Source organism: Protomyctophum parallelum (assembly GCF_964188405.1).
Source record: "Protomyctophum parallelum genome assembly, chromosome: 1".
NCBI lineage: Eukaryota > Metazoa > Chordata > Actinopteri > Myctophiformes > Myctophidae > Protomyctophum > Protomyctophum parallelum.
The window spans coordinates 83,955,119-84,099,297 of NC_139697.1; the positions used below are offsets into that span (position 1 = coordinate 83,955,119).

The 144,179-nt window shown below is 41.9% G+C and overlaps 7 protein-coding genes and 1 long non-coding RNA gene across 9 annotated transcripts; 4 read left to right on the forward strand and 4 right to left on the reverse strand.

Annotated features, from left to right (window-relative positions):
* Positions 1 to 21,188: 21,188 nt before the first annotated feature.
* gusb (glucuronidase, beta) lies at positions 21,189 to 37,781 on the forward strand. Its single transcript, XM_083765124.1, has 12 exons — positions 21,189 to 21,457; positions 22,194 to 22,379; positions 25,053 to 25,234; positions 25,578 to 25,720; positions 27,093 to 27,280; positions 28,925 to 29,077; positions 29,651 to 29,829; positions 30,652 to 30,798; positions 31,542 to 31,626; positions 33,363 to 33,539; positions 33,978 to 34,113; positions 35,755 to 37,781. The coding sequence occupies exons 1-12, from the start codon at positions 21,242 to 21,244 to the stop codon at positions 35,904 to 35,906; spliced, it is 1,944 nt and encodes a 647-aa protein (XP_083621250.1). The 5' UTR covers positions 21,189 to 21,241; the 3' UTR covers positions 35,907 to 37,781.
* Positions 37,782 to 38,005: 224 nt separating this feature from the next.
* Positions 38,006 to 49,076, reverse strand: vkorc1l1 (vitamin K epoxide reductase complex, subunit 1-like 1). The gene is made up of 3 exons (XM_083779224.1): positions 48,765 to 49,076; positions 43,579 to 43,688; positions 38,006 to 41,636 (listed from the first exon to the last, which is right to left on the reverse strand). Exons 1-3 carry the CDS (start codon positions 48,956 to 48,958, stop codon positions 41,410 to 41,412), a joined length of 531 nt encoding a protein of 176 aa, XP_083635350.1. The 5' UTR covers positions 48,959 to 49,076; the 3' UTR covers positions 38,006 to 41,409.
* A 4,401-nt stretch (positions 49,077 to 53,477) lies between these two features.
* Positions 53,478 to 56,158, forward strand: znhit3 (zinc finger, HIT-type containing 3). Of its 2 annotated transcripts, none has more exons than XM_083762888.1 (5): positions 53,478 to 53,623; positions 54,330 to 54,361; positions 54,464 to 54,526; positions 54,948 to 55,028; positions 55,836 to 56,158. In XM_083762888.1, the coding sequence occupies exons 1-5, from the start codon at positions 53,556 to 53,558 to the stop codon at positions 56,000 to 56,002; spliced, it is 411 nt and encodes a 136-aa protein (XP_083619014.1). In that variant the 5' UTR covers positions 53,478 to 53,555; the 3' UTR covers positions 56,003 to 56,158. The 2 variants fall into 2 exon arrangements, with proteins under 2 accessions (XP_083619014.1, XP_083619015.1); XM_083762889.1 differs by having other exon boundaries at positions 54,951 to 55,028.
* A 2,630-nt stretch (positions 56,159 to 58,788) lies between these two features.
* myo19 (myosin XIX) lies at positions 58,789 to 73,886 on the reverse strand. The gene is made up of 24 exons (XM_083773306.1): positions 73,759 to 73,886; positions 72,194 to 72,341; positions 71,162 to 71,310; positions 70,520 to 70,633; positions 69,173 to 69,305; positions 68,320 to 68,389; positions 67,337 to 67,439; positions 66,685 to 66,781; positions 66,459 to 66,535; positions 66,157 to 66,247; positions 65,319 to 65,484; positions 64,986 to 65,059; positions 64,765 to 64,886; positions 64,232 to 64,345; positions 63,951 to 64,127; positions 63,667 to 63,807; positions 63,157 to 63,264; positions 63,006 to 63,076; positions 62,822 to 62,901; positions 62,090 to 62,235; positions 61,495 to 61,624; positions 60,922 to 61,007; positions 59,228 to 59,551; positions 58,789 to 59,127 (listed from the first exon to the last, which is right to left on the reverse strand). Exons 1-24 carry the CDS (start codon positions 73,810 to 73,812, stop codon positions 59,011 to 59,013), a joined length of 2,892 nt encoding a protein of 963 aa, XP_083629432.1. The 5' UTR covers positions 73,813 to 73,886; the 3' UTR covers positions 58,789 to 59,010.
* Positions 73,887 to 75,558: 1,672 nt separating this feature from the next.
* On the forward strand, positions 75,559 to 86,537 carry pigw (phosphatidylinositol glycan anchor biosynthesis, class W). Its single transcript, XM_083778013.1, has 3 exons — positions 75,559 to 75,592; positions 83,527 to 83,699; positions 84,895 to 86,537. The coding sequence occupies exon 3, from the start codon at positions 84,898 to 84,900 to the stop codon at positions 86,383 to 86,385; it is 1,488 nt and encodes a 495-aa protein (XP_083634139.1). The 5' UTR covers positions 75,559 to 75,592; positions 83,527 to 83,699; positions 84,895 to 84,897; the 3' UTR covers positions 86,386 to 86,537.
* Positions 79,042 to 82,160, reverse strand: LOC310860626. The gene is made up of 2 exons (XR_014569406.1): positions 82,092 to 82,160; positions 79,042 to 81,299 (listed from the first exon to the last, which is right to left on the reverse strand). It is a non-coding gene; the product is annotated as an uncharacterized lncRNA (long non-coding RNA).
* On the forward strand, positions 79,183 to 80,644 carry LOC310860621 (serine--tRNA ligase, mitochondrial-like; the record flags this gene model as incomplete). The annotated part of the gene is made up of 5 exons (XM_083767658.1): positions 79,183 to 79,242; positions 79,366 to 79,420; positions 79,773 to 79,836; positions 80,311 to 80,416; positions 80,537 to 80,644. The coding sequence occupies 5 exons, from the start codon at positions 79,183 to 79,185 to the stop codon at positions 80,642 to 80,644; spliced, it is 393 nt and encodes a 130-aa protein (XP_083623784.1).
* Positions 86,538 to 119,592: 33,055 nt separating the features above from the next.
* Positions 119,593 to 141,093, reverse strand: LOC310858394 (flotillin-2a). The gene is made up of 11 exons (XM_083764503.1): positions 140,904 to 141,093; positions 137,765 to 137,846; positions 132,031 to 132,121; positions 127,468 to 127,591; positions 127,240 to 127,358; positions 126,351 to 126,464; positions 125,426 to 125,545; positions 124,768 to 124,982; positions 123,742 to 123,925; positions 122,732 to 122,881; positions 119,593 to 122,193 (listed from the first exon to the last, which is right to left on the reverse strand). The coding sequence occupies exons 1-11, from the start codon at positions 140,950 to 140,952 to the stop codon at positions 122,143 to 122,145; spliced, it is 1,299 nt and encodes a 432-aa protein (XP_083620629.1). The 5' UTR covers positions 140,953 to 141,093; the 3' UTR covers positions 119,593 to 122,142.
* Positions 141,094 to 144,179: the final 3,086 nt, after the last annotated feature.

A 144,179-nucleotide genomic window follows, 5' to 3' on the forward strand; every position in this document is an offset into this window, starting at 1 on the left:
ATCGTGGAGTTATGCCACAAAACATATATGGTGTCCCAAACGGGGGGAAATAAAACTAATGAAATCTACAGTATCACATTAGTTTTATTTTTACTTCACTTATCAAGGGTGGGAAAACATAAACAAATCACTTGAGTAGAAGTCCCTAAAATGTATGAAATGTCTCAAACTTGAGAAATGAGAAATTGTGAACAAATAGACGCCGCTTCAATAGAGAAATATGCAAGCCTAGATTGGAACTACTAACTATTATTATGTTGCAGCACATGACCTGGATGTTCCCTCATCAAGCTCAAATCTCAATATTATCCTCATAAATATAAATAATCAAGTTATTCATTTCTGTTATTTGAGTTATTTGGTTACAGTCAAGTTATACTACAGTATTTGGCTCCACTTGCATCTTATTGCCTACAGTATGTGGCTTTCTTCATAAAATGACAGGTAAAATAATTTCACATATTTTGGAATGTGAAAAGATGAGATGAACCTTGTCAAATCAAGTAGCTATTTAGCTGACTGGAGTGGAGAGTGACCTAGTATTTAGTTATCTTTAGTGTAACAGAGCCTACTGCCTGTCCAGTAGTCTACACTGACAATAGCAGAACCCTGCCCTGACACTATTTCACCAGAATGGAAAATAGACTTAATTAGTATCACTTGTAATATGGTTACTGCACATATACTATAGCCTAAAAATAGTGCGCGCAATGCACAACATAGATACTGTACAAATTCTGAAGTGTGTCTTTAAAATTTTACCAAAATGGAATATTGGATCCAAATCTTTGTATCATCTTTGCTAAACAGTTGGAAAAAGGCACGAAACAAGACCCATAATGTATAAAGCCCACGGCAGAAGACCTTCAACACATACTAACTGTTGTTCAACAGAGAAATGATGTTCATAAAACCCTGGCAAACCCACATTCAATATACTCTCCTCTCCTCATCATATACTGTATCATGTTGAGAAAACTACTCCAGTAAGACCAGAGTGAGAGCATGCCGTCTCGTCAAGAAGACTGAATAGGGTACAACATTGTTGAATAGGATACAACACTGTTTAACATACAAATATATTGTTTCATTTGTGGGAAGGCCAGCACAATTGATTGATTGATTGATGGATTTAAAAGTTTATTAGACATAAATGTAAAAACAGCAACAGAGTACAGTCATACAATCAGTCCAAAAGGGATAGCACAAAAAAGTCCTTGCGCTCTTGTGCAATCAGTTCATAGACAAAACCAGGACTACTGGTCAGAGTACCAGAGACAGGGCCTTCACATGGTCACTGGTCAGAGTACCAGAGACAGGGCCTTCACATGGTCACTGGTCAGAGTACCAGAGACAGGGCCTTCACATGGTCACTGGTCAGAGTACCAGAGACAGGGCCTTCACATGGTCACTGGTCAGAGTACCAGAGACAGGGCCTTCACATGGTCACTGGTCAGAGTACCAGAGACAGGGCCTTCACATGGTCACTGGTCAGAGTACCAGAGACAGGGCCTTCACATGGTCACTGGTCAGAGTACCAGAGACAGGGCCTTCACATGCAGCATCAGAAAGATTGATGAAGTTGTACATCGGCTGCTCTCGTACCCAGATCTCTTTGCATATCATGACAAATATCATAAATGCTACCTAAAACACTAAATATCTAAACGAAATATAGCAGCTATAAAACAAAGAATTAGAACAGCAGACCAGTATCTATGTCAAAGCTTTTATTAATCTCACTGAAGTAGTTAACATCTTTCTTTAAATAAATGAAAGTGATGACAAGTCATCACTTTCAATAAATAAGAGTTATGACATACTGAAGACACTGGTCCATGGTTTTCTTCATCGATACAGTATATCTGCAGGTCTATGTAGTAGTTCTGGATTTTCTTGGAGATTTGCATCTTCTCTCATTGTGCCCATTTCCCATGGGCACACTTTTAGAGCATGCAACATCAGACTTTCCATGTTCTACAAATTATAATGCTGTATGTTTCCAGGGTTTGTATTTAGACAATATCATCTTCTTCCTCAGAGTTAGTGTCTTCAGTATGTCATCATAACAGTCAAGGAGTTTATATACCGTAAATGGAAATTGGTGCATTTACAGTATATAGAGCTTTTATCCAAAGCACTTTACATAGATTGTGCATTACATTCACAGATTCAGTCACACACCCCCTGACCTGCACATCGGGATCAATTAGGGGTCCAGAGTCTAACTCTGGGGGAGCCCTGGATCGAACTGAGAATATGGTATGATACAGTACTACCGGTATATTGTTAGTTCACACTGAATTTTGTCTTGCGAACCTCACGGTTCTCCATCCAGCCGCTCTATTGGCCACTCTATCCCTGAGGCACTGCCGCCTCGGCATATTACCGGTATTATACTGTATATTGTATATTTGTCATCATACACAAACAGATCTGGGTACGAGAGGAGCAGATGATGTACAACTTCATCAACCTTTCTGATGCTGCATGAAGGACCTTAACAGTACCAGCCATAATGGCTGTCAGATGTTCTGGTCTTGTACTGGCCTTCACACAAATGAAACAATCTCTTTGTATGTTAAACAATGTTGTATCAACCCTATTCAGTCTTCTTGATGAGACTGCTGGTGCAGGCATGCTCTCACTCAACATTTGCAACTTGCTCATTACTGCAGCATATTGTCTGTATATATAGAGCCACGGTTTTATGAACATCATCATCTCTCTGTTGAGCAACATTTAGTAAGATCATTTTAATTTTGAGTATCTGCCGATACCGATTTTTCCCCATCTGAAAATTATATTTTTATGCAACTCCTCCAATATCACAATAGTACAATATCCCAAATCACGGACAATATACAGTCTAATATCATGATATGGATATCATATTGATACTAGGGATGTCCCAATCACATTTTTGTGCTCCTGATCTGATCATTTAAAAATGTCATGATCGGCCCCGATTTCCGATACACTTCACATTATAAGATCACATAAGATGCACATAGGTGGAGCCAAATACTGTAGTATAAATTGACTGTAACCAAATAACTCAAATAACAGAAATTAATAACTTGATTATTTATATTTATGAGGATAATATTGAGATTTGAGCTTGATGAGGGAACAGGCTTTCGCCTTTGCTGCCCCAACCCTGTGGAATGCCCTCCCTAAGGCACTCAGAGATGCCCCTACCCTTCAAACCTTCAAATCCACCCTCAAAACCCACCTCTTCAATATTGCCTTCCCTAGCTAACCCTTTTCACTGTCTTTTAATGTTCTTTAGCTTTTAGTGTTATTTTTCCTTTTTCTATTAAAGTTGTTTTTAATTTGTTGTTACCTCTGTAAAGCCCCCCCCATGTAAAGCGTCTTTGGGTACTCAGAAAAGCGCTATATAAGTTTGAGATATTATATTATTATTATTTAACATCCAGGTCATGCAGTGCTGCAACATAATAATAGTTAGTAGTTCCACTGTAGGCTTGCATATTTCTCTATTGAAGCGGCATCTATTTCTTCACAATTTCTCATTTCTCAAGTTTGAGACATTTCATACATTTTAGGGACTTCTACTCAAGTGATTTTTTTATGTTTTCCCACCCTTGATAAGTGAAGTAAAAATAAAACTAATGTGATACTGTAGATTTCATTAGTTTTATTTCCCCCCGTTTGGGACACCATATATGTTTTGTGGCATAACTCCACGATTATGCAAGCTACATTTACACAATTGGTATTGCTGGATTCAGTAGAACCTCACCTTTCCTACAAGCCATCATATGTGTTGCTATGACAATCCATTCCAGAGTCACTACAAAGTAGAGAAGACATCTACATAGATGTACAATTCCGCCTACTGTAAGTATGTGTTCAAATGAATATATCTCATATTGACATTCAGATATTGACATTCAGTCTTTTCTAGAATGTAGAGGTATGTTCTGGCTTCAAGTATGCCAAGTTTTGAACTTCTCAGAGCTTCCATTGTGAATCTACATGCCTTTAAGTGCCTCAACCACCAGACGGACAGGCTTTATTTTTAGTTTGAGGTGTATAACTTTAAATAACAATTTCACCACTTTTGCAGTAAAATATTTTTATACAAGAATCCATTTCATGTATGGGAGGCCTTAGAGATGAGGAAAAAATATGTTGTGTTTGGTCCTAACTCCGGTAGGGGTATCTCGAAAACTAAAGCACTTTTTGACTGTTTGTTGCAGGACTACCTGGCAGCTACATCTTCAGCATCCTTCTCCCAATGTACCCTCATCCCTCCTTTTCACATGTCTAAACCATCTCAACCTCACCTCTCTTGCTTTATCCCCAAACCTTCTAACCTCGGCTGATCCTCTAATTCAGTAATTTCTGATAATGTCCTTCCTTTTCACTCCTAATGAGAACCATAGCATCCTTAATTCTGCCACCTCCAGCTGTGCCTCCTTTTCATCAGTGCCACCGTTTCCAACCGTACGGCATGGCTGGTCTCACTACCATCGTATACATCTTCCTTCTCACTGGTAGCCTTCTGTCACAAATAACTCCTGAGTCCTGACACATACATAATATGTCCCATATTCTCAATACATTGGCTTCCCTTGCTAGAACATTTCCATCTCTATACTCACCTTAACCTGTTACACTACTGTCTGGTCAATTGGTACAAATAATTTTCTCCCTCCCTCACCATCTCTCTTTGCACTTACTGTACATCTCATATAGCCCTGACCACTTCTTAGCCCACACCACCTGACATCACATCTCTCTCTCCTTACCCATCATCTAAAAAAAACCCCCAATGGGCATTGCCCATTGACATATATTCAAGTCTGTGTGTGTGTCTGTACATCTGTAATCCACATAACCCGAGACCCGTTCGCCCCACCGACTTCAAATTCGACACACACGTTCCACACACCCACAGGGAGTGCAGTGCCCGGTCTCGAGTCGGTCGGACCCACGGTTGTCCAGAACCGCCACAAAAGGCCCTTTTCATTTGGCGGCCATCTTGAAAAATGGTGGCCATTTAGTTTTTTCAAGTGGACAACGTACTTTTCTGAGAGAGTAGGTTCTGAAGCACTTGTGTACCAAATTTGGTGCTTGTACCATAAAGTGAACGATCGTGTCATTAATATCCTCCACTATATGAATAGGCCTTTACTCTATGGCTCTGAGTAATGCATGCTGGGCTTTTGGAAGTGTGAAATGATCGACAGAGGAGGCCCAGCAGGACTTTAAGGGATAACTTCCTGCCCTGCCACTTCTGCGCCCACACAGCCAATCTGCTCAGCTACAGTGCCACCCAAGACACCCCCCCCCCCCCCCCCCCCACTACAACAAGGCCCTTATTTGGGCTTCCCCCCTGGAAGTGATTAAGTGCAGCTGAGCACTGAAGACAATAGAAAAAAGCAATAGTAATGAAAGAGTATGAAAGAATACCCTTTTCTATGAAGGGCAGAATAGACCAGTTCCACCTGAAGTGGGATAGATTCCTTCTCTTGGCTATGCTATTGCTTCGTAATGACAGACTACTAGCTGCCCCCCCCCCCCATACTGTAGATCCTTACTTGCTCACATGGTTTTTTGTGTTGCTGTATCTGTTCTGGTTATTGTTAATTTGTGTTGTTTGTGTGTGGGGAAACCCGGATAAAATATGAATCACAAAACATTGTAACGAAACAAGGAGGATTATTTACGACTGGCAAAGGTATCATTTTCGTTTGCATCTCAACTTGGCTGCAAAGAGAGCAGAAGGATGCTGGCTGTCTGGTGCGGATATAGAGGCTCGTAGATAGATGGATGACTCAGACTGTTTGTAGTTGGGGTGTCATTGCCAGGACAGCTGGCACGGACAGAGGAAGAAGACGCACAGCAAGCCCCCCGAACGACCTAGCGTTTCACCTTGGAGCACATGTTCCACCAGGCGTGACTTGCACAGCCAAGCAGCCGGATTGTGTAAAAGCTTCCGTGACTCTCTGCTCTGACCTTTGCTCAGAATGACAAATTATAAAAATAACAAATTTCACAAAGTGAAATCCTAGCCTTGTTAAATTAGGTAAAATGTCCGCAACACAAACATTAAATGCCATTGACAATGAAGGGAAAATGGACGTCAGACGTCAGAAATATGGCAAATATGACATATATATTTGACAGAAATGTCAAGTGTGAAAACTGAAAAGTGTGAGGTTTCAGGAAAACAACCGCGGGTCCTAATCTCCTAATTAATGTGCCATTAGGAGGTTGGATATCCTAACAAACATGAAATAGAGGGACATAGGAAATAAGAATAGCCACAATGCACTTGAAAAAGTACTCAATTGTTTTACTTAATTGTTTTATGTAAAAGTACCAATACTGCAATTTAGAACTACTCCGTTACAACTAAAAGTAAGGAATTGAAAATGCCAAAATGTATAGGGTTGAAGTGGTTAATGTATATTTTCTAATCTAAATTAAAATCCCTAAAGTAACTAGTAGTAACTAAAGTTTTCAAATAATTGTAGTGAAGTAAAACTACAAAATGTAGTGGAGTAGAAGTAAAAGTACTGGAAATTGGAAATACTCAAGTAAAGTACAAATACCTCAAAATTGTACTTAAGTACAGTACCTAAGTAAAAGTACTTAGTTACTTTCCACCACTGACTGGGACCAGCTCATTAGCAGCAGGATGTTTTCCTTATTGTCACGGTCAACACTTGCATGTCCACTCCAAAACCATGGAACACAGATCCAATGTAGTGATTGTAATGAATAATGAATGGCATTTTTATAGCGCTTTTCCAAGCTTCATTCATTCATACATTGGGAGGTGAAACGGCGAACAGTCGACGCCAGCCCAAGGACACACTTCGATGTGGACAGGAGGAGGCTTGGACGACTTGCTCTACCTTCTGAGCCACAGCTGCATTTAGCCACAAGCTATTGTTAATAGTTTTCATTGGTTAAATGTTGGGCATATATGGCTTAAACTTAAAAAAAAAATCTACAAGCTCACAACCCATTGCAATGCATTGTGAGATTGTAGATCTGGTATTTTTTGATGACGTATGTATAAAATAGGGAATTTTCTGAAATTGAATTCCCATCAAGGGCCTGGCAGAGAGTGTTAATAGGTATGCTAGAAGATGACACATTGGCTCGCTAAACAGATAAAGACACTGTGGCAAAACAAATGTCTTCCAGTTTCAGCCACATAATTGGATGTGTCCCCTCGAATGATAACATTACTTATATTATATTATTGCATTACAGTCTCCTCAGGGGAGTGACAAAAGTCTGCTATCAGCAAGTACTCGCTGCTTGAAAGATGGCTATCATTATTATTGTCTCCACCAGGCCGAAGGCATGGGGGGAGAGTATGTTTTGCACTCCGTCCGTCCGTCCGTCCGTCCGTGTGTGTGTGTGTGTGTGTCCGTCCGTCCGTGTGTCCGTGAGCAGCTAATCTCGGCCACCGTTAACCCGGTCAAACTTTCCAGAACGGCCTGTTATAGCGCCACCAGGAGGCCGCTTTGTGCAAAACAAGTTTTTGCACAGTACACCTACAGATTTTGTCCAAACATCACGCAAATTGGTACACAGTCTCTCTAGAGCCATTCAACGAAACCGGTCTTTCAGATTTCTCACACTACATCCTGATTGGTTAAGATTGGCTTCCAAAGTTCACAGGAGTGCTCAGTTTCAAACAAAATGCTGCAAATCATGAACACATCGCGTGATTTCCGTGAAATTGTGCACCCACATTCCCACTAGGCCGAGGACGAAATGCCACATGAACAATTTCAACTCAGCCTCAAGGTGGCGCTATAACTGGCCGAAAAGTGTTTTTACCTCTAACTGCACGGATCTGTGGATAACTTTGTATGCCAACCCCCTAGAGGCCAAGGAAAAACCTTTGTCTGGAATTTTTCACATCTGCTCTTTATAGCGCCACCAGGAGGCCGACATATGTAAAACACATTTTCTATTATTACTCCTTCAGATTTTATCCAAATTTCGCGCAAATCGGTACACATGATCTCCATAGTCATGTGATCAAGACAGGTTTGTTTGATTTCTCATATTCCAGCCTGATTGGCCACGATTGGCTCCTACAGTTTTCAGGAGTAGCCCGCTTTGTACAAATCGCCACAACTCCTCAACGCAGCGTCCGATTGCGATGAAACTGTGCACGCATATTCCCACTAGGCTGAGGAAGAATCCTGGTGGAGACCTGTGCCCAGAAGGGCACTTTTTCTAGTTTGTATCTGGGAAGCGCTTGAGGTTGTTCCCTGCTCTGTATCTGTACCTATAGGCCTACAGTATGTCTCATGAGTCAGGAGTGCAATGACAGGCAATTATGCTATTAAGCACATGGAACTTGCTGGAGTGTTTCAAGAGAGAGGCGAACCGTTAGCAGTTATTCCCACTTATCTTTGATATTATGCAGTTTTTGGAATGATATAACATGGCCTTCGTGACATTGGAATTAGCACTGAATGAAGCAAACTTGCTAAACTGACGTATCTATGTTACATTCAGGTATCTTTTATATCTGTTTTTATATTCATGTAATAATAGTATGTGTATCGCCCAATTGAAGTTGTAACCGAATTGTACTTTTACTGGGTCATTGGTCACTCTACATATGCAGATATGAATGAAATGAAATGTGTCCTCTGCATTTGTAATAGATTAATTTAAAGGTGGTTAGGGGGTAAACTTTGTTCAACGGCTCCATTTTCATTTGTTTAATGTCTCTGCATATGACAATGTCTGATGATCTCAGTCGATGTCTTTCCGTAACACAGTACAGGTGGAGTGACACAGTACAGGTGGAGTAACACAGTACAGGTGGAGTGACACAGTACAGGATAGAAAGAGAAAGTAGATAGAATTGTCAAAAGAAATGTCTGTGGCCTCCACCATCAGGCAGATCTTTGTCACAGGTCTCTCCAATACGCTGGTTTTGGTTTGGACAATCACAGAGCGGACCAATCCTTTGGAGTCGGACTTGGTGCTCAAAACTAGACCCATCTTCCAGGATCCTCTTGGAGCTGAGGCATCGGCAATAATGACAATGTCTCCTGGGGAGAAGTTTCTTCGTGGAGCTGCCCATTTCTGTCTTTCCTGCATCACAAGTAAGTATTCAGATGTCCATATTTTCCAAAACAGCTCTGCGATATACTGTACTTGCTTCCATTTCCTTCTGATGTACAGGTCGCTCTTTTCAAAGAGTCATGGGGAAAAATTTGATTTTTCTTTCAGCAGGAGAATGTGGTTTGGGGTTAGGGCCTCAAGGTCATGGGGGTCGTCAGATGCTTTTGTGGGGGTTCTACGCAACATGTGGTTCTTCCCAGCGTGTCCTAGTTGTTGATGGATGTGATGTAAAATGAGCTGGGAAAGATGCAAGTCTTTGAAATGGATATGGCGCTTGGTTTCTGATGGTAGTGCAGACCTATGCAAACGACCTCCGACTCTGAGAATGTCGTCCTCCAGTATGGGGTCTAGCTTGTACAGTGGACTGCCTTTGGAGACAATATTTGAGCCATGTTTAAGAGAGGCAATTTCGCTCTGGAATTTGTGCTTCTGAACAAAATGAATGATCGCCTTCTCTGCTTACTCAAAATCAAGTGTTGGCAACAAATGTATGAAAACGTCTGGTTTCATTGGAGATGTATTTGATGACAGTCATGCTATCGGTCCAAAACACAGACTTCTCCAGTTGCCACTGTGATTCCTTTTGAAGCATTCCATCCATTCTGACAGCGAGGACTGCTGTAAGCTCCAACCGAGGAATGGTGCGCCTTTGAGCATGGCATGAACCCCCTCGAGTATGTCTGCATTAACTAACTCCGCAGGCTACGCTCCATTTCAATCAGACAACTCACGAATAGATTTAACCAATATTTATTATAGAATGAGAATACAAGTGTGCATACGATATTAGACTTGGCGTTCGGCTCTGCTGCATTTTCTCCCTGCTCTGCGAGATTAAACATCATCGTAAAACATTAAGAGCAGGGAGATAGATATACAATAACCCCCCCCCCCCAAAAAAAAACTTAAGAGAGTTAAATCGCAATATTGTAAAAGGCCATGGCCATAGTTTCCTCCCGAAATTGGATGAAAGGGACTTTAAAGTGGGTCCTGATAACATACATTGGAATAAAAGAGACAAGCAAAGCAATGCTTGAAAATTGGCTTACTAGTTTAAACTTAATGACCCCATAAACCAAGAAAGGAGGGGGGGTAAGTCAAACATAATTAATCTGTCCCATTACTTCCAGCCAGATCAACACCAGACCGAACTGCTGGAAAAGGGACTTTCATTTGTTCCAACTCTGGACATCTACAAACAACAAACCAACAGGTTAAAGAAAGACCTTTCCCAGTATCACCGCAGACTGAAACTAGCCACACACTTTGGAATGGACCAGGGAAGGGAAATGCAACCCTTTCGACCAGGATCAAACTGGGAACCTGCAGAGACGGTGCTCCCTACCAGCCTTAAACAACTAATCCAGGAGGACATGAATATGGTAAAACGCATACCAGGACATATTAAAGGGATTGTGACATTAAAAAAAAGGTTTTGGTTTGTTCTGTTGTGAGATTATCTTTTTCCTTAAAGGTTTTATGACATTCATTTTCATTTATTTTTTCCAAACAATTTACCAATTAGACCAACCAATTTACATAGAGACAGCTGTAAAGGCCAAAGCCATCGTTAACAGACTGAGGGGGGAAAAGCACATAAATGCCAAACAACAACAATATTTAATAGGACAGGACAGCCCACGAGCTAGGATATTTTATCTTTTACCAAAAATACACAAAAGCCCGGATTCATGGACAATACCATATGAAATTCCACCCGGGAGACCAATTGTGTCGGACTGTGGCAGTGAGACTTATCAGACAGCAGAGTTTATTGAATATTTCCTGAACCCACTGTCGATAAAACACCCCAGTTATATAAAAGACACTTACGATTTTGTGGACAAAATTAAAGCTATTATAGTAGGAAATGAGGCCTTTCTGTTTTCGATAGATATAGACAGCCTCTACACAAACATTGAGACAGAAGCAGGCCTACTAGCAGTTAAAGAAGTCTTTAGTAAATACCCAGACACAAATCGACCAGAGGAGGAATTACTCCAATTACTAGACTTAAATCTAACCCAGAATGATTTTTCCTTTAACAACAAGTTTTATTTACAAATCAAAGGGACGGCCATGGGAAAGCGATTTGCACCATCTTATGCAAACATTTACATGAGCATATGGGAGCAGACAGCACTAGAAAAATGCAGACTTAAACCGACACATTACTATAGGTTTCTGGATGATATATTTGGAATATGGGAACATAGCAAATAAGAATTCCAGGAATTTATTGATGTTCTAAATAGACATCATAGATCCATAACGATAAAATTTGTGACACACACTGAAAGGATTTACTTTCTTGATGTAACAATCTTCAAGGGCCCAAACTTTAACACAAATGGGAAACTAGACTTAAAAGTATTTTTTAAAGAAACAGACACCCACGCCCTATTACACAAAACGTCATTCCACCCGACACACTCCTACACAGGGATAGTCAAATCACAACTACTAAGATTCCATAGGATTTGCACGCAAAGAAGTGATTTCAAAATAGCTTGTAAAACACTATTTAAGGCCCTCAGACTAAGAGGATACACTAGGACATTCCTCCGGAAAGTTCAAAATACCTTCTTAGAAATAAGAGTGCGGGATCCTGGCCCTAAATTGGCCCTGATGACCAGTTATTCAACACAGAGCACACTAGCAGAATAAAAAGGAATTTTGAGAACCGAACGGATGATCTTCTAAAAGATTATAAAATTATATCGGCCTACAGAAAAAACAAAAACCTTAAAGATTATCTAGTACACAGCAAGCTAAAAGAAATCAACACACCAGCACGCCAGGGACCAGAATACTTAAAACCCAAACAATTAGTCAAAAATAGAACTACAAAACGCGTGTTAGAGATTAAACAACAAATAACAGCCAGAACCAGCAACTGCATTTACTTAATCACATGTGAAAAATGTGGTTTACAATATGTCGGAGAAACGGGTAAAACAATAGGTACAAGGATGGGACAACACAGATACAATATTAACAATGGAAAAAAGACAACCACAAGGTTTGTGCAACATTTCATGGCTCACGGCATTGAAGTTCTAAAATGCGAAAGTGACGAAATGCAAGCTGCATTTCTGGATCCTGCCGGATTACGTCGACGTTCCTCTAACGCCAGTATGAGGACACACCATCGACGCCAACGTTCCTTACGAGGAAACACCATCGGCCTACGGGAATACTCAACCGATATATATCCTGCAAATAACTGAAAGGATTGAGATTAATTAACAATATCATATGATACTGTCCTTATGAATTGGAAACATGGGATAACTTTAAGATAAATAGCTATGCCACATATGATTAGACACAGTCAGAGAGCTCTTCTGGAGCTGCATAAACGTATTAATGTTAACCAGACGATTCACGAAGAACTGAAACATGATAAAGCACAGGGTGAAAGGGTGCTAGGTTTACCATTAGCTTAGCATGAACAAACCCTCATGGCATTGGCAATGAGGAGACATCAACAAACCACACATTAGCACCAAACCTATATCAAGATGACAATTAAGGTACTTAACTCACGGCAACACTTTCCAAGGTACATATAGAAAGTGTTTTAAGGAATATTTGGTAAGCAGAGTGTGACTGAAGTCTTGCTTCAAAATGAATGAAACTGCTAGGAGACAACCAGGCAGCAGAGTTGCCAGATCTTGAGAAAGAAAGCAACCAGGTGTAGAACCGTCCCATACCCGACTAGGACTCACCACATGAGAACTTAAACCTAAAATATGTAGCCTAATGACTACAATGACTTGAAACAATACAGTTCATTTTGGACAAGTTCATTTTGGATCCATGACAGAACAAACAATTGACTACAGGAAACAAGCCCAACGTTGCTTATAAAAGCAGACGTGGCAACACACTGCACATGAGTTGAGGACCCATAGCTGGAGGGGACAAACACTGCACCTGAGATAATTTGGCAAAACATAAGCAAAACGATAACCTGGCTTTAACTATAGAACACATACCACATTACAATAGAAGCTGCAGCACTGTCTGCGCATCCGGCTTAATTATCAAAACAGGCTATTATGTAGCTTGTTGAAGCCACATAATAGAACTCAGCAGCATATCAAACTCAATATATTGCATACAACCTGGCCCTTATCACAGCATGGACAGTAGCTGAGAAGCATAATTTAGGCAGCAGTAGCTGCACGTACGGACCACAAGCAGCAACAACCACGAGGAACAGCAAACATCACATAACTAAGAACCATATGCGGAGGAAGGCAGGAAGAGTAAAAAAACACCAAATGGACTTGGACACAAAAAGGCCTTTGCTTGTTTCCATTGTGGTCCACTTTGTAACATGAAACTATATACAAACATACTGTACAAACAAAACAGCCATGAAACAAATAATCCTTATATATAAGGCTGGGAGCTATATACATGATAGGACAAGTGGTACCCTGAGAGAACAGTCCAGAGCATGGGAGATGGGCTATCCAGGGTCAGAAGCTAACTATGACCAGTTAGTGTGTAGATCATGGGTTTTCAACAGGTGGTCCGTGGAGGTATTGCATGTGGTCCCTGACCATGCATTTTGTAGGATTTGTTGATTTGTTTTAAATGTTCTTTCCACTAGTTGAGAAACTGTGAACTGAATGACCTGGTGACCTATGATGAGTCCATCCATGTAGTCATTTACTGACAAGTTGGAGTTGAAAAAGGGAGTTTTCTCAAGAAGGGGGAAATGCACCGGATTGTCTGGTTGAGTCATTATTATTAGGACATTTTACCAGTAGTAGTCAACGGTTGAGAAACAGTGGGAGGTATACACATGGGCTGCATAGCAAGTGTTAACTTACAAAAGCACTAATTGCGAACGCAGTGAGCCACTTACTATGACAGCAAGGGCTGAATGTCTGTGTGTGTGTGTGTGTGTGTGTGTGTGTGTCACGCTGTTACACCACCGGCCCGCCACCAGAGGGCGCAGCTGTAGCACACACACACACACACACACACACACACAGGGCGCAGCTGTAGCACACACACACACACACACACACACACACGAGCTGCGTTCGCTTCACGCGTTTGCGCGTCTTACTTGTCTTAGGCCATATCCCCACCCAACACAATAGTGGTCCCCAGGTTGATTCTAAGTCAGAGTGGTGGTCCCTTGTTCACAATCAGTTGAAAACCCCTGGTGTAGATGGAGCCATGATTTCAGGTCTTTCCTAAATCTTGCAAGAGAATTTAGGGATTTCAGGGCTGGAGGGAGTGCATTCCACAGAGTAGTGGCTGCGTAGTAAAAAGCATTTTTTTTCCTTGAGTGTCCTGAAACTGTAACAGATGCTGTATATGGATGGAGCTGACCTATTCCGACATTCCATATGTTGATCTGACCTCATCAAACCCTGTACACTCAAGACACACTCCATATACGACCAGACCTCATCAAAACCTGTACACAAAAGATGCTTCCCCCGCTGCCACCCTTAGATGTCCATGCTGTATATGGAGCTGACCTATTCTGACATTCCATATGTTGATCCGAGCTCATCAAGCCCTGTACACTCAAGACACACTCCATATATGGCCAATACAGAATTCATTCCATATGTTGATCTGACCCCCCATGCCAAAGAGCCAACGCTCGCCCAGCAGTCTGCTGTCACCCAGGCGGATGGGTGCACGCGACCTGGCCCTTTGGGGCGAGGTAGCTTCTCGCCCTCAGGCGTCTTACTGGTATACTGTATCTGTGGGTCAGGATCTATTTACAGTAATGTCACTTGTATGCAAATGACAAATCCATATGAGAACTCAATAGCTAGAATAATCAATAATAATATATTGTGGGGGGTCTGATACAAATCAGGAGACAGACAGCAGAAACAAGGTTTGACACACAGTGGCGCCCTTTCTTTTATTGAACAGAAATTAAAGTAATCACCACTTTTGTTCAGAATCAAATAATGCATCAACAGTCAGCCATGTGGTCTTCCAGGCGTCTTCACACTGCAGAGGATGAGAGGTAAAGTACAGTGTTAGTTGAGGCCTCAGGCTCCCGTGTGGGCTGTCTACCAACTATACCACTGTCTAAGTTTCTTCTTCTTTTTCCTAGGTTCCAGGAGGTGGCGAGGACGACATCTACAGGTGGGCTACGGGGGACGGGGGTTTCTCTTCACAGGAAGTAGTAAAGTATTTGGAGTACTAATACTTGGATACGTCGAGGTAAGTAGTAGAAATACTTTATCTAGTGCCAGGTAAGTATGTATGCGTGGGATACTTAGGGTAGGGCAGGGGTGAGTATTTTACAGTAGAGTACTTTAGACAGGGCTTGCGGTAAGTACTTGGAATAGGATACTTCTACTCAAACAATGAACCAATGTTTTTGTTTTTCACAGGGTTAAACGGCTGGGTTGGCAAATAAAGTATCTTCCGCTCAAACAATGAAAATAAAAGTCTCTGTCTTCATTCACAGTCTTAGGTATACGGAACATAAATGTCCTTTAACCATCAACTGAGGAGAGCGGCCAAGCTCAAACGGTAGGTTTATTAAACACATGTAGTCTTTTATCCTTAGCTTCTCAACCATGATCAGGGAGTGCCTCTTCAATAACTTAAAGGTATATTCAGTGATTTCACTCAAAAAACCGTAGGTTTCGTTTTTGGCTGGGACCTAAGCCTTTCATCCAATCAGGATAGAGAGCCAAAAACGAAACCTAAGGTTTTTTGACCCACAGGGGTTAACTGGGGACAGGGAGGAACTCCTTATATGGTCAGCACACTCTATAGTAGAGAGGATTATCACAACAAAACAAAAAAATAAGTGATATTTGAATTAAGTGAAATCACTGAATATACCTTTAAACAAGTGATAAGAAAAAGCTTTCCTTACGACCTTAAGTTGCAGGTGGCTGTTTGGAGATGCAAGGTTTCCATTCCCGCCCACGTCTCGATCCAGCGCCAGGTAAGATCCAGGTGAGAAACGAGGTTTCCGTCCGTCACCTTCCAGCCCCACTCCTACTTGCCTAACAGAGTGGAGATACAGGTATGAGGATCGAACTTAAGCATTTAAAATGTTCGTCTAACTAAAGAGGGAGAGTGAGTGCGGGCACTTACCATCCAGAGCCAATATAAGTATGTGCTGCCCATCAGCGTCCAAGGTGAACCAGCCAGTGTCAGTCTCAAGTTCAAGTTTTATACTGTGCCTCTGATGTGCCGCGGCTGGCACCGATTACTAACGAGGGCGGCGGCGGCATTAGCTCCAGCTGGCGCAAGATCAGATTGGGAATGTACACACCGTCTATGACGCGGCCGAGGGTGTCTGGTTGACTTCCGCATCTGGGACGGTGTTTGGCTGGTTACAAGGAAACGTACTCGTCAGTCTGGTGACGGTAGGTCAGAACTGGGCCAATCCACCCTATAAAATCGCCATGCACTCTCTAGAACAAAAGCAGGAAAGTAACTTTTGTCCTGACATAGGCTGGAAGATCACTCCACCATTGTTGAGAATATTAAGTGGCAAGCCACACTGAACGATGACAGCTTGTCCCAGGGAAGGGAGTGCCACAGTTGTAGTTGGGCTACTGTATGAAATGAAAGCCCTGGGTAGGGTTGTCTCAGGGAAGGGAGTGCCATGCACAGTTGTAGTTGATGTCACGGTCAAGATAAACGTGTGTTGCACATCCAGGAGTATACGACATTATCGTCAACAATCAACACACAAACAATACACATAAGAATCATAGAATTACAGCGATATTTAAAAGGTCAATAGCAGTGAGAAGCCTTGAACATAGCCTGCAGGTAAGAAAAGAGCTGTTCCTTTCGTTGTTTAAGGTCAGCTAAACTGGTTTTGATTGAATTGATACGCTAGTGCACTGGTCCCCAAACAGTGGGTCGGGAGTCGGGTCCGGACACATTATCATGGGTCCCTTTCTTTCTTGTTTGCTACATTTTCTTTTTAATTATTATTATTTCAAAACATTTTCATCATGGGTCCCTTTCTTTCTTGTTTGCTTCATTTTCTTTTTAATTATTATTATTATATTATTATATATTTCAAAACATTTTCAAAAAAAGAAAAAAACTAGAAAAAGTGCCCTTCTGGGCACAGGTCTCCACCAGGAGGATAGGACTGTGTGAGATGTTTGGCAATATGTTTAGGAGTAATATAAACATGTTTGTTTGTTTTTTGAAACAATTTTCTTCATTTTGTTGAGGAAATGCAGAGCCAGATCACTCATAGCATCTCTGAGGATAGAATTCTGGATGAGCAGGACATGTGACAAAACGGGCCACTCCTGAAAACTTTGGAAGGCAATGTTAGCCAATCAGTGTAGAATCTGAGAAATCCAACAGACTGATCTTGATCACATGACTACAGAGATCATGTGTACACACACACACACACACACACACACACACACACACACACACACACACACACACACACACACACACACACACACACACACACACACACACACACACACACACACACACACACACACACACACACACACACACACACACACACACACAACTCTCTCCCAAACACATATTTAAGAAGTAGTGAAAATAGCCGATCTACAAGCTCACAATGCGGTGCGACGCGTCGTGTGCTTGAAGATCTGCTATTTTCACTAGTTTGGGTCCCGGGCAAAAGTCAAATTTCTCTTTTGGCTCTCAAGTTGAAAAGTTTGAGAACCACTGATCTAGTGGGGGACAGGATGTTGTTTACAGAGGGAAGAAATGTAATGCTAACTAACTATCAGTGCTGCTACTGTTGTGTTGAAGAATTGTGCAGTTACACGGATCTGTAGCCATAGATGACAAGGGCTTTAAAAAGGAGTAGAATTTGAAGCCAGGTACAGCACATTTACATACCGGTAGGTAGCTAGCCTAGGACATGCACCTCAAGCATCACACCAAGGTTAGTGGAACAGATTTTCTAAATGTTCTTGGCACTTCCTCGCTCTGACCTTGCAGTCTTTCTGGATGCTACCCTGAATTGTAAATGTCCATTTTTCTAAGGGCTATCCTTCTCTGCAAATGAATTACAAATGTACAGTCATGTCAGTTTCAAATCCTCTTTCTTTCAGATTGCAACAGGCGCCGTTTTCTCTTATACTGTGGACTGTACTAGTAAATGAAACAATCTATTTGGGTAATAATGCCCAACGAAAGGGTACCCAAGGTTGCCTTGAGATGGACCCCAATTGGGAAAAGAAAGAGAGGCAGACCAAAGAACACCTGGCGAAGGACAGTGATGATGGAGCTGAAGGAGATGGGTCTTACCTGGGACGAAGCACAGGCCAAAGCACGAGACAGGATTCAGTGGCAGTGTATGATTGCGGCCTTATGCCCCGACCGGGACGAAGAGGATAAAGTAATGTAAAGACCTTATATAAAGCACATCTTAATCAGATTTTTCTCAGCTAGTGAAAATGACTTCAGACAGGAAATTACTTTTGACCTCACTGAAAACATTTGCTTAATGTACACAATGCTGTGTAACTATATGACCTCAGTCACAACTTGAAATATTCGGACTTGACGAGAACACCGTCTGTTACATAATGAGTTAATGACCAAGAACAAAAACTAGAGTGAGAACAATGCTTATGGGTTCAAGAAAAGGGCAGCCAAACAGGATGGAAGTGAAAACTGTGAGGAGTCATATTCAGTAGAAATAAGAGATGGTTCATAATTAATTAAGACATACTGTATAATTAAGCCCTTGTGTTTTTCTGACTTAATAGCTGGTGGCATGCATAACTTCATACAATTGGGTTAAATCAGTGCAGCTCCATTTTAGGCTAATTACTAGACTATGCTCCTTCAGATCTGCTGTATGGATTACATGACATTCATGTTACCCAGTGGAATTTTCTGATAACTGATAGTTATAAGCCTCCACCAGACAAAAAAAAAAAAAAACGTTTATTACTAACATCATTTGATCCATGTTTCAACGTCACTCAAGGCACTTAAGTCCCACTTTAAATGCCCGGCTGTCACAATAAAGATGAACAACTTGATTTCACTCAATTTACCACTTCAGGTGTTATTGCTAGCATAGGACACTGCTGTCTGTGAACACCACTAGCAGCTAGAAACCAGTAAACTGAGACTATAATCTAGCATGCATGTCAAACCATAACCTATAGCCCCAGCTACCTTAGTCATTAGGGCACGTATAAGTGCCCTGAAATTGGTTATGTGTGCCCATAGAGGAGGCCTAATACAACAGAGCAAACATGACAGTTATTTGGCTACTCACAATGTCATACTCATTTGCCTCAATATCATAACAGGGCACTGCAAACGGTCTCCGATGGACAGCTTCAATTGTCCTATTAATTTATGACGACAAAGACTGCAAATCTATTCGTGTTTGAAGCAGGTACAATTATAATAATGTCCTTATCAAATGCAGGCAGTCTCACTCTCAGGTAGCATAAGCTCTATATAGTTAACATACCAATGTAGATCCTGATCCTTTATCTTGGCCTGCATCTCAGCATCCCTTCCTAAAAACACACACAAACAAGAGACACCCCCAATTAGTCGGACATGTTCAGAGTTTTTCCAAAGACATTAAATGTTCATTCATGGCACTGACGCCGACCATGCAAGTCTTTAGGGATGGCTAAATTGTAAATGTTAATGGTTCTATAAGGGCTTTCTTGCCCCGCTCCCAGCCTTTGCTCATGAGGGTGATCCTTATCTGTAGTAGATATACAGTACACACAGTACAAACTCAACGGTCATGTCGTTTTCAAATCCTCATGATCTTTTGACCTTGGTCTGAATCTCAGCACCCCTTCCTAAAACTATTACCTCCAATTAGTGAGACGTGCAGCATTTTAATTGGCATTTCTGTAATGCCTATCTCCCATAGAGCTCTCTAGTCTACACTGAGCAAAATGGACCCTTTGATCTTCTATGGCGTCTGCTTTCCTGAAAAACAATTGTCACTTATAGGCCATCCTGAGATAGCAGACTTGACACAAACATGTGGAAAAGATCAAATCTAATGTAACCCATAACAGTAGACCATAAACTAAAGCCTGTGCAGGTAGACCACAGGACATGCCTCTTTATATAATTTAAATACAAAATATTTTTTTGGCATCTACCACTTGAATTAAGGTGACTTTGGCAGTTGGCGCTGCGTGATCTGTCTGCCTGTTGCTGTTGTAACACTTCAATTTCCCCTCAGGGATTAATAAAGTATCTATCTATCTAGACTGATTGACTAAAAAAAAGGCCTGTCAGCTCAAACCCAGAATGCAATAAGTAGGGTTCTTCATGATGCTGTTTGAGCCCCAGAATGCTCTAGGCAGTATATGGCCCCATTCTCCAGTGATGCTCTGTACTGCCCCAAGAGAATATGTGCACTTAAATAGGCTATTATTTTGGCTCACTACTGCGGTTAACATATGGTCTACACTAGGCCTAAATAGACGTAGGTATGAAGTATGTATTAACAGATTGGAGAATAACAGTACATTTCAAGCACAACAATACAAAACTGTTAACTGTGAACGACACCATAAAGCATTACACTTGTTACAATAGGGTCCACCATGTTCAATCAATTCATCATAAATCATAAATGTAACAATGGGAACAACTCAAGTGAAGTAGGCTATTCTATTTGATTAAAATTAGTTTAGAAACTATCGACCAAAACCGAGAATGTTCACAAAACCATTAGATTAGAAGTTAAGTTTGTGTAAACGTTTGGTGGTTTACCTAGCAACAAGCAACGGACTGGTATCTGGCTCCATCTAGTGCTATAAAAAGTTAAGTTAAAAAGTTACTACATTTTTGGTTTAAACCCTGAAAGGAGAAAAGGCGAATATCCACTATCAGGAAATCGTGCGGAAACCTTACACAAAGATGTTGCAATGAAACGCGATGAACATGCAGTTTTAACGGGCGTCATTTCTTAGATCTTATCCGTTTGGCAGTTTTCCGGGTGGTGAAATCGAGGTTTATTATCATTCATGATGATCACATGACCAAAGAATCGCCCATGTGACTACATCAGCAACAACTTCCATTGGACTCGGCGCTCTCTCAGACTTTAGATGTATGCAGGATGATTAGTCCAGGCAAATTACTGATAATTCATGTTTTATTTCAGACTGCACAATGGGACGCAGGTTACCTGCTCAGCACTGGGATGCTCTTTCCCCGAGAGTCCTCTTCGCGAGAGATCAAAGAGCTAAACGGGCTGTGGAACTTCAGGGCAGACATGTCTCTTAGCAGGAACAAGGGCTTTGAAGAGGCATGGTACAAAAGTTGCTTATCAGAGGTAAACAAAGAACAAGTCCAAATATCTCCTAAATGTTAAATCTGAAATGTGACACTTATTTGAATGAATAGAACGCAATTTCAAAGTAACAGATGTGTATGCATGGAACATAATAGCACATCTGTAGTGTGGTACTGCAGCAGTACCGGTCCTGACTCCATACGTTCCATTGATTACTTTACTAGAGCCTGCCCTGGTGTGTATCCCGCCGGCGAGGTAATGACATTTAAAAAGTGTAGCAAGTCATTTTCCTTTGTTAAAAATAAGTGTTAAGCATCTCACTCTATTCTGAGTAAATCATATAAGGATAAGGACCGTGCTTGTTCAGCAACAGGTGTCTCCCTGTTAAAATACAGCAACAGGTTGGGATACCAATTTGATCCAATCAGGAGAGGGTATATACTCGTACAGAATAGAATAGAGAATGAACAAGTGAAATAGGAAGTGATGATGCAAAGAAGTTGAAACAGCATCACAATAAAAGTGAAGCTGATGTTCTCCTGGTAGGATGAAATTGGCAACCCAGTGCACACACTTTAAATGTGTGTTTATGTTGTGTATGTTTTTGTACTGCTGCCTGCTACACTAAACAGGGCTCCCACGTAAAAGAGATCTTGTATCTGAATGGGACTTCCCTGTATAAATGTCTAAAAAGCTAAACAAAATAAAAAAACACTTGAGTTACAAATGCATACATTATCTGTACAAATCACACACACGTCTATCTTTGTATCAGAGTGGCCCTGTGATCGACATGCCAGTTCCTGCCAGCTATAATGACATAACCCAGGACCCCAAACTGAGAGATTTCATTGGCTGGGTGTGGTATGATCGAGAGGTGTGGGTGCCCGCCGGCTGGGTCGCGGATGAGGGAACTAGAGTCGTACTCCGAGTGGGGAGTGCTCACTACTATTCGGTGGTGGTAAGTACAGTATGTACGTAAGTGATACGGTGTATGTATGCAAGTCAGGAGTGGGCAACTGTGTCGATGGAGAATGCCACTATATTTCCACACTCACTCCAGAGGGCCACATTGCAATCAAAACATTTATCAGTATTCTGACATTAACCTGTGGGCCACATTAATATAAGTGAAGGTGGGGGCTGCATGTGATACAGTGATTCTCAAACATTTTCATTACAAGGATGGACAGTTTGATATGCATTATTTATTAGGTCATGTACCCCCCATTTGATTAGCCTGGGTTCCTGCCTGATTCGCTGCATTCTGTGGATTCTCTACTAAGAGGCAATTACAAATCCACGGAACGCAGCAAAATCTGGTTGGAACTACCATTTGATATGAGTTTTGCCCTTTTGACACCAATCAACATTCATTCAGTGTACACCAAACTGCTAACATTCTATCATTTAGCTGGGAGAACCCCGCCAAGGACCCCTGTGGTTCCCCGTTAAGCCCAATCTATACTTAATCGTATGATGGTGTCACAAACTGTCACAAGTGTCGTAAATGCAACGAGTTGTGAGCTTGTAGACGAGATATTATCGGCATGTGACACAGTCATACGACAGAGCATAAATTAAGCATTTACGCTCCTCTTTCTAATTTCCGGAGCTGTATGAGACTAAACAAATTGAGTGTTCACAACATGTTGCATTTATGAAGGCCCAAGGGTTCAAGTCAGTGTCATATTGGGGCTGCCTTGGAATCGGAAAGTCACCGGCTTGACCCTCAGCCCAACCAGTGTACGTGTCAGGCTGTAAAAGCAATTTCCCCGCTCCCCCGGGGACCAGAAAATGCTCAACTTCCTTTCCCCTTCCTCTCTATACGTATGGTACATAATATGAACAATACCATATGTTAAACACATTTGACGTGAAGTGCTTCCAATTTAAACGAAACTCGTCACCTCAGCAGTTCATTCATCCTCCACACACTTATTGAGCAATATATAAATTACGTGGGAATGAAAGTCTCCGGGCTCACTTCAATAGGTCTAAATATTCCATCCATTCCTGTAACCCTCTTAAAATGATGTTATTAGCTGGAATACCCATCCTTTGGTAGTTTATTATTGGGGTCACTGTACATTTGCACATGTGAAATCCGTCCCCTGCATTTAACATCCTAACTAGGGATGTCCCGATCATGCTTTTGTGTAGCCCCTTTCGGGACCCTACATAAAGCTTTTCTGAAATTTTTATGAGTTTTATGTTGGGTCCCTGGTCATAACTATATTTTCGTATGGGAATTCCGGAACGCGGAAGTAAAAATGCTCTCTAAGATTGAATCTGCGCCGTGTGACGGTCTTTTTTTGCTTGAGTTATTCTGAATTCGGGAACTTTAAGTACCTATACATCCCGCTGCGAATATCTCCTGTGGCGCGGAAGCCGTTAAGTATTTTTAATCTTTGTTTGACCGATTTGGTCGCTTTATTTCTTCTTGTTTGTTTACCGTTTATTGTACCGCCTCCCGGTGTGCGGTTGGCTTGTGCGGCTACGTCCCTGCCTCTGATCTGCTCTGTCATAGCTATAGCGCCACTAGCTAGCCAGATAGGCGGTACAATGAGGTGTCAATAAACAAGGAAGGAAGAGAAGAATCAAAGCGACCAAATCGGTCAAACAAAGATTAAAAATACTTAACGGCTTCCGCGCCACAGGAGATATTCGCAGCGGCATGTATGGGTACTTATACTAAACATATTCAGAAACGCTCACACGAAAAAATGTCGTCAAAGAGCGCAGACAGGCGCTAAACATGTTGTTTATGTTTAAGACTGCGTACCAGGTGGCATGGTAGTGGTGCAACAGGACCCAATGCACTGGGTCGAACAAATGTCAGAAACTTCAGTAGCATTAGGTTCTGCTTGGAGGGCTAGCTTTTGTGCTCCCTGTACCACCCATCCATCGCACGAGACTCAATTACATTCACAATAATACATAAACCTTCACAATAAGATTCACAAACAAATACAATACTGACCACTTTGCCTGCTTGCACATGAATGGGGGGGGGGGGGGTCGACTTGGATCCTTCAGTCTTTCTTGAAAAACCCTTTTTCTTTTCTTTTCTCTATTTTACTTTACTTAATTTCTTGTATTTAACTTTACTTTCTTCTGCTTTACATTTTATAGTTCACTTGACTTCTCCTAGTTTACTTTACTTAGCTTTCTTCCTTCTGCACAGTGCACTCTCCTTCAATGTAATGAGACTTCTGCCCTCTCTCACTCACAACAGGTGTAACCAACAAGCTTAATTAGCAGAAGCACAGATGCAACAAAGACACATACAGTAATTGAGAACCCTCAACACATAGAACACACTTAGAGCGCCCCCAAAAGGACAAATACAGAAAAATGAAAATCTTGACATGGCTGCAGTAACACGATACAGATTTTTCCAATCCGATATTCATATTTTTATAGAACACTTATGCCATACCAGAGGAATCCAGTCTAACCTAGTATCCAGTCTATATATATTGATACTAGGGATGTCCCAAATCCTGATCACGTTTTTTTTGCACCTATTCTCATTCCGATCATTTGAAAATGACGTGGTCGGCCCCGATTTCCGATCACGTGATCATATCGGGACAACCCTAATCCTAACTGTTGTCCTGTCTTCTTGTAGTGGGTGAATGGAGTGAAAGTGACGGAGCACAACGGTGGCCATCTTCCCTTTGAGGCAGAGATAGGGGATTTAATCCGAGAGAACCCCAAAGTACCATGCAGGATCACCATTGCAGTCAACAACACACTTACTCTGGAGACCCTCCCCCCAGGAACCATCCAGCATATGGACGACACCTCCAAGTAACCCGTTCTGTTTGTTTATTACTTACTTAAGAAACTGGTTGAACATCAAACAAAAGCATAATCTTATGGTGTAATAATCATTCATTTAGTCTTCATCATTCAAACGTATTAAACAAATTAACCTTACAGGACTTGGGCTTAGATGCCAGAGAGAACCAGTGCTAACAAACCTACTGTTTGACAACCAATCCTGATTACTGTACAATAGTGTGCAATGTTCACATTGGTTCTACATGCATTTCCATATTGCCCCCATCCACCTTTAAGCCATCAATTGAATTTAGATGACACAATAAGGTTTATCCACAAAGTTATAAAACAATGTAAATTGTTTGAACAGGTATCCCGGTGGCTATTTTGTGCAAAGCATCATGTTTGACTTCTTCAACTATGCTGGGATACATCGTCCTGTCTTGCTATACACTACGCCAAAGGCATATGTTGATGACATCACTGTGGTGACTGACATCTCTGAAAATACTGGTAATTATCATTTTTGTATTCATATATTTAATTGTACGTTTTAAGATTAAGAGGATATTTCCCACATGTCAAAGCTCGGCCTCTTGAAGGGCCCTTTTTTTTCTTACATTTTTATCCCACGATTTTGCAACCCAGTGTCAATTATCTAATGTAATCCTGGGTGCTACACTTACTCTGCCAACCTGGGGGGGTAGCAGAATGGCCTAATGCTTCCTTCTATGCATGAGGAGTCCAAGCTGCTTCTAGTTCTTTTCATCTGACGGAAGTTTCCCCGGCCGGATGTAGCGTGTGGAAGGAACACGTTATTCCGACCAGTTCCTTTCCCCTCCATCAGGTGCCCTGGCTGGCCAGTGGGAGGTAGTTTAGAGACCAGGATTACTGCATGTTTTTTGTGAGGGTACCTACCCTAGGGGACACGGGAGAACATGTAAACTCCATACAGAAAGACCCTTTCGCCAACCCCACCTAGGGTATGGGCACTGATGATGCGGAGCCCTTCTAACATTCATGATCATGCCTGTATATGAATTATTGACCAATGACAAATGACAAACAACATTGAATTTAATAATGAACAAAATAAAACACAGGGGAAAGAAAGGCCAGCTAATTTTGTCATAGGACCCAGACAAGACCTCTCGTGCGAGCGTTTTTGTGCCAAATCTCTGTGGGCACTGTCACCTGGGACATCATGTAATATAGAGGGTTTGTGCATGACATCATCATCATACCCACTTACCCAGAAGATATGCGGGAACACTTACTGAGTGGCATAAAAACCTCCTACCTTTTGGCCTTCATACATTCAAGCAGAAATGTCATATCTGATTGCATTAAATTGCCACTCACTTTATGCATGCGCATACCCTCTATTATTAGAATGCCTATCTGGTTGTGTATTTACTAATAGATGTCAATTATTGCTACCCGTCCTATAAATCTCATCCTCTGAGGTTGGCAAAACCTCTTCATTAATATGATGTGATTTGTCTCTCTTCACATCTATTACTGAATCTGTGGTGTTGGTAATGGCTTAGATACAAATATACTGCCTTTGAGATTGAAAGAGTACAGGACAGGTGCTCTCTTGGGTATGTTATGCTTGTGTAAAAAAAGCCCGGGTCACAGTTACAAAAACTAAGATGAAGTGACATTTCATGACAAAGGCTATTTTATTACAAAATGGTTTCATCAATTTGTTGCAAGAACCACAGCCGTCAGCTGTGGATCGTTTAGTAGGGCTCAGACTTTGCCACTATCAATAAATACAAACGTCCACAAGTACTGTATCACTTATGGTCAAATGGAATGATCGTTTGTGACCTGATACTGTATGTTATCGCTCAGACATTTGTTGTCCTCTATGTTCCAGGCATAGTCAGCTACAGTGTATCAGCGGTAGGTTCCCCCACGGCCAATCTGAAGATAACGTTGATGGACAAAGATAGACACACTGTGGCCTTGTCCTCTGGGCCATCTGGGGTGCTCAAAGTGGTGGATGTCAACTTGTGGTGGCCATACTTGATGCATGAGAATCCGGCCTATCTTTACTCCATGGAGGTAAGACAAAATTATTCACATGCATGTCTATTGTCTAGTAGTAGATAGTGGCATTATATTTTCATTAAGATCGGGTCACGTCAGCCACTAAAGGGTAAGCAACAGTATGTTCAACATCACCTACCTACATCAACACCAACTGTATTCAGCCCCATGCCAGTAAAAGCTGAATCATTTCCTTTTTTCCTTCTTCTTCTTTTTACAAATATGCCTCACTAAGTATTCTGCTAATGCACAGAATATGCTGTATATAATGTATATACTGTATAGGCACTTTCCCAAATGCAATGACCTCAGCACATTTGTGACGATGCATGACGGCTATGGCCGTTTTTAGCCCAAGGAGTGTTTTTCGTGCAAAACAAATGCTTGCAATGGATTTAGAATCATGAAAAACCCCTAGCTTAATTTTGAATGACATTTTGAAGATTTTGCCTTTTTATATAGGTTGTTGATGGTACCCCAACTTTCAGCAGCTGTCACAGATTCTCCTAGACCTAGGGAAACTGAATTTCACTCTTTGTGAGATGTGTTACTAGACACCAATTACTGAATTTTGGTCATTCAGTGATTGGATTTTATGTGTGTTGAGTACTAGTGTCTGGTGTTTTGTAGCTGCAGAGAATGAAAATGAGGTATTTATTTATGTCCAAGGACAATCACTTTGGAGACCATGGGGATGAAAGAAGTAGAGTAGACTAGATTCACACATGAGATTGGTGACGCACCACAATTTTGAAGAGGCTGCAGCAAGCAGCAGTGGGCTAATGCCTGCATTGTTGAAGTTGCAACATCCCAGCAGTTTATGTGGCAGCTTTGTTTCACCACCAGAAACGCAGTGGGCAGAGACAGGTACAGCATGCTTTGAAGAAGTTACTGTAAGGTGGTCATATTGTTGCATTCTGTACGAGAGAGCTGCACCATTTATATATTTAATGTAATGTTGGCTTCTAAAAAACAAACAACCAAACAAAACACCAGCCATGCAGCAACGGCCCACTCATGTCTTTCCGATGGCCAGTCCACCACACCTACTACCAGCCCATTCATTGACAGCCCATCCTTCCAAACAGAAAAGTCTTATCTAATTGTATTAAACAACGTCAACCTCACCAACATTGCAGCTGTACGAAAAGCTATTATCCTCTTTCTATCTGCAAAGTGTTTGTTTCATAAAAAAAATTATGAGCTACTTCCTGTCAAGAAATACCTTGCAGGTGATTTATCTTCTCAGTGTCAGAGTTTGGAAGCGCTCGCTATCAGTAAAGCAACCTCCTGCTGCCTCCCGCATTATGTGCAAATTCAAAACTGGTGGTACGCAGGGCTGTTGAGTGATGTAAATGAGCACTTCCAACACTCCAATCACCTGAAATGAATTTCTTGACAGGAAGTAGCTCATAACATGTCTACGGTGGATTTTTATGAAACAAAAACTTTACAGATTGAAAGAGGATAATCCAAGCTTTACGTACAGCTGCAATGTTGGTGAGTTTGATGTTGTTTAATACAATTACATAGGACTTTTCTGTTTGGATGAATGAATGGGTTGTCAATGGGAAGTTGCACCTAGTTGGCACCTTGCTGGCAAGATGGCAGCCATGTGCATAAGGTCAATAGCTTATGAACTCTCCCCTAAACCTCCAGGTTCACATGACGGCAGTCCACGAGGGGGCCGCGTACGAAGACGTGTACACCCTACCAATAGGCATCCGAACAGTCCAGGTTACCAGTCGCCAGTTCCTCATCAACAATAAGCCCTTTTATTTCCATGGAGTCAACAAACACGAGGACGCCGATGTGAGTACCACTAGGGGGCAGCAAAGCTTCACTGAATGAATCACCAAAAACCAACACCTTAAATCAGTGATTCTTAAACCTTTTCATGTCAAGGACCCCCAAAATGATACTCATTAGCCTGCGGACCCCCCCATTTGAAAATGTATGCCAAGGAACCCCATAAGAGAACCATTTTCATTTCAAGGGCCCCCGGTTTGACCTGAATTAGGCTACACTCCCCTATTTAATTTAACTCTGAGAGTGTACAAATCGGGTCCATTTGGTTCTGAGTTACAGACCCATAAGGGTCCATTTGGTTCCTATAACTATCATTTATCTGGGGACCCATGTAACTCCCTCAAGGACAATTTAGGCATTTAGCAGTGAGGCTGCAGTTCTGATTGTAAAGGGAAGTGCATTCCATAGTTTTGGACCCCTGGGGGTCCCCGGACCCCACTTTGGGAACCACTGCCAGCCTTAAATTATGTTTTAAAACACATTTATTTTCCTCAAGGCACACTATAAAGACGACGACATGTTCACTCAAAATATTGAATTCATAACCGACTCCCTGTCCTTTTCTGGGTGCCATAGATTCGTGGTAGAGGCTTGGACTGGCCCCTGATTGTGAAAGACTTCAACCTGTTGAAGTGGCTTGGGGCCAACTCGTTCCGTACAAGCCACTACCCCTATGCCGAGGAGATCATGCAGATGTGTGATCGTCATGGCATTGTGGTGATAGATGAATGCCCAGGTGTGGGAATTAAAGACATGTAGGTACCACTGTATACATCTCAGTGATCATTGTGGTCATCTTTTATCCATTATAGGTTTCTGCATGCCAACTCCCATTTCCTATGCCCAGCTTCGAGGGTTTATGTGAACACAAACTTTGGCAGCTGATTGGCTGATCACCCCATAGCGATGATTGGCTGAGCAAAGTAATATTGAGGATAAAAGTGAGGGCAGAAAAGTGAAGACACCAAAAGTGATTGGCCGGAATAACATTTGTGATGATTTGATTGGCTGAGCGTCATGCAATGTGATGTATGATTGATGATGTATGACAAGAGCACCCCTCACTTCACACAAGTGTGAGTTTTGTTTTAAATATATGAATTTAATTGTTGTGTGGAATCAGCATCTTTTATGTTTTACAGCAAAATACTTTTTAGGTTGCTTGTGAGCATCTACATGAAGTTCAGTTTGCAGTTTTAATATTTACTCAAAACTGTTCATCAAAGCATCAATCAAGGAAACGAATGTTCAAATCGGCTCCTATTTAAATTGCCTTTGAGGAATGAAATCGTGTTCATAACAAGCATCTCATTAGCCGCTACCAGAGGATGGGAGCAATAGAGGAAGGTTGGTGCTTTGTGCACTCTCACACAGATGGTGATGGAGACTGGTTTGTATTGAGGGCACCCAAAGAAAGACGGTCGGGCAAACCGGAATCCTCAAACATCGTAAATCAACCTTGCAGACCAGCAGATATTACGCTGCTGGTCTGCGGTCTTCTGTTGTAGCAACACTATATGATCATATTTCACTAATTTGATCAGTGGATGTTATAAAAGTATGTTGTATATTTGTAGTCGTAGTTTTAGAAATGCCTCCCTGGACCACCATCTGGATGTCATGGACGAGCTGGTCAGGAGAGACAAGAACTATCCCTCGGTGGTCATGTGGTCAGTAGCTAATGAGCCAGCTGCAGAGATGCCTCCCGCTGGATTCTATTTCAAGTGAGTAACTGGTTACCCTTCAACACCTACCCACGTCCCATCATTCCATTTCAGCTTGTACTTAGAATAGTCTAGAAGCCTACAACTGTAAAAGAATTCCAAGCGAGGGAGGGATGACCGAGATATGGTCTAGGTTAGAAATGTTGGAATGCAGTCAGAGTGGTAGAACTGGTGGACAGGTGGAGTCTAATGCCCAAACTACACCAAAAGGTCAGGTCGGGACAAAACATTTTGTAAGGTAAACCACACCAATGCAACTCATTGAGTTGGTGTGGTTTACCTTTAAAAAAAAAACGTTTTGTCCTGACCCTTTGGTGTGGTTTGGGCTTAACACCTCATCTACACTTCCAGCGATGCGAGCAAGCGAACGATAAAATCTCATTAGAATGCATGTTTTTCAACGACCGTTCTGACGTACCGCGAGCGTGCAGTGACGTCGTCCACCCCTCCTACATTCTCTCGCAGGGTCTCTATTTGAGTGAGGTTCCGCAGCCTCAAACACTTTTATTGGGCTGCCCACACCCTGGATTGGACATGTAGGACAGAGACATTCTTTTGTCCTGCCTAGCTATTGAAGCAGGCAACACACTGGTTGCCTGGTATGCATGTGCTGAATACATATAAGCCCTTGTAGACCTGAAACTACACACAAGTTCATATTTTATATATCCGAGTCCTTACTTGCAACACTTGATGTTCTAGCATTCTTCTGAAAAAAAATCGATTATACTTTTCCTCCTCAGGACATTGATATCTCACACCAAGTCACTGGATAGTACGCGCCCCGTCACCTTTATCACTGATAGCAATTATGCCAGAGACAAGGGGGTGAGTGTTCTACAGTGTACACTTCAGTAATCTGTTTGTCTGTAATCATTATGTATTTATGATCTGTATATGTAATGGTGTCTTAATTACTCATTATACTCAGAAAATATATATGTAACATATAGGACACGCTCTAGTAGTGAATGGCTCTGTGGGATGCAATAGGTCTACCGTAATTATTATTAACAGGCATCCCAGTGTGGGGAACTTTATTGAATATTCACACATTTTATTCAAATGTAGGTAGTACCATAGACTGTAAAAAATATGGACAAAGCGTTCGCCGGGTCTAACATGGACGTAAAATGAAGCCTGTTATTCCTGCACTGTAAGTCGCCATCTTTCTAGATCCGTTTGGTACCAGCTGGCCATTGGCTGGCTCCGTTTTGGACCAGCTGGCCATTGGCTGCCCAGACAACGAGGCGGGACTTCCCCCCTTCTTCTCCGTTGGTTTTTATTTTGACTCGAGTGGGAGGGGAATCCCGATCATAGACTGTAACGGTAGCCACGCCCCTCAGAACATACGCGATGTTTTTTTTTCTTTATGGTCATTTTTTTAATTAATGGGACCATAATTTTCCAAAAAGAATATTATGACATTAGAAATGAGACTTTAAACTAGTGACTGGAAGAAGAAAGTATTCATGACCATGTTTATTAAGGTAATACAGTCTAGGTGAAGTTGGGCCAAAATACATGGGCCTCTATGGAGCTATGGGGCTTTTTGGGTCCAGTCCAGCGCCACAACAGGCCATTATATGAACTACCGATTTCAAATGAGGCTTCACGAAATATCTGGCTGACTGCCCCCCTGGGTAGTACACAGGTTTAGTAGGAGTATGTCTGGTGAGAAAACCAACAGGTTAAAACCTGCCAACCTGTCAAGCAAGCCCTAGATTTTACTGTGCTTGGACTGTGTTGTAGACAGACATACCTATGCTCTTAGTCTCTGGCTGAAGGTAATAAATAATAGGCCCTGCAGCAGCATGTGGCTCTTTGTCGCCAATCAGTCTCATGGGACCTTTTTCCGCATTTTCACAGAGCTCTTAAAGGAGAATATCACTAATTTCAGCATTGAGATACTGTGTATTGCTATTGTATCAATTGCCTACAAGTTACTTGAAATCAACGTAAGTCCCCATCGTATAGTTTCTAACATTCTAATTTACAATATACAGAGACTATATTTCAAAAACAGAAACAGGAGATAGATGTATAGCCTGTACGCTTGCATGTTTGTGCAGGGAATATTTATGGTATACGCCCTGAAAAAGCCTAGACTACACTACAGCACTGTATAATTATATCCACAGAACTTATAGAAAAACACTTGCTTGTGTGTATTTGCGTTATCAAGAAAGACAAAATGCTGCATGAATCCACAAAAGTTTCCCATTCAATGTCAAAGGTATGCTGATTAGACTCGTTTTAAGTCATCAGAAGAATAACGGCACATTGGAGTCGTATTCATTTATTTCTTTTTGTGGCTTTTGCCTTTTATTTTATTATTTTTGTAGAGGGATAGATAGAAAGTGGGCTGACGGTAAATGGGGAGAGAGATGGCAGGTGACACGCAGTAAAGGCCGTCGGGATTGGGAGTCGAACACGCAACACACTGCCAGACTGGATTACCAGCCAAGGTGCCTGGACCGCTGAGCCACGGCCCAGGCCAGTTGTATTCATTTCTAATTTGTTTCCCTGCCATTGTCTTCCCCACCATACCTTCCCGTCTCCAGGCTCCCTATGTAGACGTGATCTGTGTGAACAGCTACTTCTCCTGGTACCACGACCCGGGCCACCTGGAGGTCATTCCCATCCAGCTCCACACCCAGTTTGAGAACTGGTATGGGAAGTACCAGAAACCCATCATCCAGAGTGAATATGGAGCCGATGTGGTCCCCGGGCTTCACAGTGTGAGGACTCGCTCACACAAACACATTTGAATCCTTTTGGTTTCAGTCATAGGGCCGATTCATACTCCTATTTTAGAGCCGAATAAAAGTCGGTTCGGCGCTGTAGAGCCTACAATTTGACGTCATTTGAGGTTCGGGGGGGGCGGGTACCGTCCTAAAGTCGGCTCTTCGGTGCTACTGAAAGTTTCTGACGAGCCGAAATCATTTCGGCACTACAGCGCCGAAACAGCGGTAAAATAGGAGTATGAATCGGCCCATAGTCTCTCTCATTTCAAATGGTAAGAATAGCAGATCTACAAGCATACAACGTGTCATGATGTGGCACGTTGTGATCTTGTAGATCTGCTGTTTTGACTATTTCAGAAATTTCGGAAAACCATTGCATTTTGGGGGAAGTACTTTGCGAGTGCTGCTGAGCTTTTCTTTTCCAATGTGTAGGATCCCCCCATGATGTTTACAGAGGAGTATCAGAAGATCGTCCTGCAGAGCTACCACGGCGTGTTTGATGAGAAGAGAAAGGAGTACGTGGTCGGCGAGCTCATCTGGAACTTTGCCGACTTCATGACTGTACAAGGTTAGTTAGCGAGGGATTACGTCATGACAGCACTGTCAAACCAGACCTGATACTAGTGATGCATGTACGTACAGGTGCTTTAGCACAGAAGGTTCTCAAACTTTTCGGGCTGTGACCCCCCCCCCCCCCCCCCCCAAAATAATCCTATTTGAACCGGGGACCCCCCCCCCCACCCTGACAAGCACTTGGTATGTAGGAGTTGAGGAATTACATCGTCGTTTCCACAGATAAATATTGTGAAAATAGCTGATCTACAAGCTCACAACGCCTCGCACTGCGACTTTGCCTGTTTCTGATATTATTTGGCAATTTGGCCAATGTTTGACCAGTTTTTATAGTGTAGTATCTTGATTACTTTTGATTGGTCTTTTCTTTTCCTTTTCTTTTTTTTTTCTCTAGGTATTACAAATGTCTTAACACAATTTTTGCTAAGAAAGTGTATACCGGTACTCGCCTTTTATATAAAAAACCATTGGGGTGCTAAGCACGTATAGGCGTCTTTTGGTCTTTTTTTATTGATATAGCCTCTTTTGCAATGTACTCCTTGTTGATTTGCGCATGGGCACTGCCGTTCACTTCCTTGTTTGCGGCTCCAAAAGAATGGCTCGTATCTTCTCATCTAGGAACTCTCCATGGTTATTAACGCTTCTAGAGAGACTTTAGCGTGACCAGTGCAAGGTAAGAATGGAAGATTATGCCTGCCGGCTTTGGGGGGGAACGGAAGGCGGGGCTTTTCAGAGAAAAATCTGCCATATCTGCTGGCACTCTAGCGCCATTATTTTTGAAAACCTCTGGCGCATTCTAAGTGTTGGAGAAAGGAGGGACACACCACCACAGATCATGTCAAGAGCATTTATTTTTAAAGAGCAGAGAGCAAAGTTTCGGTCTTGCGACCTTCCTCAGGCAAATTTTCACTTTACTGTCATCTGGGGAGTGGGGACTCTCCCAAAACAATTTGGGGACCCACAGGTTGAGTACCCCTGCTTTAGCAGTTCTACAGAGAGTTGGTCTGTACACAGGAAGATGCTACACGTATATGTGCTGGTATCCTTGCATTATTTAAATGGGGTTGTGTAGTACTAGGCCCCCATCACCCCAGCATGATGTCCAACCAGCATTCTGGAGTTCTCCCGGCCATCACCGTTAGAACTCCATGGTGATAAAACTTTTTTTTGGTACACAGTACTACACACCCAAGTATAAGAGACATTGAGGATACATTTTTTGTCATGTGAAACCTGACAAATAACAGCTCATGAAATGTAAGCGACCTAGTCATCAATGAAGCGAGCTAGTCATCAATGAGAGTCCCACCCCATGCCGCCTAAGCCAATAAGAGTCCCATAAGAGACCCATACTCGGAAACGCTGCCAGAAGCACTGCCAGCCAATCGCGTAGTAGCGAGCGACTAGCGACCTAGTCATGATCGCGTATTCAGGAATCATACATTGTGTGAAGAAAATAATTTAATTTGTCTTAGTCTTATACAATTGAGTAGTACGCATGTTGCCTTACTGAAAACAGAGGCTACACATTTCCCAATTCCAGTTATATATTGCACAGTTATAAGTGAATACATTTGTTTATGATATATACATCATAAAAGTTCACTGGATCGTATCGGTTTTGTCTTGTCTGCAGGTGTGACCCGTGTGGTGGGGAACAAGAAAGGGATTTTTAGCAGACAGAGGCAGCCTAAAGCAGGGGCTTTCATCCTAAGGGAGAGGTACTGGAGACTGGCAAATGAAACGGGCAGACTGCCGTCCTGGACCAGGGCTCCCTGCCAGCTCTGAGAGGCTCCAAGGTGAAGGCACTCTTTACCTGTCCCCGACTAAGGATTTGTATAGTCCACTATGAATGGCTAAATGTTGTCTATAGTCGACTATTGGACAACTACGGGAGGATAAAAAAAATATTATTATTGCATGATTGAGCTGTTGGGAGAATGCAACAGGAACTTGTGCCAGTAGAGGGAAAATAATGTGATAATCAGTGATAATTGCCTGGCCTTAATAATCCAATCATGAGGACTAATGATGCATCTTTAAAAAAAAAAGCAAGGATCATTTTAACGGGACCATAAAAAGCATCATATTTGATAACCAGGTTAACTAACTTAAGTAAGGAACAACTGTGTACTTGAATCTGTCTGATTGGTCTGTGAAATCATGATAAAATATATATTTTTAAGAAAATTAAGAAAACCTTATTTTTTTAAACCGTGCAATACTGCCTCATCAAAGTTTGTGTTGTGACTTAGATATTGTCAATTATGTATATTCTCTTGCCCAATAATAAATAAAAACAAGTTATGTCAAATCAATTAAATTTGCCGTAAGCAGACTCTAATCAAGTTATTGAATGATCAGTGAAAACAGCATGCACCTCGCTCAATTTTGAGTGTCATAGCAAAGGGTGTGAATACGTACTGTATGCACAATAAAGTTACTTTTTGGGGGGTATAGTGGAGATTTCTTAGTAAAAGAAAAATAATTATCCATTTTTGAATAAGGCTGTAACATAAAATGTAGTTAATAAATCATGGTTTAAAGTTATCAGTCGCCATGACTTCTCTGGAAGTGTGTCACTCACCGAAAATAGGCTAGCTTACAACTCATCTGTGACTCGTTAGAAACTTGTAGAGTGGCTGGCTCACAACCTTGCCCGGGGAGACCCGGGTACGAATCCTGGGTGTTACATTGGTGCCGTGACCCCGATCCAGAGGGATGGGAGTGGCTCACAGCCTCAGTCTGATGGCTTTAAAGTCTAATATCTTCCTAGAGCTATAGGGAATTCCCTTTGGCTTAGTGGTTAAGATGTTGGCAGAATCTGTCTTGAGTGATTAGAAACAGACCTTTATTTCAGGGAGTGAAACCATTTATCTAATGCTGGACAACATCTTTGCACATCTCTTGTCTTGTTGATAACTACCATAAAGAAAAGCTAATTGTATTAACAAAGAAAATCTGTGCAAAAAGCTGTATGTGTATGCTTATTAAACATGCTCCTCATTTTTACACCCGTCAGGATTATTTTTGCCTACATGCAACGTTCCAATTTTCTTTTTCAACATTCCTTTGATGGAGCTGACATTATGTATACAAAATTCCCTAAACAGCTGTGCAACTGCTTTCTCCCATATGTTTTCCAAATTCACTAAACACCTTTCCTTTTTTATAAGGAAAATATTGCAACCATTGATTGCGACAGCACAAATCCTCCAACAATTTCCTGTACAAGAAGCTGTCACTTTGAATATCTGAAAATTCCTTGATGTCGTCTCACACCATTTGTATGGACTGAGATAAGCCTTTATATTTCCAGTCCTATAAAAGCATTGGGACATGGTGAGCTGTAAGTGATGTTACATAAGAGATTGTGTCTATATGTTGAACTTGTTTGCACAAAGTTCCAAGTACAGGTGTCATTTTAACATACTGATATTTCCAGTTTTCTCAAACGGATTTTTAAATAAAATAAAGGTAGACCCGGGCAGCTGGTGTAGTCTGGGCACCTGACAGTGTCTCGCGGGTTGGAGTCCCGACCCAAAAAGTGTTTACAGCAGTTTACAACTGTGTTGTGTCCTGTATGTTTTTTTTTCATACCTTGATGTCTTAAGTTGACCATTTTCTTCCTTGAATAAAAGCCTCACCCAATGGTGAGTACAACTGAAATTAAGCCTCCATGTTATTCTTGTGCTACAGGATAGTTTGATTTCTACCAGGAAATATCCCATACAGACTTACAGCTGGCGTTTGTCCCATTCAATTAATTGGACCAAGCATGTGGTCACGCCTACTTTCATACCATTGACCCAACAATAACCCCCACACTTTAAAATACATTGTCTAGTATGCATTCCTCTCAGAAGAACCAATCAAAGTGACAGAGGTTGTTTCAGAGGGAATGTTTTAATGGTAGACCATTTCCACATGACAAATGACACAATTTCCAATGTTCACTCGTGTCAAATTTTGCAACTTTTCCCATAAGGTATGGATTTATTGAGATTTTGCACCCCCTACCATTCATGTAACACTTTTCCAGGTAAGAAAATACAGCATTTAAAACTTATTTGGCAAATACAGAAGCAAACTTAAAGTTGTCTTCCACAAAAACAATTTAATTAAAAAATAATGTTATGCTGACATGGATTTCTAGCCCTCAACCCCATTGTTTTAACAAACAACCCAGAATGTTAACAGTCTATACAGATAAAGGGCATATTTAAAGGTGGAGAAATAACATTACAATCTTGTAGTTTAAACATAGTGTACTCTTAGCTAACAAACTGTTACTAGCTAGAAAACAATGACAGTAGAGATCAGATTGGGGAAAAGGAAAGGTAGCCTTTGTTTTTTGCACCGTAGATTACCAATTAGATTACATTTGAAGGAAGGCAAGCACGAGTGCCAATTACTGTCATTCTTAATTTTACACTGTTGCTCTTCTTTGGATCAAGGCCCGGTGATCAAACAGAAGGCACTTTTGATGGCATTGGTGATGCAACGAACATGGCAGTTATCAACTGCGGGGCCTAAATTGAACATGAATGTACATGCCATCAATACATGGGGCTGAGTCATAGTCTAGCGTTGGTGATAATTTAACCCTCCTTTTCATATGAAAGAAATATCACTGTGACCTCTTTGTCCAACCTACTGTAAGATTACACATCACATTATACAAGCTTCTTTGACTTGAATGACTATCTCACCCATGTCTAAAATAACAGGGTTAAGTGGAAATATTGGGAGCACATTTATGATGTAACAGACTGACATTTGTGTTACTCAAGACACAGTTATGGTAAAACGAGAAGACAGTCTATACAGAAACCTGACGTCTGAGTGAAATTCATGATCTTGGTGAGCACAAGCCTCTTTCGGACATGGTTGACAAAAGAATGAAACAGAAAATACAACAAAATGTTTGTCTGTAAAAGAACAATTGCCGTCTTAACTAAAATATTTAACCCATGAAATGCAAAGAGCTGAAAAGCCAACCACTGACCTCATTCTATGAGAGAATACAGTAACAACAAGAAAAGGCTGGGATGCCACATTTTGGTCGGACAGTAATAAGTATACAGGTACAGTACAGTCACGTACTGACAGTAAGGAGTATACTACGGCTTCAAGTGCAGCCATGTACTGCCTCTTTCCCCCATTTGCATACACAGATGCCTTGATACAGTACAAGAAGCATGTGCCAATAAAATTCATTGTTTCTTTGAACATTTGCCAAGATCAACAAGTAATTTTTACATTAAGCATCCCGTGATACATTACACAAGGGACATGTCACATGAGACTAGCAGCGGTAGGATTGAAACCATCAACCAATTGGTATTAAACTAGAACCACATGTATAGCTCTGTAACCGTATCCGTAAGGTTGTCCAATGGCCAAGATACGCTTGAAGCCAGGACATTTTGTACCATGCATCTGAAAAACAAAAACATTGATAACACATACAAAATAAATGGTGATCTGAAAGGGAAAACAATAGTCTGATCTTGGTGCTGGTAATAGGAAATCCAGCTGCTGGGAGCTGTTCCACACTTTGACAATACCGAGATACTGGACCAAAGCATTGACATAGCTTTCCTGTACTGTTGGTAAACTACAATTGTATAGCACTGAATGCAGATAATGATTTCCGTTTCCATACTAAAATGGTTACAATAAGTACAGAGCCACCAGTGTCAACTACACAATATCAATGGAGATCTTCAGCATCCCAGATTTCTTTACCACACAGCAAAATCCAGAGCTTTAATTTACCCCCGAATATGTAAAAATGTACCCAGTTTTATACTTTCAGAGGTAAATTAACATTTTAGTGCACAATTTGTGCACTGAAGTACATATCACAATGTAATGCACATAATACCTTGCATTGTTCATTTCAACGGAAAAAAAATGCAATACCTTTCCCAGTATTTTATTTCCCCACATTCTGAAAATGACTCCTCACGGTTTTGTGAGGTCCCCTTTACCCATTATTGAAAACACTATACTGGCATTTTAGTTGACTATTTAGTAATCATAAAAAAAATAAAGCCCAGGGCCTATGACAGTGAAACAAAGAACAAAAATGGCGTTACATGACATTATACATCCCTCCTGAAAATAAAGTAGTTCACCTCACGATCCTTTAGGCACATAAGTCTTCATGGATCCCACTTTGTGTGTGTGTGTGGCGGTCAGGAATGCTTTTCACACGGTTGAACATTAAAACCAAAAACAATTACAGTGAAAGTGCCGTTGAGTAGACATGGTCTTACAAACCTACCGTTCTGTCCGACAGACTTGTATATATATGTATAGAACTTAATGGCTTCCGAGGGCATATGAGATGGTGACCATTTGCAAAGAAGACATCCACAACTCTGAACAGCATGCCTGACCCCAACTTTAAGGAAATGTCCCGCACCAACAGCAAGTACATTTTGCAGACGTATTCATCCGAATGGTGACATCATAGCGCTCTCCGTTCCAGATTGATTCGTATGTTTTTTCAGTTTTTTTGTTGGCAGGCGTTTATCCTTAAATGTCTATGTCAACACTAAATCACAATGTAGCCTGGAATATTGCTCAGCAACTATTTACATGAATGCAAAAAAGAAAACAAGAATGCGACTGAACTAGACAAAACATACATCACATTCTCCCATGTTTTATATTAGTGGTCCTCTTCAAAACGTTACGTGCTAGAAGTGTAAACATGGAAGAAAAAGAAAATAAAACACTACTTTTGTGTTAATCATTTTCTTGCCCCATCGTGAAACCATATCTGCAAACTCTGATAACCTAGAGCTGACCATGTATGTATTTCTGACGCAATATACAGTTCCGCTCGGGTTATAGTGCAGATCCACTGTGACAGGAGGACCCTCAAACTATTTCAAGTAAACCCCTTTAAGTCCAATATTTTGTCCATTTTCCGATCCTTTTTGTTCAGAAGAGGGCTGCCCATCTTCCACATTGTGAACCACTACCTCTGCTTGCTTGGGTTGATGGAGTTCCCCGTACATTGCCAGTGGAGAGGGGGGTGTGGGGGGGGGGGGGGTGAGTAAAGAAAAAATAATTCGCTAATAAATCCTTCTGTGGTTGCAATCAACACCGACATGTCAGGCCCAACTTTTTAAAGTTAATTTTCTTGTTTGTTTTTTTGTTTGTTTTTAACACAGCAGAATACACATCTTGTGGAAGCAAGGTATCCCGGTGTCAAGTCACATGTTCAGAGGTCACATTTCTTTTTAGTTATATTCTTCTCGCTGTCTCTACAACTTCAGTCCTGCTTGGCTTGAAGCTGCTGCTTCCAGGCCTCATTCAAGTAAACTAGTCGCTTGTAGTTGAGGATAAAGAGAATGAAGTTCAGCACATATGTGGTAATGCAGATGACACACAAGTCCTTTAGGACAAAATAGAGGATGTAGCCCAAGTAGAGCGAACCCACCACCGATAAGATGGACGTCGTCATGAGGAAGAGGGCGGCCATTGCACTGACAGTCATTCCTGTAACAAGACAGTAACGGGAAACAACAAACATACTTTTGCCGACTCATAGACAGACCATAGAAATTCAAGAAATGCACAAGCAACATGAGGTCACTCAAGTTGTCCAGATCACATAGCTCTGTTTACATGGTTATGCAGAATTAATCTAGAAACCGACTCCCTAATCCGTAAACTATCAAACGTATAAAAAAGACCCTCTCACAAACTTGTGAATACAGATCTCAAAGTAAATGAAGATGATAGGTGGGTGTTCTAGAATGGTGGATATCAACATAACGTTAAGAATTATAATGATAGCATAGACAAACCTACTTAACAAGGACAGTGGTCCTGATATATAAGCTAACGATCAAGTGAAATAAGATAGGACTGTAAAGAGAGTTTTGAATGATGAACAGTCAAGGAATCAGATTGACGAAAATGTCAGCCAAATCCTTAGTGGCAGAAAATGATTACAATACAGTAGTTTTATAGTTTTTGTAAATTCTGCTACCAAACTGCTGAAATGATGTGTTAAAGTTCACTGCAGTTTATCCAGTTCAGGGCTCTTCATAAACTTAATATATAGGGCTGCTTTCAGTACGTATTTCTAGGAAAATCTCATGATTGGATTCATTGGAATAGTAAAAAAAAGTTGCTTTTAAAAAGGGTACAGGCACAGTTCCGATATACTATCAGACCGACAACCTACCCCAAACCCTAACCGCAAGCATGGAGCAACGCATGTCGAACCAACGCATTGTCGGGAGAGATGTGTGTCGGATAAGCGTGCGTGCCCACCCCTTAAAAAAGGAGCTAATAACACAATGACATTGAGAAAGCAAACCTCATCATCGAACAAGAACTTCATTAACATTGAATTCGAGTTCTGAATTATGTAATTTTAATAGCTCTAATTGTGTTCTGAATCATGTCATTTATAATTGTTCCATTTGTGAACATTTTCCAGTATTTCCCATGTAAAAACACTTGGTCATCCTTCTCAATTCACCGCTCCATCCATACAGAATCCATTTGAGACCATGGGAAAGGGGGCTGGATGCCTGTGACCATTTTCAATTTGAATTATCTGGGGATTATAATAATGCTGTGGTTTTGGAGAGCACCTCCAACACAGCATGAAGATCCTTTGGATTTTAATTTTGAAGTTTAAAAGCATTGCCTGGCCTTTAACACGGAAATCCCAACACACGGCAGTTTGACCTAACTGGGCCACTATTGTGTTCTGTCAAATAAGAGAAGTCATAACTGCTATGGGTAAAAGGGCCTCTTGTTCTTTGCTATAACCAGGTGGTTAAGCAGCCCCATGGGCCAGTCATCAGGCTAGCATATCAAAACCAGCATGACTGAGTCAGCAAAACCAGCTGCTGTACAACTGGTCAACGTGGGAGACTTAAAATTAGGACCTTTGGAAGGAAGGACAGACCCTAAATTTATAACTCGCCATCCACAAGAAGAATTATTAATATAGACGAAAGTCTGTGACGCTATAACTAACATGGAATGACCAACATTGTTATTTTCCATATACATTTTGTTGTATGTCAGAGAAAATGTTATTAAGAAAATCACATCCCTGAAGCATGGAAGCACATGCATGCAATGTGAGAGAGAAGTAATATGTCAATAGCCAAGTAGCAGCATTGCTAACTATTCTATTAATATTAACTAATGCTGGTGACTGGTGTGGATTTATCAGAAAACACAATCATAAAAACTTTTTGAAACTTCACAAAGAGGGTGTACTTTTAAAATTCCTGACCTCACCCTTTAAATTATACCAGTTGAAGTATGTATTTACTATTTACTGTCTTATCATCTGAGTGATGGTTAGCCAAACACAGGGGGGTGGTGATTCAGTGCTCAAAGCACCGTGACTAGGGAGACGTGTCACCTGAATTATCAATGCTTACAGATGACCTGGGAAAAAGATTCTTACCTAGTAAGAGCTGAAAGGCATAAAAGAAAATTCCGTGGACGCTGTTCGGCTGGTTCAACGCACTGTCATTTCCAAATATTGAGCCCAAGAGTCCAAATCCTCGACCCCATCTACACCATGAAAAACAAAACGTCAACGGAAAAGGCCATTAGAACATTTACTACAAAAAGACCATAGTTAGTTTACTATTGCAAGCAAGGATCAAACTTGTGAGGGAGTAAAAGTCAACACCATGTTGTTGAAATGAGCATGTACTGTACATTATTATACAGTATTGTGTGTGTGAGTGAGTGTGCACGCGCCGCACGTGTGTATGTGCGCGTGCGTCCGTGTACAACTGTACATTATGATTTGTTATTTTTCATGTCATGATTGTGAATTGAATATCCAGGACCTGAATGGAAAAAAGACTGCAAGGACTTTTTCAGTGATCCCTTTGGACATGTGTTTGACTGTACCCTGTACTGATTACATTTGTTTGACTGTACCCTGTACTACTGATTACATTTCTGTTTGACTGTACCCTGTACCGATTACATTTCTGTTTGACTGTACCCTGTACCGATTACATTTCTGTTTGACTGTACCCTGTGATTACATTTCTTTCTGCCAATAAAGTATTCAATCAATCAATCAAAACAAGCTCCAACATTTAGACAATCAGGCATTGTTGGAGGGACACCAACAGTGGTTCTGGTTTAACAGCCCGTCCCACTCAAAAAAAATGAGAACAAATCTCCACAGGATTTCACAGACACATTGTTTCTAGTGAACTTTGAGCAAGCGACAACACATAAGGCCACACATTCCATTGTTAGAATGTGTGCCCTAGTGATGCGTGTTTATTCTCTTTCCCCATTGTGAGGTAGCCTGTGTTTGAAGTCTGTGATTTCTATGCTGAATTGTATTGTTCCGACACATTTCCTGGAGAACAAAATATATATAAAAAATCATCATCATACAATTACATTTGAACATCAAGGAAGCTGGCTATACACTAAACAGCCCGTGCATCATCAACAGAACTTACTACTTAGAAAGTTTTACCCATTCAACAGGAAACTACACACTTCTGCTATAGTAAAGGTAGCCTGGTTTCCAGTCTGATTCACGGAACGCAGCGAATCAGGCTGGAAACCAGGCTATAGTAAAGTCACATCTTCACAGGTTCAGTTGGCCTGATATAACAGAGCATTGCTTTGTAATATCAGGCCAACTGAACCTGTGAAGATTCACCTGCATTGCAGCTACCTGTCATGACATGTGGATATACAGAAGTTTGCATATTTCTACATAATTTATTAAAGGTAGCCAACCCGTTTCCTGTTCAGTATGTCAAAAGTATCTAACACAGTGACATAAGTGTTTAAATTGTATAATCTCAGTAAAGAAATTCATATTCATTTCACTGATTGTGCTCTCATAGCAGGCGAGTGTTATGGTCAGATGTTTTAACAAATAGGACTGTTTGATGCCCCTGTAAAAATCTCCAATGTCTTAGTATTTCAGAAGCAAGACCAGTTGTCTACCTAGATTTTGTGACATGCATGGTAGTGTCACAATAATGTGACCTAAATTGGACCCAAGATACAGAGAATCCTGAGGAACCCTAGAATTAAAATGTGCTCATTGTGTACATAAGAAAATTAGCAGTGATGCAACTCCCTTTAGTTGGGGCCATAAAGCAACGTTTGCAAATATATCCAGGGAGGCACCTTGGATTTCAATGTCACTCAAAGTGGTGTAAATGGTTCCAGGCCAATTATTTAGCAACGTAATAGTTTAGATTAAAATCTCACAGAATCTACAGCCTGGATGAACACTCAGAGCCATCAGACAAAGGTTACTGACAACAGTAGTGTTGCATTCTAACCGGGCTGTAAATATTGATGCAGGACCTTTGCAAGACATTGGGGAGGAACATAAAATGGAACAAATTATGTTGTCTGAAACAAATCTGAATTAAAAAAATTACAAAAGGTGCCATCTGCACCTTCTTGAAGTACACATTGCTTGAAACAAGCAATGCATATCCTCCAAGCAAGCAATACATTATCCAAAACCAAAAAGATCTTAACATACATAATGGAAATAAATAAATGCACTCTGATTTCTCTGTCAAATAGTTTCCTATGCTTTTAAATGAGGATATTGTCCGTTTATTCAGACAATTAGGCCCCTTTTCCACTATGGGGTGGAACCAGAACTATCCAGAACCTGAACCTATTTTTTTTAGTTATGGGTTTGTTTCCACAGCGCACAGCGCGGTACGGCACGGTTTCAGACCAGGTTCTCAGAACCTTTTTTCGGCCCTGCTTTTGAGGTAGTACTAACGCTGAGTTCTGGGAACCTATGGGCGGGGCCAGCAGCGCTGCTGCTCTCGATTGGTCGAGCTGAGGTGACAGCACTCTGAGCATCTGAGGAGACCGGAGCGAGGAGAAGCGCACACAACACAACAGCGCACATTTTAAACTCCTAAGTGCGACACAGCGACAGCGGACACACAGAAAAATAACCTGGAAAAGCACACAGAAACACTATGGCCACGAGAGAGGGAGAGACAGAGCTTGTGTGTGCGTGAGGGAGAGAGAGAGAGAGCCATAAAGCTGTCGCGACGAGTTGTTTGCTTGCAGTTGTTGTTCTACACTACAGCTAACAGCTAGGCTAACTGCAGATGTGTGTGTGTGTGTGTATGTGTTTGCGTTTGCGTGCGTGTATGTGTTTGCGTGCGTGTGCTCGCGCGCGAGAGCGCCATATAATCTATTCTAAATTGCCAGAACAGAATTGTCTTTCTTTTTCAGGGCAAGGCATTAGGCATATCATTACTAGAAATGTGCTACAATACAGTACAATACAGTACACAATACTACACATTGGAAGAATTAAATTCAACTAGCACAACGGTTAAATGATTTGTATTTGCACATTTCTTGATATTGACATTACAACTGGACTGGATGTTATGGCACAATTTGCTCAATCTGCTCAAGAGGCACTATATTTGCAACCCACACAATGTTAAATGCTATATTCAAAAGGTGGGTTATCATTTATCATCATATGAGCTATAGCCCATATGAGATATATTTTTCTCTTGCAGTTTAAGCAAAATATTGTAGACAGGTAAAGAACAACTGGTCGAATGCATTTAAAACGGGTGTTTTACTGTTGTCCCACTCCCCACATGGAAAGGAAATCCATATCGGCAAATATAGCCTATATATAATGTATTCTGCATATATCCATGTTCATATAAACTACAGTATGTGCATATACAGTATATCTATTATGTATAAGAAATATATGTGACAGCTGTGGCATGTGGCTGCCACAGCTGTGGCACATGTGGCATATAAAAATATGTTCATATTATTGGTTTAAAAAAGTACAATAAAGCAAATAAATTTGAAAATAGACAATCTACAAGCTCACGTGTCTCATCGAGCTTGTAGTTTGTCTATTTTCAAATGGCCGAAATGTATTTAAGTAGAATACTATATACAGCTACTTTCCACCACTGTTGAATAATAACCAGTCATTATTTAAACATGAATATCTCTGTATTCCGGGACCCCCCCGGCCGTGCCAAGGGGGAGGGGGCCCTGCCGGCCAAGCTACTCAGCAGTGGGGGAATAGGGGGGGGGGGGGGGGGGCAGACTTAACAGGTTCTGGGTTCTGGTTATATGGAAACGGAAGCAGAACTTGGTTCTGGAACTACACATGGTTCTTGGTAGTTCTGGGTCCTGGAAAGTTCTGGTTCTGGTTCTGGTTCCACCCCATAGTGGAAAAGGGGCCTAAGTCAACGTAGTGTAGCCTATCCAGTCGATCTCAACATGTGTGTGCAGTGTCCAGTTACATGATCAGTATGTTCCAACTTCGGCCCAGTGAGTTCTTCCAATAAAATCCTGGACTGGCCCTGTACAGTGTGTCCTTTAGCAGCTATTTGTGCAGGGACTAGGGTTAGCAAAATTTCAAGTATTGTTGTACAGCTTGTAACATTAACAGGGCAGCTATATATAGAAACGAGAGTGACCAGGCTAAGCCCCCAAAATGTGTTATGGTATGGTTGGGTACATTCAACACACACACACACACACACACACACACACACACACACACACACACACACACACACACACACTGTGTCAGTTAGCCAATACACTAAGGCCTTTATTTTAAAAGGACTTGATGTTAGTGAGATCATGCAAGCAACTTATTTTATTCCACAGATGGCAGCTGTGCTGGCTAACCAGAAACTATAGTAGCAGCTAGCCAGTCAGGTTAGCTCAACTTAGCTATCAAGCTAATGATAGTGTTTGTTGACTGGTGGTAAAATGCTGAATAGTGGACTCGTGGTAACGTTCAATTCGTTCAGTGGGTGGTGTGTCCCTGCTTCATTCCAAAGAGCTACACACAAGTTTGTAGTTAAATAAGTTAATGTTAGCAGAAGAACCATTAGCTCAACCAATGTTGTGACAGCTGAGCCCCGCGCGCAGCAGCATAGCAGACCGGGGGCTGCCTCACTGCCTTTTGGGATGGGGTGTGTTTGTTGAGCTGTCAAAGCCCCATATAGTTTCTCGCCCAGGGTGTTGTCGCGCATCGAAAGAATAGCCGATCTACAAGATCACTACACGTCGCCATGCAACGCCAACGTGTCATGAGCTTGTAGGTAGGCTGTTTGTTCCCGGTGTAAATCTAAGCATCAGATGAATGAGCTAACGTCTTCCAGGGCAAGGGGGCTAGCTTCCTTGCTCATTTGCAGGGGTCATCACTATGCTGGCTTGTGATCATGGACATTTTGTCAAACAGAAACCCATAAAGAGCTAGCCCTGAATGACCATAAACAGGTCTGTAACTCTAAGAGTGTTCAAATGTAACAACACTCTCAGAGTTCATGAATACATTTCAGAACCATAAGTACTAGTAGGACCCCTAATGTGCCATAGTGTCAGTAGTAAATAAGAGGTATACATATTCTAAAGAAAACCTGGACACTTGACATTCAGTAATGGGTATTATGATCAAAATAAGAAGATTATAATGTGGTGTGTGTAAATCAAAAAATCTAGAATTTGCCACACACACATTTGTGTACAGACACATATAAATATTGATGGTCCCTGCTCATTTAGAATGAATACCCCCATACCAACATTTGTTGTTTGTTTCCCTCGTTTTTTTTGTACCTCGAGCTGAAGACTTTTGAACAGCTGATGGAAGTGCTGACGTCGCACATGGCCTGGTAGTCCGGATCCCGGGCCTTCTCCCGCTCCACGTGAAACGCGTACACGGACAGCACGATGCCTACGAGGCACACGAGAAGCCGGGCTATTCTCTCCCATCGAGGGGTGGATACTCTCAGGACGGGCGCCGCCATCATTCTTTCTGCGCTGCCCTGGCCTGCCTGGGCTCCTAGATGGAGATCATGCACGCAACGCAACGACGCAACCCAACGGCACGGCACCCACCCACGGATGGCACGCGCACACACACGCGCGCGCGCACGCACTGCTCCCGAGTGCGAGCCGACCGCGCGACGTGGGAACACGACGACGCGTCACAGAACCTCAGAACGGAACGTGCCCACTGCTACAGCACCATGGGCGTGGCTCTCTCTGTGTGTGTGTGTGTGTGTGTGTGTGTGTGTGTGTGTGTGTGTGTGTGTGTGTGTGTGTGTGTGTGTGTGTGTGCGTGCGTGTGCGTGTGCGTGTGCGTGTGCGTGTGCGTGTGTGTGGTATTCCATTTTCTCCCTAACTGTGTATTTGATGATTTTTATTTCCATTTTGCATAGTCAGCAGAAGTGTATGTCTTTAAATGTCTTGATGATTAATTGAAAATGGATCGAGGACATGTGTTGTCAAGTCTAGTGTGCTGCTTTTTCTGGTTTTGTAGCTTTTTGATTGATTGATTGAAATATTTATTAACAGTTTGCAGAATTACAGTAGCCTACATTTCAAGCACAAACTCAATACAAAGACTGTTAACTGTCAGTGACAGTGAATACATTCTGGTGTGTAGAGCCCAGGATCACATCACAGGATGATTGACACAGGGGTGAAAAATGGGTTACAAAATCGTGGGACAAAAATTAAGAACTGTGAGTGGACAACCCAATTAAGCATCACTTGTTTACAACAGGGTCCACCATTTTCAATTCATCAAAACATTTAGAGACGAACAAATAGACACTTCTATATAGTTAAAGAACAGAACAGGAATTCATCATAATTAAGCAAAAAGGGAAAAGAAACATACAGTGAGGGGAAAGGGGGGGGGGGGCGGTGGGGGGGGATTCAGATTTTACAGGGGCCAGTTTCGTAGGTGCCCTTTGAGAGCGGTTTTGAAGGAGTCAAGGGATTCTTAATGACTGTTGGTAGGGCGTTCCACATTTTGGTGGCATATAGCGAAAATAATTTAGTCCCTTGTTTGTGCCGAATCTGGGTTGTAGGCTACATGGTTTGTTGCACTCCCTCTGGTGTTGTGGGTGTGGACTTCGTTTACATTAAGGAAGTATTTAGACAGGTAGGGGAGGCTAATATGGTTTCTGCCTCGGGTTTGAGTAAATGGTGCGCTGTGACTGGCAAGTCGCTGTGATTGACAGCCTACACCTAAACCTAACCCTAACCTTAACCTCAGTAAAACTATACCTAAACCTAACCTCAGTAAACTATACCTAAACCCCTCAGTAAAACTAACGCAGTGGCTGGGGGGCGTTTCCAAGAACCCGAATCCGCGGAAGAAACCCTTTTAGCGTAGGCCTACATGGGTATCTTGGTGGTGTATCGAATCTTGTGGACCAGACCCATTGCAAGATGCTGTACTCTGTCGTCGACCCTAAGCCATCCCAGCCTGTCAAAGTGGGCAGGGGACAGGGGTGAGGTGGGTTCGGGGGTTGAGGCCAAGTAGGAGCCTGACCAGTTTGTTTTGGGAGGTCTGGAGCCTTGTTTTAAGGGCCTTTGAGGTGCTGTGGTACGAGGTGCATGCATAGTCAAAGAAACCTTGTACGAGGGCTCCTGTTAAGGTCTTAAAGGTGTTTTTGTTGACCAGTGAGGAGATCCTGTAAAGGAATCTTGTTCTTTGATTGACTTTTTTGATTACGTTGGTGGCCATTTTATCACCGGAAAGATTGGCCTCCAGGATGGAACCTAGGTAGATAATTTCATCTTTTCGTGTGATAACATTGTCACCCACTCTAACCAAGAAGCCATCTGCCTTGCTGAGATTACTATTTGATCCGAAGAGAATGGATTCAGTTTTTCCCAGGTGTAGGATAGTTTGTTATCAGCGAGCCAGGTGCAGATTCTACCGAGTTCAGAGCTGAGGGTCTTTTCAACCTGCAGTTTGTTCCTGTCCGAGACCAGCAGTGCTGATAAGTCATCTGCGAACAGGAACAAGTTGCAGTCACAAGCTGATGACATGTCGTTTACATATATTAGAAACAGTAAAGGCCCTAGTATGCTTCCTTGTGGAACGCCACAGCACAGCTCACTGGGAAGGGGGGGCAGTGTTCCGTTCACCTCCACCATATCTGTTCTCTCCCCTCCAGGTAGGATTGCATCCAGCTCACTGATATGCTATCAAAACCAATAGCTTCAGCTTGTTAACCAGTATGGAGTGGTTCACGGTGTCAAAAGCCTTTTGTAGGTCCAGCATAGCCTCGGTACCAGGCTTTCATTTTTGTTGGTGCAAAAATGTAAAGCCTGGAGGAACGCATTGGCCGCTCTGGTCTAAAAGTGGGAGTCAACCGTTCCGGGTGGGCGTCGCTCCAAATGATGTGACGTAGCGCTGCACTAGGGGGGAGAGGAGGGGCCGGGGGTGACGGACAGATCGATGAGATCCAATCAGGGCGTGCGCAAATCTGAGCCGCGACCCGCCCCTCTAGACCAGAAACCTAACACGTTAACTCAGGCTAGGTCCAGCATGACTATTCGCCAGCATCCACCTCGTGTTTGATGTGGTCGCTCAAATAGAGGAGGCTATCGAGTGGGATGTTCTGAAACCGGATTGGAACTCGTACATTAATTTATTAGTGGCAAGATACTTTTCGAGACTTAACTAATACAAAACAATCAAGCAATCAACGAAATCAATCAATCATGTTGTTATTATGACAAGATGACAAGATAATCCATCCATTCCACATTCCAATGCAAACATAATTATAAGTTATTTAATTTGTCGGGCTATTAAAATGATCAATGCAGAAGAGGTGACACCGCGTGTGGACGTGGACCGACGCACATAACCACATCGGCTTTTGTATTTATTTAATGTATTTATTTAATGTATTTAACACTAAATGTAATATATATATATATAAATAATAGTTTTTTAATGAAAAGAAAACCTCCGCAACAGAGACTGCTCCACAACATAACCTGCAGCAGCACGACCATGTGACTTTGCGTATATAAACACTGGATGACGTCAGGTGTTGTTTACTTGCTCGCGAAGATCCGTGTAGTAAAAGCTGTAAAGTAAAACTGCTAATATTTCTGATCATGGCAACGGATATCGAAAGACTGGCTTCTTTCGAAGAAGCTCATTATGATCAATACGAATATTACAATCTAGATGAATACCCCTGCCACGACCGTGGGAAAGGCAGGACAAAGAGAGAAATAGGACTGAACACCAATCGCCATTCCCCCGCTGGGCACGAGAGAAAGATTGCGGAAAAACTTCACAACAGCGAAGTGAAACGTAAAAGAACCAAGAGTACATGATCATCTTGAAAGACTTACAGTAGGTATGATTGACAATGTGTGAAACTGTTAATTTGATTGATGAATTGAAATTAAATGTTAAATTGAGCAATTGCCTATGCAAATCAAAACGACAGCATTGCCTCTTGAATAAACAGCCTGCATTCGGTGATTACTAACGTTGTTTAACGTTGAATTAGTTTATGGTTGAATTATTGATAATTCTAGACATCGCTATAGATCTAAACAAGTGCCCGCCTCCACAATTAAATATTCAGGTGTTTATCTTCCGGGGTACATATGCAAATTCTATTGCATTTGCCATTTGGTTTCATACTAGAACTAGATCATAATCATATTAGGCCTACACGAAAAGGTGAAAAGAAAATAACGTTCCATTGCATGTCCAAATTTACAAGACATAGGCCTACCGGTATGCAGTGAAAGTTATTCTCCACAGCAAGAATTTATAGTAGTAAATGGATGGGTTGATGCGTGCACGAAATAAATGATTTCCATTCTCTGATAGTTTAGAAGGGGAAACAAATATATATATGCAACTAACTATGTTGAGTTGTTAAGCTGATGATGTCAACATAAACCTACAGAGTTTGGGGATTATTTGGTCATAATAAGCATTGCACTTTCATTTCCGTAGGCCCTGACCAGTTGGAGATCCAAAGTGACCATTCCTGCCTTCCCTGACCCAGCAGAGCAAACGGAACAGAGTGCTGCCTGGAATATGCCCAGACAAGACACGAAGAGATAGCACTCTCTACTATAGACTATTTTATTTTTTGCCCCTGTAACAAGATCTGCTGCTCTCGTGTTACAGCTGTGCAAGAATATTTTGTGTTGACTTAATATATAGGTCAGTCAGTGTTGTGTGCTCACTCAGCATTTAGTCATTGTGAATGAAATAAATTGTATATTATGTTGAGTAGAGATCCTTTTTTGTTCTAATAAAGAGAACATTAAACAAGTCGACTGCATGGTTGAATTTCCATTTAGTGTAGCTCTACATTTATTGTACCTTCAAAATGTGAAGAGGAGTGTTGGCATTGTATTATTATTATTTTATGGTTTAATGTGTGCAATTACATGACATCATCATATAGGTAATACGACTACGATGCTTTTATTTTGAAGGCATGCATGACCCGGAATCATTACATAATTTCCGGTTATTTTCCACATGTTACCACAACAGAACACAAGCTTTCATACTAGTTGTTTCGTTTAGACTCGTATCTCATTAATCTACTTGCCATAATGCAGATCTGCAATGTTTGTAGTGAACAGACACCCAAATACAGATGTCCCACCTGCAAAATACGATAGTAAGTATTGTAAGTGTTTAACATTTTAGCAACGTTAACATTGCTTCTGTTAGCAAGAAAAGGCTAAAGCTCAGACTTTTGTACATTGTATATTGTTCAAAGTTGAAAGTATCAGATTTTTACATATCCGTGAAATAGTGTTTACATGTGATAAGTTCGTCACCTGAATCATGCTCGTGTTTTGTCTGGTAGTGGGTACATAAGCTTCACGTTAGTCCAAACACTGCTCAAAAAGATCATCAGTCAGTCACAACTGAAAACACTGAACATTCAACTGCAAATGGGAACAAAGATTATTCGATGCGTTTTGAGGGTGCCGTATATTTGGATTTTGAGTCACTGGAGTAAAATTGTTTACGCATTCCTCGCTCGCGGATAAATGGTCCAGACTCCAGACCAGTAGGCACCGGGCCGCCACCAACCGTTACCTAGCCATGGTTGACGCCGACAGTCAGTCATGTTTCAGGGCTACCAAGTACCAACCATGCGCGTGGGGGACGGCTCTGGTGGGGGGATGCCCCACGGAAAACCAGTTAAATTGTCATTTTTGTCTTGTTTATTCACAAAATGTAATATAAAGTAAACTATGAAGGTAATTAAATGTTGAATTGCTTCTCTAAATCACAGATCCCCAGATTATAATTGTTCACTCTGTTATATAAAGTTACTTAATACTAACCCTAAAACTATTTGTTTCCTATTGCAGCTGTTCACTGGCCTGTTACAAAATGCATAAAGGTAAACAAGTTATTTCATTACAAAAAATAGACACTAATTGGGGCTAATTTACTACTGCCAGTATCATGTGATTTACATCATATTTTTCTTTTCTTTACATAGATACTTGCCTGCCTCTCACGCAGCCATCACGTATTACTGTTGATAAGACGGTAACCCTGTCAGGTATAGTATTATGAATACATTCTGTCAAAACCTATTAAGTGGCTTTTAAATTAATACATGGTCTTATGAGATATGATTCTGCAAATATAATGTAAAATATGCTTTCGGCATATAATTATTGCAGTAGTTTAGTTATGAGGTAATTGTAAATTAATTTAAAGGTGAATGTCTGGGAATTAGTCCCAAATATGTTTACTGCACTTGTGGGAGCATTTTGCTACCATGTGATTGTGATACTGTGCCTAGCATAGCTTTATATACCAAAATGTTTAAACTAATGGGGTAATAAGACAAGATTCGTAGACACTTTTTTTTACTAGGTGTATAATCTATTGTGTAGCTTGTCTGGTATGTACATTTGCTACTGAATGGGGTATTTTCTTCTAAATTCTAACTTTTGCGTACATTGTCCCCTCTTTAGCAGAACCCTGGAATGTGGAGGATCTCTTGGATGAAGATCATTACACTGACAGAGTACCATTAGAGATTCTTCAGCGCTTAGGTACAACTGTGACATCGCATTTTATGTACAGTACTGAAACATTGTACAGAAGAGTATTTCACATACAACTAGAAAAAGTGCACAGGTCTCCACCAGGATAATAGCATTTGTTTGGACAAAATGTGTAGAAGTAATATAAACATTTCCCGTCTCGTTTTCGTCTGGTGGTTGTATAACAGGGCAATAAATATATAACACGTCAGTGTATTCATAACGTGTAGTAGTGTGCATACAAAGTTGTACACAGATCGGTGCAGTTTTTGGTAAGAACATGAATCTGCCTGAAATAGCACCACCATGAGGCTGATTTGAAGTGCCAATTCTTCCTCTGCCTAGTGGGAATGTGTGCATGTTTTGATGGAAATTGCATGTTGTATTCATGATTTGAGGCATTTTGTTCAAAACGGACCAATCCTGCAAACTTTGGAAGGCAATCTTAACCTATGGGGAAACGGACAGGTCTGTGTTGATCACATGACTATAGTTAGTGTACCGATTTGTGTGATGTATGGATAAAATGTGAGGAATATAAATAAATGTTTTGCAATAATCTGCCTCATGGTGGCGCTATAATAGGCCGTTGTGGAAAAATTGGGACAGAGGTTCGTCGTGGAATGTGTGCAGTTTGGCATCGGCCGGGCCAACGGTGCCGGAGATTAGCTGTACGCAGACAGACGGAGTGCAAAACATACTCTCCCCATGCCTTCGGCTGGTGGATACAACTATCACTACACACTTGAACGAATTTGTGACCATTGAACAGTTTTTTTTGGTTGCATAGTGACAGTTGTTTCTGCCTCACTACAGGAGAATCACAAGAGTTGAGAGATCTTCTTCATAACCCGCATCTCCGACAGTTATTGCGCTCCATCGACACTGCTGACAGCAAAGATGATGCAATGAAGGCAGCCATGCAGGAGCCTCTGTTTGTGGAGCTTTCAGATCAGTGTTTGCAAATTGTTGAGAATAAGTGATACAGGATGTGATTGAGTTGATTGTTTTTTCCAACATTCTTTATTGCCGTGACGTTATTTTTACACAGTATAGACCATTCAAGTATGCTATATTATTTGGTATTTCTATTCAACGTATCCTGTATGTAAAAATAAAATATTTTCTTAAAAGTGAAAGTCAGAATCAACATTAATCTCATGTGCTTGGTGGCACAGACTATGCAATAACAAGAGTTCACACCTTGTCACATGTCTTTGCTTTAAAATATATATCTCATTCCTCACTAAAAGCACTGTATGACAGTACCAATTTAATGTCTATTTACATAGCCTACAAATGTACAGGCTATCCACTGCCTGCAGAGTATTAGAGTAATTAGAGATAACTGCTAGTCATACAGTGAGGACTGATACATGGAGATAAGGTTGAGAAAATGTGTTTAACAAAATAATCCACATGACCTATGATCTGTCAGGTGTAAGACATGGATATATAATTGCACCGTATGTGTATTTATTTATTACAAGAAACAATACAGTATATTAAAGGTAAAACAAATACTGGTCATTCGCTCTGAATATTTCAATGCTTTGGCATAAGATATTTAAAACGATTAATAAAACAATCTATTGCAGATCCTGAAACGTTTAAAGAAAAATGAATGTAATGGTAAACTTGTATTAGCAATCAACAGCAGTTACAAACTCCCATTTGTCCAATAGAAAGGTTCCACAACAGATGTGCATTTAACGTCTGCACTTGGTAAAACAGTTTTTTCCAGATTAAAGTAGGATTCACATTTTCTAATATTGTACAACCAAGTTTTACTTTGTGAATTTGAATAACTTCAGCTTAAACAGCAGAATGGCAAGACTAGTTAAAATTGACCTCCTAGGACACAGTAGCTGTTCAAGCAATTCTCTCACTCTCAAACTAAAATGCTATGAGCACAAGTAATGTCAATGGACAGACTCAACTATTATTTGTCTTGATACTTTGACTTCCAGCAGAGGGAGACGGTTTTCCATATTTTGGAGATGCCGAATTGACAAAACATCATTGGAATAGCGCAGTATAAAGTCAGTTTTAGGGCACGCCGGCATGGTCACACCACACTTATTCTACCTATGAGGGCAGCATCTGCCAACGCATTTCAAAGGGAATGGAGCGTTTATGTTTTTGGGCAGAAATCGACAAATGGCAGCAATCTGCTCCATTCCCATTGAAATGCATAGGCGGAATCCACCCTCATAGGTAGAATAAAAGTGCGGTGTGACTTGGTGTGCGGTGGATTTTCCCTTTACATTTAGAGCATAATAATAGAACTGGCTCCCTCTACAAATAAGGTGCAAATTAAAATAATGTTTGTTTGCAACAATTTTGTGTCCACCCAAAACAGTAGTGTAACAAAAATCAATCATGATATACAGTACTACCATTACTATGAACTGCAATTGATAAAAAGCTAAGATTTGGTCGGTCATGACATGTCCATAACATGGTTTAATACATTTACCTGATAAACATTAAATAATGCTCGATAATAAAACACTAAAAGAGACCAGCTATTTCTCTACTTTCCTCCAGTATGTGCGTTATCTTTGTGCAATGCTTGCTTGATGCATTTGTTTCCACTGATGGTCATATTGGAAATACATTATAATATTTTCTAGTTTATGCATGTCAGATATTTACAAATGTATGCTTGCCACATACAAAAACCCAATACATCAACGAAAGCAGTCAAATAAATACACAAATGAGTCCAGACTTGGACAAAGGCACTTGTCAAACAATCAAAATTCTTCGAAAAACTACAAGAAAAGACATTTACATTTGTAAAGGTACTTAGATTGTGACAAATGGCAGGCGCTGTTTTGCAAACATGGAATCGTTCATGGTTCTCTTCAGTTGAGGGCATAGATTTTACACATGAACATACTGTAGATTACATGAATGAACCGGCAAAGCCTCCGTTTAGATTTTTGCGCTGGATATTCAAAAATAGGAGATATACAAGCTCACAGCGTGTCATTCCGTGATGCGCTGCAAGATTGTACATCTGCTAAGTTTGAACATTTTGTAAAAATCTGTGTGCAAACTACTTATTTAGAAGGCATTTGTAGACTCTGCCTCTGGTCTGGGTTCTAATAAGAGAGAACTCTCAAGGCAAATACTTTTTTCTTCTGTGGTATGAACTACTTTCTACACCATTGCATTTCTTTCCAGCAACTAAACCATAAATGAAAGTTTCCTGGTTTTGATATATAGCTTAAAAGTCCCCTCAAATTTAAGAGAATTTACTGAGCAAATGCATTTAGGGTGGAAATTACTGTTATTTTCTATGCACTTCCATGACCGTCCTAGATAGAACATCACAACAGAAGGGCGTGAGTGTCCTCCAGTGGAAAATAGTGAGTCATGCTTCTAACCATATTATTCCAGTCCCACATACTGTATAGTATTCCGTATAAATATAGGGTCTAGCAGCAAAAATAATGTATCAAAGGTTTGTGAAAATTAACAAATGGATGTTGTGGGACTGTTTTGGAAAAAAGTCGTTTGGGTATCATCATTTTTATGCTCAGCTTTCCAGGTTTGTGTGAACACAAACATTGGCTTGTGATTGGCTGATCACCCCATAGCAATGATTGGATTGGCTGAGCAAAGTACAAGTGAGGGCAGAAAAGTGAGACGCCAAAAGTGATTGGCCGGAATGACATTTGTGATGATTTGATTGGTTGAGCACGGAATGTGATGTATGATGATAAGAGCGCCCCTCACTTCACACAGGTGTGATTTCTTTTAACAAACATTTCAGCCATCAAAATGTGCAACACGTTTTACTAGAAATAGAAAATAAGATATGGTAGTGTTAAATGTCAACTTTTGTCAAGTCTTTTCCCTCCATATAAATCAGTGTTTATACTGTATGACGCAGGGGCCATCTTTACCTCCATTGCTCAGGCAACACCGGTATTGGCCTCCATCTGTGCCCAGGAAATCTTTGTAGTGTCTAGCGAAGTGTTTACAAGGATTTCTCTAGTAGGATCTCGTTGAAACCCGTCAATCTCTCACCCATCTGGTCTGGCTGAATGTCAGCATAGAGCAGTGGCGATCTCTGATAGTGGAGCTTCACAGATCCCTTGGAAGACAAGAGGGAAAAGATGAAGAGAACTACCCATAACATGCGGTTAACCTGCTTTTTCACAGAGGTTCTGTCTTCTGTGCATGTGTGTACTCACCTTGGGTTGAGCCCTAATGGAGGCCAGACCATGCTTGTACTGGTTAGTCTCCACCTTGTACTCCCCTCTGCTGGAGGGAAAGCTGAGGTAGGCCATTACCGACAGCATCTTTTGGAAGCTCAGGGCTGTGAGAGAAATGGTGTTGGCAGGAGCCGAGGCCAGAGCGAGGCCCATGGGCCAGCTTCGCACGGTGATAGGCTCTGGTATGTTGGAGAGCTGAACCAAGCCGCTCTCCCTTAGTTCAGGCTTTATTACCGGCTCATCTTCCTCCAGCAGGTCTTTGGCATCATCCAGCTCTGCCTCGGCCAACGCATCCATCCTTGCCTGTCATTTGACAAAAATAACATTAATAAATTCAAAATTAAAACCCATCTGCTGCCTCCTGCTGGACGCAGAGTCAACCGCAGACTTCCGAGCCGGGACTGTTGGGCAGCCATCTTAGATGCTAAATAAATAGCGTCAATGCTAGCGAGCTAAAATGCAGAAATCCTTGCAAAGACCTCCGAACATTGTGCGTTTTATCCAAACCATGTAGAGCTCCATAGATTGCGAGTTATTCAGCCTGTATAAAGGGAGGTGAACGGCAGCACGGTTGTGCAATCCGGTCTAGGATCGCTAAAGAAGCAAAGGCCAAGCCAAGCGCAAAGCTTATCAGATGGAACATTACGCCAAAAGCAGTTTCCAGTTGGATTCCTACTGGCGGAACCTTCCGTCAGAAGCAGTACATTTTTTAAATGTGTCTACAATCTTACTGATTACAAAAGAAATCACACCCGTGTGAACTGAGTGGTGCAACTCCGTGTGGCGGTCCCCGGGGACTTACAGACCCACAGGAACGCGCCCTGGGTGCCGGCCCGGTTCCGGCAAGCCGTCACACATCCGAAAAGAAATGACAGTTACCATGTGGGGGTCCCCGGAACATCCAGACCCCGAGGACCCCGGTTCCGGCGAGCCGCCCCGCGTCCAGTTGAGAAATGACAGAGTTACTGTGATGCTATTTCCGTGTGGCTGCACCACTCAAAAAATTTCGATCCGTCTGAAGTGAGTGGTGCTGTACTGTACTGTACTGTACTAGCCCTCCTCCCTGGCCTGTGTGTGTCAGGCTGTGCAACAGTAACGCTATTTTCGTGCTTGGACAGACAGACCCAGGGGCACAGGGACAGACCCAGGGACACACATAGCTGTCTATAGGAGTGTTTGCACCACTAAAAAAAATACTTTTAAAGAGAAAACTTAAAAACACGTTTGGCACTTTAATTATTTCTGAATTTATTCTTAATTTTTATGCATTTAATTTCCCTTTGTTTATTCACTTTTAATATTTTGGCTCATCATTTTCTTCCACTTTTTATGTTCAGCACTTGAAGTTGCAACTGATATATGATGTTCTATATAAATAAAGTTGATTGAGCTTATGGATTGTGTGGCCCTGGTTTTTCCCTAGTGGGACTGATTAAGGGTAGCTACTGGGACATAAGTCGGGACTTGATCATCCCGACTGGGTCGCCTGAGTGAGGGGTATGATATTCGAGAGACCCGAAACCCCGATGACCTTGGGATACATCACTGAGGATACGTCCCAAGTGCATCCATGTGATGTTTTAGACAAACAAATAGACACAAGTTTAAATATAAATACAATATAAAAAGTGACTCCATATGTGTGGGTGCGATGCTTTCTTTCCATTACTTACCCTCCATGTCCTCCAGGTGGTCTGGATGACTGAGGCTGCCCTGTTCCACTTCTGGACCTGCCTCCTAACCAGCCATGACCGAACCACTGCAGAAAGCAACACACACTGTGAATTCAACCATCAACATTTGACTTGAAAAACACAACACCAGCATATGCACGGCAACTGAAAACAAAACACCAGCATATACACAACTAAACTAAAAACGATGCACAATATTGTGCCACCGTTTAACGACAACTGCATTCAGAGGTTGGTCACAAGATCCCACCCAAAGAAAATAAAGCAATCCTTCAGAATTGACTGGGATGAGTCACATTTTTCACGTGTGTAAATAAAGTTGTGTGTACAAAGTTATTACACACACAACCGATTTAAACTGGTATCTCACTCCCTATAGTGGACATGTCATAGCCAAAAATTAAAAAAAACTAAATAGCAATTTGGAAAATGTTTCAACTGAAGTTAAGTGGTTAACCAGCTGGTATCTGTTGGCCAGACACTGATGACACAGCGAGCAGACAAAGCCACTAATGTGTACTGTCTATAAACACTGATTATTTGGAGTTTTACCTGTTTGGATCAGGGTGGCAGCACGTCTCTGGGTGTGGCGTCTGCGACATTGGTACCTCCGCCAGCAGCACTGTATGGAGAACGCCCTCTGTGTCAGGATGGCCTTCCTCTGCTCCTCCAGAAGCTCCAACTGTGGATCAAATCACAGTACACGAGTACTGGGGATGAGTTACATGCACTACTGATTAGAACTGAGTGAGCAGTTTTAGTTTAGTTCGAGTATTCACCATTTCTTTCTGGTTGATCGAAAAGGCTTAGGCTGAAGCTTAAAGCTTATTAATGCCTATCCTTTATAAACTTTTTTAAATGTCGAAAAATGAATAGTGAATGAAAATAAAAATATTACGTTATTACATTCAAGATTACTTAAACATTGTTCGATATGAACGAACCCTCAACAATATTAAATATTTACATTCAAGGCTTCATTCTTATACAACCATGCATAATTATCTCCTACTCCCACCTGGGTGGGTCTCCTACTCGGCAGCCACCGGTCATTGAATTATTGGCTTAGGAATGTCACAAAAACAAAAACAATCTCAAGGGGTGTGTAATTGATATAAAATAAGTCATTTTTGGGGGGTGAACTGACCATCCTCTGTGTGAGAAACACTTTAGTTCTTCCACAGTGCACCAATGAGCTGTGTGTCTCACTGTCAAGCGGTTGTGATGAGTCAAGCGACTGGCTTTTTAACACCGCTCTCAGAACATTCTCCACAGACGAACGAATCTCCACATCTGAGACGAGCACAGAGAAAGGGCAACCAGGAGTTAGATGAGGTTAATTAATCAATCTTTCTAAGCATCATTCAGATGACTGGATGTGAGCATGGGTTTGTGGTCGGTGTCAGTTAATCAAGAACAAGCAGTTCAGGGGCTTTAGCTATAGAGACGGTAGAAAGCCAACAGAAACAAGACAAAGAGAACGTCAATATCCTGATTGGTGTGATTTGTGAGGTTCACATTAGCATTGCATGTCTTTATTTCCACGCTATACTCATGCAAGAGTGAAGGACAGACAGCATGTAAGAGCAGTTTTAGTGAGCTGGTTTATTCAACATAAATATAAATGTAACGACTTGCAAAGCAGCGTTCGACGGTCGGAAATCCATGCATTTACCTTAAAGGTTCTAAGGCAGTTTCAAAGTTTGTTAGAAAAGTCCCAAGAGAGAAGAGAATTGAGGATCAAGTCTATTAAGAGAGATAGTGAAAATAACCCATCAGACCTAAAGAGAGGAAATAAAATCACCTTTTTGTCAAGGAGAAATATGCAGAAATTATCCACAAGCATTACATTTAGATGCACTAAACCACAGATACTTACCACTACTTTGAGCTCCTGGTTTCAAGACTGAAGATTTAGAAATCATTCCATAACGCTGTACAAATCCTTTGAAAGGAATTCTGCATAGCAAAGCAAAAATGACTAAGATCAATCAAAAAAGAATACAAACAAATTAAAAACTTGCTCATAGGACTACAATGAAGTGAAACCACAGATGCAATACCTTATTGGAAATCCTGCTGCACTAATATGTATGGTCTCCACTATTCCACAGGCCTCCAACTGCATGATAACCTGACATCAGATAAGTCCTAATTAGAGTTTTTCCCCCTCCTCTGTTTTGCAAAACACATTTGTATAGGCAAAATAGCTACCTCTTCCTTTTTGAAGGTCAGCGGCATGCAGTGTTGGTTAGGTTTGATACAGCGGGTGTAATGGGGCGTTGTGCTATGGAGAATCTTCATTAGGCTCTCCAGAGAGGTCTACAGTCAAACACAAACCATGGTTATTCTAGTTAGGAAAAACTTAAACTAACTACAATAATCCGATATTAAAATTGGCTAAAGGGAGGGCAGACCGTCTGGCAGACATCACACGACTTAGACATAACCATAAACAAACCCAATATTCCCATCTATAGGCAGGACGTGGCCATCCTTCCTATACAAACCTAATATGCCCATATATAGAATCAGAAATGGTCAAAAATCTACATTTTGTGAGCTTGGCTCGGCTATCACTATTTTTCTGAGATCTTTGAATGTTGCCACTTGCCACGGCACAGACTACCCTGTATTACAATAAATAAAACACTAAAACTAACACAAACTCAGAGAAACCCCAAGAAGAAGACCCAACAAATGATCATGATTGTACTTTCTTACCTTGAATTTTGAGACCACAGTGGCCGCCTTACTGAGTCCTCTGCTTGTTGGACAGTCTGCTTCGCTGTCAGCGAAGACCAAATGAAGCAGAGAGTTCTCAGACGTCTGAAGCAGTTCACTGAGCTCTGGCGGCACTGGGTCCTACAAAAAGGAGTAGAATGAATGTGTAGACTCTACCCATCTAAATGGTAATGGTAACATTCTCTACCCGGTAGAGAATGTTACCATTACCAATTAGATCAGCAGTTGGTGTGATTGATATGATGGGTGACTTTCCTATTTACCTTGTTTTTCTCCATCATGCCTTCTATTTTGTAGCTGACTTTACCAGCGTAGTGAGCCACAATGAAGTGTGGCACCTTGCTCAGCTTATCCCAGCTTATGTTTGCATTCTCTGAGAGATCATTCTCTAGTCTGACACTCAACTTCTGAGGATCAGAGGCTCGGTTAAGACGACACTCCTGGGTGAGGGGGAAAGTATAATACCCATTTATTATTGTTAAATTATTGTTGATTATTGATTATGTATTGATCCATGCATAAGTCCTGAAGTTGAACAACAGACCTCGTTGAGGAGAGAAAAAACACTTGATGGGCTGCCTTCTATCAGTTCCAAGCAACTCTGGTTGTCCTGGTATTTGACAAAGGACCACTCCAAGCCCTCCAACACATACTCGTCCTGAGAGGAACAGATATCAAAACAAGTAACAATTACTTTTTTAAATTATACTGTAGGATGTTCACTCTTGCTCAGTTGCTAACCATTGAGTTTTCTTTTTCTTTGGCTGATTGGGTTCCCAAGTGAATATTTTGGCCACCAAACGAAACATTAAAAGGTTGTGCATTTATGTTCCATTTATGTTACCATTAGATGGCCTGTCCTTAATGGCGCATGTCCACACAACATAGCTCACTTTGACAGAAAAAGCATTTTGGAGTGCTTTAATCCACATTAGAACCAAAGCACTTCTACTTCTAGAACCAACTAATGTGAGAACTTCTGAAAAAACATAACGACTAACCTGTATGTAACACTGATAGATTTTGAACATGCATAGTCTGAAACAGAAAACAAATATTCAAAGCTATCAAAAGTACCTGCTGAGCTCTGAGATAGTGGGCGACAAAGTGCTGCTGGAGTTTCTCATTGGCGTAGTTGATGCATAGCTGCTCGAGGTTATTGATCTGAAAGCACTCAAACCCGTAAACATCCAGGAGACCTGGAGGTCAGAGAGGATGATGTGAGCTTGATTAAATTGAATGGTAAAAAACAAACACAATATTTGTGATCAACAAGGGCAAAGGTTAGCTTATTTCACCTATGAAATTGCACCAAGTGGAGTTGTCTGCACATATGCTGTTGTTGATAAACGTAACCAACCATTCAAACAGTCTGTCAAAAAAATAAAAAGGATTAAGAGAGATATTAAGTAATTGTTTCAAACAGCAATTAAATGGCACTGCACTTCGCTGTGTAATGTACAGAAGGCAGTTTGAGGTTTTTATACTGCAAGACAAGTATATAGCACAACTGTTTTTTAAATCATAATAGAGGCTGGGACGAAGCCCAACCATAAACTCCTGCATAGTTTTCAAACAGCACAATCATTATCCGGTTGATAGATATCGTTCCATAATTTGTTTTCACTCACAGGGCATAGATGACCTTGGCCAGACAGTCTCTCCGTACTCCACACTCTGACTGGGAGCAAGGCTTCAGGACATTGTGTTTCCCTGCCTTTAACATCCGCACTCTCAGACACGTCTGCAACTGGTCTGCAGGGATACACAACAGACCAGCAGCCCGATGCAAGAACTCTACCAAAGGGAAGAAGAACAGCAAGCTGTTAATCAAGCTAGAATGGATGTCATGAACAATTGTCTAAGCACTTGGTAAGAAGTGCTCTGGGTATTGGATACGATATCCAAAGCGCTCCTTAGCTCAAAATCGCTTTCTGTAAACACAGGCCACTGACACGACCTTTCTGTGACGCTAGATAACACTGTTCTGTGAAGGATAATATAATACAATTATTTACAACTACCGGTATTATAAATTAAGTCCCAAAAATGTTATATATATTTTGGCAATAAAATAGAAAAATACGCCCGCACATGTATATCTGCTCTGTACAAGAGGATAGATACATTTATTGAGGCGACGTATCGGTCCCTACGGACCATCTTCAGGTGATATATATATATTGGCAGAAATGGCCAGTGCGTTCTTAATTGTTTGATAACGACACGTAACGAGTCAAAGAACTTCAAGTTCCTTACAGAAGTAGGATACAGATGATAGACAATATCTGGACTTATATCATGATCACATAGAGTAAAGTATGAGAACATTCTAAGTTATCTGTTTTATTAGTGACCCAAACTGGTCTTTTCCGTATTCTGTTTTCTCATCTTGTCATGCACTACATTTTTTTCCAGTACCCGTCCTGCACAGCACTTAATGTTGAATGAATCAGATGGAATAAATACCTGCAGATTCCTCATCTAGGTCACATGGCTGTGATTCATCCACTGGGGAACAGAAGTTTACATTCCCCAGATGCAAAATCCCTGCTAATATCTGTAACACATTACACCAATTACAATGTAGGCATTTAGCAGACACTCTTGATCCAGAGCGATTTACAATAAGCAAGAAAAAAAAGCATGGCAATACATCACATACATAAAAAGTAGTTATCATGGGGAAGACTTTAGAATTAGATGCTGTAATTACATAGAAAGAAAGACAATAATAAACATGGAGAGATTAACAAGTGAATATACCGTACCCTAAATATTTGTCCCTGTCTCTCAGCATTGATGCCCAGATGAACCATTGCCTCCAAAGTCTCATCAAAACAATCTTCTGCAAAATATTAAGATTAAGGTAAGATGAATTAAGATAAAGCCATAAAACACATAATCCAGGTTAAACTGCAAATTGCTTATCGTTTTATACTGCTTTGTGCTTTGTAAGAAATGTCGCATAAATACAAGACAGAAATAAAAACCAACCTTCCACAGTTTTATGAACATTTGGAAGCCACGTGAATTGTTGTTCATGTGGCATCTTCCATTCCTTTCTCTGCTCATCTGTAGCCCCTTTCATCATCTGGAGAAAAATGTGTTAAAAGTGTTATACTGTATATCAATGCAATTACCTCAACAAATTATTTATATCATTCTCATCACTTTTCCGGGCAGAGGTCATGACTCATGAGTGCCATGCAAAAGTATCAGAAATAGCCAATCTACAAGCTCGCAAGGCATTGTGAGCTTGTAGATCTGCTGTTGTCACTATTGTTTTAATACTTTGAAAAGATGTTTTATTTATTTTTTCTGAGCCGAGCCCAGGATCTAACCCAGAACAGCGAGTGCTCAAGCAACTCAGCTATTACATCCCGACTAACTGTATATACAAACTTTAAAAGGCAGTATGTTTTTTGTTTTTTTTTAGATCTTTTTTGGCTTTTTCTGCCTTTATTGATAGCTTGAAAGTAGTCTGACAGGAAATGGGGGTGGGGGGGGGGGGGGGGGAAGAGACATGCGGCAAAGGCCGTCGGGATCGGGAGTCGATCCCGCGGCACGCCGTCAGGCTGGCTCAGCAGCCAAGGTGCCCAGACAGTTGAACTAACCGTCCGGGCCAGGCAGTATGTTTTTAACTTGCCTGATAGAATATGTGGAAGTTCCTCTCATTAGCTGGTTGGCAGGCCACCCTGGTCTTCTCCAGCAAATAGGTTTGTACCGATGCCCCCACTAATACTTGAGATCTTCAGAACAATGATTAATGTGAATAAAGTTGAAAAACAAAATCATAATTTCGTTGCTGTCGGGAAGAAACCTCCAAAATGTTCATTTTTAAGGAAATGAAAAATATACATTTAAGAAAATGAAGAAAACCTTATATTTTTTAAACGGTGCAATACTGCCTCATCAAAATTGGTGTTGTGACTTTAGATATTGTCAATTACTTCCATGAGAGGAGAGGTGGTGGAGTTGTCTGTTTTAGCAGACAGTTTGAGGGTCGAATGGAGTTAAGAGGTTTTGTCCAATGCGTTTTACTACTTTCCATTGGTTGAATATTTTTTGAAACAACACAGACGTAAAGGGTGTTTAATAGCACTGATTCATAAAAATAAAAAATCTAAAACCTAAAAGATTTAGTTATGAGGTTTCCTCCCAACAGCAACGATATGTGATTTCACAAACTGAAGAATTTGAGTCCCACACTCCAAATTCCAGACATCCGCACAAACGTTGCAATATTTAAAGGTATATTCAGTGATATCACTCAAAAAACCTTAGGTTTCGTTTTTGGCTGTGGGACCCAGCCTTTCATCCAATCAGGATAGAGAGCCAAAAACGAAACCTAAGGTTTTTTGACCCCCAGGGGTTAACTGGGGACAGGGAGGAACTCCTTATATGGCCAGCACACTCTATAGTAGGGAGGATTATCACAACAAAACAAAAAAATAAGTGATATTTGAATTAAGTGAAATCACTGAATATACCTTTAAGTGTGGACTACACAATGTGCGGGACTCCATTATTCTTCATTGGTATATGTTATTCTGAGCCCCAACAGTTCAAGGCAAGTGAACGTTTATTATTTATTACACACAGAAAGATGGTGGGGGCAATCATAAGTACCTGTCCAGCTGGAGTTGTATGTATTTCCCAAATCGACTGCTGTTGTGGTTCCTTAGTGTACAGGCATTGCCTACACGGGGGATAATGCTTGAATATTTTAACATGTCAATATATATAATTATATATATATTAACATGACGTTTCGAGGAAGCGATCGGATTGGTTGAAACGGCTTTCTAGCCGTGCTTAAACCATGATATAGGACCACCTAATCAATACAAATAAATCACCTGCTCTGGCTAGCTAGTTTCTTGGGACATTTGTGGTTGTCATTAAGAAAACTCTGATTTATTTAAGAAAATATCTTAGTTTTAAGGGTAACTGTTGTATAATTGCAATATTACACTCAAGGGTGTTCTTGATCGTCATTAATGCACTTCTGCTCTGCCTTTAGAAATTTTCCTGCATCCTCACAGGCGTACATTAATGACGAAAAAGAACACCCATTCGTGTAATATTGCTTAATTGAATCAAAAGAAGGTTAGCCAATGGAATACAACCACCCTAAGGACTACTATCTGTACCAAGTAGACTACTGCACATGTAAACAGAGCTGCGGCCTTTAAACACATCTTAAATCAGATTTTTGTATACTATTTAAATAGTCTTCAGGGGAAGAAATGCTGCTAATTGTCCCAAAGTGACGCCAAAAAACATGCTGCTATTTGTTTAAAAAAACATAACATACATATAACGGTGCAATGTGACATAGCTCTGTCTACAAAATGCTGTACCCCCTCCAACTGTATATACTTTCCCCATTTTCAACTGCCAATATAGCTCCTTTGAATTGAATTACTGTCCATGGTGCCAATCTCTATTTCAACCGGAAATCAATGACAAAGTGTCTCACCAAAAGCCTCCATGATAGGGTTGGAGTCCAGAACCCTCCTCTCTATTCTATGGACAGTGTCCTGACTCTTCACCACAGAGGACGACGATGCCACGGTGGCATAGTATTTCATCAGACACCGCGATGTCCACGTCTAGGAAGAAAATGGATGAAATGTTATCAGATAGCACTTTTTGTAGACTTAGATAGCATTTTATACAGACAGCACTAGAATCGCATATAGTATGCTATATATAGTATAGTATAGTATGTCTCTAAATGTTCTGATGAATTGAAAATGGTGGACCCTGTTGTAAACGAGTGTAACGCTTTATCATGGTGTCGTCCACAGTAACAGTTTTTGCATTGTGCTTTCGTTTGAAATATACGTATTCTGCACTGTTGTGCATCATGGTGAGCTTGTAGAACAGCTATTTTCCCTTCTTTCCCTACAGACACTGAGCAAATCCTACCTTCCACAATTTCATTAATAATAATGCTTTATTTAGTTATTTCCTGCTTCATATTTATTGCGTTTGGGTCACATTGCGTCCATCATTTGATCCAAAGAAAAGCAAAACATTGAATTTGGGCGTATTTAGGCTACAAGCATGAACGCACAAGAGAGCACACAGTGTACGTAGAACTTGTTTAGTTATTACAAAGTGGACAAACCTACTGTAAGCATGGCACAGGCATCAATTATGCCCCAAGGGCCCCATACCTGTAAACCTGCACAAGGCATTGCCGTATCATTTGCCCTAGCCCTGACGACCTTACAGCATGTATGTTATATACAGTAGACAGATACCAGGTCATTATTGATCTGGCATTCTTTATAGCATTCTATAGTGTTTATAGTTTCAATGTACAGATATTCTACTGTTAGCAGGATGATAGCTTCTTATGATCCTACAGTAGATGACTATTTCTATGCATTTGATGTATTACCGTGTTGTTCTTGGCTTATTGTAAATCGCTCTGGATTAAAAGCGTCTGCTACAGTACATGCCTAAATTGTAAAATGTAAATTATAAATAGCAATTCCCCTCACACAATAGCATGGAGCACCACATTTTATTTTGACTCACACACTTCTTCTACTACATGGGTGAGGAGAGCCAATTGTTTCGTGGTTGTGGAAGCACTTTTATCTCAATAGTTATTTGTATTTGGCAATAAAAGCCAATATTTTTGAATTGCAACATCTCTCACAAATACTTTCACACAGAGGGTGCTTTCCTGCAGGTTCCTAAGCAACTACTAAGATAAGATTTAATCACCAACTGGGCTATATTATATTGCCAGACAAACTGTCACACTCTGAAGCCCTGTATCACCATAAAAATATTTATTTTTTATTTTTACCTTTCCTGCCCCACTCTCTCCACTAATCACCAAAGACTGGTTTACTGGTTCCAGTTGGCCTCGCACATTCCTGTAGGCCTCCTCTGCCACCGCGAAAATATGGGGTTTGAACTCCTTTATGGGAAAACATTACATAACATTGTTACATTTTATTTAAATACCTTTTTTTTATTATTAACTCATTTAGACCTGTCACCATAGCACCATATAGCTTTTAATCACTTTAAACATTATTGTAAACTTTAGCTGTTGAAAAATAGCAGACCTACAAGCTCTTAGCACTGCACAGAGTACCGCGCTGCCTACGAGCTTGTAGATCTGCTATTTTTGAAAGGTCATGAAAATGAGTGCAAATCTTTGAATATATATTGTTTCCCAGCGAACATTTTTTAACTCATATCTTTGCTTCTGGTCCCTTGAACAACATATTTTCAGATCAATTACATAAAATTTTGGGGGTCCTTCTTGACATGAAATAGTTTGAGAACCACTGATCCAGAAACATAGGTTTTTTCAGAAAACTGTCATGATTTAGGAGACATTTGCAGAATCTGGTCTCAGGTCTTACTGGGCTAATGTCAATGCATCCCAGATACATTGGTGATGTCTTGATGTCACCCAGTGGCCAGCAGTTGTAAATACCTGAGGCCGAGGAGCACAGTGGTACTCCCTCATCACGTCCAGCGAGTAGAGGTGTGGGATGGGCTGGAAGGGATTGAGTGCCACCAAGGTGCAGCCGGCATGGGTGTAGAACACCTTCACACTGTACCTGGCCTGCAGGCATTTCAGCACTGCAAAACCAAAATACAGGACATGTCCATGATTGGCAATATGAATAAACAATAACAAACAAAGAAATGTGAGAAGCAGATATTTTCGAGATTAGGGATGTACAATCTTACAGGAAAATAAATCTGAGACGGTTAGCAGCACTGAAGGCCACTAAAATGTTGCTGTGTTAGTGAAGCGAGCACTTATTCAAGCTTTAATAATAGCTACAAACAACAGTATTCCAGTAATTCATATAGATTGTGCCAGCAGCACATTTTATCTTGACATAGCTAAAATACACAAACGATTATACAGTGCAAGCCTGCAAGGTGACTAACATTACACCAAGAGGCAGTCAGTCAGTCCCATTACGTTTACGGAGAAATGATCACTAATGCTGATAGCAAAGACTTTGAAATTATTCTAATTTACTGTCTCTGTCGTCACCTCTCTCAATCAGAATGATATTGACGCATAGCATAATGGAAATGTCTCTACATTCTTGGATGCAGATACATTATATAAACCTGACTGATGGAAGCATTGCACTCTAGAATTGGCAAGAGGTTCTGTCAACAATTCTAATATCAGTTAAGCACAGTGTGACTTTGCAAGAATCCTGACCTTTATTGTTCCTCTACCTGCACCTGTACTTTCGTTGAACTGTACCCATTCTACAAACTGTTAATACAATTTCAATCAATCAATTCACCTCCCTCTACTGAAAGTCACAGCCTATTGTCTTTTTACTTGTGTATAAATAACAATTAAATTATAGTATGATGGAAACCAGGATTCACAGTTCCGTAAAATTTTGTCAACAACATTTAGCTAAATGATTGAACCACCTTATCCCCACTGCAGGGACTTCCACAGAATAATTTCAAAGTAGTTTGACAGTACCGGTCGTTGGAGTCACTGGGTTGACTTTGGTGAGGTCATCATATGTGTGAAGCTGGTCTTCTTCTATGAGGAATGCCTGGATGTCTTCCTCCAGTGAATCTTCGAGAGTCTGTTGACAAGGATGGCCTTTCTTATGGAATCCATTCATCTACATAGAATAAGAAAACAGTCCAGCACAAGGGAGGAAAATTAATTGACATGTGAACTATAGTTCATACTTCATATGTCAACTTTGTCGGGCTGGTCACTCCACCCAGATGGGTGATATAGGTTGCAACAGGTTCAATTGCAAGACAGATGACCCTCACGACAGCCAAGGTTTTGAGGCAGAAGTACATTTTATATCCATGTGACCAATACAAATCAGGGCTTTTGCACACCTACAAGCAACAGGTGCATAGGAGAAGGACAACCAAGTGCCTGCACAGTCTTCAAATGCAGTGAAAATGTTTAATAGGGAATCAGCAACGTTCTTTATCATAAAGATAGCCTGATGAAGGCTGTATATGTTGCTGGTTCCCTATTAAACATTTTCACTGCATTTGAAGACAGTGTGCGGGTGTTTCTTCTTTTTCATTTCCATGTGACCAAAACGTTGCTTGACATATATTGGTGTAAAAGTGGTAGTGAGTGGCCCAGACTGCTAGGCCAGCGGTCCGGACACCTAGGCTCCAAAGCAAACTGGATTCGAGACGAGTCCTGACAGCCTTTGCTGCGTGTCACTTCCCATCTTTCTCTCCCCCTTTCCTGTCTACCCTACTGTACTATCAATAAAGGAATGATAACAAAAGCCTACAAATAAATGTAGATTTTTTTTTTTTTTAAGATTAAAGTCCAATGTAGTCTGTCTGACCCAGGCCAGGTGTCTCGAGTCATCCCCCTGGCCTATCCCTGACAAGTGAAAAGATTCTTTAAAAAAAAGATATATATTATTTTTATTATTATCATCATCATTTAATTATATCATACTATAACTTTTTCTACTGATTCATAGTGATCATGCTGAAGGTTGGTTTCTATGTCCTGACTTTATGTGAGGACTGTAAACAGATGTGCTGAACTCAAACTGTAGTCCATACACTGGTGGTCTACGACTCTAGTCTACTCATCACAAGTTATGTGTCAAATTCCCACAGCCCCCCACAGCACATCCCCCACAATTTATTGCCCAGGCATCAGGCATGGGTTAAGTTTTGATGTATAATGTGGTTAAAATACACATGACAAGAATGATGACATGACAGACAGTAAATTAAAACATATCATGATGTTGGGTCTGGTCGCTTCATAGAGTGCAGTTTCAGAAGCTACAAAGGTACAGGTAGGTAGGTAGGTAGGTAGGGGGGAAAGACATTACACGTTTATAATTAGAATATCAGAAAATGGGGGTTACTTTTGCGTTTATAAGCGGAGATGACGTCGTGCCTGCCTCTAGTAAAAGTTAGCCAATAATAATATGCAAAGTTGTTTTTTTCATGGTACACGTGTTACCGACCATTCGTGTGTTTTTTATTGAAAGGTTAACGCCAAAGAAACTGTGAAACTTGAGATTATGTTTACGTTACCTTTCTTCCACCATGTTCAAATCCAGCTGTACGTTGGCTCTCCTCACAATGCATGGATTTCAACTTCACACAGCAACAGTTGTCCAATGTTTGTTCTTTATATAATCCTACACGGAGAAGAGATTTATAAAAAATTATAAAAAAATATAAAAAGCCCACAGTAGTAGTTAGTTTGCTGCTGTACGTATGAGCGACATTTTCTTTGCTGTCATAAATTCCACAAGGACAAACTCGTATGGCCTCTGCTCTGAACACACCGCATACACTGATGATTCCCGCCCTCTTCCTGAAGTTGGAATACTACCACGCCCACTTCCGGTTGAATTCCAGATGGGAAATGTAATTAATGTAACTGATGCGGGATTCGGAATTATTGAAGATATTTATTTTCCGTTCAAATGAACGCATTCCGAAGTTGCTCAGAGAAGAGTTGATTTGAACCGTCTCCGGGTTATTGGAAACGCCCCCAGCCACTGTGTTTAGTTTTACTGAAAGCATACTAGGGCCTTTACTGTTCCTAATTTATGTTAACGACATGACTTCAGCTTGTGACTGCAACTTGTTCCTGTTCGCAGATGACTCAGCACTGCTGGTCTCGGACAGGAACAAACTGCAGGTTGAAAAGACCCTCAGCTCTGAACTCGGTAGAATCTGCACCTGGCTCGCTGATAACAAACTATCCTTACACCTGGGAAAAACTGAATCCATCCTCTTCGGATCAAATAGTAAACTCAGCAAGGCAGATGGCTTCTTGGTTAGAGTGGGTGACAATATTATCACACGAAAAGATGAAATTACCTACCTAGGTTCCATCCTGGAGGCCAATCTTTCCGGTGATAAAATGGCCACCAACGTAATCAAAAAAGTCAATCAAAGAACAAGATTCCTTTACAGGATCTCCTCACTGGTCAGCAAAAACACCTTGAAGACCTTAACAGGAGCCCTCGTACAAGGTTTCTTTGACTATGCATCCACCTCTTGGTACCACAGCACCTCAAAGGCCCTTAAAACAAGGCTCCAGACCTCTCAAAACAAACTGGTCAGGCTCCTACTTGGCCTCACCCCCCGAACCCACCTCACCCCTGCCCACTTTGACAGGCTGGGATGGCTTAGGGTCGACGACAGAGTACAGCATCTTGCAATGGGTCTGGTCCACAAGATTCGATACACCACCAAGATACCCATGTACCTGTCTAAATACTTCCTTAATGTAAACGAAGTCCACACCCACAACACCAGAGGGAGTGCAACAAACCATGTACAACCCAGATTCGGCACAAACAAGGGACTAAATTCTTTTCGCTCCTATGCCACCAAAATGTGGAACGCCCTACCAACAGTCATTAAGACATGTGAATCCCTTGACTCCTTCAAAACCGCTCTCAAAGGGCACCTACGGATGGCTGCAGTTCGAAACTGGCCTCTGTAAAATCTGAATCCCCCCCACCCCCCCACCCCATTTTCCCTCACTGTATATAGTATCTTTTCCCTTTTTTGCTTCCCATATGATGAATTCCTGTTCTGTTCTTTACCTACAGAGAAATGTCTATTTGTATGTCTCTAAATGTTTGTATGTCTTTAAATGTTTTGATGAATTGAACAATGTGGACCCTGTTGTAAACAAGTGTAATGCTTAATTGGGTCGTCCACTCACAGTTGACAGTCTTTGTATTGAGTTTGTGCTTAAAATGTACTGTAAATTCTACAAACTGTTAATAAAGATTTCAATCAATCAATCAATCAAATTTACTCACTGAGGTGACGAGATTAGGTTTAGGTATAGTTTTACTGAGGTTAAGGTTATGGTTAGGGTTAGTCGTATAGTTTTACTGAGGTTAGGTTTAGACAGAGCCTTAGAAATAGACAGAGTTATGCAAACTCCGTTCATTTCATGGGGCCGGCATAATGGCGGCCTCTAGCGCTATTGGGGACCGGCTGGGGAATGCTGGGACGCTAATTAGGGACAGTTTCTGAACCGGATGTTGACAGAATGCATTGGATCTTAATGGAGTCCAGCGGACAAGGCATGAACAAACATCGATATTAATGACTATGCCCTTCTAAAAAATAATCGATGCTGACAGATGAAAGAAGACATGTCACAGGTTATTTTCGGATACTATGTTTTATGATTTGCAAACGATATAATTATATTGACGTCTCGAAAGAGCACAATAAGAATTTCTGAGCGGACAGTATCGCGAGAATTCATTGACAAGCTGTTAAGAACTGAGATTCTCGCGATAACAGCCTATATGCATGTCTTTTAATACAAATAGCCTGTTATTATAAACAGATTTCATTTGAATCACCTTATCAATGTGTTTTAGTGTAATTTCGCTAAGATATGTAACCTATTGATGTTTCATATAAGTGAATGCTTTGTATTTGTATGTATTTTTTATTGTGTGTGTGTGTGTGTGTGTGTGTGTGTGTGTGTGTGTGTGTGTGTGTGTGTTACACCTAACACCAGCATCCCTGTAGAGCATGAGGACCAGACAGGATTGGATTGCCGTGTCACAGTATTTATTCAGGCTTGTACAGAATAGATGATATTAGAACATATGGTGTAAAAATACAATGGGACAGAATTACGGTTAAAAAATAAATAAACTTAACTAAATAATACAGCTATATAATGTATCTTTAAAATAAATATAATAAATAATATTTTGTTAATTGTAACGTACAGCCATTTCAGGGATATATACATTTGTGTACATGTGTTGTTATGCTACATGCTTTTATTTGCCATGTAGTAGGGCCTTCTACAGGCTGACGAGGGAATGTAACTTTATTTTCTGTGTCTTTGATCATTAGAGGTCATCATGACCTCAGGTCAATCAAGAGTAACCTTATTTCTGCCTTTGATGTCATGGACTCAGGTCAGGTCAATCAAGAGTGCATTAGCTGCACCTTTAGTGTTAATCAAGGGATTGTAAACCACTCCTCTGTTTAGAGAGGGAAAAGGGATTGCTCTTCTCTTCTCTTCATTCTACACTCACACTGACTGTGTTTGGACCTCACAGAGGCTTTGTTTGTGAGTACTTTGGAATGTTGGTGTTTTGTGTATGTTTAACTTTCTAAAGACACATTTCATGCAAGTTTATTTCATCATGCTTAAGAGACAATTAATGCAAGTTTATTTCATTGTGCTTTTGTTAGAGTAAAACATTTGCAGTTTATTGTTGCCAGATAAATTAATCTGTGTATTTGCATTGCTGTATTAGTACATTTCATGCATTTCATGTTTGTCAGATACATTTTTGATATGCATCTTTTTTCTGTATTTACAGTTTCACACTTTTATTCTTTATTAAACGGACATTTATGAAGAAGACGAGTGTTTGTGCTATCTGGTGATGCGTACACATACACGTGCTCAGGTTCCAGAATATGTGTACAGGATGAATGTTAGGCCACAGTGATATTTTATAAGATGACCAAAGAAAAACAAATCAGGATTCCATTAAAGTTGAAATGATTGGAGACAGAATGTAAACAGCTTAAGAGAATACGTCAATCAATATTCAAAACAAACTTGAAATTAATCTATCCCTCAACTTTGCCAACTCACTGCTCTCCTACAGCTTGGTTTTGCTGACCTGAATTTGGCAGAATTTGCTGGCTCAGGGAATACAACACGCAGATGTCTGCTAGAGGGCTATGATACCAAAAACACTCACCAGGACAATTCCATTCTCAAGGTAGGTGCTGTTTGAGCTGTGGTGTAGTTCCAGTAAAGCGTGCCAGTGTACAGGTTTCCTATCCTAAAAAACTGTTGATTAACACTGTAAGCATTCCCCATCAAAACTAACCAGTTGTCAAAAAGGTGCAAGATGGCTGACAGTAACCATTGTAGAACACACCATTGTTTGCTGACCTTAGCAAACCAAGTATTTCAACATTTACTGGGAAATGTGTGTAACCCAGATTTTCTTAAGAATTCTTCTCAAGAATAGTAATTAATGAAACCTGACCCAGCTTTTCATCCCTGCTAGCGGTCGGTCTGTCAAATATCTCTCAAAAGCTTGAATATGCAAGTCTGTAGTACTGTAAGTATATTCTATTCCCCTGGAGCCATAGCCAAGGCCTCCCAGAGCCGTAGTCACAGCAGGAGGACGGTTTATACAATAGTCACAGCAAGACCGCAGGTTAAATGTTATGTTGTGTAAAATCAAACACACTTTATGTTGTATAGAATTCTCATGCAAAAAAATATATTAATATATATTTTTTGTATTTTCTGTCTTTTGTATTAGGTGATCATCAGTACACAGCTCATGTCAGGAGACCCATGGTTTAAAACGTAAGTGTTTTGCAATATTTCATTACTTTTAAAGGTGGCTAAATATGGTTTGCATAATAGGTTTCCATCATGCATGGCAGAAAAAACAGCCTGAAAATAGCCAATCTACAAGCTCTCAATGTGTCATGTTTTCTGTGTGTCCATGAGCTAATCTCGCAAGCTGCTGGACTGTTCAGCTAAGATTGGGAACATCTTTAAGGTCACAATACCTGGTTCAAAAGTAATTTACTTTCCTATGAGTTCGCCCTTGTGACTGTAAACAAGTGATATGCCATCCCTATAGTGACGGTTGGGTACACCCAGAGCCGTATAATAGCTCCCTTAATGAACTGTACAAACAAACAAACAGCTACAGGGAGCCGGAGCATCGCCAAGGAGATCACACACACAGACGCCTGAGACGGCCGGGACATGTGCTGAGGATGGAGCACCATCGCACCACAAAGGTGGCCTTAACCCATTTAGGCCCGACGTTGAAATTTAAAAAATGTCTTTTCTGAAAAAAACATGTTTCTATGTCAGTTGTTCTCAAACATATTCATGTCAAGGAACCCCAAATATATATGACATTGGCCGCTGACCCCCATCTGAAAATTTGTAGTTCCAGGGACCCTCTCAGTAGCAAAGATTTGAGTTAAAAACTCGCTCTGAAAGAACATATATTCAAAGATTTCAGGCACATGTTCACGATTTTTCAAAAATAGCAGACATACAAGCTCATAGCGCGCCGAGCTTGTAGATCTGCTATTTTTCAATAGCTAAATTATAACAATGTTTAAAACACCAAAAGGGGTTCCCGCCCCAAAATGGGTTAAAGGGGGCATGACAATATAATTATTGTACTGTACATCAAGTTCATGTCGTGATAGCCTGGCCCAGCCCGTGTGGTTTCTGGTGTAGAGGGGTGCGTGTGCCAGTGAGGCAGATTTATGCAAAGTGTTCCAAAGAGCAAACTCAAACACTCTAGCAAAGACTCACTTTTAAAAAGGCTTTAATTTAACGACAGGCCATTAAAAACAATAAAACGCCAAAGATAAAATTATTCTTGACTTTCAAAAGAAATGTAAGATCAAGGCTTATTAACAATTTATAGAAATCAATCAATCAATTAATCAATGTCTAGTGAGCACTACAGACAAGCTCTCAGACTGCCCAACACCACACACCCTGATGTGGTGAGCATTCACGCACGCACAGGCGAACAACATGGCCGTGTGCCAAATTATAAATTAGGCTGTAGTCGTTGAAAACGGTGTGGTCGTTCCAAGGTTATTAAATCTCCCAATTTCCTATTCCAGCCAATCGGAGAGGAGAGCCAAGCCAGAGTGCTGGAGCTGGTTGGGGAGAAACCAGGTGATGTGAACCTGTGCTTCGTCTGTCGGGTGGAAACCTCATATGTCCAAAACTTTACTTTACGTTACTCTTCAGGATTCAAATTAAAAAATAGCAAAAGTAGCAGATCACCCAAGCGTCTTGCATTTCAAGCTTGGAGATCTGACTTTGTGTGGTGCTGTAGTATAATCAAGTAGGACGTTAATTTATGACACAAAAGGTTAGAGTAGACCATGGAGACGGCAACGGCTTATTTATGTGAAATGCACATACTTGGACTTGTCATCTTGTAACATCTCATGCTTCATTCTCGTCAACGGAAACCCATTCAGGGCTTCATGTTGACCTCCATTTTCTCTCCATTTTTCTACAGTCTTTGAGTTCAAACCCAGAGGCCATGTAGAGCTAGGGGAGAAACTGGGGATTTTAAGGCAAAGGTGAGACTTTTCCATTTAAACATTCTCCACAATATCTGCTGTCCATTGTCTTGTAAAGTTTTAATGATTTTGTGTAGCTATTGTGTTATTTCGTAGTGTTATTAATTACACATATTATGTACCGGTAATCTTCACATAAATCAGATATTTTATTTGGAATGAGGTTTGTGTTTAACTTTGTAGATGACACAGTCAGATCACTCTCTCTGGTATTTGCCCTGTCTAATATTGTAGCTAATTTTCATTTCCTCTCTAGCGTGTAAAACAGTGTCCCCTAATACTTGTGTATTAAAACTATTAAACAAATCCCAGGATGTAGGAAAGAAATTACCAAATACATTTTTGACGGCAACTCCTGTCATGACCTTAATGGAACATTTTCTGTGCATTTTTCTACTGTCCAGAATAACTTTTATACTGATTGTGCTGCATGGTGTGTATAAACCATTAATTATGGATTGTTTTATCTTCCAGGAATCTGGCCCATATCTCTGGCCACCGGTCGTATTATCTGAGGGGAGTGGGAGCCAGATTGCAGACCGCTCTGCAGAACTTTGCCTTGGACATGTTACAACGGCGGGTAAGTCTTGTGTGTGGCAAAGACAACTATGAAGTCTAGATATGAACGTGTGTAGTCATTTTCCTCTACTTGACTGACTGCACAACATCAGGCCTCTTGTTTGTCTTGCCACATCTACAGGGCTTCATCCCCATGGTGGTGCCAGACATTTTGAAAGGAGCCGTTTTCGTGAGTACCAGAACCTTGCTCTCGGCCTGGGTTGCCGGCGTGGTGGACCGGGCACCCTAAGCTGCTATGCTGCGTGCCACTTCCTATCTCTCCGCATTTCATGTCACTCTACTGTCCTATCAATAAAAGCATGAAATCCCAAAAACTAATCTTTAAAAAAAACTCTCTCTCCCCATGCCTTCGGCCTAGTGGAGACAAAAATAACTTTTCTCTCCCATTTGACCTTGACCTCAAATTAGTTGGGTTGACATACCTGGATATCGTTGTAGGACGCACAACAAGCTAGAAACGCGTCACTTCTTCACGCTGCATTTTCAAGCTTTACTTGCAGCTCTGCTATTTCTTATGCTTTTGGATGACGCTGTAGTATGGTCAAGTATTAGGCCAAGTAGGGTATTAAATTACGAGGAAAAAAACCGCCCACAAGTTAGATTAGCATGTGGAGAGAAGAGGTTTCTGCCCGACAGCAATGATATACACAGCCCCTCCTCCTTTTCCTTTCCTCTTTCTCTCGGTCGTCCCCTTCCAGGAGGGCTGTGGTATGCAGCCCAATGCTCATCGCAAAGGTTGACCCCTCGTCTCGGGTAGCAACAGCAAACAGATGATGCACAGCAGCGTGCAGCAGGTGAAGATCACGTGATGCAGGAAGTAGTTTGGTGTATTTGAGTCGGAGCTCAGTCAGGTCTGTCACTCTTCTGAGACAGGAGGGTGAGGTCTGTAAGAAAGAAAGTAATGCTAATGACTATACTGTATATTTTAAAAGAAAATGAAGTCCGCACAGCAGCTCTGCTCCACAGTGTTTTGTTTATTTAAATAACAAAGTGACAAAAAGTCACTTTATCAGTTTAAATGAACAAAACACTGTGGAGCAGAGCTGCTGTGCCGACTTCCTTTTCTTTTTAACTGCATCTGCCTTTGTCTAGCACCAGCGAGGGACTGGGTGTGCGCAACCCTCTTGTTTTTTAAACGTTTTTTATACTGTATATATTACCATGGCAATGCATAATAATAATAATGACTACAACTGCACTCTGTCGAGTGCCAACTTGCGAGTTGCACTCAAGTAGTACTAGTGCACAAGCAGAGCGTGCAAGTAATCCCGACTGCTACGAACTTACTATCAGCCCCTCTGTAAAATATTGAAATTAAATACTAAAACAACAAATAAACCTTTAAAGAAATCCGACATTAATATAAAATACAATTATTTTGTTTAAAACAGTTTTAAGTTATAGAATATGACCACCATGACATCATACATACATACCACTTTTGGTCCAACCGACCACAATACTTGTGCGCTCTGCTTGTGCAAGTAATAATAATGCATTTTCATGTGGGGGTAAAAAATGTCATCCAATCGGGAGAGTAAAAACTAGTAGTAGTAGTAACTCATATTACTAATAGTAATTTACTACCAATACTACTACAAATAGTATTGACTAATAACTTCATGTAACTTTACGGCTATTTCTGAAAGATGTAACTAATAATGTATGTTCTTAACCTTTGCAGCCATGTCCTGGAAACATTGACTGTTGGTGACACGTTGGTGTTGACTGGCAAGCCTGGACCTAGTTCACAACAAAGCAAAAAAAAGATAAGTATTTTTGTTCCGATTCAAAGCAAAGAATCGCACCGTGTGAAGTGAGTGGTGCAACTCTGTGTGTGAATCACACCGTGTGAAGTGAGTGGTGCAACTCTGTGTGTCATTTCTCTACCGAAACGGTAGAGAAATGACAGTTACCATGTTATGTGGGGGTCCCTCTACTGTACTGTCACTGTACTGTACTGGCACACCCGAAAGCATCATATATACAGTTAATATGTGCATGTGTGTTTGTGTGTGCGTTAGGTTGCGCACAGGTGGTGAAAAACAACCATGTTTTCGTGCTCATACCCAGACACCCGGCCACCCAGTTACCAACACGCATAGTTTCAAGTGTAGCCCATCATGTGTCTCAGCAGATAAGGTCTGGCTGGTTAACTCCAGGGCACTAGAGTGCAGTTTAGATGAGTGGTGTGGTTGAGACATGCTGCTGGTGGGGTGTGTAAAATTAAATGCAAGGAACTGAAATGAGGCTGACTGGCATACCTGAGTGAACTACAGGGATGCCTACTGCTTCCATAGCCAGGAGCAAAGTGTTGGACAGCCATTTTGGTGGCATAGCAGCGAAAATAATTTAGTCCCTCGTTTGTGCCGAATCTGGGTTGAACATGGTTTTGTCCCTCTGGTGTTGTGGGTGTGAACTTTGTTGACATTAAGGAAGTATTTAGACAGCTACATGGGTATCTTGGTGGTGTAGCGTGCTTGTTGGTAACTGAACACATTAAGTTCCAAAGTAATTTGTAATAATTACATTCAATCATCAAATAACAAATTATTACCCATTAGACACATGACACACATGACATTTTTATTCGATTACTTCATGGTGGTATGAAAGACTATTAAATAATGTTTTATACTTGGTACAGAATTTACCATCTAAAAATACTATAATAATAATAATAGATTATGAAGAAAACTAGACTTGACATTCTGTATTAAAATTGGTGTTATGATTAAAATAAGGACGTTCGACATTATCGACTCGGCTACATTGACTGAATGAGTGAAAGGCAACAGCCCGGCTTTTAATGGTCTTAAATCCCTTTATTTTAGAGCGTTTTGTAGTTATAGTACAACATAAACATTACAGAGACTTTAGTTGTCACTGTACAATACTTTAAAACAGTTGTCATTTTGCATACATACCTAAAATTGCCGATATCCGCGGCGCTCTCGTTCAAAACAATGTACTTCAGCTCCAGGCTCTGTCCCTAATCGAGCTCCCAGTAAGAGCGCAGCTGTGCGCACGAGCGCTTCCGGGATCACGTGGCCGGGCTGTTCTGTGCCCCCTCACTAACAGAACTCTTCTATTATACGGCTCTGGGTTTAGAGCATGTTTAGAGTTAGGTTTAGGCTGTCAACCACAGCGACTGGCCAGTCACAGCGCACCCTCTGTCACTCTACGTCACCAACCCGCTGAAGAAACATGCTCGGGGAATGCGGAACTCTGCTGCTGGCTTAACCATGCAAGGCTACGACAACGACACAAATTAATCGACTGCAGTAAGTAACTAAGTATTTAACAATGTTGACATTCTAGCCAGCCCACTGAGCCAAGTAACCTTACATTATGTGGCGTATTTGCTTGAGGATGCCAACACTAAATATTATTATTACACTAAATTGTGCTGTTGCGTATTCACTCTTGATTTGTGAGGTGTAAATGCCAATGTTGTACAGCTGTAAATGTATTTATCTTCTAACTTGTTCTGCCAAGAATTGCACGTTTTAACCTAAATTAATCTCATTGTTCTGATTGTGAGGAGATCGTCGATCGTGCATGTGGAAAAAATATCTTTATTTTTTGCTAAATCAAGGAAAGTAAAAACTAAATTGCTATTAAAATGCAGAAATTCCCGGGGTGATGACGTGATGTCGCGCCTACGCGTACTACATATATTATTAGCCATGGTTAACATGACATAGTCATATTTATTATAGCCCAAACATGATTATTTGTGACAGTGTTTGTAAAATGGTTGAGAATCACTTTTTCTCTTATTCTTCCCTGGCATATATTTTTCAAATGGTGGTCCGCGGGCTAATTAGTGTCAATTTGGGGGTATTTGACATGAAAAAGTTTGGGAACCACTGCTATAGATATAGGATACCATGTCTCTGTCTGTGTGTACGGCTGTAATCCACATAACTCAAGAACTGTCCGCCCCACCGGCACCGACTTCAAATTGGACACACGTTCCACACCCCCACAGGGAGTGCAGTGCCCAGTGTCGAGTCGTCGGAACCACGGTTGTCCAGAACCGTGACAAAGGGCCTCTGCCCAGGCTCTGGACAGGGCCCCTGCCCAGGGTCCATATATGGAGCTGGCCTGTTCTGACATCACAACACTCCATATTTGGGCATGCCTGACATAGAACTCCATATATACAATTAAAGGGACACAGAGACAGATACAGAAATCTCCATATATGGGATAAAAGGGACACAGACAGATGGTGGAACTCTGACACAGGTACAACGGGTATTGCATAGCCGGGTGGGGCATGGATCTCCAACTTCCATCAATACTGACTTTGTGCTCTACAACTAGCATGAATATGAGCTATAATGATATCCTTAGTCTGACCTTAGTCATCCTGGCATCAGAACAATATGGGTGTTAAGTGATGCGCCAGCATGTATTTTTGATGCGTGCCAAATATCCTAACAAACTGATTTTTTTTGTGTTTGTTTGCAGGCTATGTCTCAGCGGGAACTGAAGGTAGCGTTTGTCAGCAACCTCAATGGGACCAGCCTTGAGGAAGTGGCACTTGGCACATTTCTTGCCCCCCTGTGCCTTCTCATGAGAGGACTGCTGTTAATTCTGTGTCATCACGGCAAAGGATCTCTCGCATTACCATTTCCATGGATTTCTCATCTCCTTCTAGACTTCTCTGTTATCATATTACCCCTCGTTCTGTCATGCACTATCCTAAGTGACGTTCTTCATCAGGTCATCATGGGCCTAGCATTTGTTTCAGTGGGTGTGCTTTTCTACATCTACCGCACCAGCAGTCTTCCCACTGTTCACCCACAGAGTGCCATGAAAAGCTTTCTTCACAGTCATGTTCAGAGCAACCAGGTTCCTTTTGTGACTATTTTCCGAGTGCTTGTAAATGTGAAAACGTCTATAAGCATTCTAGCTGTGGATTTTAATGTGTTTCCAAGGAGATATGCTAAAACTGAAACCTATGGAACTGGGGTCATGGACTTCGGTGTTGGAGCTTATATCTTGGCAAATGCTTTAGTTTGTCCTGAGGCACGACAGAAGAATATACGTGGATCCAAAATTCATCATGTCAGTAAGCAGCTATTGTCCGTCTGGCCCTTGGTTGTCCTTGGGATGGGAAGGCTAGTCAGTGTAAAAATGACTGACTACCATGAGCATGTAACAGAATATGGTGTTCATTGGAATTTCTTTTTTACCCTAGCTATAGTCAGAGTCATGGCCTCTGTGCTCTTAGCTCTATTCCCAGCCAACAAGTCATGGTTGTTTGCCCTTTTGTTCAGTGGTTTTTATCAGTTTTCTCTCGAGACATCAGGTTTGAAATCTTTCATTATCAATAACGGTGACCGGACCAAAGACTTTCTTCATGCCAACAAGGAAGGCATTTTCTCCATTGCAGGGTATATTGCCATCTACATGGCGGGAGTTCAAATTGGTCTCTATGTTATGCAACCAAGAACACAAGTGAAAGAATGGGTCAAAGTAATGGGTACATTCTTGTTAGGAAGTTGTGTACTATATTCTGCTTTGTACCTGTGTCAGACATTTGTTGAGCCAGTGTCTCGTCGAATGGCAAATTTACCTTTCTGCCTTTGGACTATTGCCCAGTGCTTGTTTTTTATATCCTGCCTTGGCATGGCTGATATCATTTTACTTTATATTAAATGCATATCAGGTTGTTACTTTGTGCCATCTTCATGGAATCCACACAAGAAAGACAATTCATCTTCTGACAAAAAGAAAAGCAACATGGATGCACTTTGCATTTTTCAAGCTGTCAACCGAAATCAGTTACTGTTTTTCCTGCTTGCAAATCTAATGACTGGTTTGACCAATATCTTGGTGAACACATTCAGCAGCAGTGATTATCATTCAGTATGTGCTTTGCTGTCATACATGTTCACAAATTGTTGTGTGATACATATTTTGAATATCTTTGGAATTACTGTAAAATTTTGGTGAGTTTAATTTGACAACAAAATAATAAAATACGATGTATTTAAAGCTGTATTGGCTGAGTCAATGAAACTGACCCAGTTATTTTAACTGATAATTGATACTGTGTGCTTTATGAAATTGTATGCTTATATTACTTAATAAAATTATACTACCAATTATGTCATTACACCACTGAATAATAGTAATAGCAGGGCTCGAGATTAACGGCGTCCCGACGTCTGTAAAATATCTATTTTCATGGTTGTGTGTGTGCTACAGAAAGGGACATGGGGCTACACTACAAGTTCATAAAGGTTTATACTAAGCAACATTTCTGGGTCTAACATGGGACCCAGAGCCATGGGACCTATGGAGGCTTCCAGTAGTCCAGTAGTTTTCAACCAGTCGTCCGGGAACCACCAGTGGTCCTTGAGGGGGATTCAGGTGGTCCCCAGCTAAATGATGGAGAGTTGGTGACCAAATGGACCCTTCTAGATCTTTAACTCTTGTGAGTATAAATTGAAACCAAATGGACATGTACGTGTCCATTTGGTTTAATTTTACACTCTCAAGAGTTACATTATTGTTAAATATCGGCATTACTTAACTTACAAGAAGTCTACATACACAATTAGATAGGATACTGTAGAATAATTGTTATTACTTGCGCAAGCAGAGCGCGCAAGTAATAATTTCGCCCAGTGTCTTTTGCCGTGACAGCCAACCCGCCATTTGATGTTTATGCAAAAAAACATCAAATCTGTGCCTGTTTTGCTGGGACCAGATTACACATTACCATGTTTCTTACGTCATCATTGAGAGCTAGTGATACGTATACTATATACATAATCAGTAAAAATAAAATAGCAAATTGTGCCTGATCTGCTGGGACCAGAGTACGTGGTGTGTATATGTATCCACCTATAGTATCCACTTTAGTTTAGAGGTGAAACAATTTAGTCTGTCTAGTTTAACATTACTAGGCTATATTTAATGTGAATTGTGGTTCCAATATACATCACTAGCCCCTCAAAAACTAAAAGGTCAAACCTGAGGTCAGCTACTTACTTCCAAGAGATGCCAATAGTTCACCCACCGTCAACTCCACTATTGGTGTTCTTGTCCAATTGCACATCACAGTCCTCATCCCGAAGTAATACACACAAGCACAGGAAAATAAGTTGACGTACTTTATTCCTAAAACAGAAGCCGCACCACCAACTGCTGGCATGGCATTCATATATAATTATTTATATATATTATTTATTTTATTTGAACACAGTGAACTTCATTGCTGTACAAGTCCTCTGATAGCTACAGCTTTGCTGTAAGTCCGCCATGCTCAAAAGCATGGAACATAATTCTCCACTCTAATTCTTCTGTACATTGTGACAATACAAATATTCTGTCTCCATTACAAAAAATAATACTCTAAAAGCATCCTACTGTGACTTTATTTCCTTTTATGGGATTTGTGATGTGGGGAAAAGTACACGCACGCACTTACGCACAATTGAAAGGACGCACAATTGAAAGGAGAATGGAAATGTAATGTCTAGAATATAGATTAATTGCAGATTGGAATTCAGCTTACCGTGGAGATACATGCTGGAACTTTTTACTTTGAAATGTTTTATAGTTTCTGAGTTATTTAACTTAAACGCCCAATGCATTCTCTATGGCAATAGCACACACTTTGGCATGCTACTAGTCTTACATACTTACACCTAGCAACCCCATTCTAGCCTACTTAGGTTCATCTTACGGTGGACAAGTTTGCCCGAAAAGGAATCTTTGAAATGTTTCATAGTTTTAGAAATATAGTGCTTTCAAATTTACAATGGGGCTCAATGGCAGATTTTGGCAAGTCAAAAAATCACTTTCACCTAGAAACTCCATTCACACTTTTTATTATTCAGCTTACGGTGGGTGGAGACACATGCTGGAACTTTTTACTTTGAAATGTTTAGTAGTTTCTGAGTTATTTAACTTAAACGCCCAATGCATTCTCTATGGCAATAGCACAAACTTTGGCATGCTACTAGTCCTACATACTTAAACCTACTGTACCAACCCCATTCTAGCCTACTTAGGTTCATCTTACGGTGGACATGTTTGCCTGAAAAGGAATCTTTGAAAGGTGTCATAGTTTTAGAAATATAGTGCTTTCAAATTTGAGACTTTTATAATGGGGCTCAATGGCAGATTATTCACTTTCACCTAGAAACTCCATTCACACTTTTTATTATTCAGCTTACTGTGGAGACACATGCTGTAACTTTTTACTTTTAAATGTTTTGTAGTTTCTGAGTTATTTAACTTAAACGCCCAATGCATTCTCTATTTACAATTACAATTTACAACTAGAAAATTCGCAATTTAAAAAAATTGCAGAGTGTGGTTGCCGCAGTGGCTTACATATGCCCCTCCCACTAGTATTGCCAGCCAATTACAATTTCAAGTCACGCCTTAGATCATGCGTAAGTAATTCGGAGGGGATTTAACCCCCGAAATTCATGTTTTTGCGACAAACGGTTACATTTCTCGCATTTGCGGCGCCCCCTATGGATGAAAATGGAATTGCTTTTAGAACTTGGTTGATTGAACCACCCCGGACATGTGATTCAAATTTGGGATGGATTGGACATTCCGTTCGTGATTTATGGCATTTTTTGTGATATAGGCCCCTCCTACTAACTTCGGAAGACGATTACGGCCGAACGATACGCACTTTCAAAATTCTGCAGTTCAGTTTTAATTGGATGGGTCCAGAGATCACGTGTGCCGATTTCTGTGAGATTTGGACAAAATCTGTAGGAGGAAAAGCAAAAAGTGTGTTTTGGACAAAATTCAAAATGGCGGAAAATCTATCATGGCGGAAATGGGCGTGGCCTATATGGGGAGATGCGTCATGACCAAAGGAATCCAGGGAAAAAATCATTTTGATTTTACGACCTACGGTTCAAGAGTTATAAGCCAAAAGGTAAAGTGGGCTGTTATAGCGCCAACATGAGGCCGACCGATAAAATTGTAGGGTTAAATAATTTTAGGGATAATGTTGAATTATCCCTAAAAGTTTTGTAACTATAGTGATTACAGTCTCCGAGGAACAAATACTTGAATGTGAATTTTTGTCTTTTCCCATTCATGTCAATGGGGAAATTTAATTCACTAATAAATTCATATCAATTAAACTATACAACATTTCTCTTAACAAAATACAAGCACACGATTCCCGATTTTTCCGGTCAATTTGACATATGGCTCAAGTGCGTACAGCGTACAGTGTGGGAGGTATAAAGCGTCAAAATAAAGACTACTCCAGTGAAATAATAAAGTGTCACAGTTACAAGAGTCTGGTTGCCCATTCGGGCAACCACACTAATTTAGGCATTTAGCAGACGCTCTTAATCCAGAGCGATTTACAATAATCAAGAACAAAAGCATGGGAATACATCACAAAAGCATTTATCATAAAACATGCGTAAGCTAAGAAAGTAACAGTGGAATATCTATATTATGAGACTATACATATAAACTATATATATATACTACTATGCTATACAGTACATATGTACTATGGCGTGCTATGACTATTAGAGTTCTCATCGGGCCCGAAAATTAAGGCCCGGCCCTAACTGGGCCCTAACTGATCAGGCCCTAGGCCCGGCCCGGCCCGACTAATTAGCATAGATTTTAGGCCCGACCCGGCCCTAAAATGTCGGGTCGGGTCGGGCCTGGTCGGGTTTGTGCAGAATTTGAGAACTCTACACAGAGTAAAAGTGAAACGCCAGTCAGCACCATCTTCATAATAGATAAATACACAAACAGACAGAACAGAACTATTATTTTTATTATTCTATACAAATTCAATATATATATTTTTTTTTCATGGAGCCCCAGGCCCGGCCCGGCCCTACTGATTAGCATACATTTTAGGCCCGGCCCGGCCCTAAAATGTCGGGTCGGGTCGGGCCTGGTCGGGTTCGGGCAGAGTTTGAGAACTCTAATGACTATATACAATGCAATTATAGTGCCGTCTACATAACATGCTATTAAGTCTGTATCAGATGCTATCTAAGTCTACAGAAATGCTATCTAAGGGGGTAGGGTAAGTGCTATGGGCCATGATGGAGTCTAAAAAGGTGGGTTTTCAGACTACGGCGGAAGATTGGGAGTGATGCTGCAGTTCTGACTGCAATGGGAAGTGCATTCCACAGTTTTGGAGCCAGAAGGGAGAAGAGTTTGGGACGTGTGGAGCGTTGTCCCGGCGTTTTTAGTGAGGGTACTTCCAGCTTCCCTGCGTTGGCTGATCTGAGTGCGCGGGAGGGTTTGTAGGGTTCAATCATACTTGCAAGACTTTTTTTTTGTTTGTTCTATTAGCTAGAGAGGGGCCCCACATAGTGGCCAGATCCCCTCATTTCTTTGAAGACATACAGATGTCTTTCATTACCCTAGGAGATTCTCTGTGTTTTTTTTGTTCTGTTTTATTGTCGTTTCTTTTTTGTTTTTGTTTCCTACTGAGGTCCGGGATGCTGTTGTTACAGGTACAATGTATGTTATTTGAAATGCAGGTTTTTGTTGAAACCACAGACTTGAGGTCTAGGTTATCCATTTGTTCAAAATCTAGATTACAGGGCTCACTTACTGGAGATATAGCATCACTCACACAGGGTTCAATACAAAAAATTATATGAATCTTCAACATTATAACTTATTATCTCTAAATGTAAATGGGTTAAAAAGCCCCATTAAGAGGAGCAAAATTATATCAAAAATGAAGAGGGAGAAGATAAATATTGCTTTCTGGCAGGAAACACACCTGTCTGACCCAGAACACGAAAGATTAAAGAAAATGGGGTTTAGGAACACTTTTTCTCCTCATACAAAAACGGTAAAAAAAGAGGGGTTGCTATCATGATTTCTAATTCGATTAAGTTTGAACTCATATCCAAGGTAATTGATAAAGAGGGCAGATATGTCCTATTGAAGGGAAAGTTGGACCAAAAAGAAGTTACATTATTTAATGTCTATGCCCCCCCGGGCAGTACTATGTCTTTCTACAAAAAGATATTTAATTTGATCGCAACTGAATCATATGGTACTTTGTTTTTTGGTGGTGACTTAAATGCTACACTCCATGACTCGGACTCAACAAACAAAAAGAGAAAGAGAACCCCCACAGAAAAACGCATTAATAAGGTATTAGCTGACTTGGGTTTAATGGATGTGTGGCGAGCCATGCACGGATCGGCCCCAGGGTACACGTTCTTTAGTGCAAGACACTCTGTTCATACAAGACTAGACTATATATTTGTGTTCAATGCAGACCTGCACAGGCTGAAGGAGTGCAGAGTGGGTCAGAGAGACCTTTCTGATCACTCAGGGGTATATTTGACTTTTCATTTAGATGGTAGAAGGAGAAAAACACTTTGGAGAATGAATACCAGTCTTTTAAATAATGCTGTATTTAGAGAAGAAATGGAATCAGACCTAACTTTATATCTACAGGATAATGACAGGGGAGACGTGAACCCAGGTATATTGTGGGATGTAGCTAAAGCGGTTCTCAGAGGGAAAATTATAGCCCGGACAGCTGGAATAAAAAAGGCAAAAGCTGAACATTTTTCGAAACTACAAGAACAACTGAGGGAGTTAGAACAAACACATGTTACAAACAAGGAACCTACAATAAAAAAACAAATAAAAAATGTTAAGCAAGAAATAGACAAAGTACTAAGTGAAGAAGTGGAAAAAAATCTAAAAAGCGTCAAGGCAACAGGCCGAAAACACCATATATAAAATTAGAGACCCAGTCACAAATAAAATTACCAGTAATATGGATAGCATACAGAAAGTATTTGAAACACATTTTAAATCACTATATTCCCAACCGGACAGGGCAGACAAACAAACAGTCGTTGATTTTTTTGGAATCACTAGACCTCCCCTCAATTGACGCAACGATGAATAAAAAACTAATTTCACCAATAACACAAGAGGAAATAGATGAAGCCATTTCTAGCCTAAACTCTAATAAATCCCCTGGCACTGATGGATTTCCACCTGAGTGGTATAAGGCTATGAGGGAACACTTACTCCCCCTACTGGAGAAGTGTTTTAATTTCACATTAAAGGAAAGTCATCTTCCACCATCATGGAATGAGGCCTTTATATCTGTTATCCCCAAGGTAGGAAAGGATAAAATGGAATGTGGGAATTATAGACCCATAAGTGTGTTAAACACAGACTACAAGCTATACACCTCCATTTTAACAAAGAGGATGGAGGAGGCAATGACATTTCTCATAGATGAGGACCAATCAGGCTTCTTGAAATCCAGGCAAACCCAAGATAATATAAGGAGGGCTTTACATGTTATTGAGCAGATTAATAATGAAAAGTCCAGCGCTATTGTAATCAGTCTGGATGCCCGGGCCGCATTCGACTCCGTGGATTGGGGCTTCCTCTACTTAGTAATGCACAGATTTGGTTTTTGCGAGGGTTTTATACAACGCATTCAAGCACTCTATTCCTCCCCTACAGCAAGGATAAAAATAAATGGTAGTCTTTCCGACCCCATAGCTCTAGAACGTGGGTGCAGACAGGGCTGCCCAAGCAGCCCGAGCCTCTTCAATCTTTTCATCGAGCCCCTGGCCCAAGCAGTTAGAGAGGAAATAAGATTAAAGGGGATATCCATAGGCGGAGAAGAATATAAAATCGGATTATATGCTGATGATGTCCTTGTCACAATCATGGACCCAGGTTCGGGGCTACCCACACTGATGGAAATATTGGAAACATATGGTTCTTACTCAGGGTATGCCCTTAATGTAAACAAAACCCAGGTATTGACATTCAATTACAACCCTACACAAGAATACATAACAAAATACAAATTTAATTGGTATTCATCTCATATTAAATATTTAGGTGTGAATTTGCCCAAGGACTTGCCACAATTGTTTGATGTAGGGGAGGATGGGGGAAGATGAACCACTTTTTACTTAAGTTGTCCTGGAAGCAAGGCAAAATGAGATGGCAGTCAAATCTAATGATCTACACATATTTCAGGATGTCCTCTATCAATTGAAATGATGAGTAAGCAGCTATGACAAAGGGCCATGAAAATATGACCTTTTCAAAAAAAAAAAAAAAAAAGTGGCTCAATTTGCCCCAGGTAAGGGGTAAGTTGATCCAAAATTTAACCACATGATATTATAATGTAAAGAGCTTAAACTTGAACAGATAATGTATTGAAAATAATTTAATAACAGTTTTCCCTTTTGCAAATAGTCTTATTTATCTGTTTATTTATTATTTAAACAATATAAAGACAATTAAATAAAGTTTGTTATTCAGAACCTTATAATATTTGCAATATTGTTAATACAATATAGCAAATTTGCAAACATTTGCAAACATCCAAATTAAAGGTCATTCAGTATAATTTGAGTAGCTAATACTTAATACAAAAATATGAATGGTGATTCACATTAAGAAAATTGGCTCAATTTACCCCAAGGAATTGGTTCAACTTGCCCCATGGCCACTTTTTGACAAAACATGGCTAGCTTAATGCTCCAGGCTAATGTTTAGCTAAATGATTCACATGGGTTTTATACATTGGTATATCACCAACAGGCATGATATATAAGTTTAGACCTGGGTGCTTTTGCTTTAATATAAAAATGATTATTCCAGAAAAGTTTATTTTTTTACTTTGACCAGCAAAAAACACTTTTTTGTGTATAAATGTACTTTCCACTTTGTCCATGTGTCTCTCATCTTCACAGTCAGGTTGAAATGGTGGGTGTGTCCTGATTTTGAGGTCACATGACAACTCATGTGTGTAGTTTTAAAGATACAGGGGGTGGTTCAACTTACCCGACGGTTCATCTTCCCCCATCCTCCCCTAAATTACAAAGGTGCAACCGAAAAGATGTATGATGATCTTGGCAGGTGGAGCGTGCTTCCTCTCGATTTAGGTGGCAGAATAAGAGCAGTCAAAATGGTAATTTTACCCAGATTATTGTCTCCACCAGGCCGAAGGCATGGGGGGAGAGTATGTTTTGCACTCCATCCGTCCGTCCGTCCGTCCGTGTGTGTGTGTGTGTGTGTGTGTGTGTGTCCGTGAGCAGCTAATCTCGGCCACCGTTAACCCAGTCGATGCCAAATTTTGCACACACACTCCCTGGATGCCAACGATGAACCTCTGCCCCAAACTTTCCAGAACGGCCTGTTATAGCGCCACCAGGAGGCCGCTTTGTGCAAAACAAGTTTTTGCACAGTACACCTACAGATTTTGTCCAAACATCACGCAAATTGGTACACAGTCTCTCTAGAGCTATTCAACGAAACCAGTCTTTCAGATTTCTCAGACTCCATCCTGATTGGTTAAGATTGGCTTCCAAAGTTCACAGGAGTGCTCAGTTTCAAACAAAATGCTGCAAATCATGAACACATCGCGTGATTTCCGTGAAATTGTGCACCCACATTCCCACTAGGCCGAGGACGAAATGCCACATGAACAATTTCATCTCAGCCTTAAGGTGGCGCTATAACTGGCCGAAAAGTGTTTTTACCTCTAACTGCACGGATCTGTGGATAACTTTCTATGCCAACTCCCTAGAGGCCAAGGAAAAACCTTTGCCTGGAATTCTTCACATCTGCTCATCCTGGTGGAGACCTGTGCCCAGAAGGGCACTTTTTCTAGTGTTTGTATTATAATTGGTTGAATGTTCGCCCCCCTGGTATATAGAGATGCTAGTGTTTGTGTTATAATTCATGTCTACTGACTATGAAAACAAAGTTCATCTGTGGAGCCAAAAGTTTGGAAAGTATACTCATTTTGTAGATTAGAAAGTCCCATTTTACAAGTTTTCAAATGTATTCAATGTGTACAAATCTTTTGAAAATAGCAGATCTACAAGCTCACAATGCATTTGTAGGTCAAAAGGCCAAAATGTATATTTTACTGAAGGGCTGAAGTGGTCAATGTATGTTTTGTAATAATAATAAAAAATCTGCAAAGTAAACTAACTAAATTTGTCAAATAATTGTCGTGGAGTAAAGGTACTATATTTGTCTCTGAGATGTACGTAGTGAAAACTATTGCAAACCCTCCAGTATAAAAGTCCAATTTCCCTCAAAAGTGTACTTTAATGTACTTTACGCCACTGAGCACATTAATGAACCTTGAATCAAATGAACCATGTAAATACAACAAATTGAGCAGAGCACTGCAGGGAGTTGAACCCCATTCCGGTAAACCAGAAGGACCACAACCAGTGCCTTGGTTTTTGTTTTGTTTTACGAGGTCCATTCGTTGAAATGTAAATTTTGCATTTTAACAGTAAAGTAATTTCACAATTTACATTGTAGGCAATGATTAATTACGGTATGGCACCAGGCCAAAGCCATGGGGAGAGAGTATGTTTTGCACTCTGAGGGCTGTATTTTGCGTGTCTTAAGTACCAGGTCTTATTCCCTAACTTGAGTAAACTAAAGACCTGGAGGCGTGATCAATGCTCTTTGGCCACTCAGAATAGCCAAATGGCATTGATCACGCCTCCAGGTCTTTAATTTACTCAAGTTAGGGAATAAGACCTGGTACTTAAGACACGCAAAATACAGCCCTGAGTGTGTGTGTGTGTGTGTGTCTGTGTGTGTGTCCGTCAGTTTGTTAACAGCTAATCTCCGGCACCATTAACCCGGTCGATGCCAAATTTTGCACACACACTCCCTGGATGCCAACGATGAACCTCTGTCCCAAATTTTCCAGGACGGCCTGTATAGCACCACACATTTTTTTATGCCCTCCGAGACTATGGACTTTAGCCTTTCGCTTTTCCGTGATTTTCACCTTTTTTCAAATCCTAAACAATGATGAAGAATCGCGCACTATAGCATGCCACTTAATGACCTTGACCAATATCAATGACCTTGAGCAGTATAAATGAACTTCAATAAGACTAGTAAATGACCTTGACCAGTATAAATGACCTTGAGCAGTATAAATGAACTTCAATAAGACTAGTAAATGACCTTGACCAGTATAAATGACCTTGAGCAGTATAAATTAACTTCAATAAGACTAGTAAATGACCTTGACCAGTATAAATGACCTTGAGCAGTATAAATGAACTTCAATAAGACTAGTAAATGACCTTGACCAGTATAAATGACCTTGAGCAGTATAAATGAACTTCAATAAGACTAGTAAATGACCTTGACCAGTATAAATGACCTTGAGCAGTATAAATTAACTTCAATAAGACTAGTAAATGACCTTGACCAGTATAAATGACCTTGAGCAGTATAAATGAACTTCAATAAGACTAGTAAATGACCTTGACCAGTATAAATGACCTTGAGCAGTATAAATTAACTTCAATAAGACTAGTAAATGACCTTGACCAGTATAAATGACCTTGACAAGTACAAAATGACCTTGACCAGTATAAATTACCTTCACCAGTATAAAAGACCGTGACCAGTATATGACTGTGACCAGTATAAATTACCTTCATGAGACTAGTAAATGACCTTGACCAGTATAAATGACCTTCATAAGACTAGTAAATGATCTTCACCAGTATAAATGAACTTGACCAGTATGCGGTCCGTGACCATGGACTATAGCCTTTCACTTTTCCTTGATTTTTACCTTTTTTTTAAATCCTCAACAATGATGAAGAATCGCGCACTATAGCGCGCCACTCAATGACCTGAGACCACAACAGGTATAAGAAAGACGTTCTGATCTTCATCAGGTCATGTGTACACAAAACATACACTTTTATACTAAGGGAGTGCCCCCATTAACCAATCAAAACACCACATTTTGGTGCCTCTCCCATCACTGCAGGTGTGACACGTCAACCCTGAGTGAGTAGGTGGGGACCCAGACATATTGATGTAAATATAGTCTGTTCAGAAATGTTAGTGCCTCTCATAGAGCTTGTAGGTGATGCAGAGGAGGGAAATGGGTCGGTAGCTCTTCAGGGATAATGGGTCTTTGCCAGGTTTAGGGATTGCAACCACTTTGGCCTTTTTACAGACAGAAGGGATGGTTTTCTGTTCTATGCATGTGTTCAGCATCCCCACAAGCCAGGTCTTTGCGTTAGGTCCCAGGTGCTGTATAATTTCTGCCAGTATGTCATCAATCCCTGCTGCTTTTCCGGGTTTCAACCTTCCCATTGCAGTTTCGAGTTCTTCTAGGTCGAAGGGTTTGGTTTGAGGGCTGGCTGATTGTGGTTGGTCTGATACCACTGTGCGATGGTATTCTATGTGGGTCGGTGGCGGTGTTGGTTACGACTGTTGGCCACCAGTTGTGACCAACACCGCCACCGACCCACAGGAGAATACCATCGCACAGTGGTATCAGACCAACCACAATCAGCCAGCCCTCAAACCAAACCCTTCGACCTAGAAGAACTTGAAACTGCAATGGGGAAGTTGAAACCCGGAAAAGCAGCAGGGATTGATGACATACTGGCAGAAAGTATACAGCACCTGGGACCTAACGGAAAGACCTGGCTTGTGGGGATGCTGAACACATGCATAGCATAGACAACCATCCCTTCTGTCTGGAAAAAGGCCAAAGTGGTTGCAATCCCTAAACCAGGCAAAGACCCATTATCCCCAAAGAGCTACCGACCCATTTCCCTCCTCTGCATCACAAGCTCTATGAGAGGCTGCTACTCCAACGCCTCGTTGCCACTCAGATGCCAAGCTGACTAAAGACCAAGCTGGTTTCCGTCCCGGCCGCTCCTGTGCTGGACAGAGCTCAACCTCACCCAACACATTGAGGATGGGTTTGAGGGAAAACAAATAACTGGAGCAGCATTCAGAGATCTCTCTGCTGCCTACGACACTGTCCAACACCGCACAATGGTCAGGAAAAGCCTCCTCAAAAACAGACGCTTCTATGTCCAGTTAAATGACCAGAGGAGTAAATGGAAAGCCCAAAAGAACGGCCTCCCATAAGGTAGCGTGCTCGCCACCCTCCTTTTCAATATCTACACAAACGACCAGCCACTACCCAATGCCTAATGCCAGCATTTCATCTACGCCGACGACCTCTGCATTACAACCCAACAAGCAGACTTCCAGAAGATTGAGTCTGTCCTTGAAAGTGCCCTCAAAGAAATGTCAAGCTACTACAATACAACCACCTGAAACCCAACCCATCAAAAACCCAACTATACATTCGACATTCGAGGGTCGCCAGTCCTCTCGAACGGAACAGTTTAACGTCATGCCCAGGACGAAAAGATATAGAGAACACCAACATGACAAATAACAGCAGGAAGGCATGGGCCACAATCCACCGTCTTGGCAAAGACCACACCACCCATAATTCACAACGGTCAAAGCAAACTCTGTTGCATCACAACTGGTGTAGGTATTGGATGGAGCCCGCACACCACAGGTATAAGAAAGACGTTCTGTATTGAAATACTGACAACGTTTCGATCTATTTGATCTTCATCAGGTCATGTGTACACAAAACATACACTTTTATACTAAGGGAGTGCCCCCATTAACCAATCAAAACACCACATTTTGGTGCCCCTCCCATCACTGCAGGTGTGACGCGTCAACCCTGAGCGAGTAGGTGGGGACCCAGACATATTGATGTAAATATAGTCTAACATAACATCAGTAGCATTACAAAGTTATTGTGACAGTAATAATTGCTATAGTGTGTGTTCAGTAAAAGTGTTAAGTGTTCAGTAACAGGAATATTCCTGTCTCTCCAGCTCTTTAATAAATAGAAAAGGGTTTAATCAGGAGTTGTAGTAGCCACAGGATAATCTAAGCGGTGGATATTGCTCTTGTCTTTATGTCTTTATGTATGTCAATTGTCTTGTTGTTTGTGTTAGGTCAAATGCGTGTATATGTGTTCTGCATACTTGGCTGCTGTGTTGCAAGATAAATTTCAGTGTGAACTGACAATAAAGTACCATATCATATATATCATATCGTCACCTTATTAAACTAATGGCCTAAGTAATGGAACAATGAACCATGTAAATACAACACATTGAGCAGGGCACTGCAGGGAGTTGAACCCCGTTCCGGTAAACCAGAAGTCCGACACCAGTGCCTTAGTTTTTGTGTTGTTGTTCATTTACAGGTCCAGGTGTGCATACGCATGTGCGCCTGTGCGTGTGTAGGTGCATGTGTGCATGTGTGTGTGCACGCTTCAATGACCACTGTTGGACCCCATGGGGATCAAGGACCTCTGGGAGCCACCCATAATTCACAACGGTCACAGCGAACTCTGTTGCATCACAACTGGTGGCCAACAGTCGTAACCAACACTGCCGCCGACCCACAGGAGAATACCATCGCACAGTGGTATCAGACCAACCACAATCAGCCAGCCCTCAAACCAGACCCTTTGACCTAGAAGAACTCGAAACTGCAATGGGAAAGTTGAAACCCGGAAAAGCAGCAGGGATTGATGACATACTGGCAGAAATTATACAGCACCTGGAACCTAACGCAAAGACCTGGCTCGTGGGGATGCTTAATACATGCATGGCACAGAAAACCATCCCTTCTGTCTGGAGAAAGGCCAAAGTGGTTGCAATCCCCAAACCTGGCAAAGACCCATTATCCCCAAAGAACTACCGACCCATGTCCCGCCTCTGCATCACCTACAAGAGAGGCTGCTACTCCAACGCCTCATGCCACTCATAGATACCAAGCTGAATAAAGACCAAGCTGGTTTCCGTCCCGGCCGCTCCTGTGCTGGACAGAGCTCAACCTCACCCAACACATTGAGGATGGGTTTGAGGGAAAACAAATAACTGGAGCAGCAACTGGAGGGCGAAGCAAGCACGCAGGCAGCTTGTGCCTGCCTGCGTGCCTGCCTGCCTTCCTCATGTGGAAGCTGCATAGTTGAGTTTGTGTGTGTGTTTCTTTTTCTGTCTTTCTTTCTTAGGACGAAGATCAAGGTAGACGCCGTTGGAAGGCTCAACACAAGCCGATGCCCCTAGAGATCCATCCCAAAGCTTCCCTCAGGGAGTCCAGCAAGCCAGCTAGCCAGCAAGCCCGCCCAGTCAGCCAACGCAGCCAGCCAGCTCCGCCAGTCAGCCAGTGTAGAAAGTCAGGCTGCCAAGCCAGCGCACATCAGCCCTTGCAGTCAACCATTGTAGCCATACCAGCCTTGCTCAGTCAGCTCAGCCAGGCCTCTCTCGAGGCCTGGCTCTCTGTCTGCCTGGCCCGGTCTGCCCCGCCCTGCCTTGCAGCAACAGAACCAGCCTTGCTGGCAAGCCAGCCAGCTCAGAATACGAGCTCAGCAAGCCAGCGCAGCTGACAAGCACGCAGTTAGTCTAAACCAGTTTCAGACTGGCAGGCCAAGGCAGACAGACAGGAAGACCGAGGCGCCTAGGCAGGCAGACAGGCCAGGAAGGCAACAAAGTGCAGGCAGGGGGACTATCCGGCCTACGGCTGCGCTGCAAGGGTTGGAGCCTGGCCAGCTCCTGCTGGTCTAGACTGAGTGGCTGTGGCTGCACAGTAAGGCTGCGGTAACCTAGTCTGGGCTTGCTGCTGCACTGGCTTGCTCAGCTCGCATTCTGAGCTGGCTGGCTTTCCAGAAAGGCTGGTTCTGTTGCTGCAAGGCAGGGCAGGGCAGACCGGGCCAGGCAGACAGAGAGCCAGGCCTCAAGAGAGGCCTGGCTGAGCTTACTGAGCAAGGCTGGTATGGCTGCAATGGCTGACTGCAAGGGCTGATATGCTCTGGCTTGGCAGCCTGACTTTCTACACTGGCTGACTGGCGGAGCTGACTGGCTGCGTTGGCTGACTGGGCAGGCTTGCTGGCTAGCTGGCTTGCTGTGCTCCCTGAGGGAAGCTTTGGGATGGATCTCTAGGGGCATCGGCTAGTGTTGAGCCTTCCTATGGCGTCTACCTTGATCTCCGTCCTAAGAAAGAAAGACAGAAAAAGAAAGACACACACAAACCCAACTATGCAGCTTCCACCTGAGGAACCGAGACGCGAGAAAAGAACTGAGCGTCACTTGGGATGGTCACAAACTCTCCAACCATACCCACCCCATGTATCTTGGAGTTACACTGGACAGGACACTCTTCTTCAAAAAAACACCTGGAGAACACAAAAGCCACGGTCAACACCCACAATAACATCCTGTGAAAACGAGTGAACTCCCAAGTGGGGCGCAGACCCACAAACAATCCGTGCAACTGCCATGGCCCTGTCTTTCTCTACAGCAGAGTATTCCTGCTCAAGCTGGAGCCGATCACGTCACACCAAATTGGTCGACACAGCCCTAAATGACACCTGTCGCATCATCACGGGATGGGTCAAGAAAACACCTGTCCCGTCCGTGCCTTTATGCGCTAGCCGGCACCTCCCCCCGCACATCAGACGACTGTGTAACGCTCAAGATGAATGGAAAACACAGGAGATAGACAGTGAAGTCTGGAATGAAATGATAGAGAACACCTCACACACACAGTTTCCTTTCGTGGCTGTTTACATTCGAGGGTCGCCGGTCCTCTCAAACGGAACAGTTTAACGTCATGCCCAGGACGAAAAGATATAGAGAACACCATAATGACAAATGACAAATAACAGCAGGAAGGCATGGGCCACAATCCACCGTCTTGGCAAAGACCACACCACCCATAATTCACAACGGTCACAGCAAATTCTGTTGCATCACAACTAGTGTAGGTATTGGATGGAGCCCGCACACCACAGGTATAAGAAAGACGTGATGCAGAGGAGGGAAATGGGTCGGTAGCTCTTCGGGGATAATGGGTCTTTGCCAGGTTTAGGGAATGCAACCACTTTGGCCTTTTTCCAGACAGAAGGGGTGGTTTTCTGTGCTGTGCATGTGTTCAGCATCCCCACAAGCCAGGGCCTTGAGTTAGGTCCCAGGTGCTGTATCATTTCTGCCAGTAGGTCATCAATCCCTGCTGCTTTTCCGGGTTTCAACTTTCCCATTGCAGTTTCAAGTTCTTCTAGGTCGAAGGGTTTGGTTTGAGTGATGGCTGATTATGGTTGGTCTGATACCACTGTGCGATGGTATTCTATGTGGGTCGGTGGCGGTGTTGGTTACAACTGTTGGCCACCAGTTGTGACCAAGACCGCCACCAACCCACAGGAGAATACCATCGCACAGTGGTATCAGACCAACCACAATCAGCCAGCCTTCAAACCAAACCCTTCGACCTAGAAGAACGTGAAACTGCAATGGGAAAGTTGAAACCCGGAAAAGCAGCAGGGATTGATGACCTACTAGCAGAAATGATACAGCACCTGGGACCTAACGGAAAGACCTGGCTTGTGGGGATGCTGAACACATGCATAGCACAGAAAACCATCCCTTCTGTCTGGAAAAAGGCCAAAGTGGTTGCAATCCCTAAACCTGGCAAAGACCCATTATCCCCAAAGAGCTACCGACCCATTTCCCTCCTCTGCATCACCTACAAGCCTATCCCGTCACACCAAATTGGTCGACACAGCCCTAAATGACACCTGTGGCATCATCATAGGATGCATCAAGACAACACCTGACCCTGTCCCAACACCTGTTTACATTCGAGGGTCGCCGGTCCTCTCGAACGGAACAGTTTAACGTCATGCCCAGGACGAAAAGATATAGAGAACACCAACATGACAAATAACAGCAGGAAGGCATGGGCCACAATCCACCGTCTTGGCAAAGACCACACCACCCATAATTCACAACGGTCACAGCAAACTCTATTGCATCACAACTGGTGTAGTTATTGGATGGAGCCTGCACACCACCAAAAAAAAGAAAAACAACATACTATAGTATGCCCTCCGTGACCATGGACTTTAGCCTTTCGCTTTTCTGCAATTTAACCTTTTTTCAAATCCTCAACAATGATGAAGAATCGCGCACTATAGCGTGCCACTTAATGACCTTGACCAATATCAATGACCTTGAGCAGTATAAATTACCTTCAATAAGACTAGTAAATGACCTTGACCAGTATAAATGACCTTGACAAGTACAAATGACCTTGACCAGTATAAATGACCTTCACCAGTAGAAATGACCGTGACCAGTATATGACTGTGACCAGTATAAATTACCTTCATGAGACTAGTAATTGACCTTGACCAGTATAAATGACCTTTAGAAGACTAGTAAATGATCTTCACCAGTATAAATGACCTTTAGAAGACTAGTAAATGATCTTCACCAGTATAAATGACCTTGACCAGTATGCGGTCCGTGACCATGGACTATAGCCTTTTGCTTTTCCTTGATTTTCACCTTTAAAAAATCCTCAACAATGATGAAGAATCGCACACTATAGCGCGCCGCTCAATGACCTGAGACCATGGACCAATGAATGAAATACAACACATTGAGCAGGGCACTGCAGGGAGTTGAACCCCGTTCCGGTAAACCAGAAGTTCGACACCAGTGCCTTAGTTTTTGTGTTGTTGTTCATTTAAAGGTCCAGGTGTGCATACGCATGTGCCCCTGTGTGTGTAGGTGCATGTGTGCATGTGTGTGCACGCTTCAATGACCACTGTTGGACCCAATGGCGATCAAGGACCTCAGGGAGCCACCCATAATTCACAACGGTCACAGCGAACTCTGTTGCATCACAACTGGTGGCCAACAGTCGTAACCAACACCGCCACGACCCACAGGAGAATACCATCGCACAGTGGTATCAGACCAACCACAATCAGCCAGCCCTCAAACCAAACCCTTCGACCTAGAAGAACTCAAAACTGCAATGGGAAAGTTGAAACCCGGAAAAGCAGCAGGGATTGATGACATACTGGCAGAAATTATACAGCACCTGGAACCTAACGCAAAGACCTGGCTCGTGGGGATGCTGAACACATGCATGGCACAGAAAACCATCCCTTCTGTCTGGAGAAAAGCCAAAGTGGTTGCAATCCCCAAACCTGGCAAAGACCCATCATCCTCAAAGAGCTACCGACCCATTTCCCTCCTCTGCATCACCTACAAGAGAGGCTGCTACTCCAACGCCTCATACCACTCATAGACACCAAGCTGACTAAAGACCAAGCTGGTTTCCGTCCCGTCCTGTGCTGGACAGAGCTCAACCTCACCCAACACATTGAGGATGGGTTTGAGGGAAAACAAATAACTGGAGCAGCAACTGGAGGGCGAAGCAAGCACGCAGGCAGCTTGTGCCTGCCTGCGTGCCTGCCTGCCTTCCTCATGTGGAAGCTCCATAGTTGAGTTTGTGTGTGTGTTTCTTTTTCTGTCTTTCTTTCTTAGGACGAAGATCAAGGTAGACGCCGTTGGAAGGCTCAACACAAGCCGATGCCCCTAGAGATCCATCCCAAAGCTTCCCTCAGGGAGTCCAGCAAGCCAGCTAGCCAGCAAGCCCGCCCAGTCAGCCAACGCAGCCAGCCAGCTCCGCCAGTCAGCCAGTGTAGAAAGTCAGGCTGCCAAGCCAGCGCACATCAGCCCTTGCAGTCAACCATTGTAGCCATACCAGCCTTGCTCAGTCAGCTCAGCCAGGCCTCTCTCGAGGCCTGGCTCTCTGTCTGCCTGGCCCGGTCTGCCCCGCCCTGCCTTGCAGCAACAGAACCAGCCTTGCTGGCAAGCCAGCCAGCTCAGAATACGAGCTCAGCAAGCCAGCGCAGCTGGCAAGCACGCAGTTAGTCTAAACCAGTTTCAGACTGGCAGGCCAAGGCAGACAGACAGGAAGACCGAGGCGCCTAGGCAGGCAGACAGGCCAGGAAGGCAACAAAGTGCAGGCAGGGGGACTGTCCGGCCTAAGGCTGCGCTGCAAGGGTTGGAGCCTGGCCAGCTCCTGCTGGTCTAGACTGAGTGGCTGTGGCTGCACAGTAAGGCTGCGGTAACCTAGTCTGGGCTTGCTGCTGCACTGGCTTGCTCAGCTCGCATTCTGAGCTGGCTGGCTTTCCAGAAAGGCTGGTTCTGTTGCTGCAAGGCAGGGCAGGGCAGACCGGGCCAGGCAGACAGAGAGCCAGGCCTCAAGAGAGGCCTGGCTGAGCTGACTGAGCAAGGCTGGTATGGCTGCAATGGCTGACTGCAAGGGCTGATATGCTCTGGCTTGGCAGCCTGACTTTCTACACTGGCTGACTGTCGGAGCTGACTGGCTGCGTTGGCTGACTGGGCAGGCTTGCTGGCTAGCTGGCTTGCTGTGCTCCCTGAGGGAAGCTTTGGGATGGATCTCTAGGGGCATCGGCTAGTGTTGAGCCTTCCTATGGCGTCTACCTTGATCTCCGTCCTAAGAAAGAAAGACAGAAAAAGAAAGACACACAAACCCAACTATGCAGCTTCCACCTGAGGAACCGAGACGCGAGAAAAGAACTGAGCGTCACTTGGGATGGTCACAAACTCTCCAACCATACCCACCCCATGTATCTTGGAGTTACACTGGACAGGACACTCTTCTTCAAAAAAACACCTGGAGAACACAAAAGCCACGGTCAACACCCACAATAACATCCTGTGAAAACTAGTGAACTCCCAAGTGGGGCGCAGACCCACAAACAATCCGTGCAACTGCCATGGCCCTGTCTTTCTCTACAGCAGAGTATGCTTGCTCAAGCTGGAGCCGATCACGTCACACCAAATTGGTCGACACAGCCCTAAATGACACCTGTCGCATCATCACGGGATGGGTCAAGACAACACCTGTCCCGTCCGTGCCTTTAGGCGCTAGCCGGCACCTCCCCCCGCACATCAGACGACTGTGTAACGCTCAAGATGAATGGAAAACACAGGAGATAGACAGTGAAGTCTGGAATGAAATGATAGAGAACACCTCACACACACAGTTTCCTTTCGTGGCCGTTTACATTCGAGGGTCGCCGGTCCTCTCGAACGGAACAGTTTAACGTCATGCCCAGGACGAAAAGATATAGAGAACACCATAATGACAAATAACAGCAGGAAGGCATGGGCCACAATCCACCGTCTTGGCAAAGACCACACCACCCATAATTCACAACGGTCACAGCAAACTCTGTTGCATCACAACTGGTGTAGGTATTGGATGGAGCCCGCACACCACAGGTATAAGAAAGACGTGATGCAGAGGAGGGAAATGGGTCGGTAGCTCTTCGGGGATAATGGGTCTTTGCCAGGTTTAGGGATTGCAACTACTCCAGCCTTTTTCCAAACAGAAGGGATGGTTTTCTGTGCTATGCATGTGTTCAGCATCCCCACAAGCCAGGTCCTTGCGATGCTGAACACATGCATAGCACAGAAAACCATCCCTTCTGTCTGGGAAAAGGCCAAAGTGGTTGCAATCCCTAAACCTGGCAAAGACCCATTATCCACAAAGAGCTACCGACCCATTTCCCTCTGCATCACCTACAAGGCTATATGAGAAGCTGCTACTCCAACGCCTTGTTGCCACTCATAGATACCAAGCTGACTAAAGACCAAGCTGGTTTCCGTCCCAGCCGCTCCTGTGCTGGACAGAGCTCAACCTCACCCAACACATTGAGGATGGGTTTGAGGGGAAACAAATAACTGGAGCAGCATTCAGAGATCTCTCTGCTGCCTACGACACTGTCCAACACCGCACAATGGTCAGGAAAAGCCTCCTCAACAACAGGCGCTTCTATGTCCAGTTAAATGACCAGAGGAGTAAATAGAAAGCCCAAAAGAACGGCCTCCAACAAGGTAGCGTGCTCGCCCCCCTCCTTTTCAATATCTACACAAACGACCAGCCACTACCCAATGCCTAATGCCAGCGTTTCATCTACGCCGACAACCTCTGCATTACGACCCAACAAGCAGACTTCCAGAAGATTGAGTCTGTCCTTGAAAGTGCCCTCCAAGAAATGTCAAGCTACTACAATACAACCACCTGAAACCCAACCTATAGAGAACACCTCACACACACATAATTTCCTTTCGTGGCCGTTTACATTCGAGGGTCGCTGGTCCTCTCGAACGGAACAGTTTAACGTCATGCCCAGGACGAAAAGATATAGAGAACACCAACATGTCAAATAACAGCAGGAAGGCATGGGCCACAATCCACCGTCTTGGCAAAAACCACACCACCCATAATTCACAACGGTCACAGCAAACTCTGTTGCATCACAACTGGTGTAGGTATTGGATGGAGCCCGCACACCACAGGTATAAGAAAGACGTTCTTTGTTGAAATACTGACAGCGTTTCGATCCATTTGATCTTCATCAGGTCATGTGTACACAAAACATACACTTTTATACTAAGGGAGTGCCCCCATTAAACAATCAAAATACCACATTTTGGTGCCCCTCCCATCACTGCAGGTGTGACACGTCAACCCTGAGTGAGTAGGTGGGGACCCAGACATATTGATGTAAATATAGTCTGTTCAGAAATTGTAGTGCCTCTCATAGAGCTTGTAGGTGATGCAGAGGAGGGAAATGGGTCGGTAGCTCTTCGGGGATAATGGGTCTTTGCCAGGTTTAGGGATTGCAACTACTCCAGCCTTTTTCCAAACAGAAGGGATGGTTTTCTGTGCTATGCATGTGTTCAGCATCCCCACAAGCCAGGTCCTTGCGATAGGTCCCAGGTGCTGTATCATTTCTGCCAGTATGCCATCAATCCCTGCTGCTTTTCCGGGTTTCAACTTTCCCATTGCAGTTTCACGTTCTTCTAAGTCGAAGGGTTTGGTTTGAGGGCTGGCTGATTGTGGTTGGTCTGATACCACTGTGCGATGGTATTCTATGTGGGTCGGTGGCGGTGTTGGTTACAACTGTTGGCCACCAGTTGTGACCAAGACCGCCACCGACCCACAGGAGAATACCATCGCACAGTGGTATCAGACCAACCACAATCAGCCAGCCCTCAAACCAAACCCTTCGACCTAGAAGAACTTGAAACTGCAATGGGAAAGTTGAAACCCGGAAAAGCAGCAGGGATTGATGACCTACTGGCAGAAATGTTACAGCACCTGGGACCCAACGCAAAGACCTGGCTTGTGGGGATGCTGAACACATGCATAGCACAGAAAACCATCCCTTCTGTCTGGGAAAAGGCCAAAGTGGTTGCAATCCCTAAACCTGGCAAAGACCCATTATCCACAAAGAGCTACCGACCCATTTCCCTCTGCATCACCTACAAGGCTATATGAGAAGCTGCTACTCCAACGCCTTGTTGCCACTCATAGATACCAAGCTGACTAAAGACCAAGCTGGTTTTTGTCCCAGCCGCTCCTGTGCTGGACAGAGCTCAACCTCACCCAACACATTGAGGATGGGTTTGAGGGGAAACAAATAACTGGAGCAGCATTCAGAGATCTCTCTGCTGCCTACGACACTGTCCAACACCGCACAATGGTCAGGAAAAGCCTCCTCAACAACAGGCGCTTCTATGTCCAGTTAAATGACCAGAGGAGTAAATGGAAAGCCCAAAAGAACGGCCTCCAACAAGGTAGCGTGCTCGCCCCCCTCCTTTTCAATATCTACACAAACGACCAGCCACTACCCAATGCCTAATGCCAGCGTTTCATCTACGCCGACAACCTCTGCATTACGACCCAACAAGCAGACTTCCAGAAGATTGAGTCTGTCCTTGAAAGTGCCCTCCAAGAAATGTCAAGCTACTACAATACAACCACCTGAAACCCAACCTATAGAGAACACCTCACACACACATAATTTCCTTTCGTGGCCGTTTACATTCGAGGGTCGCTGGTCCTCTCGAACGGAACAGTTTAACGTCATGCCCAGGACGAAAAGATATAGAGAACACCAACATGTCAAATAACAGCAGGAAGGCATGGGCCACAATCCACCGTCTTGGCAAAAACCACACCACCCATAATTCACAACGGTCACAGCAAACTCTGTTGCATCACAACTGGTGTAGGTATTGGATGGAGCCCGCACACCACAGGTATAAGAAAGACGTTCTTTGTTGAAATACTGACAGCGTTTCGATCCATTTGATCTTCATCAGGTCATGTGTACACAAAACATACACTTTTATACTAAGGGAGTGCCCCCATTAAACAATCAAAATACCACATTTTGGTGCCCCTCCCATCACTGCAGGTGTGACACGTCAACCCTGAGTGAGTAGGTGGGGACCCAGACATATTGATGTAAATATAGTCTGTTCAGAAATTGTAGTGCCTCTCATAGAGCTTGTAGGTGATGCAGAGGAGGGAAATGGGTCGGTAGCTCTTCGGGGATAATGGGTCTTTGCCAGGTTTAGGGATTGCAACTACTCCAGCCTTTTTCCAAACAGAAGGGATGGTTTTCTGTGCTATGCATGTGTTCAGCATCCCCACAAGCCAGGTCCTTGCGATAGGTCCCAGGTGCTGTATCATTTCTGCCAGTATGCCATCAATCCCTGCTGCTTTTCCGGGTTTCAACTTTCCCATTGCAGTTTCACGTTCTTCTAAGTCGAAGGGTTTGGTTTGAGGGCTGGCTGATTGTGGTTGGTCTGATACCACTGTGCGATGGTATTCTATGTGGGTCGGTGGCGGTGTTGGTTACAACTGTTGGCCACCAGTTGTGACCAAGACCGCCACCGACCCACAGGAGAATACCATCGCACAGTGGTATCAGACCAACCACAATCAGCCAGCCCTCAAACCAAACCCTTCGACCTAGAAGAACTTGAAACTGCAATGGGAAAGTTGAAACCCGGAAAAGCAGCAGGGATTGATGACCTACTGGCAGAAATGTTACAGCACCTGGGACCCAACGCAAAGACCTGGCTTGTGGGGATGCTGAACACATGCATAGCACAGAAAACCATCCCTTCTGTCTGGGAAAAGGCCAAAGTGGTTGCAATCCCTAAACCTGGCAAAGACCCATTATCCACAAAGAGCTACCGACCCATTTCCCTCTGCATCACCTACAAGGCTATATGAGAAGCTGCTACTCCAACGCCTTGTTGCCACTCATAGATACCAAGCTGACTAAAGACCAAGCTGGTTTTTGTCCCAGCCGCTCCTGTGCTGGACAGAGCTCAACCTCACCCAACACATTGAGGATGGGTTTGAGGGGAAACAAATAACTGGAGCAGCATTCAGAGATCTCTCTGCTGCCTACGACACTGTCCAACACCGCACAATGGTCAGGAAAAGCCTCCTCAACAACAGGCGCTTCTATGTCCAGTTAAATGACCAGAGGAGTAAATGGAAAGCCCAAAAGAACGGCCTCCAACAAGGTAGCGTGCTCGCCCCCCTCCTTTTCAATATCTACACAAACGACCAGCCACTACCCAATGCCTAATGCCAGCGTTTCATCTACGCCGACAACCTCTGCATTACGACCCAACAAGCAGACTTCCAGAAGATTGAGTCTGTCCTTGAAAGTGCCCTCCAAGAAATGTCAAGCTACTACAATACAACCACCTGACACCCAACCTATAGAGAACACCTCACACACACATAATTTCCTTTCGTGGCCGTTTACATTCGAGGGTCGCTGGTCCTCTCGAACGGAACAGTTTAACGTCATGCCCAGGACGAAAAGATATAGAGAACACCAACATGTCAAATAACAGCAGGAAGGCATGGGCCACAATCCACCGTCTTGGCAAAAACCACACCACCCATAATTCACAACGGTCACAGCAAACTCTGTTGCATCACAACTGGTGTAGGTATTGGATGGAGCCCGCACACCACAGGTATAAGAAAGACGTTCTTTGTTGAAATACTGACAGCGTTTCGATCCATTTGATCTTCATCAGGTCATGTGTACACAAAACATACACTTTTATACTAAGGGAGTGCCCCCATTAAACAATCAAAATACCACATTTTGGTGCCCCTCCCATCACTGCAGGTGTGACACGTCAACCCTGAGTGAGTAGGTGGGGACCCAGACATATTGATGTAAATATAGTCTGTTCAGAAATTGTAGTGCCTCTCATAGAGCTTGTAGGTGATGCAGGAGGGAAATGGGTCGGTAGCTCTTCGGGGATAATGGGTCTTTGCCAGGTTTAGGGATTGCAACCACTTCGGCCTTTTTCCAAACAGAAGGGATGGTTTTCTGTGCTATGCATGTGTTCAGCATCCCCACAAGCCAGGTCCTTGCGTTAGGTCCCAGGTGCTGTATCATTTCTGCCAGTAGGCCATCAATCCCTGCTGCTTTTCCGGGTTTCAACTTTCCCATTGCAGTTTCACGTTCTTCTAAGTCGAAGGGTTTGGTTTGAGGGCTGGCTGATTGTGGTTGGTCTGATACCACTGTGCGATGGTAATCTATGTGAGTCGGTGGCGGTGTTGGTTACAACTGTTGGCCACCAGTTGTGACCAAGACCGCCACCGACCCACAGGAGAATACCATCGCACAGTGGTATCAGACCAACCACAATCAGCCAGCGCTCAAACCAAACCCTTCGACCTAGAAGAACTTGAAACTGCAATGGGAAAGTTGAAACCCGGAAAAGCAGCAGGGATTGATGACCTACTGGCAGAAATGTTACAGAACCTGGGACCCAACGCAAAGACCTGGCTTGTGGGGATGCTGAACACATGCATAGCACAGAAAACCATCCCTTCTGTCTGGGAAAAGGCCAAAGTGGTTGCAATCCTTAAACCTGGCAAAGACCCATTATCCACAAAGAGCTACCGACCCATTTCCCTCTGCATCACCTACAAGGCTATATGAGAAGCTGCTACTCCAACGCCTCGTTGCCACTCATAGATACCAAGCTGACTAAAGACCAAGCTGGTTTCCGTCCCAGCCGCTCCTGTGCTGGACAGAGCTCAACCTCACCCAACACATTGAGGATGGGTTTGAGGGGAAACAAATAACTGGAGCAGCATTCAGAGATCTCTCTGCTGCCTACGACACTGTCCAACACCGCACAATGGTCAGGAAAAGCCTCCTCAACAACAGGCGCTTCTATGTCCAGTTAAATGACCAGAGGAGTAAATGGAAAGCCCAAAAGAACGGCCTCCCACAAGGTAGCGTGCTCGCCCCCCTCCTTTTCAATATCTACACAAACGACCAGCCACTACCCAATGCCTAATGCCAGCGTTTCATCTACGCCGACAACCTCTGCATTACGACCCAACAAGCAGACTTCCAGAAGATTGAGTCTGTCCTTGAAAGTGCCCTCCAAGAAATGTCAAGCTACTACAATACAACCACCTGAAACCCAACCCATCAAAAACCCAACTATGCAGCTTCCACCTGAGGAACCGAGACGCAAAAAAAGAACTGAGCATCACAAACTCTCAAACCATACCCACCCCATGTAACTTGGAGTTACACTGGACAGTTTAACGTCATGCCCAGGACGAAAAGTAATAGAGAACACCAACATGACAAACCCTACACTTAAACCCTCTATATTTAATAAAAAACAATTCTGGACAGGAATCCTGTATTGCAGGGGTGCCCAAAAGGTACATTGTGATCTACCAGTAGATCACAAAGGCTGTGCAGGTAGACCATATGGCATGCCCCTGTATATAATCTATCACTTGAATTAAGGTGACTTGACACCAGCTCAAATGTTGCACACAAACATCAGTAGCAAGTACAAAGTTATTGTGACAGTAATAATTGCTATAGTGTGTGTTCAGTAACAGGAATATTCCTGTCTCTCCAGCTCTTTAATAAATATAAAAGGGTTTAATCAGGAGTTGTAGTAGCCACAGGATAATCTAAGCGGTGGATATTGCTCTTGTCTTCATGTCTTTATGTATGTCAATTGTGTTGTTTGTGTTATGTCAAATGCGTGTATATGTGTTCTGCATACTTGGCTGCTGTGTTGCAAGATAAATTTCTGAACTGACAATAAAGTACCATATCATATATATCATATCGTCACCTTATTAAACGAATGGCCTAAGTAATCTTTTGGCCTAAATCACCACCTGGTGATGCTGGCCACCTCTGGTAAAATCGCCCAAGCCCTAATGTAAAAGGCCTTCCGTTACACCCTATTCAAACAATGGCCTATGTCAAGAGGGAGACTTAGGCCATATTATTTTGCCTAAGTCATAATAAAATGTGACTTAGGCCATTTTAACACACCTTTCAAAATGGGAGTGAATGGGACTGAATGGGAGGTACTGTTACCATGGGACTGATAGAATGGGACTGAATGGGACTGAATGGGAGTGAAAGGTAGGTACTGTTACTATGGGACTGATACTATGGGAGTGCATGGGACTGAATGGGAGTGAATGGGTGGTACTGTTACTATGGGACTGATACTATGGGAGTACATGGGACTGAATGGGAGTGAATGGGAGGTACTGTTACTATGGGACTGATACTATGGGAGTGAATGGGACTGAATGGGAGTGCATGGGAGTGAATGGGAGGTATTGTTACTATGGGACTGATACTATGGGAGTGAATGGGACTGAATGGGACTGAATGGGAGGTACTGTTAATATGGGACGATACGATGGGAGTGAATGAGACTGAATTGGGAGTGAATGGGGTGTACTGTTACTATGTGACTGAATGGGAGTGAATAAAAGTGAATGGGGAGTGAATGGGACTGAATCGGAGTGAATGGGAGTGAATGAGAGGTACTGTTACGATGGGACTGTCACTCCCATTCAGAGTGAAAGGGAGTGAATGGGAGGTACTGTTACTATATGGGACTGTCACTCCCACTCACTCCCATTCAGAGTGAATGGGACTGAATGGGAGTGAATGGGAGGTACTGTTACTATGGGACTGTCACTCCCATAGTATCAGTCCCATAGTAACAGTACCTCCCATTCAGTCCCATTAACTCCCAATCACTCCCATAGTAACAGTACCTCCCTTTCAGTCCCATTCACTCGAAATTCACTCCCATTAACTCCCCTTCAGTGTCAAATGTCTTTGTGCTCTGATATTATTTTAAACACTCTGAGGCTGACCCTAAACCATGGTCTATTAAAAATAATTGGAATTTTTTTTTTTGCCTAAGTCACTTACTGCAGAAGTAATTTGGCCTAAATAACGTTTATAATTGCCTAAGTTAAAATGGCATGTTCAGATATTGGCCTAAGTCATTTTATCCTTACATGTTACATGATTGACATACACCTTTATTTGTATGTCAAGTCATATTTTTTGGAATTGAAATAATTTTAGAAATATAATATAGGCCTATTCTACATTTGGCACAGTTTTTTGTGTTTCCTGAAAACCTTGAAGGCAATTAGTTTAATAAGGTGACGATATTTAAAAAAATCAGGTAGGTGACACATTTTCAGCCAATCAGGAGAAAGTAGCTATTTATGAGCTTATAATGTTCCAGTTCTAATTTTGTCTGTTACAGTCATTACAATTCCACTTGTTTAATCTGTATCCTGACTGCGTTCCTGATTGGATAAAATTGCAGTTTCAGACAATGCTTTTTCTGTTTAACAAAAAGCTGGAGAGACCGGGAGACCTCTGTTACTGAACAAACACTATAGCAATGATTACTGTCACAATATAGAGCTATTTAACACAATATAGCAATGATTACTGTCACAATATCTATTTAACACTGTTACTGAACACACTATAGCAATGATTACTGTCACACTATAGAGCTATTTAACACTGTTACTGAACACACTCTATAGCAATGATTACTGTCACAATACAGAGCAATTTAATTTAGGTAACCAAATGGACCCCAATAGTAGATCTTTACACTCTCAATAGTTCAAATGTTGTTAAGCATCTGCTTAATTTCCAAAAAACTACACAATTAGAGAATGTAGAAGATTGCTACTTTTGATCCTTTGATTATGTAGGCTCGAGGATCGTTTGCTTTTGCCTGAAGGCTGGCGTGCTTTGATGACGCAGTGTTGTGATGCGCCAGTGTTGGCTGTGATCATCAGTTGTTGTGGGGATTTATAATAAACGGAGCGACCGGTGGCGTTCCAATGATAAACTCCTTGTCATCTATCCTTATAAAGAGAGTCTAAAGCCTGCATATTCTAGCTGCGGCCGGCGCTACAATTATATAATGCTGATTGTAGCATAGCCATAGTGGTTAGTGACTGAGCTTTGTTAACATGAGTGCCCGAAATCGTTTCCCTCCAATTTCAAAGAATGTTTGTTGCTTCCCGACAATTTTCACAATGTTTGTCCTTTTACATACCAAACAATACTCTATTCACCTCTAGTCGATTATTTATTCAGCATTTGAGCCACTGACCACCATTGTGAGAGTCTATTAATGTGAAATGGTAGTCCGTGGCTCAAACATGTTCACTTTTGAAGTTACTTGTTGTGTTTATATATGTGAATACTACTCTTCAAAGCCGTGTTCCGGTAGTCGAGTGGGTACTGTCGACGTTAATGTAACGTTGGTCACGGGCTACTTCCCGTCCAGGACTGAGAGTGTGTTTTCTTCTTACAAAAGTTTTTGCATCTAGTAGAGGTCCATTCAGTATCTGAGCCACTGACCACCATTGTGTCTATTTATGTAACATGGTGGTCCGTGGACCTCGACGCAAAAGCAATTGTGTTTGTTTGGTAGAAAAACACTCTCGGTCCTCGATGGGGAAGTGAACTCAGGCCCGGTGTTTATAAACCGTCGACGTTAACCATTCAGCTACTGAAACACTGCTTTACAATTTTGTAGAAACATCATATATAAACATCATAACAAGTAATTTCATAGGTGATAGACGTTTGAACACAAAAACAACAACAGCGTTAAGTAGTAAATAACATACCTGCTCCGATGGTGACGTGGCACTTCCAAACAAACACTGACCAAACTCGGCTCCACGCGTCTCTTCCGTATTTAAGGGTGCCGGCCGTCACTTCCTTCCGGGGTGAGGCCACGCCCGCGAGAGAAAATATATGACGTGGAACTTCCTGGAATAGAATCCGGAAGTGGCTGACGTCACAACTTAAATACACAATACAGAGCCCGATCTCTAACTTGGCAGTGTCCTTGGTGGTGTACTGGACTAGTCATCTGACTTAGTCTTAGCCTCTTAATTTGCCGGTTCGAACCCCGTTGGTAATTTTCCTACAACACGGACTGCTTGTTTTTGTGAGGTTATGGTTAGGTTAGGGCTAGTTTGACATGCATTAGACTGCGGACCCCCATTTAGTGGCATTTCTATCTCTGGGACCCCCAGCCAGTAGCCTAACGGGGGTCCCCGCACACCAGCAACTGACAGGTAGGTAGGCCTACTGGGGGGTCCCCGGACACCTGCAGCAACTGACAGGTAGGTACTGCATGGGTTCCCCGGACCCCCCAGTCTGTGACTCACTGTGCTATTGTAGGCTATAGGCCTATTGTTATTGTCTCCACCAGGCCGAAGGCATGGGGGGAGAGTATGTTTTGCACTCCGTCCGTCCGTCCGTGTGTCCGTCAGTGTGTCCGTCCGTGTGTGTGTCGGTGAGCAGCTAATCTCGGCCACCGTTAACCCGGTCGATGCCAAATTTTGCACACACACTCCCTGGATGCCAACGATGAACCTCTGCCCCAAACTTTCCAGAACGGCCTGTTATAGCGCCACCAGGAGGCCGCTTTGTGCAAAACAAGTTTTTGCACAGTACACCTACAGATTTTGTCCAAACATCGCGCAAATTGGTACACAGTCTCTCTAGAGCCATTCAACGAAACGGGTCTTTCAGATTTCTCAGACTCCATCCTGATTGGTTAAGATTGGCTTCCAAAGTTCACAGGAGTGCTCAGTTTCAAACAAAATGCTGCAAATCATGAACACATCGCGTGATTTCCGTGAAATTCTGCACGCACATTCCCACAAGGCCGAGGAAGAAATGTCACATGAACAATTTCAACTCAGCCTCAAGGTGGCGCTATAACTGGCCGAAAAGTGTTTTTACCTCTAACTGCACGGATCTGTGGATAACTTTGTATGCCAACTCCCTAGTTTACTTTTGTTGCCCTTTTATCCAACCACCAGATGAAGGCAAGCTGCAATGTCCTACATTCCTATCCTGGTGGAGACCTGTGCCCAGAAGGGCACTTTTTCTAGTTATACCTTTTCTTGTCACTGCCAGTAGAAATACCTTTAAAACAATTCAGGGAATGGAATAAACATATCTCACGTTTTATTTGGGATAAAAAAAGGCCAAGGGTGGAATTCTCTACCCTACAACTGCCCCGAGAGAGAGAGGAGGCATGTCTCTCCCATCTTTAAGGGACTATTATCTAGCAGCTCAGCTAAGACCCTTGGTATATTGGTGTAACCGACCCTACATTGCAAAATGGAAAAGCATAGAGTTATCCCTGATGGATGTACCAATACAGTCGCTATTAGGTTGCACTGACAGAGAGAAAGGAATGTTTCAGACAAGGAGTCAGTGGGTAAATTTATCGTTCAAAATATGGCTAGAAGTTGTTAAACGCTTCCAGCTTCAGAGGGAGGCAAAACTTTTAAGTTGGCCAGCATATGACCCTGACTTCATACCAGCAGTATTAGACAATAGGTATAAACAATGGCACCACAATGGCATCACTTCTATATGTACTATGATTACAAATGGAAATATTGACAGTTTTGTAAACCTAAAGCAGAAATATGGGTTGGCTAACCAGGACTTTTTCAGATATTTGCAGGTAAGGGATTATTTTAGTAAAAAGGTAAAAGGGTCTACTCCAGGTATTACAACAAGCCTAATCGCTGTATTTACAAATGCTTATGGCTCAGGAAGCAACAGGGGTCTTGTAAGTAAACTATATAATGGACTTATGTCGTTGAAAAAGGACTCTACAATGTATGTGAAAGAGCGATGGGAAAAATAGTTGGGCATTGATATAAGTGATGAAGTATGGATGAATATATGGGAAACGCAATCAACGACCACTAATTCCTTGACTTGGAGAGACTTTTGTTGGAAAAACCAGATTCGCTTCTTTATTACCCCAAAACAGAAGTCCAAACAGACTGGCAACCATATGGACTGTTGGAGAGAATGTGGAGATACAGTGGTTGATCATGCACATGTCTTCTGGTCTTGCCCGGTAATTCAACCATTTTGGAAGGAAGTGACAACACTTTTCTCAAACATTATGGGTTTTAGAATAGATGATACATTCACATCTTTGTACCTACAACTCCCAGACGGGCTAAATCGGGATGACTCCTATTTACTTAAGATTCTACTTGTAGCAAGCAAAAAAGCTATTACAAGAAATTGGTTACAAAAGAACTGTCCTACTGCCGACCTATTTATCAACATTGTGAAACAACTGCATCACCTAGAACAGATGACCTATTCGTTAAGACTGCAAAAAGAGCTGGGTGAAAGAAGATGGGAGAAATGGACAGAGTACTTAGCTGGGGGGGTGGATGTGGAGTGAATATGTCCTGTGGAGTGAATGTGTCCTTCCGGTTGTCATTGAATGTAACAAACCCAAAAACCTGTAATATGTATTGCTGTTGTTGTACATCCCATGACCTCTTGTTTTTTGTTTTTTTTGTCTTTAGTTTTCACTCAGTTTATTTTTATTTTTACTGTTGATGTTCCTGTCCCATTGTATGTCTTGTTTGTCTTTTTTTGACTGTCTTGCATATTCGAAAATCCTAAAATAAAGAGTTAAAAAAAAAAAATCATACTTGCAAGATATGGGGGAGCCATACCTTTGGTTGCCTTGAATGCCAGCATCAGAGTTTCTCTATGGCAATAGCACAAACTTTGGCATGCTACTAGTCCTACATACTTAAACCTACCAACCCCATTCTAGCCTACTTAGGTTCATCTTGCGGTGGACATGTTTGCCTGAAAAGGAATCTTTGAAATGTTTCATAGTTTTAGAAATAGGCCTATAGTGCTTTCAAATTTGAGAAACACAGGTTCAGTGTTACGTTTAGTTGATTCAGAATGGAAAATAGAAGTAACTTCAGTATTTGGTTTATGGTGGAATGCTTGCTTGCAACATTCAGTCTAAAATGGATTTGTATGAACTTTTAGAAAACCATTTGTATGAAATGAAATCCCAGTGAACTAATAGAATGTCCAGCAGATGTCAGTGTTGCCACACAGCCCCATACTTTGCTATGCAGAGCATGCCTCGACATAATGGGAAAATAAAACTACCTGTTGGCTCCTAAAATATGCATACTGTACTACGTTTCCTTGTATTGTTCTACAATAATAATTTCAAAATAAATATAATCAGGGCCAACACCAGAAATGCTGGTCCGGTGGGCTAGATGGTTAATGTAGACGAGTATTTGGATAGTTTTAATATGGCCAATTACACAAATATTAACTTAAAATTAAATGTGGAATGCCTTCATGCATCCTTAAACAACCTAATCAATAAAGATAAAGTACATTAGCCATACATGTTGTGGTGTAACATTTATTACATGGCAACACATACTGTAACAAAGTCTTGATCACAGAAAGACAGGAACACGTGCTGAAAATGCCATGCTGCGTTAGTTTTCACAATTTCTAGTGACCAATGCAAAATTATTGACAGACAAGTTGACAACATGAGATTATAAGAGATTTTTTCTGTGGTTCAGGTACAGATATGAGTTAAGGCATAGGTCTACAACATTTGGTCTTACTACATTACACTCTCAAATGCCAGTTACAGGAACACAAAGCTGCCTCTACTCTTGACAGGACAATCCAAATCACAAAAATGATTCTTTGGCACAAAACGCAATGGCCAAAAATAATGAATGAAAACAAGCTCTGTTGTAATTATTTTTTCTCAATATATTTAGAACATACCTGAAACTACTTAGAATATAGAACATCTCCTGTACAACTAAAATCTGTGTTCCCGTTTTAACATTTACAAAATGGCACCACAATAACAAAAGTAGAAATAAAAAATAAAATAAAATACCACGCACACTACAGAAAGTGATGCGTTGAGTGTAACCGTTTCACACATTCCATGTGCTGAAATGAACAATTAGTCATGAGACACACAGTGCCTTTGTCCCAGTTACGCAACAGGATGTGTCATCAGTGATTCCCTCAGGCTTACCGGTAATCAATCCAACATGTGATATAATGGATTGGTCAGCAGATTGGATGGATCAATTACGCAAAGGGAGTTTTCTGAAATTACATTCTGGCCATAAGAAGGGCACCGTGTACTTTATACACTAATTATCCATTTCAAAACATAAGAGTATTATTAAAACAAAAGGTAATAGTTTTAGATACTCCTTGAAATATCACAGTGTTGACATTCTGCAAGACTCATAACACGCCGCTCAACGCAAAATCAGGCATAAGTTCTGACTATTTCCTTTGATTTGTTTACAATACTTCAACAAGATGGAAAGACTTAGTCAAACCACCAGAATTGTGTTATGCTTGCATAAAAACAACCAAAAGAGCACAATGAGAAAATTCCTTCAGTCATAAAAAAGTAACATCTGAATAGTGGTTAGATTACTTAATTTACTTGCCATACAAAGTTTTTGTAAAATAAAACAATAGAAGCAAAAGTTTATGCCATATTCAATTACACGCCACATAAAGCATATTGGATAGGCAACTTAGCACAAATATTACTCATCTGATTGTAGGGTAATTAGATTGAAGTTGCTGAACTTCACTTAAATGGAAAATATAGCAGCAGAGATTATCACAATATATTCTCAAACTAGATGGACGCAAATGATTAGAATAAGTACTTAAAAGATTGGCCTTATAAATCTGGAATAATAATGGTGACTGACGGAATAAAACATAGCATCACACGTCAGTGAAGGATGACAAATAAAATGTATTAAAGCTGTTATATATGAGGTAATCCAGAATGTGCTGGATGGCTGCTAAGGCTAATCTTTAGAATGTATGGCTTTGTTATGCGTTTTCTAGATTTGCGTCCATAGCTCACAAAAATGTTGAAGATACTGGCAGGTATTTCATCAGGACAACTTATTCAAACGGTCTCCGTAGGTAGCGACTTGTTGTGATAAATTTAAACAAATCAACCATTGTCCTGAGGGTTTGGGCACTTGAGTGGTTAAAAAGTCCAAGTGAAGACCTTGTTGTGAGTCTTAAGCCTAATTTATATTTCATTAATACTAGTTTTAAAAATGCATCACACGCTTCAACAAGCTCTGCCTCTCAATTATGTATATATATCCAGCCAATATAACAGCTCTAAAACTAAAGTGAACATGTATACAGCAAAATTGGGGTTTCTACACCATACTTAGTTTATTGTGAGCCGTGTTGCAATTAATCTTTTAGCCTTAAGCCAATTTACGAACCTGTGTAAATATCTCTCACCAAAAACTAAGGCCCACGCACTGTACTCTGCTCCTCAAAGTGTAGAAACTAGAAATGTATTTGAGCCTAATGGTTATGTTTCAACTGTACCAAGTCTGACGAGGAGCATAGTGAGTGAAACATTACATTTTATATAAGCTAATATTTGTAATCTTTTCGTAAATAGAAGTCAGTGCGTGGTCTACTTTCTCGCTAATGATTTTGGATTCTGTCCTGCATCCGTTTTACAATGTTTCAAACTGAGACCATCTGATGCGAACTGACCCGCGACTCTGGTCAGCGGGGTAAGATCAGGAGAGTTTGGTATTGCAACAATGAATTACAGAATTCCACAATTCATCACTGACCGATCAGGTGCAGAGTGGAAAGAAGCAATGTGTTAAACAAAAAAAGAAATAGTCTAAAATACATAGACTCCTCCAGACATAAGGCACCCGGGACTTATAAGAAATGAAAATTCTCCTGAATTTAGAGTATAAAAACAGTCTGGGGGATGGTGTGTCAAATGTTGTCCTAGTCAAAGGCAGTTAAAGAGGTGTAAGGGGTTAGAAGCCAGAGGACCATTTTCTTGTCATGCTTGTGGCAGATGTATACGAGATTATTTTAGAGCTATGAACTTCGGGCCAAGATCAGACAGCCATTTGGCTTTGATGGGACATCATCTGCTGCAGTAGAGGTATCTGAGAGAACAGAGGAGGAGAGTGGAATGGAAACAATGAACTCCAACATTCCTCTGATAATAGAGGGATCATGTGTTCTGGGTCTGTTAGCATGGTGCTGGCATGTGCTCTGGAAAGGCAGTATATTGTGTTAAGTAATTGCAAGTGGTATTTAATTTGTATAATAAAAAACAACAGTTAAAAATGGGGTGCATACGTTAGACATACCAACAGTCCTATACAGTCATCAGTCAGACAAGATCGTCGCTCCCGACATGCGCTGCGGGTTAAAACTAACCCGTGCTGCGGGTTAAAACTAACCCGTGGCGGGATAAGAAACCACTCATGGCGTCCGTGTGCGGTTAGGATTAGGTTAGGGTTTTGGGTAGGATGTCGGACTAATGTCTGTCGGACAGTTAGTACGTTGGAACAAACACACACGCCCGTAAAAAATTGGCATTTATAAATGACAAATAAGAATCTTGGCATCTTATACAGCTGAGGTCTGAAGAAATTATAACAAAAACTAAAACCACAGCTACCACCTTGCCCATCTTACCTTAGTGAGATCCACCCCGGTGAGGGCATTAACGGACACGGGCAGCTCAGCCAATAGGCGGTTCACCTCCCCAGTCACACGGCCTCCATCACCACTCAAGATGACGATCTCACTGGTCCTGGCCAAGGGCGCAGCCACCTTGGCAGCAATCTGTTATAAAAGAAACATCATTTTTCTTTATACTTTGCACCACTTTGAGGACAACTGATCACATATCTGTTGATGTATGTTGGGCTTTCATTTCCTAATACAGCTGTACCTAATGTCTGGTTTTTGCTTGGTTGCGTGCCATGTTTCACACCGGAAATAGCAGATCTACAAGGTCAGGACTTGACAATAACTTTTAGAAGGACTACATTTACTGCACTTGTTCAGGCACGTTCAGGTCATTTTTAAGTGGTGCAACCACTTCCTTAAGTAGCTTTGTGTGTGCCTGGCTGGCTGGCTACTTGTGTCCGAGCACAGAAATTGCATTTGGTTGGTTTTCAAAACCAAGTGTCACTGTTGTGCAGCCTAACACACATACATATTAACTGTATATATATGATGACCTCAGGTGTATCAGTACAGTAGAGGGACCCTTTGGGGACCCCCACATGGTAACTCTGTCATTTCTTGACCGTTTCAGACGTGGGGTGGCTCTCCACACAGAAAGACCCTTTTCGACAACCCCACCTCGGGTATGGGCACCGATGATGTGGAGGGGAGAACGCAACTGGAATCGAACACAGGACCTTCTAGCTGTCAGGCAACAGCACTACAGACAGTACCACCTTGCCCCACGTTCAGGTCAATTTACATCAATTAAACGTTTTACTTTTTTTGTGACTGCAGAATCCAGCTGAGCAAACGGCTGAAAAACTGTCATGTTTGTGCTGCGGCTTTGTCATTACAACTACAACTACTCTAAATGCTCCCGGCAGGCACTTGACTTGTGATTGGCAAATCAATACATTATTATGTTGGTTGCTAATAGGGAGAGATGGTGCTTGGATGTATGGTGGGGGTACCTTGGGCAGAGCCTCCAGGACTAAGGCCGTCTTAGCTGCCGCTCCGTACTGCTGGTAGGCATCAGCTTTTAGCCTCATCTTCTCGGCCTCTGCCTTCCCTATGACTTCGATTGAACCGGCCTCGGCCTCGCCGATGGCCCTGATCTTCTCGGCCTCCGCTTGCGCCAACAGCACCTTCTTGACCCTAGTGGAAGGGTTAGGACGGAGAATTATTAGATCTAGTGATCTAGTGAGTGTCCTCACTTCAAATGGCACTTGGATGAGTCACATCTGGGAGACATGACAAACGTGGAAAACGTAACTACACAGTTAAACAACGACAATGTAATTGAATATTAAATATCTTAATTTTACACCTTCATGTACTTCTCAATAACAGTTCCCTGTACACTTTGGAACATGCTAAAAAAAGCATTAAAGAAAATAACATATCCTTCCATAATCGGTATGTGGTTGCCTAGAGGCAACAACAGTTTCATACTGTTCATTACACTATATTGCATGATTGAAATTATTTGATTTATATCACACACCCAGCATTTATGCATCTGCCCTGGGTGAGGGGAGTGACTGATAACTGCTGATATCTTGCAAATGCTGATATCACGCACAGATTTCTGCCGGTTTTAGGTAATTACATCGGCCGTTAGGCAAAAAAGCTAAAAGTTGCTACATGTTGTTATATTAAGGGGAAAATATCTCTCAAGAGTTAAGTTATTGTTAAACATCAGTTAATTTACAAGAAGTCTACACAATTAGAGAATGTAGAAGAATTGTTATTTTGATCAACATTTGCCTGTTGCCTGTGCCTCTCCTAATGATACCACAGCACTAGTACATCATGGAATCGTGGACAAAATAGTATCCAACGACAACAAAATATAATCTTTTTGGGGCGTCTGAGAGGCATAATGTCATCAAATGGTGGTTCTGTGGCTCAAATGCCAAATAAATAACAGGCTTTGATATGAAAAGGGTTGAAAACCACTGTTCTTAAAGTAAAAGGGCCCTGTGTTTTCCACTCACTTCTGCCCCTCGGCGAGTTGCTGCATCTTGTAGGCCTCTGCCTCGGCGGGCCTTTTGACCGTGGCGATGAGCTCCTTCTCCGTACGCTGGATCTCCTTGTCCTCGATGGTGATCTGTTTCTTCCTCTGCACCACCTCGATCTCGATCTCCTCTAGACGGATCTTCTGCTGCTCCTTGGCCGCCTGAAGCTCGTACGCTAGCTGGGCCTCTGCTTTCTGGGGAAAACAACACAATGCCATTGAGGAGGCAAATAGGAGTCAGTAGTAGTACTGTACAGCGGTGGTTCACTTTTTAGTCACACATTTTAGCCTGTGACCAAAAAGAGAGATTAGACGTTTGCCCTGGGACACAAACTGGTGAAATTAGCCGATCTACGAGCTTGTAGATCGGTTATTTTCACTACTTCTTATTTATTATTATTTTTATTTATGGAATTTCTTAACATTAGTTTGTTTGGTTGTTTTAAAATGTATACAATTCTTTACAATTACAATTCTTTTGAAATATATACATTTAATGAACAATCTTTTGAAATATATATATTTTTCAACTGTAGGTAAAAGAAAATGGTAATTTTACTCGAGTCGTGACCCATAAAAATTGGACATCATTACATGCATGAATCATGAAAGGGGCATATTTGTCATTTATACTGTACCTTTGTGTTGACCTCCTGATTAAAAGAGGCTTTCTGCATCTCCAGCTCGCGTTTGGAATCAGCCATCTTTGTGTCTGCCTGGAACTTGACATCCATCATCTCCCTCTTGCACTCCGCTTCCTGTTGCAAGGTGGAGCCAAGTTTTAGCGTGAAAAGGGAACAAGGACGAGTCACAGCAGCACCTTGCCTGCCTTTAAATGCCAACTGCCCCATTTAGAGCAGTGGTTCTCAAAGTGGGGTCCAAGGAACCCCAGGGGTCCTTGAGGGAGTTCCAGAGGGTCCCCAGCCCAGCTAAATGATAGATTATAGGAACCAAATGGAGTGGACAATTATGGGGCTGTAACAGAGTGTTCAGACTTTAGAGAGTGTACAAATTGAACAAGATTTGGATCCATTTGTACACTCTCAGAGTTAAATTAGCCTAACATTGATTTTACAATATAAATTTGGGTCCCAGAGATAGAAATACCATTAAATTGGGCTCCGTATGCATGTCAAACCGTGGGCCCTTGAAATGAACATGCTTGAGAATCACTGCTAGAGCTGTAAAAATCTTCTCTAATGAGAGTCTCTGGCATATCTTTTCAAATGGGGGGGGGGGGGGTGTCTGCAGGCTATCTATGTCAATTTTGGGGTCCTTGACATAAAAAAGATTGAGAACCACTGATTTAGAGTCAAGCCCACCGCTTGCCACTGCTGTTGTACCCTACTGGCTCAACTGCACGTGAGAAGCCCCCACCGGGAGGAGGTAAACATACCCACTTCTTCCCCCCCCCTAGTTGTGTTCGTAGTATACACTCGGCCAAGCCGGACACATCACAGTGGATTCTAACCCATATAGATTCGGCTGTGGTGGGCCGGCCGGTACTTTACCAATGTGCCACCAGAGTGCAAACATCAGCCTCTTTCGAAAGCCATATCTCACCCTGATGCTTGCGTCTCTCTCCGATTCCGCTACTCCGATGTCTGCGTCCCTCTGCACGGCAGCCGTTTGCGTCTTCCCCAGAGAGCTCAGGTACTCGACTTTATCATACACATCCTGTCACAGAGGAAGAGACGCACGGAATGGTTTACACAATTTAGGCATTTAGCAGACGCTCTTAATCCAGATCTCAGTGACCTTGTGGTTAGAGTGTCCACCCTGAGACTGGGAGGTCGGGTGACGGGTCATACCAAAGACTCTAAAAAATGCGACCCAGTGCCTCCCTGCTTGACACTCAGTATCAAGGGTTGGATTGGGGGCAATTCCCTGCGACATACTAGCGTCATTTCCAGGGGGTGTACTTGCACATCCAGCTGCCTCATGCTACAGAAACAGGAGACTCCTGCCCTATGGGCCTCATGGCTCGGCAAGGCTACTTACTCTTAATCCAGAGCGATTTACAGTAAGCAAGAGCAACACATGGTAATACATCAAATGCATAGAAATAGTCATCAGGGATCATAAGCATATTAAGCAAGCTAAGAACCTAACATCCGGGGGGAGGGGTACAAAAATGGAACCGTTTTGACTGAACTGTTTGTCTGAAGTAACCTGTAAAAAGGAATAAAAACAAAGTAAACATAAAAATAACCTAACATCCGTCTCCGACTCTCCGTCTAACAGTAGATTATCTGTATTGTATCTGTACTATGAGAATACACTATAGAGTGCTATGTCTACATAACATGCATCTAATATATGTAATATGTATCTAAATTACACAAGTTAACTTTGCAACTTAGGTTATTTCAGTGGACATGGCGGACACAAAAAGCACTCTGAGACACTCATTTTGCCATGCATGTTAACGCCATGTGCCTGCGTCACCCACCTTGATGGTGAAGCTGAGAATCTCAATACCCATGCGGCCCACATCAGGGGAAGCCACCTCCCGCACCAGACCTGCGAACTTGTCTCTGTCCTGGTAGATTTGCTCCACTGTCAATGTGCCTAAGATAAATATTGGGAAGGGATAGTCATTATGTACGCAAGTACGATCAGAAAAATAACTAAACTTGAATGCTACTGTATCATGCAGTGCTTTGAAAAGACTACCTACCAAGAATGGAGCGAAGGTGACCCTCAAGGGTCTGCAAGATGACGCTCTTGATCTCCGTCACCGTTTTCCCAAGGAACTGTTCACAGGCGTAGCCCAGTAGCTCATCCTCCGTCATCACCTTCACCTGGAGACCAGGTGGACGGAAGGCGTCAGAGCACAGCACACATACAGCACAGCACAAACACACAACTCACTTACATGTGCGGCACAAACATTAACGAATTAGGTGCCATGATTTAACCATCAAACCCACATTCTAGTAACTAAAACACAGATTCTAAAGTACCTCATATAAAAAGCCATTTTAAGCTACTGGTACTTATAGACAATCATTTCTGTCATATATACAGAATGAAATTTAATATCCAATATCAATCCAGCTGATGTCAACAAAACGATACTGTATAATTGTAATAACCAGTTTGTTTGCATAATGTATGCATGGTACGTACTTCTAATACAATTGTATGATGCAGGGTACATCATGCCTTTGGTAAATTCATCACGTCCAAAGGATTTAAAATAAAACAGCATGCACTGTGATGCACTATGCTTCTACAATAAGCTGATTAAGAACACTTTGTTAGTAGCAACAGCCTGCAGGATCCATTTTAAGTTGAGGGAAGGGAACACACGTTCAAACCAGGGCAAGCAGTCATGTACAACATAAAGTATGCCTGGTTTAAAGAGTTTAAAGAAAAGTACATACAACATATTGAGGGAACTGCTTTCTGAATAGATTAAAAAAGACTCCCATGACAAATCAGTGTAACATTGCATCTCATTGCCTTTAATTATGTTTTGCCAAAACATTTACTATGGAATTTGAGTCGTTGGCCCAATATAGTGGCTAATGTAGTGCTTTTATATGAGTTTTATCAATTCATCACTACTGTTAGAGATTACAAAGATGCAATTATGGCATTATTTAAATAGATTTGACAGATTCTGGATGTTTCCACTCAAGAAGGAAACATTTAAGCTACCATTTCTAGCCATTAGGTTGCCATTGTACAATGTTAAATCTGGACTGTTGTTTAGCTGGGAGTTGGCTCAATGCTTTGAGTAATCTTCATGGAAATGTTCAGTGTCAATCTTAAAGGTTTCATGACATTAATTTATTTATTTTCATTTCAGGTTTTATGACCTCAATTACAACCACACAACCTGAACTTTGATCATTCAGTGGATTTTCTGTGGTCTGGAGTTTTCTCTGGGGTTTGGAAGCCGTTTGAGCTGCAATGAAAACAGGCAAACAGGACTCAATAGTGATATCTGCTGGCAAACCCCATTGTCATATATGGGATTTGTGGAGTCTTACATCACAATCCACAGGCAAATCAGAGCACTTGTTTGAGCCAGAAAACCCCAGAACATCTACTGAATGTTAAAAGTTTTTGGGTGTTTTTTGGGTGCAATTGAGCTCAGAAAACCTAAAAAAATGAATAAGAAAAATAATATAGTAGTTTAATATAGTAAGTTCATCACTAAAGGTCCGTACACACCGGGAGCATTTATTTTCTTGTGATTAATAATGCTCAATTTAAACTGCCTTTTGTGTTACGAGTAGACATAACATGCACACCTACATATACACTGAACGCGATTATTCTCAAATTATAACAAGGCAATGGAGTGAAACGAGGTTGATTTGACTTTTATCCCACAATTTTGCAACCCATTTTTCACCCAGTGTCAATTTTCTAATGTAAATCCTGGGCGCTACTCTTCCTCTGCCAACCTGCGGGGGCAGCAGACTGATCTCATGCTTCTTTCTATGACGAGTCCAAGCTGCTTCTTTTCACCTGACCGGGGAAACACTCCTCCTCAGATGTAGCATGTGGAAGGAAATCGTTATTCCGACCAGTTCCTTTACCCTCCATCATCAGGCGCCCCAGCTGGCCAGGGGGAGGTAGTTTAGAGTTTAGACTAGAGACCAGGATTACTGCATGTTTTTTGTGAGGGTACCTACCCTAGGGGACACGGGAGAACATGCAAACTCCACACAGAAAGGCCCTTTTGCCACCTTTGACGCGGAGGAGAGAACACGCCCCCAACGCCCACAGCATCCCCAGCGGGAATTGAACCCAGGACCTTCTAGCTGTGAGGCGACCACCATGCCCACAAATGGCTCAATAAAGGAGAGGATTTTACACTATTCATTATATACATGTCTTAAATTGACATTGAGCTTTTTTGTTAAATAAACATTTGACCTCTTATTGAAGTTATTTTATACCATTTTGGAACAGAAATAGGGAACCGTTAAGAACCGGAATCTGTGTTTCTTCTCTGTATGTAGTGTTTTATGTTGTCTGTTTATTGGACCCTGAGATTGATTGATTGATAAGCAGAACCGGAATCGGTACCGGACTCACACAAATCCTAACGATACCCATTATAGCACAAGCAAAAGCATTTTCATGTTGTTTATTCGCGTTGATCCTGGTGTGTAGTGACCTTAAGAGTCAAAAAGGCCTACAATTACATTTCAATATTGTCAAAATATAGAGCACCAAGTCAGGGAAATAATAAGATAAAATAATAAAGGGAATCATTAAGGTTGGCACTGAAAAAATAGAAAATGAATGGCAATGACCTGGGGATTGTCCAGATTCATCCAATAATGAGGTAATTGATCACAATGCACATTTGAAATAAAAATAAAATACAAATAAAAGCTGTACAGAGGAAGGAAGGTTTTGTGTCATGTACTCCACTGCAGCTGAAAGTAAAGAGAGAGTGAGCTGGGTCCTTAGGCAACAACACACGTGGTACAGGACATGGGAGTCCTCAGCGACATGCAGTCATAGCAGGGATGAGGTCAGGGCAGCCAGTGCTGCTGAGGTCAGGGGCAATGGCAGAGAAAACACAGAAAGCCAGCCAGGCAACCACACTGCAATCTCTCACACAGACAGCAGGGGAGGGGGGGGAGGGGCTGTGGCAAGGCCAGCACTGGAATGAAGACTTTCACGTGCAATGGGGATCCCCCACAGCGTCGTCGTCGTCTCTCCCCCCCCCCCCCCCCCCCAGGTTCTGAATGGGCTCTATGCACACAGAATAACTTTTCCTAGCTTCCGGGCCGCTTCCCTACTTCCTTCACAGGTGTTACCGATGACACTAATTAAGGCTCAGTTACATTTAGTGTGCCGTGGTTCACAAACTCTCATTTCAATGACCCCATAACTCGGTGTACAAATTAGTATCATCAACGACACCTGTGAAGGAAGCAAGGAAGGGGCCCCGAGTCTTTCCAAAATGGTGTGTTTGCATATAGCCCATTCAGAGTAACAAGGGCAAACAAAATACAGGAAATGACAAAGGGGAAAAGAAAACATGTTTTCTACTCTTCTTCTTCCCCCCCCTCCCCCCCCCCCCCCAACCACCAGTATCCCAAAGTTGTCAAATAATGATGTTAATGTGTGTTGAATGGAAATGGATAAACTGTAGTTGGCCTTTAAAAACTGGCAATTAACCAGGAGGCTAGTGTACACACACACACACACTCTAATCCTGCTACCATAGAAACTTCGACCGTTAGGCTGTGGTCCAATCAGATAGCCGCATTAGGATCCTCTCTGGCAAGTGTGAAAAGTGTTTGTTCCTATTCCTGACAGTGGACTCATTGTAAGCATGGATGGTAAAGTACAAAGGAGAAAAGAGGACGGCTGAACGTGCATATGCTTGCAACTGACAAGCAGGCATGGGTAAAACAGATAGAGGAAGCCATGAATACAAAAATAATGGATATATCATAAGACAAATCGAAACTCTGCAAAAAAACTGTTGGCATTTAAGTTCCGTTTGTCTTTATATATTGGCCCTAATCAATGTTATCAAGTACAGGAGATTATTAAGATTGTCAGAGGTTAATTTCACATTTACATAATACCTCTGTTTTAAAAGAAACATCAATCATAACAAATTACAATTACAATGCTTTCATGTTGGCAGTGCTTTTGTAAAAGTCAGGGCCAATTTGTATCACATTATTAAAAGGTAGATACTCACAGTTTAATATTCAGTATGTATGTGAGCCATGTATCATCACATTTAATAGTCAATAGTTGAAGAAATTAACAGATATGTACTTAAAATAATTAAATGAAAGATGAGCCGCATACTGAAACACATAGGTCCACAGAGGTCTGACTATGCTTTGATATGAGGGACAATCATTCCATCATCTTGCATGAACCAGCAAGTGTATAAACTTGGTTTCTTTGTGTCTTAATCAAGAACACAGGTAGATGAAATGCTTTATTCCAGATATAATTTATGGCATGATAATATCAGAGAGGTTTGACAAAACCAGGCACACATTGTAGAATAAATAAAAGCAGCACATAGGCGGGTGCACCTCAATTAAAAAGGTTTAAATAACAGAATGATTCACCCTCATATACAGTATACCAAGTCTCTGATAACATGATCCCATTGGGTACAGGAGGGTGGCGGCGATCTGGGCACCTCTGGGAAGGTGAGGGAAGGGGGCAAGGGTAGTGGGAGTCTGACCTGGCCTTGGGACTGAGAGAGGCATTCCCAAAAAGTGTAGTGCTTTACCTGAGCCACCCCTGTGACAGTAATAGCTACACCCTCCGCTGTCTCTACATCATCACACTTGGGCTGCAGGGTCATAATCTCAAGGGTTATCCTGTGAAGAAGGTGGAAAAAATATAAAATAAAAATTGGCATGTTCAGAGGGAAAGCAAATGAAGAAAGGGGGGCCAGAGCACAAAGCACTGAAATGGACCCAAAACAAAACAAAAAAAAGACATAGAACGACTCCAGTTCAGTGACAATACTGCTAAATGGGATGCTTTTATTCAACAGTTTAATTGTCTTTGGGTCCAAAGGCACATACTGTATTATTTACATGGCCACTCTCAATTTTGATTAACAGCCTCATGCAGGTTTGTTCTTGCATTTTGAATTTTGCACTGGGTTCCCTTAGCATCCATTTAGACACACAATTGTCAACAGTAAAAGGAGTGACTCAAATAGCTGTGCAGTGAAGCCCAGGTTAATTGCAGCTGACTCTCTCTCCCTTTTGCTAGAGGGAGAAAATGACACAGGAGGGGGGTAGAAAACCAGATGGACAAGTGTTAGCTTGTTAGTTCAACCATTTTTAATGCGTCTTCCCTGTTCAGTGCGAGCGCCACACTCCCTTGCCAGGATTTTTTCTTTCTCGCAGTGCATTACCTGAGCCACCCCTGTCACATCCAAAGGAACACCCTCCGAGGTTTCGATATTCTCACAGCGACAGAGGATGGTCATAACCTCCAGAGACATTCTATGCAGGCAGGCGGGCAGGCAGAATAGCAGAGGTAGAACATTGTTGGACAAAAGCTGTTAGAAAGGTCAGTAACCAAGGTCAAAGGAAGGAGGGGACGGGTGAGGGCAAAGTAAGTAACTAACTAACTACAGGTATACCGTACGGTCCGTACCAAGTCAAATTTTACTGGTTTTCAAGAGAATTCTCTTATCTGAGCTATACCGCCTTTGATGCTACTGTAAAACACCAGAAACCAACAAGACAGCTAGTTGCGTCTCTGTTAATGCTAAAATACATCGGGACAAAGACCAAAACAATCGTCAGTCAAGATCAGTCAGAATTTACTGCATTTCTGCACCAGTTACACTTGAGATAATGGCAGCAAGGAGATTTTTATAGTGTGTGCTTATATTATTGGCTACTGGTGCCAGACTGCCAGTGTAAACCCTTTTATAATAAGGCTCTAAAAGGCTTGACATAACTGTAGTTCCCAGCATCCTCAGACAGAGAGACGCGTTTCACTATCAGTGAATCAATGCACAATCAGTCTGTCTGACAACAACATGGGACTCGGTCGTTGTTCCGTTGTCCTCCCAGGGGAATTTGATCCATGATGTCATACAGCCTAACATTAACATGATTACAGCATCACGAGTGGGAAGGCAAGCTATCAGACCCTGCTGCATGCATCCCCTCCCGATCCTGCTGTCCCTGCTGCTAAGAGAATGCACAGGACTTTTACTTCATGTGATGAAGAAAGACCACTGCCATTATACACGAGAGCAAGACCATTTCTTCTACTTTCCTACAATAGATAACTTTTCTTGTGACCGCCTCTCTCTGACTTATGGTGCGTTACCCGTTCAAATCACATTATAGAAATAAAAGTAATGGGTCGCACACACCAAGATTGCGTTTTTAGTTTTTTTATTCTTGCATGATGGAATGACAGACACCTTCATCAGTGTCAACTGTATTGCCAAAACCCTTTATTTCTACTTTCCTACGCCACAGAACATGTACGGAGTACGACTAACGGCTAATAGCAAATGATGCAAGATTATAGTGCTGCACGATTCTTGCTCAAATGTGAAACTCGATTTTCCTCACTAAGAATTGAGCACACGATTCTCACAATTTCCATTTTTTTCTCGTGAAAATATTTATTGTCTTTACTCTGAAGTTGCTGAACATTCATTCAAAATGTGGCACCTGGAGTCAACTACTGTGGCTTTAAACAGACAACATCAAAGTACTTGACTTAAACCTCTCTTAAAGCCTCTCTTGTAGAAAAAACACAAGAGTAAATAAAATGAATTGGACACTAGCCAACTAATACTGCAGGATTCTTGCTCAAACTCAGAAATTAGATCACAGTGTCTGAATCTAGATTACGATCTAATTTTTTATGAATTGTGCAGCACTACAAGATTATATCAAATGAATACGCCAGGAATCACTAGGATAACCGCTTTGTTAAATAGGTTACGTGGAGTAAAGGGTTAAACCATGCCAGGCTATTGGCTTAATGTGGTTAGAACCATTGCGTTTCCTAGCAACCACATAAAAGAAGGGGGATTTAATAGGCCTTGGGTTCCCACACAAACACACATTAGGGTGGGTAGAGAGAGACAGAATAAAGACTGACACCAGACAAGGCAAAGCAGGTTAGCAAAGTAGAAATGAACAAGACAAATTACAATTAGACAAGACATAAAATAATATACAAGGGCTACAGTGTTGTGGTTATCAGGTTCTCCCAGGAACAATGAACTAAACTATTGTGATTTGTTACTAGTATTAATGTCACGTGTTTGGGATTGGTATGACTTGAGAGGTACAGGCATATAACATTTTTCCTGTGGACAGCTCTCTAGATTAGTAAACAGGTGAAAATGTGAAAAAGCCCTAAAGATAAGTAGAGTTAAAGATCTCTTCCTGGAGTTACTTGACCACCAAGCAGCTCTTACAAAGAATGTGAGACTTTGAACTCAATTCCATCTCATCAACCATTGTCAGGATCATTACTTCAGGTTTTACTTTTACTATCTTTTCATTTAATCACAGAATAGAGCAGTTTCCTGATTTCTAACAGATGTTTGCACATTTTCAAATACCATGTGAGCTTTCTGTGAACATATAAGTTCTGAATTTTATTTTACCACCTACGGTTCAAGAGTTATAAGGCTAAATGTAAAGTGGGCTGTTATAGCGCCACCATGAGGCTGATAATAATTGTAATTATTTATTACATTAATTTTAATAATTATTATGAACCTCCCCTCCAAGTGTTGTGACTGTAGCTCCAAAGGTTTCTGAGAGAAAAATACTTGATGTGAGTTCTCATTTTCCCATGTAAGTGGATGGGTAATTTTAATGCACCAATAAATTAATTATTAATCAATAATTTGTCAAATTGAAAAAAGGGCTTCGTTAAGACCTCCATATTATTATGGTCAATGGCTGTGTGAAAAGTGGGAGTGATTGGTGCAGGCTGTGGGGAGCTACGGCAGTGACACACATTCAGACATTTGGTTAATTATAATATGATGATGATGATTTATTAATTTAGTTTATTTACATTTTCCCAAAATGAGTTTAATTCCCTTCACTGTGCCCTTTAATATCAATTAGACCTTCGCTAAGTCCCACCCAAGGCCGTTCTTGGCCAATACCACGTTCACGACGGTTACTAAGTAAGGATCCTGGTCAAGCTTTCAATGCTGGTCAAAATGGTTAAGCAGTGTCAATAAATATATTTGCTGTAGCATGTGTGGACAGTGGACCTCAGAAAGAGGGTTTGTTTTCTTACCTGATCAAACAATCCAACGATCCAAGTCCATTCCATGAATTATTTCGCTTCGTTGTGCAGTTTAATAGTAAATATTAGGAATAAAAATAGGCTCTCATTGACTTCAATTGTAACGGGGAAACAAAGTCACTCTTTTAGCACATAAGCGAACACAACAAAAGCTGATTCTGACAGTTTATGACATCAAGAAAACTCATGCCGTTTTATTTTTAATCAAAAATGTCAACGTTGTCTTGACTAGTTTGTGTAGAAAGAAGAAACTGAAACACTTATTTTCCTGTAAAAAACGATCTGATTGGTCCAAATCTGTACACCCACTCCTGAAGTGTATTATTGGAATGCCGTTGGATGTAAACTAGGGATGTTGAAAAAAGTTGAAAATCGACTCGATTTTCGACTCATGCCTCCCGCGACTCAAAACGTATGAGTCGAAAAATCGTTTTTTTTTTTTTTTATAATGTAAAATGTTATAAACGTTGCCGTTTCAAATGTTTTCCAAATGGGAGAGGTACGTGTTTGTCTGTGTGACACTGCTGTGCTGCGCCTGTCAGTGGCTCGTCACATGCAAATTACTTTGAGCAGAGCGCTGTGGCTCTGAGTTTGAGAATAGACCCCATCGTCCAAGGGTGTGTGTGTGTGTGTGTTTGGTGGGGGGTGGTATCTTAGCAACACTGAATGATCTGTCCCATTGGTCGTGTGCTCGTATCATGAGCCAATGGCTGCAGCTCTGCTTCCCAGACCCAGACCCAGGTTCACGTCTCATATACAGTCTACACATGCCGTAAAGTGAACTGACAGCCACAGGTCTGCTACCATATTAGCAGCGGTGAGCGCTCTTCTCTCGTGAAGAAAGCAGGACAGAGTTGTCAAATAAATCCCGCCGTCATTCATACTGTATTTATTCTCCGACCCGACATTAAAATACGGAACAACGTGCGTTCATTACGGGGCTCGTGACAGGCTGCAGACACTTGAGAGTTGGGACTACTAGCAGATAGCACCGCTGCTCCTTTACAAAATAAAGTTTATTTTTTTATTATTGGGATTTGATCATTGATGCAAATTCTAAACATATGGATGCAGCTGCAGAAGTTGTGTTGCTTAAAGGAATGCATAGTTGCGTTCTCCTCAACTGCTGCGCAGCAACAACAAAAATATAAAAATAATGAAAAAAAAGGAAAAAAGTCGTTCGACACGTCGATTTTCGGCCTCGATTCGTCGATTGGCCAAATATGAGTCGTTTGGCATCCCTAATGTAAACAAACGTATTTCATCTCGTCCGCTTGTCGCTAAAAACATACACAAACACAATGGACGTGTTTGAGGGAGACACTTTAGAAGACACTTTAGGAGAAATGCCTGGGACTGCTTCTCTGCGAGGCTGCAGCTGGGTGCATCTCAAACAGTGTGGCGACTTGTTTACAAACGAAACCTCGCAAGATGTCCCCACGAGAGTTTGGAACACCGCAGTACCGCTTCAGTATATCTCCGACCAAAATGCGTGCGTTTTCCTGATGCCATAAACGGTCGTTTTGTTCGCTTATGTGCTAAAAGAGTGACTTTGAGATCTGTTTCCCCGTTACAATGGAAGCCAATGAGAGCCTATTTCTATTGCTAATAAATTATTTACTATTAAACTGCACAACGGAGCGAAATAATTCATGGAATGGACTAGTTTGCTCATAACAACACTTACCCAAGCCGCTTAGATAGAACTTTATGTAGACTTAGATAGCATTTTATAAAGACTTATAGCATGTTACGTAGACAGCACTAGAATTGCATTTTATGTAGTCATAGCACTTTAGTATAGTATAGTTTATATGTATAGTTTCATTATATAGATATTCCACTGTTACGTTCTTAGCTTACGCATGTTTCATGATAACTACTTTTTATGTATGTGATGTATTGCCATGCTTTTTGTTCTTGCTTATTGTAAATCGCTCTGGATTAAGAGCGTCTGCAAAATGCCTAAATTGTAACAAGGTAAGAAAAGGCGGGGGGGGGGGGGGGCAGCATTGAAAGCTTGACCAGTATCCTTACTTAGTAACCGTCGCTAACGTGATATTGGCCAGAAGAGCTTGGGTGGGACATAGCGAAGGCTAATTGACTGACATTATTCAATTCAAAGTGTTTTTGTTTTCTTTTGGTTTACTCTTTGAGAACAGCTGTTGGGAATCAGCAGGGACCAGAGTGAAAGGCCTTACCTCTGGATGTCTGATATGAGCCACCAGGCCCAAGCCCAGCCTCCCACCATATAGGTCTTATCATCTGAGCCACAGCAGCCACCTTAGGAAGAACAAAGACAACATACATAGACGTTAGATAGAAACCCTGGAATTTGTTTCATACAGCCATGGGATATCACGGTATAGAAGTTAAATCATCATCATCATTTTTCGACCGCGGTCGAGATCATGGATTTCACAATGCCACGCCACACTTCCCGGTCCTTCATTGCCATCCCCAGTTCCTGCATACTGATGCATGTGTCCCTAGCGATGACATCAGGGAACGACAATTTTCTACCTCTGGTCTGCTTTGAGGCAGGATTCCAGAGAAGAAGGGACGATATATAATCTCATGATCAGCTCTGTAGCAGTGGCCAGCAAACGGTGTTCTTCTGGATCGGACTAGTGAAGAAACACAGGGAAGAAAGAACTGAAGAAACAGTTCAATCAACAGACCAGTACACAGTATCACCTGAGAAAAGTATTATGATTCAGCAATGTGTAGTAGTGAAGAAAAATGTGATGTTCCAGACACCATCACTCTAGCTCTTCTAAATGTAGTTTATTCAAATGGTGAAAGTACCTTTCACCACCACATTATAAACTGCTTTTCATCATCTCTGACGGCAGTGACGCACTACATTTCTACCCCTGCCAGGCCGGAACTGCTGTGATACAATCATACAAGATGCTTCACCCTGAGTGGAATTGAGGTTTTCCATAACAACTGTATAGCTCTGGCCATGAGTTACTAGCGCAACCCTGGTTTTTTGAAATATGAGTGAGATTTTGCACCCCTAGCGTCAACACAGAAGCATTATTTATATATGGCTGCTCAAGATGGTCTAGTCGGCCCAGGCCGTAGCGTAACGGTCTGGGCACCGGACTGGTGATCCAGTCGCGGTGTGCCGCGGGTTCGACTCCCGGACCCGACACGGCCTTTACCGCATGTCATCCCCCCATCTCTCTCCCGTTTCCTGTCAGCCTACTTTCTATCCCTTAAAAAATCAATAAAGGCGTAAGCCGCAAAAAAATATCTTAAAAAAAAAAAAAAGATGGTCTAGTCTAGTGTATACAATTAGTATTACACTGGGCGCACCACAGTACACAAGTGTCCGACCGATTTTAGAGAGGGGACAATCACAGATAACCGATATGCAACAGATAGTGATTTATTTTTTAGCTGGAATGAAAATAGGCCTTTTCTATGTGGATTGTGCAAAGATTTTGTACTGATATCATGATTATGCACAGTGACAGACAGTAGTACAAGACTTAATATTTTTTTACTCACTCCAAGAGTAAATAAATACTGTAGCAGTACTATAGTAGCCTACTTGTAGTAAATGTAACGGATCCCCATTTGATAAGATATGCGGACCAAGTAGGCCTACCCCCTGTTTGACATGCATTACCCCCATTTGATACCATTTTGCTCTCTGGGACTACACTGTATCATCAGTGTTAATTTAACTCTGAGAGCGAACGGAGTTACTGACTACAGTACAGAAATATCACTGACTCGTTTTCATGGGTCGTATGATCAAATATAAATTAGACACAACTATGGCACGCACCCCAGTCTTTTCTCAAGTATGTTGTGACATTCCCAGCTGTCCACATTCAACTGACAGACAGCATGGTGTTGGTCCCATCCAATGACTTGTTTGCCAATGTTGTGCTATGGTGGCCTCATGCTAAATATGTTTTTAAACGCTTTATGCTGGTACAAGACTCTTGGTACTGTATATATACAAAAATCATAAAATGAGCCCTTGAGTTACAATACTGTATAAATTATCCATGCATAAGGAAAATGAAGGGGATTATGAAATTGATGATGGTAATAACCTACTCCCATTGAATAAATGAAGATATGGCCTTTCTTCCGCACTTTACAGTACTTTCAATAATAAAAGTATAAAACACTACACTTTAATAAGGCCAAACCGCACCAATGATTCGCCTTGAAACTACTTGCAACCATTATCCCAAACTGGCAGTTGCAAGGAGTTGCATTGGTGCGTTGACCTTAAAACTGTTCTGTTGCAAGTAGTGTGTGACTCTTAGCAGATGTTGTATAATGTATTGACCTGTACTGTACCCATTCTACAAACTGTTAATACAATTTTCAATCAATCAATGATCAATCGACAGTAAAGAAAATAATTTCCAGCTGTATGCCTGCCACTTAACAAGTGTGTGGAGCTATATTTGTTTTTATCCGTAGTCACCCTCCCTCTCTCTGGGCATGATTCAGATTCCTGGAGATTGACTGGAGGCCCATCACATGGGCTGGGGGGGCTGGGGGACGACGACACACACAACAATTGGGATAGTTAGGTAATTTTGTTTCAACAGATTTATCTGTGTGTGAGAGTGCTGCCTGTAACATACTTTATCTCTTACAATTTATTGTACATTTATTGACAGCCATTGTTTGTCATACCTCAACCTAGCTCTGGTCCATAGCATTAAGGAGGCGGGGCTAAACCTCAACCGTACGGCTACGCTACATTTTCTAATTCTAGCTTTCGTTAATCAGAATGAGGATGGAAAAATACCCAAAGCTGTGCAGGACAGACGGGAAAATTGCAAGTGTGCAATTCAAATATAACCAGTGCATCACAGCCAAAAGGCAAAACACGTTCATAAAGCGAGGTAGTGTGCTCACTGCTCACAACATTCTGATTCTCCATTCAGTTCAGGCTACCAGCCAGTAAACCACAAGACATAAACATCAACTGATGTTTTCTGAAGCACATCCTGTCGACGTTCTATTCCCATCACATAAACCATGGTCAAGTAGTAGCCTACATAATTTGTTCCCAATATAAAACCAACTACATTTTTTTTTATTACAAATATACGCCCGAGGAATGCTTTTAATAATGCTTCAGCGGATTCATTTCTGTAAAATATCAGTGTTGTTCGGGATCGCGGATGGGTCGAAAAAACCCGTGCAAAACAGTGATATAGACAATTTAGACCCATTTACGATTAAATCGAGGCCAGTGTAAAAAATAAAATAAAACGTGCAGGAGAAGACTTGTTGCACGATTATCTCCCGAGACACAGTCCCAGACGGTCCGAAAGACAACATTTTTAACGTTACCTGATACAACAAGGGCCTCGTTTGGTCCAACGGTGTGACAATTTCCCATTTTAGCTAAAAGAATCGTTCGTAAGCTGCGACGCTTACAACCCGAAATGAATTGTTATTAAAATACTGTTATTTAAAACCGCGTTCCCTTAAAAACATGCGTATGCCTTCTGTTCTGCCACACCCCTATGAATGGTCTCCGACTCCTACTCCTTTTCAAAATGGAGAAAGTAGTATTTGGATTCTTGATCCTTCCTCTCCGTCGCCCCTCCTCCACCACAGTTCATAGGAGGATAATATCATTCCCCAAAGCTAGGTCAAAAATATATGGGGATTTATTTGGAATAAATACTGCGCTTTGAGTATATCAAACAATTTAATTAAAATACATAGGCCTACCAAGATACATTGATATTGATTGGTTATAGTGTTGCTATTTTCTGTATAAATATACTGTTCAAAACAAATGGGATTGATTGATTGATTGATTGATTTATTGATTTATTGATTGATTTATTGATTGATTTAAATTTGTATACAGTTTGTATGGGTACAGTTCAAAGTTCAAACGAAAGTACAGATCAATACAAATATCAGCTAGATAAAACCTCAGTGAAGGCATGTCACTATGAAACATCCATGGTCCATGAGAGTCATTCATTGTAGGCCTAAGGTCCATTAGAGTCATTCATTGTAGGCCTAATAGGTCTATGCAGGCTTATTGGCTCATTTGGCCAGTGCAGTGGGGAAAATAAACTATCCTACTGCAAAGGCCGCCGCTTGTCTATGTTGTAACATTAACTTCTACCAAGTTCTGACATTTTTGAGAGCACAAAGGCCATAGGGCAGCAAGAAGACCATCAAATAAATAAAACAATAATTTTAAGAAATGGAAATGAAATGATGAATTTAATTTAATTTTATGTTTACTGTCAGTGACAATGTCACAAATTAAAAAGCTAGGCAGCAAATTAGACCCCGGCTGTGTGCACAATAGGAAACTATTAGAAAGGTGCAAATCTGTGCAAGTGTGGTTGCCGATATGGAATTTTCCATTTAACACAAACTATGTTTTCTTACATTAGTCACAAACTATTTCACTTTGTACCACTCACTAGCGTGAGCAGGGCCTATTCCTTCACATAGAGGGGCCAGAGGTCGTTATGACCTATGTAGCTAGGATACTCCACAGTCCACTCCAGGCTCTGTCGAGCAGTTTGCTCATTATAGTGTTTTCTTCATGTTTGAGCGGTTCAAAGCCGAATGCATAGAGATAAGGAGTTTCACCCACTGCAGTGCACCCCCTCCCTCCTCATACTTCTCTACCCTCCTGACTGTCTCTGTCTGTCTCCCTGTTCTTTTTTCTCTGACCAGAGGGGTGGGAACCGAATAACTAGTATATTGTGTATCATCGTCATTTTATGCTTTTATGCTGTGCTCGGTGCACTTGGTCAACCAGCATCCGTGTACTGTACACGTTAATAAACTTCACAGAAGACAATTCTTTGGTCATTCATTTATTCTCACACGTTATAGTGTTCAGAAAAAAGACAACATTTGGTGTCAGAAGTTTGGGATGCTGCGAATTGAGCTCCAAAGATCAAGCCGCAACTGACTGGCCATTACGGCGAATCGACGGCCCCAAGACGGAGATATCTGGATGGGGAATCGCGACTGCATCTGTCGTTCAGTGTCTGGATTTAAAAGGACTGTGGCAACACTAATAACGGTGAGATTATTCCAAATTCCTGACAATAAAAAGTGGTTCTCAACGTTTTTGGCCGCGGACCCCCGGAAATGCTTTGGCAATGTCTCGGGACCCCCGCCCTGCCCCCTCCCGACCCCCAAAATAAATTGACTGCTACAATAACCTTAATAATAGAGGCAAAACACCATAAATAAATACTGAAACCAGATATAATCAATAATTTGGGGACCCCCCAAAATAAATTGGCGACCCCCCGAGGGTTGAGAACCCCTGGCCTAGGGGATATTTCTCATGTGTTCCTACGCGCTCAGGGGGCCGGGCCGAATCCGGCGAGCCGCCCAACGTCCGAAACGGTTGAGAAATGACAGAGTTACCGTGTGGGGGTCCCTGTACTGTACTGTACTGTACTGTACTGTACTGTACTGTACTGTACTGTACTGTACTGTACTGTACTGTACTGTACTGTACTGTACTGTACTGTACTGTACTATACAGTTAATATGTGCGTCTGTTTGTGTGTTAGGTTGCGCACAGATGATGAAAAACAGCCATGCTGTTTTCGTGCTCAGACCCAGGCACCCACCCACCCACCCAGCCAGCCACCCACACAGCACTTTGCACTTTGCACTCAGCACTTTGGTCAGCTTTGGCTGTTGTAAAGGTGCTATACAAATAAAGTTTGATTTGATTTGATTGTAAACATGGTCCAATGAGCTACATAAAACAAGAAATGTATGGACTTGCCCTGTCTTTAGTCACTGCAGCTGACACATGCTCATGTAAGCTAATCATTACAGATATAAAAGAGGGTTGTGACATAAAGTTTCACTTAATTCCTAACCCACTTTGAAATGCAGTACGAGGGAGAGAGGAGAGAGAGGAGTAAGCCGCCATGGACCAAGCACCTGGTAGACCAACATGGAGCAAACAGATAGAGTTTACCTTGGCTGGTATTGGCTCTGCTGTGGGCCTGGGCAATGTATGGAGGTTCCCATATCTGTGCTACAGGAGTGGAGGAGGTAAGTCAGCAATGTCTTTTTTTATTGCTATGATTCTAATAAGGCGTAGCAGGTTGAAGGTACACGCTTCTCTTCTCCATCAGCAGCCTTGACCACAGCATCTAATAGATTGGGTAAAATAACATTTCATCCATTACAATAAGTCCTGGAATGTAGCTTTATGAAACTAAAAATGAACGAAATTATAGAGGTGACCTTTGTACGGATGTCATAAAGCAGGTATCAGGTAAACAGAATCTCTTTAAACATCTACACACGTGGCCTGTAGTAAATCTGTTAGGCAATTTAAAGAGTGCCCCAGTCCTTAACGACTACAGCAATGCCGGGCCCCAGGCACAAATCAGCAGGGCGCCATACAATTTTTCCAAAGGGGACACTGTATTTATTTTTCCAACACCCATATGTATAAAGAAATACTCGCCTATACAATAAACAGAGTCATGTGTTGAAAGTAGGATACAATTATGCAGCAGCACCAACAGCAAACAAATTATGTTGAGCATCATAATGTCCTCCGCCTATATTACAGTTGTCCAAAACCGCCCCAAAAAGTCCTCTGCC

Coding starts and splice junctions, on each gene's coding strand:
- gusb (XM_083765124.1), top strand. CDS start 21,242: ATGATTAGTCCAGGCAAATTACTGATAATTCATGTTTTATTTCAGACT. Junction 22,380..25,052: donor CTCACTACTATTCGGTGGTG/GTAAGTACAGTA, acceptor GTCTTCTTGTAG/TGGGTGAATGGAGTGAAAGT. Junction 34,114..35,754: donor CGACTTCATGACTGTACAAG/GTTAGTTAGCGA, acceptor TCTTGTCTGCAG/GTGTGACCCGTGTGGTGGGG.
- vkorc1l1 (XM_083779224.1), bottom strand. CDS start 48,958: ATGATGGCGGCGCCCGTCCTGAGAGTATCCACCCCTCGATGGGAGAGA. Junction 43,689..48,764: donor TCAAAAGTCTTCAGCTCGAG/GTACAAAAAAAA, acceptor TTCATGGTGTAG/ATGGGGTCGAGGATTTGGAC. Junction 41,637..43,578: donor TGCCTTTCAGCTCTTACTAG/GTAAGAATCTTT, acceptor GTCTTGTTACAG/GAATGACTGTCAGTGCAATG.
- znhit3 (XM_083762888.1), top strand. CDS start 53,556: ATGCAGATCTGCAATGTTTGTAGTGAACAGACACCCAAATACAGATGT. Junction 53,624..54,329: donor CCCACCTGCAAAATACGATA/GTAAGTATTGTA, acceptor TTCCTATTGCAG/CTGTTCACTGGCCTGTTACA. Junction 55,029..55,835: donor AGAGATTCTTCAGCGCTTAG/GTACAACTGTGA, acceptor GCCTCACTACAG/GAGAATCACAAGAGTTGAGA.
- myo19 (XM_083773306.1), bottom strand. CDS start 73,812: ATGCATTGTGAGGAGAGCCAACGTACAGCTGGATTTGAACATGGTGGA. Junction 65,485..66,156: donor CCTAGATGAGGAATCTGCAG/GTATTTATTCCA, acceptor TCCCTTTGGTAG/AGTTCTTGCATCGGGCTGCT. Junction 63,265..63,666: donor CTGTGGTCTCAAAATTCAAG/GTAAGAAAGTAC, acceptor GTTTGACTGTAG/ACCTCTCTGGAGAGCCTAAT.
- pigw (XM_083778013.1), top strand. CDS start 84,898: ATGTCTCAGCGGGAACTGAAGGTAGCGTTTGTCAGCAACCTCAATGGG.
- LOC310858394 (XM_083764503.1), bottom strand. CDS start 140,952: ATGGGAAATTGTCACACCGTTGGACCAAACGAGGCCCTTGTTGTATCA. Junction 127,359..127,467: donor TCACCTTCGCTCCATTCTTG/GTAGGTAGTCTT, acceptor TATTTATCTTAG/GCACATTGACAGTGGAGCAA. Junction 124,983..125,425: donor ATCAGGAGGTCAACACAAAG/GTACAGTATAAA, acceptor TGTTTTCCCCAG/AAAGCAGAGGCCCAGCTAGC.